Source organism: Chelon labrosus (genome assembly GCF_963514085.1).
Source record: "Chelon labrosus genome assembly, chromosome: 12".
Lineage (NCBI taxonomy): Eukaryota > Metazoa > Chordata > Actinopteri > Mugiliformes > Mugilidae > Chelon > Chelon labrosus.
In genome coordinates, this window is record NC_140345.1 from 18702520 (window position 1) to 18846698 (window position 144179).

At 40.7% G+C, this 144179-nt stretch overlaps 3 protein-coding genes and 1 pseudogene across 5 annotated transcripts; 1 reads left to right on the forward strand and 3 right to left on the reverse strand.

Moving 5' to 3' along the window:
• Positions 1–7235: 7235 nt before the first annotated feature.
• Positions 7236–19912, forward strand: ctnnb1 (catenin (cadherin-associated protein), beta 1). Of its 2 annotated transcripts, none has more exons than XM_084556267.1 (17): positions 7236–7412; positions 13399–13449; positions 13797–14021; positions 14113–14366; positions 14453–14691; positions 14903–15104; positions 15228–15372; positions 15515–15636; positions 15762–15896; positions 16040–16243; positions 16425–16583; positions 16723–16842; positions 17302–17452; positions 17699–17820; positions 17943–18003; positions 18579–18829; positions 19109–19912. In XM_084556267.1, exons 2-16 carry the CDS (start codon positions 13437–13439, stop codon positions 18791–18793), a joined length of 2367 nt encoding a protein of 788 aa, XP_084412393.1. In that variant the 5' UTR covers positions 7236–7412; positions 13399–13436; the 3' UTR covers positions 18794–18829; positions 19109–19912. The 2 variants fall into 2 exon arrangements, with proteins under 2 accessions (XP_084412393.1, XP_084412394.1); XM_084556268.1 differs by having other exon boundaries at positions 7237–7412; positions 15515–15618.
• Positions 19913–21786: 1874 nt separating this feature from the next.
• Positions 21787–86744, reverse strand: ulk4 (unc-51 like kinase 4; the record flags this gene model as incomplete). Its single annotated transcript, XM_084557517.1, has 36 exons — positions 21787–21940; positions 25497–25585; positions 29805–29999; positions 32328–32429; positions 34037–34203; positions 40451–40556; positions 44397–44445; positions 49231–49323; positions 50245–50434; positions 51196–51247; positions 53986–54080; positions 54426–54477; positions 55108–55164; positions 55651–55772; positions 56020–56153; positions 61563–61690; positions 63152–63337; positions 63914–64075; positions 73049–73132; positions 76221–76328; positions 81411–81489; positions 81748–81794; positions 82318–82529; positions 82620–82680; positions 82915–83007; positions 83095–83161; positions 83398–83467; positions 83572–83882; positions 84116–84262; positions 84995–85070; positions 85227–85310; positions 85405–85506; positions 85883–86045; positions 86122–86261; positions 86404–86503; positions 86607–86744. 36 exons carry the CDS (start codon positions 86742–86744, stop codon positions 21880–21882), a joined length of 4122 nt encoding a protein of 1373 aa, XP_084413643.1. The 3' UTR covers positions 21787–21879.
• Positions 86745–101935: 15191 nt separating this feature from the next.
• LOC311496534 (zinc fingers and homeoboxes protein 1-like) lies at positions 101936–107298 on the reverse strand (the record flags this gene model as incomplete). Its single annotated transcript, XM_084556423.1, has 7 exons — positions 101936–102168; positions 102298–102433; positions 102569–102718; positions 102781–102826; positions 103084–103227; positions 103718–103840; positions 107161–107298. 7 exons carry the CDS (start codon positions 107296–107298, stop codon positions 102105–102107), a joined length of 801 nt encoding a protein of 266 aa, XP_084412549.1. The 3' UTR covers positions 101936–102104.
• Positions 107299–113060: 5762 nt separating this feature from the next.
• Positions 113061–119284, reverse strand: LOC311496535 (zinc fingers and homeoboxes protein 1-like; annotated as a pseudogene). Its single transcript has 6 exons — positions 115085–119284; positions 114366–114509; positions 113998–114048; positions 113775–113924; positions 113509–113705; positions 113061–113371 (listed from the first exon to the last, which is right to left on the reverse strand). The product of its transcript is annotated as a zinc fingers and homeoboxes protein 1-like (transcript).
• Between the last annotated feature and the right edge of the window lie 24895 nt (positions 119285–144179).

The following is a 144179-nucleotide window of genomic DNA, read 5'->3' on the forward strand; positions in this document are numbered from 1 at the left end:
ACATTGTTGTCTATAATCTGCTTTGAAGCTGAAGAAGAAGTTCTAAGGACAATTCCAAATGGTTCGTACCAAGGAGAGGCTTTTCTCCCTCCACGTATAGCTCAGTGTCAGTGACTCACTGAGGGGGAGGGCGGCAATTCACTTCAATTCATTCTCCGTTGAACCCATTCCAAATGTGAATAGAAACCGCAATTGATTTGCTAATGACAGACTATTCACTCTTAATAAGACGGGTATAACAACCTTGTCTTGGTCGGTATTGAAATGTTTGGGTTGAAAATGGGCTTCCTAAATTGATTAAACTGAAGGTGAGCTGGAGACAGCCGTGCAGGATGTTGTTTTATGCGGTGGAACGATGATTTTGAGATAAATGTGACACAGCTGTTTATGACTCTTTCACTGCTTGGGTTTTCTTGGGAGGGCGACCAAATTACAACTATTGGATAATTGTGGAGCAAAACGAGTGGAAATATTGGCTCAGTCCTGATTTATTATATTAATTTGGACACAATCAGGAGGGGAGTGCTCTGGAGGAGCTCTGATGGCAGCCGACGACCCCTCCTGCTGATATTCATGTCATTTTGTCCGTTTTCTCGCACAGACTGTCACAGGATTTGCTCTTACAATTTAGAAAATGTTGAATTCACCCTCTGCACATATGCTGTAAATGAGTATTTCTATTTATTTTTTGATTTCACTATGTTTTTATTCTAAAGTAATCACATTTTGAGATTTTTTTATTCTTATACCATATTATAAACCCTATGTTATCATGTCAAGCATTAAAATAATATTAATCAATTTACAATACAACGATTATTTCTCTTTTTTTTTTGTTTATTTCCTCTCTTCACATATCCTGCTGTAACAAACTGGTTTCACTTTAGGTTTGTGTTTGTTTTGTTTGTTTATTAAATCTAATGAAACCACAATTTGAATAAAAATCACTGCAATCTGAAATTACACTCTTGCTTTTTTTTTTTTTTTACCCCCACCCCATCAAACTAGAACTAACATTTGCGCTCTCTCGTGGCTCGCTCGGATCACTTCTTAGTGCACGATGATATGACAATAATCACGATAGTCGCTGGGCCCTGCTGTGAATGTGACACAAATGGCATCTAACTCCAGATGTGACTGGCTTTAATGAGCAGCTGCTGACGATAATCCAGCTGATAAATGACTTTTAGGCGCTTTAAACCCCTTCGGCTCCAGTTTCTCTCTGTGAGGAGTTTAATTTCGACATGACACCGCGAGATGTAATGAAATATCAGGGAGCAGTGTGGTAGCTTATTGCACCGAGCACGTAGTCACAGTGTTGACTGAAATCCAGCACATGTATCTTTCTGTCTGTCTGCCTTGTACTTAATATAATAGAAATTATTAGAAATAGTAGTGAAATAGATATAGCTTCCTTCTTACTTCTTTGTCCACAGATTCGCTGTGTTGTAATTTTCTGTAAAGAAATCTGAGCATGCTTTTACAGGTAGATAACTCGTAACCCTGAGTAGCTGCCACTGGGTTTCAGCTGCTTCTGTCTCTCAGACCCTCAATTTCCTCAAGCAGAAATCGGTATGAGTGTTGCCTCTCTGCCTGTCTACGCAGGATGGATGCGGGATGGAGGACTTTTACCATGGCAACCACTAATGCAGTATAGATGCAGGGACTGAGCCATGGCCACTGCTGTATTAACACAGGATCCATAGAAGGCAGGTGAAATGTCATCCAGGCTGCTTTAAATGAGCGCCTTTGAAGTCTAGTGTGGTCAACGTGAAATCCCACTTGGCCCTGCTGTGGAAATTGGGTTATTGTTTCCTGCGTTGGTTCAGCACAGCGGCATTCTTTCTGCCCAGTTTCCATGCAGCAGCTTGTAGCTGACGAAAAAAAAAAAAAAAAGAGTCTCCCCTCGACATGGCTTCCTATCTTGTATTATAGCCTCACTTCAATTTTTATGTCGGCTCCTCCGTCACATTGTTTCCTATATCGGCTTATGCTGGCCAATCCTTATAATCCTGCTGTAGTCTGAGTCATATGTCTGCTCCATGCAGTGTCCTCTCACCTTCTTCTTGGATTTCTGTACTCTCCTCTTCCTCTTCTTTACACGTGGGATTACAACAAGTTCGAGAAGTGGCACCTAGCAGGTAAGCGTGGGGTTTTAATTGTCATAGCTCTCCTGCTGTTAGTAATATTACAGCGGATGGTGGTACAGGAACATGCAGCGTAGCAAACTAAACTTGTATTGTCCTCTGGGTCAAAAGTGACCCGTCTCAAGTGTTTCTATATCACATCATTTCATGTAAATGTGGTCCACTACCCATTAATTCTGCAAAGAAATGTCCAGTATATTAGCTGAAAAGAGGTTGGTTAACAATGTGTGACACCAAATTAGGTGACACCATTTTATTTTAGGCTTTAGAAATAGTCAGACATGGCAAAAGATGAGAAGACAATAAAGACATGTAGTGCTGCTTGATAGTTGGCTCATTATCAAATTTGTCGATTATTCACAGACTGACTGCGTCTTTAAAACATGCAACATGTTTTGGTCTGCCCTGCTGCGCGTGAGTCATTTTTCAATTCCGAGAAGGCCACAAGTCGCAGCCCTCTACGCGAGAGTGTCAGTCCAAAACAAACATTCCTTCCGTGTGGCGCTGTCTATAGCACTTCCCTGACCTGCTGCTACTGTTGCTGTGTGTGTGTGTGTGTCCCTGCGTGTGAGGGCGTATTTGTTTTGTCTGCCCCTATCTATAGCTTTGAGCTGCCCCTTTCTTTCACAGCTAGAGAAAGAAACCACACCCCTCGGGCCTTGGCTGGTGTATGTGTATGTGGCTTTTTGCTCTATTGGGATTTGGAGATTTTTTTGTTGCAGTCTCTGTTCCTCAGCAATTGCTACGCAACAACGGATACACACACTCCCTGCCATAAATAGTCTCCAGGAAGTTCTCTGAAAATTATAATATGGATTACATAAAGGTACGTATACATATTTGTACAAAAACACACCTTTGGGCAAACACACTTCCTCTGAATTCTTTACCTCTCTGTCAACACACAGCGCGCGCACGCCAGTAAATGAAGTTTTAAAGGACACGCAAACAAAACAGACTTGCACATACATTAAAGAACATATTTTAATGCAAGCACTGGTGCAGGGACAAGAATGTACAAAGCCGTATGTGCAAGCCCACCGTGTTGGCTTAAACCAATAGGAAGAAAGAAGGCATGTGACCTGCACTTCCCTTGTGAATATAAACCCTCGGGGACACCTACCTGTTTTTATGTGTTTGTGTGCGTGTTTTATTTCTGTTATCCTGGATTCTATGCTGTCACGGGTTTGTCCTCTGTTTTGTGAGAGAACAAGGCATGCAGTTCCCTCGCAATCATGCATTAAGCCAGATGACTGCAACAACTCAGGATATAACTGCTGGTCCTGTCAAGGTGTCAAGCAGATCACAATGTGTGCGCTCCCCTGCGGTTTGTTGATTTGTGCTGGTAACATTATAATTTTGAATCTGCTTTAGAATTCTGTTTAAAAAACGGTCAGACATGGAAAACACTGTGTTGGACTGTTTATCCAGTCACTATGGTTGTGGACTTTTTTTCACAAATAAACACTGACAATGTTTTTACTAGAGAAACTTGTCAATCCAGTTCCATGGAGAAATGATACAGGCTGACGTCCTCATCTTTTATTTTCAAAGTGAATTACCCTCCGTCCTGCATGTTTAGCAGACAAAGATAGATACCAGTGAAGATCCCAGCATATCCCTCATTGCAGTAATTATAATATGTCTGGGGTTCGGATTATATTCTGTACGTGAAGATAGCTTCACACGTCACAAACATTTATTTACATCCACACAAACTGCGTGTAGCTTTACAATTACTACATATTTTTCTTTATATTATTCTGTCTTGATGACCATACTGTATCAATTTGCATTTATCAATGAATTGCAGGTGCAAATACTCAGGGAACTCCTCATGCTGCCAGGGTGGAACATGAAACGGCCTCTCCAGCTGGAAGAACAAGTGCCGTGCGGACTCCCTGAAGTGGTGCAGCACGGGGTCATTGGAGAGTCACAGCTCAGTGTTTGGGAACAGAACAATCTGTGTTATTTCAGCACAGCCTGTTGGATGAAGGGCCATTTTACAGGCATTATGGATTAATCTTTGGCGAGATCAAACTCTAACCTCTCGCATCCCAGATCTCGTGTAATAAACAGTGCTCTTGTGATGAACCAGGGTGCAGAGGATTGAAGCACACTGGGTTAAACTATGCATTCTGAATTAACTGTGAAAACGTTGATATAGAGCTACTCTATAAAGGGTACACATCCTTCCTCAGGTGAGTGTAATCCAGAGAAAAAAAAATATGGGTGCAGAAATGTTGTCATGTTCAGTTTAACAGGAAGTGTGAATGACAAAGTGCAATTTAACAAATGACACAGAACAAATATAACAAAGTACAAATGTGTGACTGCATTAAATTCTTTGTAAATGACAATAAATTAATTGCGTAAATGTGCTTTCTTATCACAGACAACACATCAAGCATGCTGATCTTTTTTTTTTTTTATTACAAATTAAAAGGTAGTTTATTTGATGTAGCTGCACATAAGTCACAGATTAGACTTAAGTAGGATTTTCACAGACACTAAATCTGATTTTTAACCCCATGCTCTTAATCCAGTGGCAGTGGTCACAGGAGGATGTGTGGTGACAGGCTGTTTCTGATTAAAGCTTTAAAGGCCAAATCTGTAACTGCAGTGTCACGCTCTCGGAAAACTGTCAGTTCCCCACCGTGTCCGTTTGAAGAGGAAATTTCCTAAATTATTCTGTATTATATTTGAGTATATTATTCATTTGGGTTATTTTGTAAATACAGTCCTTGTGTGACAGGAGTGATGGAATACGTCTGTCACACAGATATTTGCATTTAGAGTAAAAATCTGCATTTTTATTCATGACGGGTTCACTCAGTTCTACCAGGTAAAAGCAAATAACACAAGCCGCATGGAAATAAAATATGCTCTTCTGCCATAAGGTAAGGTAAAGTGTTTTATTTGTCATTATACATTGTAGAACAAAACTGCATTGTCGGATGGAGGGTTAGTCCTGATAACGTGTGTTCCTCAGATTTGCATTGCAATAACCAGTAAAACAACTGTATTTCAAAACTGTTTTGGGTTTTGAAATATAAGTGCACTTATGAGCAGGTGAAGCCGTTAACGTAGGGTTACCATCTAAACCAAGCATGATTATGTCAGATACTGCACGCATCCTTTTTCTGTTCAAAGAGTTTTCTTGATAATGTGTTTTAATCTGCCGCATCACACGTTTTCAACATCTGCATCCTCAGCCACATGTTGATATTGAAAGTATATACTGTGACAGGCTTACTCAAGGCCAATAGTCAAATGGAAATCAGCAAACATAACCATTACACTATCTTTCCACTGACATACAGTACGCACTGAAATATAATTAAGATATCTCAAAATCTGGGTGTTATGTCATCCTGTTTCCCGTAGTCCCTCACTCAGCGTGTTCATGTGAAATCATGATTCCCGAGAACCTGAGTCACTCGATTTCAAACATCACGGCTATATATTCAAATGAGTGACAGCAGTAATTCTCACTGTGGTTTGAAAGCCATTCAAAATAAAGTCCATCACTCTCGGTTGCTGTGACTGTTGCAATCTAATGACTCCAAGGTGGAGTGACTCTGGGTGATTTACTCACATATTGTGTACACTGGCTGTTGCTTTGATTGACAGATTTCCTATTCGGGGACGGCTGCATTGACTGGTTTTAATTGGAGTTTGGCTCTCTGTAACCTATTCCACCCACACACTGTAAATAAAGGTTAATGAAACAGCCTGTAGGCAGACGACAAGAGAGGATTTTACCTTTGTACGCTTGTGACATTGCCACCTGCAGAATGAAGGGGTAGTGTAAAGTATAATATTTGCTTTACACCTTTTAAAGAACAGAGATTAAGGGACCAAACACTGACTAGAGGACCTGTAATGCATATTTAAACTTTTTATGCAGCCTATCAACCAACTTGCTTATTATTGAGCCAAATAGAAAGTCGTCTGAAAATTAACAGCCACAACTCTGTGATCTCAGAATAAAGGGGAGATCACACTCTTCACTTAAAGGACCTCGGCGAAGCCCATAGATCTCTATTAATTTTAATGACGGAATCTGCTTTCTAACGGAGTCACGAAATATGATTAATCTAAGTCTATAATATTTTGAAGAGGTAAGCCCGCTAGCAATCCCCGCGTTGTTTCAATTCAAGTCTAAATACAAAGAATTCTCTAAATTCTGACTATCCGTCACTGAAGTTATGAAAAGGATGTTAATGAATCACTGTGCATATTTCTCTGGCATGTGCGACTCATGCAACTCATCATAAACTCTCCAGGAAGCACTGACAGTCACTGACTCACTTGTTGAGCATTCTTGCAGACCACAAATAAGCCTGCTAAGTGCTTGAACCTGCAGAGTGACTTCAGATGTATTGTCTGTACGCATAATTATGTTACAGTTTTGTTATGAATGTCCACAACTGGCAGATAAACTAATTTTATAATCTTTAAGGTACAATAACAGTTAGAATGTTTATTATTTTAGTTTGTTTACGACAATTTGACCCTTGACATCTGCCAGATTTTTGAGAAGCATACAAATGTCAAGTTGCTCAAACAAAACCCAGATTTTGTAGCTTTCCCCTACAGTGTTTATGGCAAACAGGTAACTTGTTTTAATACCTGTTTGTTCATTCTGTTTGGGGCATGGGGAGTACTGGTGAAAACGTGATTCTTTAAACATTAAAAGTGTGTGTGTTTCTTTTTGTAAATAGGTAGAGATGTTATTCTGCATATATAAAGTAAATCATTTTTTTTTCCACAGTACAAGTGGTTTAACTCTAGGAAAGGAATCGGATTTCCCTTTCCTAGTTGGCCGGAACTTCATTCAATTGTGTATTCATACACATGCAGTAGACCTTTATTTCGGTTTACTTTTCCATCCTAAACCGCGTATTATTAACCAATATGGCGTATTATCATTGTTGTGGGTAAATATAATATAAAACCCTTAACAGTGTCACGATTTAAATGTGGCATGCGATTTCAGTTTCTATTTTATCCGGGAGCTCGGCAGGATATGCCACCGCTGGAGTTGTTCTTCGGTCTATATAAAGGCGCCGCCATCTTACATTATCCAGTCTCTGCTGTTCCGGCCAAGTAGTCATCGACTGCCTGTGGAGGGAGTGGACGAGGACTCCCCGCTGACGCTCGCCTTTACATTTTCCTCCAGTTCTTTTTTTTTTCTCCCCCATTTCTGAGTCGTTTTTACTCTCCGGGACGCGAGTGGACGGACTTGCAGTGTTGACAAGGGTAGGCATCAATTTTTCAAACTATGGCCCCACTCAGTTTCTCGCTCTTGTCTTGTCCGGCTCTCTGTGAATGCCAGCAGGATTGGAGACGGTTGTTGTGTGCGGGCCGGCCGGGGGATGCTGCTGCTGCTGCTGCCGCCGCCGCTGCCGCAGCTAGCGAGCGAGCCAGCCGCTTTTTCACAGCAGATATTTGGGATATTCCAACCGCCGCCGCCTAATGGGAACATACCTATTTTACCGACTATTCTCACTGACCTCAAATTGTTTGGGTAATATAGACAACTGATTACAAACGCTATAGACGCACGGGATGGATTTTATCGCCTCCGGTTTAATTCGGAAACCTTCCGCGGGATTTGGGAGTGAAGCCTGATGTTGTGTCCTGCTTGTTTGAGTAGTTACCGTTAGCAGACGTTAGGCTAACTATTAGCACACTAACGCTGCTGGCTACATTCCACCGTTCTGACTCAACGGCTGTGCGACTTTAGTTTCGCCGTTTGCTCGTCTGTTTTTACAGCTGTTTTGGTTTAACACACTCTCGGGGGGTAAAATTTTTTATTTATTTATTTTTTTTAAAAAAAGAAAAGGAATAAACGGTGACATTGCACTGTGAGCACGCGTGCAGCTTAAAGTATTATGTTAAGACTGAGTCAAAGTTAACAAAGTGGTGTTAACGGTTGAAGTTTAGCTGGAACTTTTTAAGCCTGTAAAAAGTCAGAAAGCGGCTCTTTGCTGACAGAATAGCTCCAAACTTGTATTAATTCATGTGTTATATTGAATTTTTTTTTGTTTTTTTTTTTTGGTCGTAGGCCTGTGAGGGTTTGTTTTCCACTCGTCCTTTTAAACAAAGACCGACAAATTCCTGCCAGCCGCTGTGCTTTGGGAGGAAGACGAGGAGGAGCCAGAGTGTGAAATTTGAGTCGGTGGTGTTGAGGCAGGAAAGTCAGGGGGCAGCTGTAGAGAAGAGTGTGTGTGTGGGGGGGCAGCAGCGTGCTTATTGTTTGTGTAGCTGGGCGTTTTTTTTATTATTATTAAATCTTAAATGAAGCAGGCCTATTTACTTTTCCCGCTTGCTACCTTTATACAGACTGAGGTGTGTCGGTTTTTACTGCTGCTGGAGAGGAGCAGGCGGGGGAAAAGTTGGGATACGTCGCTGCTTCCGATTCAAAAATTTTTTTTTTTTTTTTTTTTTTTTTTTTTTTTATAAAAAACGCTTTGCTACGGCTTTCATCGAGGAAGCTGTTGGTTCAACAAACACAGGACGCATTTTCAAGATATGCGTGCAAAGCCATTAATTGCGTTTTTGCTTTCATCGGAAAAGCAGATGTAGAGATTACGCTGCGGCTGAGATGTTTTCATCCAGCGGCTCCACATTTATTTAGTCACGGAAGATGTGCAGCCGGACTGGTTTTTTTTTAAATGATGGCGTGCGAGCAATGCGGACTTTTTAAAAAAAAAATTTTTTTACTTACTTTTAATAATATCTAGAGTGTCTGTATTGCCTTTGCTTTATGCTTTAGAGAAGCATTTTTTTGTTTGTTTGTTTGGGATTTTTCTTGCGGTCCTTCCACTACACAGCGCAACAAAAAATCTGATAAGCTCTCGTCAGCAAAAATTTTTCTTTTTGACGATGCATTTCAAAAAAATTAAGACGGAAACGTGGGTGTGCTAGATACGAGGCCGTCTCTGGCACGTTTTTGAGGTAATTCACTTGCAAGAAGACTGCTACCAAGAATTGGTATTGCCATTGCCTTATGTAGTCTTTCCGTTTCAAGTGACCCACATTTTTGTCCGTGTTCAAGTGGAAATTAGACTGCAGCTTAAGTCAGAGGCAGACTTTTTAAGCTTAAATTACATTTTCCAGAAACATATTTGTGTGAAACCCATGATTTAATAAATTATACGTCACTTTTGTATGAGACCAAGAAACTGTCACGTGTGTAAGCTTACATCTTTTTAATGTGGCTTTGTAAACGCACCAATTTCCATTTAAAATTCTGAATTATTGAACAAAACAGTGGGAAAGTCACCTTCACGAAGGAAGTCCCATGGACGCTTTTTCCTGTTTCTCCACAGGCATCCCATCATTGTGCAGCAGACACACAGAATAAAGCCCCGCAGCGGCTGCAGGCACTGGGCTCATTGTGTTGTTGGCAGCCAGCAGTGAGTTGCTGCTGACCCTGCACATTACACAGCTAAGCCCGTGGCAGCTCCTCTCTCTCAGCTTGTGCCAGTAACACGGCTTGTTTGGGTCATTTGCTCGTATGGATATATTGAACTCTCCATGTGTTTTTTTCCACCTGAGAGGAAATGGGCCGTGCGGGAGTTTAGGTGGATTTGTAGTCCTGTCCTCGATAGATGCATTTTACCCAGACACTGTGTATTTCCTTTTACGAAGTAGTTGAATATCAGCTGGGTTAATGCCACAGTTACTTTCCTCTTAACCCTAAATCATTTTGTGGCAGCCTGACTCAAATTTGCTGATAGGATTGACTCCAACTAGAAATAGATGTAAAATACTGGTTAAGTTTTCACAGATTATGAAGAAAAAGTCAGTATTCACAAGGTAGTGATGTAGTCTATCGTGTGCAACTTGTTTATGGTTGTGTTTTTGGTCATGGTCATTGTCCATCATCTTGCTTAGTGCCTATACTCCTCATTGAAATGCTCTCTGCAGGATGAGCTACATGTGGGTAAACCTAGCTGGTATAAAGATCAAGTTTCTCTTTAACATATTAATTAGCAGTATTCATGCTTACTGTCAAAATTCAGCCGTGCTCCATCCAGTCGTTTCTGAAAGCTTTCAGTATTCTCAGTGCTGTACCTGGAGCCAGCCTAATGTGTGGCGTTACTACCCCTATCAGCTCTATGAGGCAGCAGTGACACCAAACATCCATCCAAAAAGTTTGCACCATAGTCTATACCAACTTTCTCTTTTTGATCGTTTTTGTCTTTCTGCTGCGTGACATCAGGACAGTGTCACGGACGGGACGCTATTCCCAGCTGTACCCGGTCTTGTTGCTGGAGCGGCATGCCCTGTTATTTGAGTGACCGTGGACAGCAGTGCTGTGGTTAAACTTAACTTCAGAGGGCGGTTCATTTGTGTGTGCACGTTGCCTCGCCAGCTACGTTCAGATCTGTGCGATACCTGCTTGATGGACTTAATCTAACACATTAAGCCCCCCCCTTTTTTTTAATCTTCAGCTCCCTTTGGGTGTATATACTGTACATATTGCACAAGACAGCCATCTGACTCTGGTGGCTGGTGTGTCACTCGTTACTCATCTGGTTTCAATTATAAGCCTTTTAACTGGACCAGGCACAACCCTGCATATTGTATTACACATCTGGCTTCAAAGCAACCGTTCGTTTCAGATTTTTGTGGCTGGGCTTCTTGCTTGATGTCTAGGAAAGCGTACTGTAATGAGTTTGTGTGTGTGTGTGTTAAAGTTCAGAGTCTGACTTTAGGGTAAGGCTGCCATTTGTGCGTCTCAGTTGGAGGCCAGATTCTGCTTGTTTGCCCATCAAAAAAAAAAAAAAAAAAAAGTTTCCAAAGCCAGATGTCATGAACTCCTTTTCCACCAGTTGTGAATCATAAACGGTTCTACTGTGCGCTTTGATTGTACGTTTGATTCGTACGCAGGCTCGTACGGGACATGTGGCTCCCATTAGGCCCGCGCTGGGTTACACAAGGGCAGGCCTGCGAGGCTGGAAGGATGGCGTGTGAACGGCGAGTTTGAGTTGGTGCCTTTGTGGTCGGGAGCAGCAGTTCTTGGAGCCTGACTCAAGATTGTTTTTTAATGACACAGCTGAGTGAAGGTGGCGTGGGCGTGTGTGAGAGAGGGGGGGGGGAGGGGGGGAAGTAATTCAGAGGAGTAGTTTAGCTGTCCTTGGGTGTATTTGCATTTAACTCCTACACGTTCACAGGCGTTCGCGCACGTTTACTTCTCTTTATTATTTTAGTTTCAATCTACATTAAGGAGCTTTTTGGACACTGGTTCCTCCCAGGCCAAAGTCTCTAATGGTATTTGTCTTCTTTCTGGACACTGAAACAAATATCACACCAAACAATCTTCTTGAATCAAATCTTATAAACTCTGGTGCGTCTTCTTGTTGCATCCACTGAGATTTTGTTTTGTAAAATGGTTTAATCTAGACAAAACCTCGTATCACAAGACTTTATTAACATTAACCTCCAGCAGGACCCTGTAATTCTTCTCTTTTACTACTTAGTTCAGGAGTGAAAGTCCCCCCCCCCCTCTTTGACCCAGTTGTATTATTGCGTTGTGTCATTCATATACTACAGGCACTAAATTCTAGCCTGACGTAGCCATACTCACTTCTAGTCAGAGTGTGAGTCTGATACCGCTCCATAGGTATCAGGAAACTCAATTGGATAGACCTGTAACCAATCAGAGCAACGGAGTGTGCGACGCATGTTAATTGTGTCCCATCTTCTTAGCGACCATCGGAAGCCAGCCGATAAATTAAACTTTTGCCGAATCCCGTAGGAAGGACGGCAAAAACATCTTTCCGATTAACAAATGCCTCGATCGCATTCATCTGTTCCTCTTTTAAAATTAATGCGCTGTCGATATATCTTCTAGAGCAGACTCGATGGCAGAATCTACACATCTCCAGCGGCAGCCATCTTTGTTGTAGACAAATTCAACCCAAGCGCTCTTTGGTGACGTGGTTGATTACGTTTACTGTTCATCTGTCCATCATCGTATAAAGCCCGCCCTGAGAATCTGATTGGTCCGAACAGCTCCTGTTCGAGCATAGTTGCGCCTCAACGGAGCGACGCCAGACCGAACTTCCAGACCAAAAAAATGTTGTGGGCGGGACGAAGTTCGGCTGGCACCCAGGCTAACTAAATTCACCACGCGTCTGTGAATGAATGACACCGAGATATCAAATATTAATGTCTCTCTCGGTCAGTTTCTCTCAGCCCCAACATTAGGGCCTTGTATAGACTTATACCTACATTGCTGCTGTACACACGTCGAAGCAAAAAAGTTGCTTTTCAGAATTTTATATATATCTGCGGTGCTGAATATTATTGTTTGTAGGTGGAGTGAGAGTTGTAGCTTTGGTTGTAACTGGCTGACGTGCTGTGTTATTAGTTACCTCTGCTCTTGGGTCTGCATCGGTTTGTAGTTTTTGTCTCGTTGTGTTAATTTCCTTCAGTCCGTATGTTTTGTGATTGAACGGGATTTGGTTTCCACGTTCCTTCTGAATTCGTCTCAGGAGAACCACAGATGTTCTCTCGAAAGGCTCGGCCTAAAGGATTCCTGACTCCGTGGACACACAGGCTCCATTTCAGCCTCATTTTAGTTTGAGATTTTTTTTTTTTTTTTGTGTGTAGGCGTTTTTCCCCCCCATTTTTTCCATTTTTATGCATTACTGTCATAACATTTATCTTTGAGTATGAATAGAAAATACCTCTTGCTTTCAATTTGCCTTGTTTTTTCCCCTGAATTAATCCCCCTTTTGCTCGCTCTGCCTCTCTCCTGCCATTGCCAGTGTTTACTTTCCTGCAGAGTGTGGTTTCAGCTTCAAAGCCAGTGCAGGAATGCCTGTGCCCTCCTCCCCTCCCTCCCTCCCCCTCTTTTCTCTCCACCCAGTGCTCCACTTCCCCTGTCCTTTCTCACCTAAATAGTTGGTAGCTGCTACACTTAATGGTGGCTTTGTGTGTGTGTGTGTGTGAGTTGCTGCTGTTTTTGGTCTGGTTTTAAACAGGAAAGACGAAACCCAAGCAAGGAAGGAAGGAAGGAGGCAGGAAAGGAAAGAAAGGCAGTGGGAAGTCACTTGTCTGGGCTGTCGTGAAACCAACACGGCCATTAATTGCAGTCTTTTTCTGCTTTTCTCTCTGCCGATCTTCTTGTCTGTGTCGCTGGGTTGACTGGCTGTGAAAGGGGACAAAAGGTGAAGTGCTGCTCAGGCAGTTGGACTGATTTTGACATTTTTTTTTTTTTCTGTTTCAGATCAGGAAGCTGTGTCGGCCGAGGTTTGAGAAAGGAACATGGCTTCCCAGGGTGAGTGAGCTTCACCTTCATGCCTCCCACGTTTTCTTGGAGCAGATCCATGTTCTCATTAGCACACAGTAAATTAGTTATTGATTTCAACATGTAAAATAAAACCTGAGAGTCTTCTACTCGTTAATCACGCTTCACTGAACTATAAAAACATCAGAAAATAACGAGATACGAAGCAGGGCACGGATCTGGTCATTGTAGTGGCTGTATAACAGAGTTTAAAAGGATTTTATCCTAATAAAGAATGGAAATTAACTCTATACAGTGTTTGAAAATAACTTTTTAGAATAAGCTTCTTCTAAGTTAGTAGTTTTGGTCTTTTTTTAATGTGTATTTTCTCTTTCCAGCTGATCTGATGGAACTAGACATGGCCATGGAGCCAGACCGTAAGGCTGCAGTCAGTCACTGGCAGCAACAGTCCTACCTAGATTCAGGCATCCACTCAGGGGCCACCACAACTGCTCCCTCTCTCAGTGGAAAGGGCAACCCAGAGGAAGATGACGTCGACAACCAGGTTATGTACGAGTGGGAGCAAGGCTTCAATCAGAACTTTGCCCAGGATCAAGTACAAGGTAGGTTGTAGCCCCGATTGTTGGGTCTTTACACTTTTTACATGAAGTCTTACTGGCTGATGTAACAAAGCTGTTCCTCTGTCTGTTCTAGACTTAGATGGACAGTATGCCATGACCCGGGCCCAGCGGGTACGTGCCGCAATGTTCCCCGAGACTCTTGAGGAAGGCATGCAGATCCCCTCTACACAGTATGATACAGCGAACCCCACCAACGTCCAGAGGCTGGCGGAGCCCTCGCAAATGCTCAAACATGCTGTGGTCAATCTGATCAACTATCAAGATGACGCCGAGCTGGCAACCAGAGCCATACCAGAACTCACAAAACTACTCAATGACGAGGACCAGGTAATTTATCTTTCAAGTCGTATTGTCCCTTTGCCCCCACACCTCCTACTATTATTCAGTAACATTTGTGTCGGGGGCTCCTCCAGGTCGTAGTAAACAAGGCAGCAGTGATGGTCCACCAGCTGTCAAAGAAAGAGGCTTCTCGCCACGCCATCATGCGCTCCCCTCAGATGGTGTCTGCCATTGTCAGGACCATGCAGAACACAAATGACGTGGAGACGGCTCGCTGCACCGCTGGGACACTGCACAATCTTTCCCATCATAGAGAGGGACTGCTGGCTATCTTCAAGTCAGGAGGAATCCCGGCTCTTGTTAAAATGCTCGGGTACGTAGGCGGTTGGAGGAACACCACGTTTATTTGTGATACTGTACCGTTCACTTGTGCTGCATGGCAGGAAGTACGACTGTATAGTGGCTTCAATACGGACGTGGAAATCATCTCACCACTCTGTCACAGTTTCTGAATGGGAACAAATAGGGTTTTAGTCAAGACAAACAAAAAGGTCAGTCATCTAATAATCCGGTTTCTTCTGCAGTTCCCCTGTGGACTCTGTCCTCTTCTACGCCATCACCACCCTCCACAACCTCCTCCTGCACCAGGAAGGAGCCAAGATGGCTGTTCGTTTAGCTGGCGGTCTTCAGAAGATGGTGGCTCTGCTCAGCAAAACCAACGTCAAGTTCCTGGCCATCACCACTGACTGTCTTCAGATTCTGGCCTATGGAAACCAGGAGAGCAAGGTGGGTGCTACACAGAAGGAGTCTTCTAGTCACAAGAAATACTGTATGATAACTGATAACTCTGTTCACGTCAACAACTTTAAAGCAAACACCTAACTTTGTGTGTGTTTTCTCTTTGTGTAGTTGATCATCCTGGCCAGCGGTGGCCCCCAGGCACTGGTCAACATCATGAGGACTTACACCTACGAGAAGCTGCTGTGGACCACAAGCCGTGTTCTCAAAGTTCTGTCGGTGTGCTCCAGTAACAAGCCTGCCATTGTAGAAGCCGGTATGTTTCTTTGTACATGTTTTTTATTTTGTTGACATCCATTACTGCTTAAATAGCTGTAATCTGATATGAAATGTGTCTTCAGATTTGTCATGCGGCACATGTGTAAACGCTTTCTTTCCACGTTTGTCCTTCTGTTCAGGAGGCATGCAGGCTCTGGGACTCCATCTGACAGACCCCAGCCAGAGACTGGTCCAGAACTGTCTCTGGACTCTCAGGAACTTATCAGATGCTGCCACCAAACAGGTGATGAGTCTATTCGTGGTCAGTGAAAGGCTTTGCTCAGCAGATACAGAAGCACATTTTTGAAATTCATCTTTGTACCTAGTATTCATCAGCATCTGAATTCTGCAGCAATTAATTCTCATTTTCGTGCATTTGCTCCCCAGGAGGGAATGGAGGGTCTGTTAGGGACCCTGGTGCAGCTGCTCGGCAGTGACGACATCAATGTGGTGACGTGCGCTGCTGGCATCCTGTCTAACCTGACCTGCAACAACTACAAGAACAAAATGATGGTCTGCCAGGTGAGTACAAATCTGCTCTACGATCAGTGTTTGCCACTGTTTATATACGCCTGTCTGTACTTTAGTTCAGTTTTTTTAATCCGATATATTTTCCTAGCATCTCTGACGCATCCATTTCTCTGTCGCTACCGTTTCCTCTCCAGGTTGGAGGCATTGAGGCGTTGGTGCGCACAGTGCTTCGGGCTGGAGACAGAGAAGACATCACAGAGCCAGCCATCTGTGCCCTGCGTCACCTTACATCTCGACACCAAGACGCCGAGATGGCACAGAACGCTGTCAGACTGCACTACGGCCTGCCCGTGGTCGTCAAGTTACTGCATCCGCCGTCACACTGGCCACTCATCAAGGTATACACACACATACACACACACGCAGACCTGTCAGCCGTGTGAGCTGCTCTTCATACTGTCATTTAGTGATGCCAGACAAAATGACTCAAACAAATAAAATGCACTGTTTCTAGAAATATTTCAAAGTCTTCTGAGTACAAACGTGGCTATAATTGACGCATAACTGTTCCTTCGTCAGGCTACAGTCGGTCTGATCCGTAACCTGGCTCTATGCCCTGCAAACCACGCCCCTTTGAGGGAGCAGGGCGCCATCCCCAGACTGGTCCAGCTGCTGGTCAGAGCACACCAAGACACACAGAGACGCACCAGCATGGGAGGCACGCAGCAGCAGTTTGTGGTGAGAACAAACACACACACACACACACTTGTCTCTTTTCCAGTGAATTCACAGTGTTGTAATATACATCAGTACTCTTTCCATGGACCGTGTCGTGGCCAACAATGTCTGGCAACTAAACGAGTGATTGTGTTCTTAGGAGGGAGTTCGTATGGAGGAGATTGTGGAGGGCTGCACAGGAGCACTTCACATCCTGGCCAGAGATGTCCACAACAGAATAGTCATCAGAGGTCTCAACACCATTCCACTCTTTGTACAGGTTCGTCTTCAGCTCAGCTTCTTGTGTTGAATGATTACGAGTGACATCTGTTAAATCTTAAGCTGTTTTTCCACACATGAACTTTGAACAACGTCTGGACCAGATTCTCATTTCACGCATGTAGAACACAGGAGAACGCCGGCTCTCACTCACTGGTTGTGCTTGATCTAGTTCATGTGAGTGGTGGAGCACGCAGGAAAGTAGGACATAAAACACCTGACCTGTACAGTACTGCACCCTGTACACCTGCTCTTTGCACACACACACAGACTTTAATACTAGGAAGCTGACAGGGTAAAGTCCAGCTTGAAGACTGAGGTATTTGTGTTCTCATGTAGAGCCCTTCTGGGTGATGTCTTACAAAGTTCAGGGTTCAAGTGAATGTGTGAAAACAAGCTTCAAGTCCCGTTTTCTGCAGCCTGAGAAGGTCTTACTAAGCACTCCTCTGTTTGTGTGCAGCTGTTGTATTCTCCCATTGAGAACATCCAGCGTGTAGCGGCGGGCGTCCTGTGTGAGCTGGCCCAGGATAAAGAGGCTGCTGAGGCCATTGAGGCTGAAGGAGCCACCGCCCCTCTCACAGAGCTCTTGCACAGCCGCAATGAAGGAGTCGGTATGTACACAGAAACACAGATTTACACATAATGGCTTCTTTTAACCGTGCATATGTTCGGAAGAGTGGTCGACACACTGGCGCACAGGGATTCTGTCCTTAGTCCTTCCAGGGACTCTTTAAGATGTAGATAAATAAAATGACATTAATGCTCTACTCATGTAAAACCTGTCATAGATGTAAGTACTTTCCTTAAAGCCCCAAATGTCGTGCTGCTAACCTGTGGACTCTCCCATCTTCTCTCAGCCACATATGCAGCAGCAGTTTTGTTCCGTATGTCAGAGGACAAACCCCAAGACTACAAGAAACGCCTCTCTGTAGAACTCACCAGCTCACTCTTCAGGACAGAACCCATGGCCTGGAACGAGGTACGGTTCAAAACTGTAAAGAAAAAAAAATACTGGTGTATGAAATATGCTGAAGCTTGTGTATCTGTCCGTGGTCGTATTTAAACTGTGGAGTCACTCATTGTCTGTGTTTTTCTCTGCAGACTGGAGACCTGGGTTTGGACATCGGAGCTCAGGGAGAGCCTCTGGGCTACAGACCAGAGGGTAGGTCACCTCCTCACCTTTGTGTGGCTGGCTGGGACGCTGCCAGCTTAAAACAAAAAAAAAAGGCTATGACAAAAAACACTTGAGCAGTTTTCAAGTTGGCAGTCATTCACTCCTTCACTGCCTTTCTGTTCTGGGTCAGTCAGTCCTTGCTGCTAAATTTAATTGATTTAATTCCAGTGGCTGTTAAGACGTACAATGCTGCTGCTTTTAGTTGTGGTCACAGTCACATCTGCTCTACTAGAACCATGGACTGTGTACTGACCGTTAGGCTAGGGGGCAGGTTGGCTACTGATTTTAATTTACATTGCTCTCCACTCCTCCAGCACTAACTGCTTTAATTGGCTCCTAGCACCCAAACCAGGACTTAATGTGCTCAACCTGTACACATCGCTGACGGCTGTAGTTCAACCATGATCCAGTGAGCTGGAGGAGGGGTGGTGTGCTGTGTTGCTGTGCAGTGTTACATTAAATGATCATACTACCGTGTGTCAGCTTGGTTTGTTAACATGCTTCTAACAGCTGCTCTGCTTCCCCCGCCTCTCCATCCACTCCACCCGCTCCATCCTCCCCAGACCCAAGTTACCGTTCCTTCCATTCGGGAGGTTACGGAGGAGACTCGATGGGCATGGAGCCCATGATGGACCACGATCTGGGTGGAGGCCACCACCCTGGCCAGGACTACCCCCCTGTAGAAGGTCTGCCTGACCTGGGACATGCCCAGGAACTGATAGAGGGGCTGCCACCTGGCGACTCAAACCAACTGGCCTGGTTTGATACCGACCTGTAAATACTAAGACCAACATTACACTACACTTTCTACTAGGTAAGATTCACTTCGCTCTCTTACTCTGTAGCCACCTGTTAGATGAAAAGAACTGGAGCCATTTCTAAGACGAGATGTAAAGAGAGAAGTATCCTGAAGGTTTCTGGATGAAACGGGCTGAAGGGGGAGGAGAGTGGATTCTCGCTGTTGCATGTTCAGACTGCTTCTAATTGCAAAGCTGTGTGATGTGGTGTTCTTGATGTTACTTGGCGTTTGATCTGTGTGTGGTCCTCCACGTCCTCCTCCTTTCTTACGCTCCTTTTTCTCTCTTCCTTGCAGCTGTATCATGTGATCTGGATGAACCTGCATCGTGATTCGCCCATATGGAGGAGGCGGGGTTTCAGAAAGTGCCTGAAGATGACTCAACAACAGCAAGCAGAGTTTCCTGTCTATGGGAACTCCATTGGGACAAACTAGATTTTAGTGCGGTTCGGTTGTGGTCCGTCAGCCTGATGGGGGGGCTGGCTTCAAATCCTGACGTGACACAAAGATTTTGATCTCAACGATTGCTTTTCAAAAACCCTTTTATGTATTTTGTTTTTTTCCATTTTTACTTCTTTCAGTTGTTTTACTTTTTTTATTCTGTTTTCCTTAAGTCTGTAATGGTACAAACTGAATCTAGCTTGCTTTTATTTTTTTTCCATTATTCTGAATTATGATACTCATCTCTTGTTTTTGCAGTCCCTTGTATTTTAAGTCTCTGGTAGTGTTGAGTTTTTTAGTGGTAATGCTCCATCCAAGTAAAGAATCTGATCACATTTTAAATGGTGTCCAAACACTAAAGTTAATCAGTTGAATTGTATTCTGATGATCAAGTGTAACATTGTGTAGCTTTTGTATAAAAACATGAATTGGAAGTCATGGTCCAAATATCAAGCTATTTTCTTGCTTTAAAGGGGGACACCGATATGTCTCTGCTGTTCCAAAGGGGGTGTAGCTGACCTAGCTGGGTGGGAGCGTCCGAAAGGACAGGGGTGGAGAAGGGATCTTATTGGTCTGCTGTTACTAAGGAGAGGGGTAGTGAGAGGAGCTGGTTGCTGTAGCCTGCTGTGTTCTGAAACAATAAAATGGACTGTCATTTCACCTGGACGCCTCCACGTCTCATTTCAACCTAATCTGAGGATTCAGTTGGTTACACAAGACAACACTTCAAGGACAAGGGGACACAGTAGAAACAATTGACTCACCCATACTGGCGTACGATGATTGCTGCGAATTAAGAGCAAGTCAAATAAACGAGCGTCGTTTTCTGCATGTGCAACATTTTACAGCCACAGAGCAGCGCAGTACTTCAAACGAACTACATAAATGTCTGTTCGCGAGTAAAACTAGCTCCACATCTTCTGCTAAGACGGCAGAATTGAGACGTCAATGTGTGAATCTGTACAAACGGCTCTGTGCCCTGTAGACAGCAAAAAATAGCCTTAATAAGTCACACAACACACAGGTGTGACTGTCGGTTTTACACATTTAATAACGGCTAGGCACCGAGGAGACAAAACCTGATCGGCCAACTGTGAAAACAAGATCTCGCCTGCAGATTGGCTGGAGGCCCGGTCTGTTCGCTGTCTTTCTCTTACGAAATTGTGTCAAAATGCAGTTGGGCTTGTGTGGACGATATCAGATGAGTGAACAGTGACAGCTGTGTTTGCTGCAGCTTTACTGCGATTAGTCAGATTTGCATGCGAAATTGGAATGTGGAGAATTAAAGCCTGCCAGCGGTGACCGTGTGTGGGTGTCCTGGATGTTGTTGGACGGGGCGGGGGACAGCTGGGGTGGTGAGAGGGCGTTTTCCTCATGACTAAGCACAATGTTCCTAACAAGCCCTCTGCCTCATTCAACTCTCTCTGACCCCCAGTTACCATTTTTACCAACATACTAAGCACATAACTTAGAGAGATGTCTTTGTAGAGAACTACCTTGGTTTTAAACTGTGTTCATGGTAATAAGTTTGTGTCAGGCACATGTGGTGATGGCAGGCGTGATCTAATGAAGTAATATTCTGTCATTAACGCCAACTGGAAGGGTCCAGACGCGCTCTGAGCCCCGTGTGCTGATGCCTGCGACAGTCTAAATGAACATTAAGCTGTAATCCAGTCCAGTCTGATGGATGTTTTGATTGCACTGTCAAATTATATTTGTGTCGCAGCAATATTTATTACTGTCACTGATCCAATTTTCAAAGGACGAGAGTCGTGCAGAGACATGAGTGAAAGATGTGATGGTACACGGTCAGATTCACTCATGTCTCAGGAGCTCTACAGACTTTGTTTTTTATGAAGTCACACAACTAACCAAAACTTCATATATTATATATACACCAATCAGCCATAACATTAAAACCACTGACAGGAGAAGTGAATAACATTGATTATCTTGTGACAACACAATGTTCTGCTGGGAAACTTTTGGACCTGGCATTCATGTGGATGTTACTCAGACATGTACCACCCACCTAGACCAGACCAGACACCCCCACCCCATAGCAGTGACACTCCTTGATGGCAGCAGCCATCCCCAGCAGGATGCAGCCTGACACAGGTACACACACAAAAATGGTTTAGGAACAACTAAAAAAGCATGAACAGCACAAGGTGTTGACCTGGCCTCTAACTTCACTAAATCCCAAACTGATCAAGTATCTGTGGGATGATCCACAGAGGCCCCTCCCCTCAACCCATAGGACCTAAAGGCCCCCACTAACAACATTCTGTTCCCAGATACCACAGGACACCCTCAGAATGTCCATGTCCATTCTCTGATGAGTCACAACCGTTTTGGAGGCACAAGGGAGACCTACACAATATTAGGAAGGTGGTCATAATGTTACGCCTGATCGGGTGTATATACCATTGTTATGTTTATATAAGTCGTGTTTCTGACAATGAACTGAAGAAACTTAACCAATAAGTAATGTCTAAAGACAATTTAATAAATTAAAACAAAGGACATTCCATTACAAAACACAGATTACCGATCATTTAAGTCCAGGTGGTGAAAAAGTTGTTGAACCGTCTTTGGTCGACTGAAGGTGTGAAGATTAAAAGCTTTTAGGATCCAGAGATCTCCTGTAGGACTTCAGCGACCAGTGGAGCCACATCGACGTGACATCTGGGATGGAGAGAAAAACAAACAAACAATACAAACAACATTATTAAATACTCATCTACGCTGTAAATGAAAAAGATGCCGAGGGGCAGGTACCAGTTGTTAAGAACCATGTGAACCTGATTTGGTACAAACTTACGTCTACATATGATATTGTGGTTTGGTGAAAACATCCAGTCTGCTCAGAGCCCTGCAGGCTGTCTGTAATCTACTCCTCTCTCCTCCCTCTCTTATCTCTCTCCTCCTCCCCTCTTCTTTCTCCCAGGTGTCTTTGAGGGCAGTCTGACAGCCAGGCCAGCGGAAGCCCACCAAGCCCCATCTTAGTTAATTAAAACCTCCATAATTAACCTAATTAACACGGCACCCAGAGGCCTTCAAAACCCTTGAAAGTTTGTGGATTTGGAAAAAAAAAAAACAGAAAATGGGTCCGTGAAAGTTTTTCGGACCAACTTACAGCGCGTGGTGACTCATTAAATCCCAAATTGACACTCACGGCCGCACAGAGGACAGCGGAAAATGAAATAATTGGTTTTAGATTACGGTGAATGGCTATAACAGGAGCACATTAGCAGCACACTCGGCTCACACACACAGACGTGTCTGTTGTGTGGAATTGATGTTTTCCAGGATTTGAGATGAAGCCAAAAAAAAAAACCCCCCCCCCCAGAAAAACAAACACCACAGAACTCAGCTGACAAGCGGACTCTGTCTCCGGCCCGAGAAGTCGCCGAGAGCATAACTGAAATACTAAACATAAAAACCAGCAGAAAATGTCAGGTCTTGTTTTTACCCTAAGCTAATTGTTCACTAGCAGTAGCTGCAAATTTAGCGTAAAATCGTCCAGTCTTAAAAACACGAAGGAAACACGTGTCTAAACCTGCCTGCGTCAAACCGCAGAGGAGAGACAAAAGGTGTTGGAGACGTTAAGACACAGACTAGGCAGACTACTATTTTCTTACTGGTATGAAGACCAGCTTTGAGTGTATCAGAGAGTGGCGCGTTACAGATATCGTGTTACTGACGTCTTTGACTGACTGAACTACAGCAGTAAACTCAGGATCAGGTTTTGGGCCTCAAGGCTTTTCTTCAATAACAGGGACCGTGAGTGACACTCCTCTCCTCCCTCCTTTCCTCCCCGACTCCCTCCCTCCACCCTCGGTCAGGCTTGAGGTTTTGAAAAGGCATTCCTCAGGTTGCCATGGCAAAAGCTGAATGACATCATTCGGGTTAGGATCTCAGCCCAGACCTCCCCGCTCCTTCCCACCCTTCTTCCGTCTCCCACCTCGGCCGCAACTCCTCTCATCCTCTCAATTAAAAACCTCTCCTCCCCCCCACCTCCCCCCCTCTCTCCTTCCTGTCCCTTCCTCTCCTCTCATCTCCTGCCCTTTCTCCTAAAACCTCTGCTCCCCTCCTCCTACCGCTGAACCGGTGGGAGGGCGCCAGCCTCAGCCACTTCAAAGGCTGGAGCTGATCTGCGCTTTCATCTGCCGGAGAGGAGAGCGAGGAGACGAAGGAGGGAAGAGGAGAAGTGGGAGAGCGGGGGAAAAAAGTGAAGGGAATAGACGGAGAGAGAGGAGGAGAAATTGGTACAGAGGGTGACAAATGGGGTGAGTGAGGAGAAAAGATGGGGGAGAGGGAGGGGAGAGCAGGAGAGGCCGCTATAGCAGGACAACAATACACCTTTATTATTGATCTGACAGGGTGTGATTGAGAGACAGAGGTTGTGTATAGAAGAGAGTGAACGAGGCTGTTTGTGTGTATTCATCATGTGGCTGTGTGTGTGTGCGTGTGTGTGTGTGTGTGTGTGTGTGTGTGACAGGTCGCTGGTTTCATACATCAAAAGATCAAACGAAGCATGGTCGCTACAGAGACAAAAAACCCTCGGCTCAAAGAGAGAACACACTCGGCCCACATACTCATGAAAGGCAGAGAGAGATACAGGTGTGCACATGGGGACACACACACACACATGCGTTTTATTATTATTGATATTTGCTTTTAGAAATAGAAATACTATTTGTTTTTGTCACTATCTGTGATACTTTATGTAAGGTGGATATAACTATTAGCCTCAGGGGTTCTCAAACTCACATTTCTTAGAAGGAAACGTTACTTTGTACTTTAATAAAAGTGTAGATTATGTTTCCCTTGATATCAGATGTCAGGAGAGCCTCCAAACAAAGATGACGTTTAGTTTTGATCATGTATGTATTATATCCCTCAGCTTTCTACATCTGTCAGACGCACGCATCCTTTCAATTAACAACCAGAAAAAAAAAAAAAAGATCCGGTTTGACACGCGTGATGCACCGACATGTTCAGACGTGTATGACAACAGGAAGATGGGGGGGAAAGGGCTGGATGAGACGAATCCAGAATGATTTGTTACTGGCATCTTTTAAGGTTTGGTCTCAACACCGACAGCGACCTGGACAGACAGTTTATTCACACACGGACTCAAAATATCTAAAAATGCAAAACAGTTTTTTTCCGTAATTCAAACCAGGTGTTGTCTGTGAAGGTGTGAACATAACAAGCAAGTTTCAGGAGGAGTTCCTATTTAAACCTCAGTCTTCCCACCAGTCCATTAGAACTGAAGAAGCTACTCGGATTAGTGGTGAAACATATTCTCAAAAAAACTCTACAAGTCCAGTTGCCTTTTTTGAATCTTTTTTTGGACAAACCAGGAGTTGTTTTCTGTGCGTGAAAGCCTGTCATGGTGGAGGTGTTGGTGTATGATGTTGAGCTTTGTTGCCAAGTGCAAACGCTCCTGTTGGGAGTCTCTCATGACAAACTGGGGACGCATATGAGGGTGGACTGGCGGTGTGAACACGTCCTGGGTCATGTTAAGGACGACCTGCTCAGCAGCACTGCTCTCGCCTCACCTTTTAAAATGTCCTGTCCTTGTAGACGTTAACTAACTAGATAATAAATAAATCTAAACAATAATTAACTAATTCAATTATTCACTGATGTGATCATGTTGAGGTTGCGTTCTTCCTCAGAAATCACCAGTGTCTTTATTTACCTTTATTACCAAAGATTTTTCTGTTATGTTTTCAGACAGCACAGCGATGCATATAGACGTTTTCAGGGTTCTAGTTAAACTATGACCTTTGTGCAAGTCTCTAAAGTAAAGTAACGTCAAGGGGGAGATCAAGTTGAGAGATCAGCTGACCTCCATTGGGTTTTATGAGTGAGACAGGAGAGGGAGATCAGCAGAAGTACTGAGCTGTGATGATGATTTTCCTCTGTAGGGTCTGTGGACAGGGTGACGGAGCTCAGGGAAGAACCACTGCTCCTTTGAGTTGATAAGAACCAGCTAAAGCAGATGACTCCCTAAGGATGTATGCCAAGTGAGTCCACCTGGGAGGACACCACGGGGCAGATTCAGATTTCACTGGAGGGATTATGTATCCCTGAGAAGGCCTGGGGTTCCCCCAGCAAGAGCTGGAAGTAGGGAAGTCGCTCAGGACACCTGGCTCACTTTGCTTAGACTGCTTCTTCCACAGCTGCTAAAGTATATAACACACAAACACGCAACAGCAGAAATGCGCACCTGTTGGAAGTAGTCATGTCCTGTAGCAGACTCATTAGCGCCGCACCTTCAGGACATCCTACCCAATCAGATCTGTCTGTAGTCTGGACCTGAGGAAAGAGAGAAGATAAACAAAATGAGTTAGAAAGACTGAATATACAGCCATAATATGAGATAACACAGCTCTCTATTAGCGACACCAGACTTTTTTTTCTTGTTCTCTTTTGCACATTTTTGGATCAGTTAATCAGAGGAAGAAGTCCTTCGGGTTTAATTGTAGTTCCCCGATAATAAGAAACCAATGATGATAAATTGACACTTTTTAAACATAATTCACACGTTCTTGTTCTTTTCAAAGCACGCCTCTAAAACTCTTCTAATGGAGACTACATTGTAAGAGCCACTGGTCTGTGTCACCACCAAAGGATCGTTCTACAAGCCATCAAGACCAACCGCGGAGTGACATCGCACTCATTTGTCACTTCCATTTCAAAGTCATGATCATGATCAAAGAGCTAATTAGCCAAAAATCCAGATGAATCAACCAACAAACACAATTAAAACACCTTCTCTCTGTTTAATCTGTGTTTGTCATCACATGAGTATTTTTTATTTGACTTCATATCCACAGATCTTCATCTTTATCTTTGTACCAGCTCCTAAATAGAAGTCGCAGTTTTGTTACCGGCCGCATTTATGATTCTGCTGCTGAACATGTACACCACTCTGGATTAGACTGTCAGCTCAGTCCCCCCTCTATCCTTCACCAAATTCCCCACCTACATCATTTGTCTCCTCTCTTTGTCATCGTTTTTTTTATTTTTTTCCTGTCCTGACATGTCTCTCCACGCCAGGATGTCTAGGCTCCTCATCCAGCCAGGAACACCTGGTCCACAGACTTGTGTGTACGTGTGTGTGTGTATGTGTGTGTGTGTGTGTGTGTGTGCTGGACGGTGTTGACAAGGACTGAATTTAAAGTCTGGGTTACAACCTGAATTTGTTATTATCGTAAAAGTTAGTGGTAAAACAAATGTATTACAGTAAATAAAAAACAAAACAAAAAAAAATATATTGCGTACATCTGTTTAAGGGTTGTGTGTGTTGGTGGGCGTTTGTGTGCCTGAGTGGATGTGTGTCCATGTGTTTGGTGAACGTGTTTCCTCTGATCTCCAGTGACATCATCACCTCTGTCTCTGTAGCGACACAGCATGGTTGTTGCTAAGAAACGGAGGTTAGGAGGAGACAAAGACGCTCCCCTCACTCACTCACTTTGCTACCAAACACACACACACACACACACAATCCCACCTTCACTATCAGGGGTAGTGTGCCTGCCAAGCAAACACATACATGCCTACTTATCATCCCTGCTCTCCACCTCGTCTTCACCCTTTGCCTCCCCCCCCTTATCCTCCCCTCTCCCACTCTCTACCTGAAGAACACCCTGACTCAATAATCCTGAACTCAAAGTCATATGAGAGGCACACAGGCAGACGGCAGAGGAAAGACAGACATGTTGCCTCTCAGAAAGACAGCACAGGGCTGTCATAATAGACACCAAGTTCAAACAGGTGACAATGTACCTGACAGCAGAGAAACAGAGGGGAGTACATTTGCCAGAATAGCATATAGATCACGCATGAATATAACCTCACATGATTGTGTGTTTGTGTCAGAGCGAAAGGGACAGGAAGAGAGACACTACTGAGGAGTGTCTATTTAGTTTATGGATAATTTAAACAATAATACGTAACTTTTTATTCCTATTAAGCAGCATTACCTGCTGGACCCAGTCCCTTTCTATCCTGTCTTATTACACTTTTGACTTACGGTGTCATCGTTTGCTCGATAACGTTTCTAGTTGTAATTGTCGGTCATGTGTGGGGAAGATGTCTTCACGAATTCATCCGCCATGAAGTCATGAGTGCGTCCAAGCTGGACGCACTCATGACGGATGAATTATGAATAAACAAATAAATAAATAAATGTTCATGTTTCCGGCTCGAGCATGTAAAAGGTTACAATAATTGGACATAACACGCTTTGACATTTTGGAGACCGTGCTGAGAGATTTCGGCCTCCGGAGATGACAGGGAAGGAAGCTTCTGGACACGAGTGGGAGGTTAACAAGCAGTCTAAAGTGAAAGACAGGACAACATCAGTGGCGTCAGGCTTTAGCCGACAGATCCCGCTGCCGTGTCGTGACTGAACACGATCTACACCAAATGCTGCAGATCAATGAACAGTATTTTTGCCTCGGTTTTAGAAGGGGTGTGTGAAACGGTATCGACAGCGGCACGCGTTGTGCATACATGTTAAGGGATGAATCAGTGAACTCAATCAAGTCCGTGCTGTCAGAGGCAGACTAATAAATTTAAAAGCTGGAAAATCAAACGGCTTTAAAAGAAATGCTTTTTATTTAATTAGCGCTTCTCTTGAAGTCTTTACAAATTGTCAATGAAAAAAAAAAAAAAAGATAAGTTGATTATTTCACTAATTCAGACTTGATTCATTCCCCTGCTCCCGTCCCTTGCACTTTCTAAGCTATTAGCAGGATCTTTGATTGAGATTAACAGAGGCCTGAAATCAATGAGAGATAATTAAAAAGCTTTTTTTTTTGAAGGGCAGACACTCGTCTCCGGGTGTAGGTGTGGGTTTGAAAGAAAATGAGTCACTGTGTTTCTGTGAAGGTATATGTGAACAAGTGTGTGTTGTGGATAATGAATGTGTGCTGCCAAACAAACCGATTGACTGATTATAAGGTTCAAGAAAACTCTGCTCAGCAAGAGGGATACATCAGAATATATGCATACAACCACAAATATGCACCTGGATATAAATGTGCTGTCTTTAAATCTTGGGAATGGGGCAAAATTAACCGTCGTGATTAGAGTAGAATGACTAAATGTGCTGAGAGGTAGATGAGTATTTTTCTGAGCAAATAAATTAGTTCTGCTCCGAGCACTGGGACGCTGCTTAGTGACTCATCCACAAGCTACGAGGAAATAGCTGAGCGGGACAGAGAGGACACACATACTGTATCTAGTATCAGGGGGTAATGAGGGAGTTTGCACAAGAGGACAGATTTGTTAGAGAAAGGGGTGAGTGTGAAAGAGTTTGTGTCTGTGGATGGCTCAGGTGGCTATGACTAATAAGTGAAAAGGAATCCAAAATACACATATACACGCAAACACTTCATTTTCTTTTGTCTTCCACACACACACACACACGTACACACAACTAGAAGGTAGCTTCCAGGCACAGCCTTCAGTCAGATCATATGATCTCGGGGTGACAGCTGACCTTGTGTCCCACGTGTAGAAGCTGTTTCGTGACCCTGCAGCCAAGCCAAAACATTAAGAATGCAGTTTACATAATTCATTGGGGTCTGAAGAAAAATCACCCAGTTATTCTAACTTCATGTTGACTGCTTAAGATGTATTTGCACCGGAGTAGCCCACAATGATCCCACCTCACTTTTAACTACCTTTTCAAATTTAGTTTTACATTCAGTTCAGTGTGTTTCATCTTATGCTACCAGGACTACTCGGTTAAAGTTAAAGAAATGCGGATTTTAAAGCTAGCTTAAATTGTCAGTAAATATGTTAACGCTTGTCTTTGGTGTCAAATTAAAATCCTTTACCTCTATGCTACCTGTTTGTTCCCATGCCACATAAAGAGCACACCACTTCCTGCATTGCATTGTTGACTTTGGTGAGTAAATCTTGTAGAACAGAACCATCAAATATGTATTAATCTCCTTGGAAAGCTAAGCCGTGGATGGTGTACCGGTTGTTTGACTGCTTCTAGTCTCATATGCAGCTGAACAGTATTTTCTAGCAGGTTAGTTAACCTTCTCATGAACTTTTAAACTCAAACCAACGAGCTGCTTTGCCACTTAAAATTGTCTTTATTAACTGAATTTCTGAACAGGTACATTATTACTATTATTATTGACATTATTATTATTATAATTGGTATCTTGTTAAATTCCTGGAGAATGTTAACTGCTCAAATTTCCACCATGTTGCCAGACTGAGATGATGCCATTGATTATGCTTCAGGAGTAGTAGCAGCTTGCGGGTCAGCTTTGGCCTGTACGACACATCATCGTGACTGTCAGACAAAACTGGACAGACACTTGAACACAGAGTGACGGGGAGAAACAAACCAACACCTTTGCTTCCTGTCTGTCTTCCTCCCTCTGTCAGTCAAGCGCTGGTGAAACTACACATTATTTTCAGAGCAGCAGCACAGGAGGACCGTGCGTGTGTCTAGCTATTATTCTAATATAGATTTTTATTGCGTGTACGTGTGCATTTCACTCACCAGTCGTTTAATGATCTTCAGCGTGGTGCGCTGTACTCGCGGGCTGTCGGTGTGCATGTGTGTGCGCAGCGTGTGCGAGAAGCTTTGTAAACAGGAAGGTGACAGGCAGTCGTGACCCTCTCCACCGTATAGCTGGACCAGCAGGGACAAACACTGAAGAGACTCCTCCCACACCTCCTGGTTGTCAGTAGCCAGCTACACAGAGGGCAAAGATGAAATAATAAAGAACCGTGTTGCTATGAGGTTACGTTCATCTGAAATAAAGTAAACTGAGCAGCTAAAGTGTCTTCATTAAGGTGTGTCTACACCCAACGTCCACCATTCAAATGTTACTGAGTATGTGTTTTGTATCTTAAAAATATACATTTGTAGTATTAATAATTGTACTCTGAGGTGCCTCTTAAGGAATGCACAGTCAATAAAACATTCAGCTCCTTCTCTGTGCATACCCTGCAAATGTTAGTCTGGGTTTACATCAAGAGATGAGTCACTGAGCGTGAAGTTTGAAACCACCAACCTGCCAAGCACCTTAAAAGACCACTCACTGGGGAACTGGTTCTGTTTTAAAACCAAAGGGTATGGGGTTAACTGATAAATAGAAACTAATTAACACCATCTGTTTAACTTTTAGTTTGATCATTATTTTAATCACACCTCAGATATAGACGATGACAAGGGAGACGACAGAGGCTCCAAGTTTTAGCACGCGACACTTTCACAATGAACTATGACAAACTTTACTCTATATTTATAATCTGTTGCAACTCACAGACATAAGTGTTTGACATTATATGTTCACAGTGTTTAGGTTATTTATTTTTAAAACTAAAAACAACACCATGTTAGACATTCCTGAGGAAGACTCCTAAGTGTTTCTAAGGCAACTAACAACTAACAGCTTGTCCACTACTACAGCTAAAGGCGTCTTCAGACTATGTGTGAAAAGGTAAGTGGCTGTAATGTTTTTAACAGAAGCCAGTGATACGATGCTAAAAACTGTTGCCGAACTCTTGCCACTATGTGACGTGTGTGACGCCCTAGACCGCAGCTTTTTACTGACGCAGCTTTTTACTGTGCATACTGTGTGTTTGTTTCACCAGTTCCACATCCTCTGTATCAAAGTTTTGTATTCCGTTCTCTTTATACGCAATAAAAAGTATTTCTGCCGTTAGCCACGCTAGCTATCCCTTTTACCACAAAATTAACAAAGAATGCTGCTAAACAGGGAGCGGCAGCTATTGTGGGATTACCCACAACATCAATGCGTGTGTTAGAAACACCTAAATGTTGCTCCTAGCCCTTGCCTGATCACAAAGTACTTCCTTCCCATTTATATTTGCTTTCTCAACACGCAAACAAGATCTTCAAATGGATTTTTCTCTTTCTCTCAAGAAGTGTTTTCTATTAGAATATCTTCTTCTGCCTTAAAAAACACCACATTCAAAACAGATACATAGATTTAAACAAAATTTACCTTACCAACTAAATTTTAACACTTGATTCATCAATAATGACTCATAATAACTCAAACAAGCTTAGCAGTTGAAGTGTCTCTCCTGCTCTCTGCCACTAATCTCTCATGGGGCAAAGGGGCCGTACAGAGGCCGAGGGTGTGTCAGCTGCTCCTTCAACCCTCACACACACACACACATTCACACACACAAAGACGCCCACCCAACACTCAATGTGTCAAGTATAAATAAAAACCTCTATTGTGTCCCTGGAGACCTCCTCCTCTTCTCTCCCCAGTCTCCTTTCTTTCTCCCCTCTCCACTACTCCACTTCCCAGAATGCCTCTCTCTTTACGGTGAATTCTCTCATCTATCTTCCATCCATGCTCCATTGTACTGAACAGCCTCCACTCTTTGCCTTTACTTTCCCATCATTTTGTTTTTTTAAATGTACAGAAAGTTTTTGAATGCCAACATGTCCCCTTTACACTCACTCAACATTCCCAAAGTAACGATGGACATATTTTAGTTAATAATGAGCAATCAATTGAGATGGACAGCCCTTAAAAAAATAAAAATAAATATAAAAAATATTCTGTTTCTGATCTTTAGAAGTAGTGTTGCTGTTTACACTGCTGTGAGACATAATAGCTTTGAGTAAGTTTGACAACTGACATATTTCAATCGGGGAGGAATAAAAGTTGAGGCTGTAAAAAAAAATGTAAAATGTAAAAAGATGGCTCAAACATAGGTGAGCAGTGGAAGAGACAGATGAAACCTGGTCCATGAGAACATTTGTCCTTTTAAAAAACAGTGAAAGAAATTAAATTTGAATTGTATTTCGACTTGAAACGCTTGCTACACCAGCTGACCTACAATTTCTCACAGAAATCATAATCAGTGTCATATTCCTGACACAGCAAGTCCTTGCGTAAACAATCATATATACAGCTTTCACATCGTTAGTGTAACTGTATGAAATATACATCTAGGCATACACAAGAGGTATCTATGTACGAATGCAAGACATTTACATGTGCACATACTCAAACACACATGTACAGGGTCTCACCGTGTGAATGAGGTGTGTGCTGAGCTGACTCAGGGGTCTGTTGGCTAGGAGCAGCTCCTCTGCTGCCTCTGTCTCTGCTGCTGGACAAGATAGCCTCTGGCTCTATATACACACACACACACACATACACATAAATCATTTATAGAGATTTGACAGTCAATAATGATGGATCCAGAGACCCGCCAAGACTTACTCTGACAGACTGACACAGACAGACACACTGATAGACTAAGACAGGAAGTAGTTTTTCTGCATGTGCTGTGTTACGTTAACCCTTCTTTAACACGATACAGGTTGAACAGACACACCAAGTCATTCCTGCATCTCATTATGACTTCAGCCTTCTCACGTCTTTTTTCCTGCCCTTCATCATTAGCACCTCTGTGCCTCACTTTGGCTTATTTTAGTTCAGCTCATGCCTGCAGTGGAACTTGAGGCCAATTAACGGTGGGATAATGTGATTAATAGTGGCAAACGTTTTCTCTCTCTGCTTAAGTCACTCCTCCCCTGCTATGCTCACTGTCCTTTTTCTTCCTCCTCTTCTGTAGTAAATATAATCTTTGACTTGCTCTCTCTTGACCAACAGAGTAATAGTTTGGGGAGAGCGGTCTAGTCACGTCCTCTCCGCTTATCAGACCTTATTACCCAAATGAATTTGGTTTGGGCAGAAGTTTTCTTTTTAATGAGCTTTGCATTTCTCGCAGAATTGATTTCCGCTGCACATTCTGTGCGCTCTCTCTTCCATCTCTGCCTCTCCTTCTATCACTCCATCCTTCCTTCTCTTTTTCACCCAGTCTTTTACCCTGCCTCCACTTTAGTCCCCCCTACCCCCCTGACCGGGCATTAATATGTATGCATTGAGCTGGGGTGCACGCTGTGGGGAGATGGGGGCTGGTGTGTGCTTCCACCTATGTGAGTGTGTGTGCGAGTGTATGTAGTCAGGCAAGCTGAGGACAAAGCCAGTGGTGATAATGAGGCCGCAGGGACATAGCCAGACAGGCCCCTCTGTGTATGCCTCTATATGTGTGTGTGTGTGTGTGTGTCCCAGGGACTCAGGACCTCATCCGCTTTCTCCTGAGTCCACAAATTCAATATTGCGCTTGCTTAAACCTGCTAGCTTCCACTGCACACATCAAGGGACACACGCGGACGCACAAACACACACATACACACATGCCTTCAGGGACGTGATACCAGGGCAACATTTTGAGGAAGTTGACTTTGTGATTCTGTTGGTGAATCTGCGCGTTACCAGAGATGAAGTTGACAAACAGTGGTGAATGAATGGAGGAAACACATGAGCCTGTAGGAACCAGTGATAAAGATGACCAACAACGCATGCCTCACAATGATTTACAAAAAATATATTATATGATAGGCTGCCGCAAGTCTTCTCGGATTTCACACCACCAGAAATGTTTTCAGTAATAAGATGATTATTAAGTTGTATTTGTAGGCATATGAGTTTAGAATTAATATAGTAACTAAATGTTGATATTGTCTACAGAAATAAACTAATTTATTCAAGAAATGCTGCAGAGAATGTAAGAGGAAGAAGTGGATGAGCTCGCATTTACTTTTCTGAGTTACCAAAAACCTTAATTTGGTTTTCTGTCATTAGATTATTTTGTATAATCAACAGTCTTGACATATCTGTGTGCCATAAGGTTTAGGTTTCTTGTTCTTGCGAACTGCCTTTGAGTTCATACCTGCAGTGCGGAGCGGACAACAACTGACGTTTGCTTCAGGATGTTGTGAAGCAGTTCCAAAAGGGCTTGTAAGACAAGATGGCTGACCTTCCTCCCAGCATGCCCCTCTCCATCCAAGTGGACTAGCGCAGCTTCTGTGAAGGTCCTCACCACCACCTCAATAAGCCCTGTGCAGCAGAGAAAAGGGCCTTTATGAGAAGGATTCAGACTAATGCTGCCTTAAATGGGGTTGAAGAAATGTACCATGAAATATATTCACAACCTTCTGAGTAAAAACATTTTGGAAAGGTTCACAAGTCACAACATGATTGCTGACAGTTCCAGAAATGGCAGAGGTTTGACAGCACAGTGGAAAGATAGCACCTGTGCAAGAGGACGAATACGCTCCCTCTCAAGCCAATCAGTAACTCACTGCCACCGGTTTGCCCAACCAATAAAACTAGCCAAGTATGAGATGGAGCTATTAAAACACAATTGTGCATGGAAAAACATGTTCTATTCTTCTCTTCATATCTCTTTCCCTTCCCTTTCCTTTTCACCTCATCCCTTTTCTAGAAAACTGTCCAATGTACAACCGTACCCTTTGCTAAGCAATGAATAAATGGCACATACTAGAGTGCAAACCCATGTTCCTTTGCCTTATTAAAATTAACCAGGCACAGAAAACACTGCATTCTGCAGCCCGGTGTCTGTAGTTAGATAGTGTAAGCATCCTGAGGCATAGTCACCCTGTACGTGAAGACTGAACAAATTCTGGTTGACATGACACATGCATTATAATAAATGTGCACAAATGTGAAAACGCGGGGAACCAGTAAGTCTACAGCTGTCCTTCACTTACATCTCTGTGCTTGAAAAAGTTACAGATCAATAACAAATGTATGAAATCACTGTTTTCACGGAGGAAAACTCACCCAGCTATATTTTCCTATTCTAACAGATCTTTATTTAGAAAGTAGATGTGTGTGTTTATTTTTGAGAGTGAAAGTGTAACACTGCAGACAACAGAAAGCTATTACGCTTGCCTGCTGTCAGTGAGATGTACTGTTGTACTCTGTCAAAGGGCTTCATAATTAATTAGACAGACTGCTCTACTTTGGACTGTTCAATCACACAAAAATCTCTTCTGCTGTTAATGTAATCTGACAATAATCTGACAAGGCCCACTTAGGTGCAAACTCTAGATACTTCCTGATAGGTGCTTGAGTTTATAGTATTATTCTGTTGTGACCTGGTGAGATCAGGACAAACAGCCACCTTTACTAAATCACAAAGTTAACAAGCTATTCTAGTAAACTAAATCTACTAACGATTAACAATTTCAGCCACTTGTCAACCAGGAATTATGGGCTGCATAATCAACCAAAACTAAAATGTATCTTTGATTGTGCATTCTAAAAAAATATGTTCACACTGGGATCCATGTAGCATAGAGTGCATAGGATAAAACTAACTATATTAGTCAGTCCTGTAATACAAAACTATACACGTAATACAGGTTTTTATCCTTCTGCTTTATACACATTTTACCATCACAAGGTGGTATTTCACTTAAGTTTTAAGAATTCTTAAAATGTTTTCAGTTAATCTGCAAAGGTCGTCCTACACTATGATTTGAAATGTGCTCTGAAGTCAATGAAAAGGTTGATTGGAAGGCAAGTGACAATACAGCCTCATAGAATAGAAGCTTCAACAAGATACAAGGCAAATTTCAAGGGAAATTTGAAGCATCTCAAAACTCTTTTTCAAATTCCATCCAGTGTTTTCATTTCTGGCAACATTAAAACTGTTTTAACTTTCTTACAGAATCAGTGCAACAGCAGCTGTTTCGTTAAAACACACCTAATCCCTGAGGCGGAAAAGCAGATATGGTTTTAATACGTGATCCAAAGTTTGGGTATCTCTGTCAGCACACTGTGGTTATATGAGTCACTGATACAGAGAGATTAGATAACCTAGAACCACGTCTGTTCTCTGCATGATGTCAATCATTTGACTGAATTTCACCAGCGACCGTGAGCAACATTATAGCTCAGCAGTGTGAAAACTGAAATTACTTTGACTAAAAGAGAAATTTAGATTGACATCATCGCCAACGAAGTAGAGTGAGGAGTTCTCACCTTCAGATAGACGCATAGATTTTACTGTTATCTTTCTTTCTCATTTGCTTGCAGGCTGTATAAAAACATTTTCTGTCAGTCATCGCTGCCATTAGCCAGTCCCTGAAATCATCTCAAAGTCACAGGGCGAGCAATCTATCCAGTTTCAATTTGTGCATTTCTTTACTTTAAAGAAACTGGTTGCTTTTCACTTCATATTCAAATTAAACTGAACAAACCATCAAAAGAGTGGAGACAGAAACACATTAAAAGTGCACCTACAGTAATGAAAATAATGTAATGTCAGCAGCAAAGATAAAAACCTTCCTAGAACTAGACATACTTAGTAACGCTTTTATCGTGGATATCTTTTGCCCTTACACCCAATCTGGCGTCTATACATTTGTGGCTATTATGAGTATTGTTGTGACTGATGTAGATTTGTACACATGTGAGGTGGCGATGCACATTATTATGATCCAGGGGACTGCATCTAGCAACTGCATTCAGTGAATGATGACAATTAAATTAATAATAACACCTATGTGCAAACGCTACTTCAATTTTGGCAGGTGAATCATTGAAAATATCAGTGCTGGCACATAATTTGTCATTTCTGAATTTATCCAGGTTAAAAATAGCCACTTTGCGATGCTTTGCAGTATTATCTATTTATAAACCAGAGGAAAACAAGTTCTGTTGGGAAGAGTGGAAGGATGACTCTGGTGACTGCTGCAAGCAAAGAAGGAAAGTTTTATGTGGACAGAAAACCTCTACTAAACTGATCACATATGATTAAAAGATCATGTTTCAGTTAATCTGTAGTTGAATGAATGTGTTTTCAATAATGGACTGGTACTGTAACATGAACATATACAGCCTCTTAGTCCTCATCAAAGATGGGGTAATGCATGCTATGATCTAATCGAGTGGGCCACAGTTATATCTATGACCACCATCACAGTTACTGCGGTCATAAAAAATACATTCGGATTAATGGTAGTTGGGTTTTAAGTAGGTGAAATTATAACCTACCTCATTCTTGAGGGATTCTCATGTACACATGTGAATTTTAATCAGGCAGACGTTTGTAATTTTAGTTTGAAGGGATTAGACATGCCGTCCAGTGTTCAGACTATTTATTGCAATTTAAAATTTACTAAATAATAACCTTTACTCTGTATAAACATTTACTTTAAACCAGAATACTTCAGTACTGGTATCATGTCATCACGCTTACACATATCTCATTGAGAATTATAATAATGTGTGACTGAGTGCAAGTCTTTAATTTAGAGAAAATAATAAGTCTTAGGTTGTGGTGCTTGTGGATTCATATACATTGTGGCAGATGATGCCGTGTTGCCATGGTAGATCTGTGCATCACTAGTGTGCGTAATGTACAAACTCAATACCTAAACGCAAATGGTTCTGCATGTAGATATGATCCTACAAGCCCAGGTACTGAGCCAGATACAGCTGGTATACACATACAATGTATACACAGTTTTGGTCCCACGCTGTAACTAAAACAGTTGGCCCCTACCATTGTACTGTATTCTTTTACTTAGTATTATGTATTCATTCAACCTGGCTGAATTTACAGGAGGAGAACAAGCACTCAGCTAGATTCAAAATGATCTCGCAGTCTACTTATAAATATCCCATATGACTGTTCGAAAGATCACTTGTCTTCTTTAATATGTATGTTACTTTCTGAGTTGACTCACCACACTGTCATAATTGCGACATGTTATGACTGATTAATCACACTTGGGTGTTCAATATAAAACTAAATATGATCACAAATGTTTATAAATCAATATTTTCTCGCAGGTATCTATAGGATGTAATGCAAACGTAAGACATGCAGCAAAACATCTACTTGCTGTCAAAAGTGTTATATTGATTTTTATTATGCAAGACTGTCAACCCAGTGACCTCTTGGGTGCCTGCTAATATGAAAACATTAATATGGAAGGCCGATCGTTGTGGTATAAATTTTGCCGGAGGGTATCATTATCGATTGGACACATATGGACACAGTGTGGAAGAACCATTATAGAGTATGTCTGGACACCGTTTGGGGTAATAACCAGGAAGCAGTTTCAAATGGCAACGTACAGATGCAAACGCCACTGAGATACAGGTAACACCGGCACAGATGCAATTACCTAAGCAATTCCTCTGAGGTTCTTACAGAGGGTCAGGAGAAATAACAAGAATTGGTGACGGATTAAAGAGGATCCTCAAAGACCTTCAAGGACTCTGAAGACACACAGAGCACCTGGGGACTTCTTTAATTAATTAAAGGATGAGCTCGCTTAAATTAACTGACACCTTGTCAGCACCTCAGTCCAAGACCAAACTCATGGGTTGCTCAGGTTGTGGACACTGACTGAGTTTATGATGCTCTATGTGCTCTAGATGTGTCCCTTTCCTTAACAACTTACTCTATATATCTTTAAGTAATCAGACTTCAAACTCAACTTTCTCCATGAGTCTGCTACATGTTCTACAATTAAAACCAATCAATCTCTGGTTGTGTAAAATACAAATAACTTTGTTTAGGAATCATCTCAGCGTACAGTTATTCTTTCCCTGCCGCCTCTCTCGTCCTCTCCCACTATCAAACTGTCACTCATTTTAACCTCCAATTTTCTCCTCTATCATCTCATCCCTGCTGTCTGTCTTCTACCCAAATGCACCACATCATCTCTCTGTATCCTTCTGTCACCTCTCTGCTACCCTTTTACCTCCTGTTTTGCTTTTTTGACTCTATCATCTTCCCTCTGTCTTTCCTCTCATGATTCTTTTTCTTTCTGTTGTTCTCTTCTTCCTCCCTATCTCTGTCTCTCTCTTTGCTCCCTCTGTCTTCATTCCCCAGGGGGTATTATCTCAGTCGGAGGCAAATCTGCCCAATTATAAACCTCATCTCCTCTCTTTCTCGCGCACACATCGGCTGCATCCACTGCTCCACACATGCACACGCATACCTCCCCTCTGTCTCACACATACACAAGAGCGTGAGCACAAATACGTTCACACAAGCAGAAAAAAAACCCACTTCCCTATTTTGCTCTTCTTCGCTGTCTGTTTCGTTGCCTCACAACACACAGACAAACACACTCATACAGACTCACACACCAACCTTCCCCTCCTCTCTCTGTCACACCTTAAAAAGCCAATTATACACGCTTCCTCCCTTTTCCTCTTCTCTCCTCCTCTCCCTCTCCTCTCCTTCTTGCCATCACAACTCTGATCTGGGGTGAACCAAAATGAAAACAAGGGAGAAAGAGGAAAAGACCGAAGAGGAGCCCAAAAATAGAGGATAGGGTAGAGGGTGAAATCTGGAGCAGAGGAGAGGAAGGAAAGGAGACGAGGGGACGAGATGTGAGCTGAGTAGACCGGAAAAGCAGATTAGAGAGGAAGACAAAAAGGAGGGATACGAGGAGAGCAACTAAAAAAGGGAGACAGAGTAACAGAGGAAGAGAAAAGAGGAGTGGAGATAGCGTTAATTGCCAGGCCAGTATTAGTGCTGGGTTGACAGTTTCTTGTTGAGAGCAGAGCTGATTGGATGATAATGATGCTGACTACTGAACTGCCGCACTGCTGACCCAATGGAAAAGGAGGGAGAGGAGGGGTTGATAGTAGATAGGAGTGTACAGAGGAAAGGACGGAAAGAACGAGACACAAAATGAAGAGTAGAGGGGAGAGAAAGAGAGAGAGAGAGGAACGAACACCGAGCTTAAACAGAAATCGGAGAAAGCAAGCATTATTGTGTTGTGTTTTCATTGCCGCTGAGGGTTGCAATTACACTGTTGAACTGCAGGTCCTGAAACATTTGCATACGTCTCTCTCTCTCTCTCACACACCCAGATGCAGCAGTGTTTGTAAATGTATTCTTGCAAACATCTTTAATTTACTGCCTTCATTCTCTAATATTAGCACTGGGCTGTATCCATATGTGACTAAGCTTAATGCCTCACTTGTAATTAATCCCAAACTAACTCTTCAGAGCTGAAATGGACCGTAAGTTTTGACGCCCTCACTCAATGAATATGCAACTGACAGGAAACTCTAGTTCTATTAAATGTCATCGAAGCGGAACGACAAACGCACAGCCAAGCCTGCTGACGTGACGAGGCATCAAGACGTTGTGGGGTGGGGCAAAACAAATAGCAACAAGTAACTTAACAGTAACTCATGTGAGCAGAGTAGATATCTCATACCAACACAGTGTGTAGTAGTAGTGCATTACGGTCAATGACAGACAGGCCTCCAGGACACGCTGACAAATGCAGACATACTGTACCTTGCTCATATAGAGGTTTCTGATCCAAGACGGTGTCACCACTAAGATTACACAGCAAGACAACTGCATTCTGGACAATCCCACTGGTAACGTTACTGCTGTTGGCCTTGAAAAAAGATGGGAGACAGGATAACTAAGTCACATGTCAGTATGTTATCCCATGTTCTACTGAAGGTCAGAGGCTGAAGGTTGCCTATGTAGGACATGTAAACAGCTAATATCTAACATCAAACAGAGGCAAAGTAGTGACTTTCCAAACACTGTGAGCACAGACTACCAATGAAGCAACATTTGTCATATTGCTACAAACTACTAGGACTCTACTTAATGACTTCCTCTTTTATTTTGCTATCCGCAGTCTCCTTACTTCTCAATCTGGAAAACTTCCTGTTTATTTAATTTCCCGCCAGCTTTTCATCTGTGTTCTGTCAGACATTTACCCACCTCTGCATATATTGTACACTCTTTGTTGTTCATTGTTTAGTGTCCAAATTGCCTCTGTACCTTGTAGTCAATTTTCCTTTGTGTTGATTACTCCTCTCATTAAAACCTTGTGTGTACCTGACTTTGATCTTTGCCTGAGGCCTGGTAAATCTGCCTGCTGGTTATTCTTGCTGTGGTTTTTAGATTTTTGAGTAATAGTCAATTGTGTATTGTGGATTCTCCCAATGTTTCTTGTCCAATCTCTGCATCTCACACACAGACTGTCATCGGGCAATAAAGTCACAAAACAAACAAAAGCATTTTGTGTGCGTCTGTGTCTGTCCCTGTGGGTCCAAGAGTTGTTTGAGTTGTTCATGTTTTATTTCTTATCATGGAACCTTTCTGCCGTATTGATACTGGTTTAATATATAATATCTTTTGAGTTAGTTGTTGAAGGCTTTGAGGACAGTGCCGCTCTGTTCTTGGTGGCCTCCACTGATGTATTACAGAGGTGGACACAGTGGCAGAGTCAGGGACCAATCACAGAACTGTCTCACAGACATCCCTTTGCCATTAACAACACCTGTGAACAGGTGACATGGTATTATTTATCAGTAGTGTCATAGGCCACACAACACAGAAATCTGCAAATCAGAAGGTAACACTGTCTGGTTAATGTTAACCAGGTGTTTTTGTAATATGTCTTCTTGTTACTGTTAAATATCAGTGACCTGTGATCACCTGTTTGACAGTAAGGAATGCCCTTTGCATGTTTTATGGATTAAACTGTCAATGCATTCACCTAAACAGAATTACATCTTTCATTACTTCTGTAAAAATAGTCCCTGGTGCACAGTGTTGAATAGAAGACCAAGAGTCTTTCTATTAAAGTTGTGTAACTGTGACATGTGATAATGGATTGATTTGAAACAGAAACAAAGGTCAGTAGTCTCTACTCTTCTCTTATCTCCTCATTCTTCTACTCCTTTGCTTTACCCCTTAACTCTTTATCCTAATGAAACCGTCTCTCGTTTCCCCCTACAGTAATTCACATCTCCTTCCACTTCCTGTCTCCATTTCAGTTTGATCCTCTGTGAGATGTACCAGTTCTGCCTGCAGGGTCTGTGCACATCAGTGTGATCTGTGTACGGCTTGACAAGCCTGCCTTGTTCTCATCATGTGCATTTGCCTGAGGCCGAAGACAATGACGTCAGTTCGCCCCTCGGACAACCTGCCTGTCAGTAACAACAAATGACAAAGCTAATCTACTTTGATCCTTATGAAATAATAAGCTGTAAATGACTGTGGTGTACATCACCGTCAGCATGAAACTGACAATGAATGATGAAGAACGACAAACTGCAGTTTAACTATGACCCTGCACCTTAACACAGAAACCATTCAGCTTGTATACACAGAGCATCAACGGCATATTTAAGCAACCGACCATTTAAGAGCCCTGGTCTTCAAACATCCTGAAGTCCTTTCATTTATGAAGCAGAACTACTTCATCACCTAAACAAATACAATTAGCTGAGTTTCTCCATAACAAGTGTGATCACCAGCGACAGGTGTAATCAATCCAGATCAGAGAGCTTCAGGCAGCATAAATCAATCCAGATGTGAGCGGTATGGACGGCACTAATGGATCCAGACGTGACTGGTTCAGACAGGAGTAGACAGTCTGGAGACGAGTTAATCAGGCTGTTGGATAACAGTGTTTAACATTCTGCATCAGCTAGTCGGGGCTGGGCGGGCAGCCATGCAGAACACTGGTTATTAAGTGACTGTGTGTGAGTGCATGGGTGTGTGTGTGTGTAAAGTGGAAACGGTTTGCTGCAGCACAAGTGCTTTGGTTTGCTAAAAACAGCTCACATAGTGTCGGTGGGGGCGTTAGATCGTGTGTACAGAGGGTCAGGTGAATTAAATTGTTTACTGTCATGCCTCACTGATAACAGACAAGTGCTGTGCGTTTGTGTGTTAGCTTTTGTGTGCGATCTTAATAGTAGGGTCCATGTTCCCACTCTATTAACCCTTCCTCCTCTCTGTGACTAAACTGCCAGTCAATTACACCAGCACTCTAATAGGTCAACACCACACACACTCATTTACATAACCACATCTACACGGGTTAGAAGAGTGAGTGACAGAAAAATGAGAAAGAGACAGAATATTAAACTGAAGTATATTAAAACACAGGAGAAGGGCCATAAAACAATATAATCTTTGATAAGAAAAGATCTTTGCAGATGATACTGTCATCTATACCTCTAAATCTAATATTTTACAGATACAGAATGTTCTTCAATCAGACTTTGATGCTGTGCAAAACTGGCTGTCATCTAACAGACTGCTGCTTAATAAAACTAAAACTTACTCCATGGTCTTTGGTACAAAACATAACCTAAAAATTAAATCTAATAACTTAATCATAACATGTAATGATGGTATGAATCTGCATAGAGTTGAACAATTCAAATATCTAGGATTATGGCTTGACTCAGAACTTACTTTCAAACCTCATATAGACTACATTCTTCGTAAAATCAACTTTGGTATCAGTGTTTTATTTCGATCCAAGAACTGTTTTACGCTTAATGTTCGAAGGAAACTTGCCTCACAACTTATTTTACCTTTTTTTGATTATGCTGACGTAATATATCTAAATGCATCCAAAACCAATCTTTTACCCCTCAACACAGCATATAACAGTCTTTGTAGATTTGCTCTTGGTTGTTCTTTTTACACTCATCACTGTACCATGTATAATACTCTCAAATGGCCCTCACTCAGTATAAGAAGACATAATCACTGGTTACACTTTATTTTTAAATGTATACACTGCAATTATCCTGCTTATTTAAAACAATTTTTGATTCCATATTCCACAACATATCAATTACGGCACTCATCCCAGTACTTTTTCCTTATTCCTACAGTGAACAAAACAATTGGTAAAAGAGCATTTATGTTTAAAGCGCCATCAGACTGGAATAATCTTCCGTTAAACATACGCTCATTGACTTCTTTTCATAGGTTCAAATTTTCCTTGTCTTCTTATTTTGAGTTAAATTGCACATGTTTCCGATGATGTTATATCAATATTATTTGTAACACATTGTAACCTTAATTGGCAACATTATGTTATTATTATACTTTTTATTTTACTAGGCTACTGCTATGGCCATTTGTGGCCATCGAGAGGTTGTGCTTATTCTTATTCTTTTACTCATTTCTTTATGTTTGTGTTGATGTCCGTTGTCTTTGTCGTTATATGTCTGTAGATTGTTGATTGTGTTTTGTCTCTTTATTTTTTGGTTGTAATGTATTTTAGGACCCCCTCGAAAACGAGAGGATTCCTCTCAAGGGGTTTATCCTATTAAATAAAATTTCTGATGATGATGATGATGATAACTTGACTTGAACAGTTGATTTACTACAACTTATTGACTGATTGAATAACCAAGTGATTTATGGATTGGCTGAAGAAAACCTAATTATTTAATTGAGTCTGGTCTCTTACTGTAATGAGATGGAAGACTGCTGGTAGGATCCTACTATGTTTGATCAACCTGCAAAGGAGAGAGAAAGTAACACATCGAGGCAGCAGAAGAAAAACGATGGTCAAGAATTAATTTAATGTGTTCACTGCACTGTTTGCACATGCATCTTGAACACACAAGCAGACACACTGAGCTGTTTCATCTTCATTAAGTTTACCGTTCTGCTACGATGACTCCTGTCTGATAACAGTGGAAATGAGGAGAGCAGATGAAGTCAGAGGAAGTGAGAAAGGAGAAGGAAGGACACGGAGAGAGGTGATGAGAGTTGTAGAGAACATGGTTAGAGAAGATTGAATTTGGAAAAGAGAAAAATAGAAGGAGAGACATCGGAGAAGAGGGGAGAAGATTCAGACGAAGACGACTGAGGAAAAAATGAACCAACGACAAAGTAGAGAGAAAAGAAAAGTAATGTTGGTAAATAAACATTCAGAAGCCGAAGGGACAGAGAGAGAGCTTATATATGTTTATATAAGCAATGACATTCATTGAGTCAATTACTGGGCTGTCTACATAAACACACACACATCTTGTTATTGTGTTTGTGTCTGTGTTCATTAGAAACAAAAGATTCAAGCTGTTAAGGGAACAAAGCAAATTTAAATCTGACAGGTCTTAATACGCTGAAGGTAACAGAGCCTGTCCACTGATTTAAACATCCGTCTTCATTCTAACTATGATTTATAGCTCGTCCATCGGGCATCAGACGTCCTGTAGAACGCTTTATTTAAACCAGCTCATTCAACAGTGTCTAGTGTCTAACAGGATTTTCAGCAGCAAACACCGTGTCCCCCTCATCCCACAGGTGACCTTATGAGATTAAAGAGGGACAGACGTTTGAATAAAGCTATAGTCCGTAACATTCAAACCCTTTCCTAATAGGTTCACACTCTGATGAATACTGATATATACATATATCGCAACATTGTCATGCTGGTACTCAAACTGGTGGCAATCTTTCATGTCAACCAGCAATGAGTGTTTGCCAAAACAGAAGAGGGGAGGTACAGTAGTGCTGGAAACTGAGAAGCCTACAACCACTAGAATGGTGGATCCCACCAAAGGAGAGTAATATTTAGTGTTTTCTTTGTTTTATCTGAATATTTTAGCTTCAGTTCTGTAATCTAACTTCTAGAGGTCAATACCACTTTTGTGTGTGTTGAGACACCATTAGCATCTGCAGAAGAAACTGATTTATTGGAGCCATCATGGTTGGACTGTTACATGAAGCCACTTCTCGCTTTACTTTGGTACGTCTGCTGACTTCAACATGTCTTGTTATTGTGTAATGGTTAATGTGGTTCATCAGATCAGCACAAATGAAGTAAACCCATTCAAAGAGATATTGAAATAGATGGAACTGTGTTTCCTTGTAGCTGAACAGTAACTGTAAAACACTCACTGTCTATAGGTGCATGTGATTGTTAAAACATGAAGTGGACAGTGGTGATATCCCTGTAGTAGTTCTTGTTCTGAACTTGCCGTGATGCTGTTCATTATATTTAGCTGTATATCCCGCGTTAAGCCTTTTATAAATGTGTCAGTGCATGTGTGTGTGGGTGTGTATGTGTCTGTGTAGGTTTGTCGATGTGACGGATGGTCTCCCATTAGGGAGGTGACAGGCTGAGAGATGAGAGGACAGGCCAGGCCAGCACAACATGATAAACTGAACCGTCTTTAAACTACCAGCCGTACATCAGTAGGCACAGTGAACAACAGCGGACACTGAACACACCACAGCACAACAGACTACCTATAATAGAAGAAACACAGATGAGACAAGCCCACTGCATCAGTCATACATCAAATATAAATGCATACAACAGCATTAGAATATATTAACAATTAAAATATCAACAACCACTAAATAAATTTGATCGACCTGCTCATGTATTCCTGCTGCCGGCTATAATGCTAGTTAATAAAGTGGAGTCAACCTTGTTGCGTTAAATGAAAAGATGATAAACACCAGATGGATTCAAGAGGTTAAGAAAATTAAAAATATTTTAGCTCACAAAAGAAAGAAGCTCAGTAAAACAGGCTGTTATGTGGAAGTACAACATTTTAACATGTGAAACTGACTAATGATTCCACTTTTCTTTACATAAGAGACATGAGAGAGTCCAAATAACTACAGCAATTTGTTAATGTAATGGTTTTACACAACTGAGTGCACGTCAAGCTAATAATTGAAGAAAATTCGTGTGTGAAAAGAACAAGCCACATCCACACACATTTATCATAAGGAAGTAAGGACACTGAACATACATGGACAGACACACATATATAAGCACACAACAGGAGGTTCTTTGGCTAAAGGTCATAGTAAATGTAGTTGTTTGAAGGTGTGTCTGGACTGTGATAATGCCGAGAGAGACAGCAGGCTGCCTTCCCAACGTTAATGTCCCCAATTTACCATCTAATTACCGCTCGGCTGGCTTCATAGCCACACTTATCTAACCAAGACCCAGGCAATTTAATTTCTGATTGTATAACCGCAGTGATGGAGGGAAAGTTGTTGAGAGAGGGCACGGGGAAAGAGAGAAATGTGGACTAATGTTAATAAATTAGAGATGGTGAGAGAAAGAGAGCGAGGGAGACAGAGGGGAAAAAAAAAATGTAAAATGTTGTTAATAATGTCAGAGGAAAAGGGGTGAGAGAGGAAAACAGATGTAGAGAGAAGAGTGCTGACACCAATTTGAAAAGTTCACGTCACTCTACTCGTGTCAAGGAAAGAAGGGGATGAGGAGATGTGGGGAAAGAGAAAGACGGAGACGAGAGGGGCCAACATTACTGATAAGAGGGGGATATTCAGCTATGAGGACGGACTGTGAGAGTGGGAGGGAGGGAAGGATGGAGATGGAAGGAGAGGGGGATATTAGTGATAAGAGATTTATTGAGTTATTCTTGCTGAAGTGGATAAAAATAAGTGGATAGAAGCAGGGAAAGAAATGAGGGACAGACAAAACAGAAGGTCAACCAGGGTTGTTGTAAATTACTACTTAGTATTTACAGATGACGATGATCAAACATAGAACTATGGATGAGCTGCAGTACTCAGCCGTGTACGTTTCCATTAGGGATGTCTCAATCAATTTCTTTTTCAGCAATTCCAGCCTCCAAGGTATACCTGTGCTAAATAAATGACAGTAAAGAAACTACAAGTATACTATGAAAAAAAAGCTGGATGATTTAAAGAAATAATAAAAATAACCAGCAAACAAACTTAAATATCTTTATAAATAGTGGTGTTTAGCTTAACTTGAACATTCACACATTCACAACAAATACTAAATCACACTTCTACTTCGACCAGCATTTGGAACGGCTAACATAACTTGGAAACACAGTGAAATAATAATGATAACAATGTCTCTACCGCAAAGGTAACAACTACAGTTTACTAAGTAAGTCTTATTCCATTATTTGGTGGAAGAAGAGCAGATATCTGCTGCTGCTGCTACGAGACAGCACATCCAGTTTTCTTCTTTTAATGACTTCTCCTCTGAGCCAGGATGTAATGAACAACATAAAAAAAATCTAATGAAAGGAGCAAACCCATTCTGGAAACTAACAATTCGCTAAACTAATCAAATGAATACCTAACAAATCAAATCCATAACAACTCTGCCTCACAGCGTTGCCTTTTCCTCCATCAACTTCTTTTCTATCTCCCAGTCTCTTCTCTTCTCTCTCTCTGCCTCCTCTCTTCTCACCCTCACTTTCTATCTCTGTCAACAGCTGAAAAGAGGAGACAGATGACCAAAGAATCAAGACTTACTGACAGCTGCTGTCAGAACACATCTATCAAACACACATACATGCACGCACGCATGTGACTGAGCACACACATGTTGAAATACACACAAACACACACACAGGTGAGTCATCCCACGGTGAGACAGGGAATCAGCAGATTTCTGCGCGCAACAGCAACATATCATTACCTGTTTTCATTTCAGTGTCAGACGACTGCTTTCTCAAGAGCTGAATAGCAAATTACTTCTACTTACTGCAGTAGTAAATCATACTTTGACGCCAGCAATAATTTGATGTTGTATATACTTGAGGAGTGTGCATTACAATTTTAGGCAAAGCTCTTCAGGAGCAGCTAGTGTGCCAAGATACATCAACACAACATGTCAAGCCTTTATACGTCTAAGCTGATGCAGCACCTTGTGTCTGTCGCTAAACTGATTACTAATGTAGAAAACACTGGCATTAAGAAGGGTGAATGCAGATCACCAGCAGAGGTGCCTGTGTGACGGTACTGTTGCTATTAGCTCTGGGTGTGTGTCAGCTCCATCCACAAACAGATGATCACTTGTGTTTATCTGTGTGCTGTAGTTGGCAAATAAATCCCTGCTCATTATAAGTGTGTGTGTGTGTGTGTGTGCCGGCGAGTGAGAACACATTTATTCATGTGTGTGTGGCTGTGAATGATTCACAGTGCTGAATTGGGAATTACTGGCCTTGGCATGAAAACATTACACACAGCGTTCCTAAAAATGTGCCTGTGAGTGTTTGTGTCTGCACCTGCTAGGACTGCAAAGCACTTCAATACTACCAACGTTGGTCTTGGAGAGAGAATTTGAATAATGGATCACAGGAGTCTCTACTTAACAGATTTACTGTCCATGTAACGTTTAATGAGAAACAATGTGTGTACAGATTATGCCGTGTACCATATTATTTTGGTAATACTTGCTAGTAAGGTCACCCTTTGGTTTAATAATGCATCAACCGTGTTTTGTTGTTTTGTGTGATTGACTGTGTGGCTGATTGTGTGTCCAGTACCTGCAGATCTGAGTGTTGTGTTCAGTCATCGACACAAGCAGTTTGAGTGCGTAGAGGGGGATAGGTTCAGCAGCTCGAAGAAGAGACTCGTACCTAGACATAAACATGTCTCAGTACAACATTTGGCTTTCGTAGTGTTAATAATTCATGCGCTGTTCTGATCATTAGTAACAGAGTGTAAACTAGAACAGATCTGGAGAGAGGGGTGAAAAAGAGGGGGAGGGGAGAGCTCGGGTTATGATAGGAGGGAAAAGGAAATTTGGGAAGAGCAGCAGAGAACAAGACGCCATCATGCAGCCAAAGATCATTTTAAACAGACATTTTAAAGAACAGCGACAATGTAAGCAATGTGTTTGACACTCATAGTTTTCTGTATCTATTGAAAGCAGGTTGAAAAACACAAAATGATTCTGATATCAACTCATTCTTATATAACAAATATCTCAAGTTATATATAACTTTCTTATACTAGACTGGCAGTATTGTGCGTAGGAAATTCCCTCGCAATTTGTAAGTTTTGGATGGTTGGATATCCCTGTTTTCACTGGAGGAAATCATGGTCTTTGCACATAAACCTCAGCTCTGAACCACCTGTTGTCACTGGACTAGAAGGAGGCTTTAGTCTATTTTTGATCTAGCAGCAACAGGATTCAAGCTCTTTTGGTTCGAATATTGTGTCTATGTAAAGCTAGTATTTACTAACACGCCTACATAAGTCAAAGACTTGCTTAGCAACCTAAGAAACATTGAGCTCCATTGAGCCCCTCCTGTTAAAATGCCCAAATCTACAATAGAATACATGTTTATAGCCTGATACATAGAAAGGGTTTTGGTCTCTATATCCAATTTCTCTATTTATTCACTTCTAAAAAAGCTTAGGTGATTGACAGGTGGGGGCCACCATGTCATTATTCTGCTTATGTTGTATTGATATTAAAAAAGCTATTTAAAGAGCCAGTAACACTTTTCTGGAGATACGCTGTGAGGCTGATACGCAGAAGGAGCCAGACCAACCTTGAAAGCAGAGATTTTGAGATGAGTGATAAGACTGGACTACATGAGCTTCCATCCTCTCTTCCTTCTGTGGCCCATCCTCCTTTCTCTGTCCTCTCTTTAGTTTCCTCACAGCCATCATCTCCATCCTGGACCAGCAGGACTAGACTGAGTTCAGACAACACCCTCAAAACAAACACAGACCACTCCACTGTAGTACACGCACACACACACATACACACACACACACACAAGAGGAAAAGAGGAAGAGAGTATTTAAACGAGGGAGTGATTCAAACACTTCCAACCTGTGTGTTTGTGTACTAAAAAGTCTTTGGTCCTACACATATTGGCTAAAAAAAAGACAAAATTTTTGATTTTTGAAATGACTGAAAACTTTAGGATACTGCATAGCTTTAGATTATAATGGAAAAACATGCTCAATGACATGTCATGACTTCATCAGTATATGGACTTTACTGATGGTTAGTTACCTGCAATGGTGAATAAAACTGTGCAACAAACCTGAATTAAACTGATCAAAAATGTCAAACACACAATACAACAGTTGAATGTTACACTGCATATGACTTTATAAAGCACATATATAAATGCTGGAATACCCCCATGCTTAGAAACAGCCATGGGCTAAGTGGAGGACTCAAGGTTACAATTTTCTTTAGACCAATATAACATAACATGACAGGATAACAGGTAACAAGGAAACACAACAAAACGGAAAACCAAGAACACTAACACCTTCACCCTGACAAGTGGCTCTCTCATGTGGAGACCCACAAACATGGCTCACTGAGGGCCCAAAGAGTATAGTGTTTTCCAATATACACTAGATCAAAAAAAAAATAGATCTATCTATCCATTTACATTGCTTCCTTGCTGACTGGCATTAGCTTTTCTTCCCACATCTCTGTCTCTTTCACTCTTCCCTTAAAACTGACCCAGCACTCGTACCATTTTTGCTGAAAGCCAGTGTTGTCAGAGGTGGCAGGATGGCATCCACGACCTTCAAGAGACATTAAAAGACAAAAAACGTTATTCATTACTTGTTATATTTGTCCTCGCATACAAAACTCTGTACAAAGTGTTATTAGCTTCTCTGGTGAAGTAATAACAGAATGTGACAGAATGCGCAGACCAAAATTGGCGTCTAGAAAATAGACCAACAGCAAATCTGCAGAAAAATTATTAGTTCAGTTCTGTCATACGGTCTGTTATTTGAGGAAAAACGTGTATTATTATTAGTTATTATCACACAGCAAATCTGAAAACAGGAAACATTTTTAGAGTCGGCTGAATAGCAGACACTGCGCTGTATTAATATTGTGAGCCTCAACAACACAGACCACTGTCACAGAGCATCAAATTACTATGGAAATGCACTGTTGAATGAATTCTTTGATCAAACACCCACAAACAAAAACGAACACACACACACACACACGCGTACGTACTTCCGCAACTGTCAAAGCCCTTATTTAGGTATGAATCTGTAATGCATGAATTTGCATGATTACTAATATTACCATAGAAACAACACTAATGCTGAGTGAGTGTGTGTGAGGTCATTACATTGAAAGCCAGAGAAAAGAAAACTACAAAGGATGTTGTCCACCACTTAATGGTCTGTGTATTAATATCACAGCCATCAAAAGACTGGATGGAGTGTGTGAGTGTGTGGGAGGAGGGAGCATTCTCTCTGAACTTGAAATTATGGGTAGCATGGCCCTTCAGTTTCTGAAATCCTTTCTTGGCCCAATTTTTCCATTTTGGCTCTCGTTACCCCCACCGCCTATCACCCAGTGGTGCATCACTACAACTGTAAAATGTAAAATGAAACTCAATAAAAACAGTGATAACATTATTAGTAAATTCATTATTTCATCTATGTTTGAAATATGTTTCACCGGTAATTATAATTTTACTGATTCTAACTTAGCTGTTTTCATGGACACTAAATAAAATGGTTAATCATTCTGCTGTGGTGCATTGAATCTGCAGAAATTATAACAGAAGTAGTTGTGTTTCCCAACTTCACTAACAACACTAAATTCATTCAATAGATGAAGATGACGGAGATGGTGCCTCCTACAATTCAGACTCTTTTCAAACACCTGTTACTCATCATGTCATGTACAAACATGGACAGAAACCATGTATTTATTGCAGCCAAGGAAAAACAATCCAGTCAAGTGCTGACATGGTTATTAGACTGATTGTCAAATGTTTACACCATCTGTTACAGGCTCCAATTCTCTCCCCCTGCTGGCCTTGAGAAGCAGAGGAAGATATAACTCATGGTTTCTTGTGTTGTCTCCCTCAGGTGAAGCTGATCCAGCTTAATCAGTAGGAGACAATAAATAGGGGGAGGAACCTTGTCTCTCTCTTGATGTCTCATCTTCTTCTTCCAGCCACTGCAGGAGGAGCTGTGTTTTTTGTCATGGGTTTTCATTTGCCGATTTGTCTGGTCATTCTTCTTTTTTTTTTTTGATTAGGGTTTAGTTTTTATGTATGGGGTTAGAGGGGAGACACGAGATCCTTTTTGGGACTGAGTGGCACCTCTTCTATTTGTTATTTTGACTAGCCATCAGGTTCAGTTCGTTGTTTCTTAGACTTCTTTGTTGAGAGCCTGTTGCAGGAGGTCAAAACACCTTCCTTTTCAATCAAACTGATATTTCCTTCCTGACCAGTTCAGTCTGTTCAGATTGAGGTAGTTACGTGAGGCATTGTTATTCTGATTAGGCTTTTGCTCGGCTGATTAGTGAAAGAAAACGACTACACTGCCCATGTAAATGCAGCGACAAATTAAATTATGGAGGAAACTTAAATTGAATTCCTCTCTATCACAACTTGGTCTTTACAAATAATGTGTACACGGCAGAAACGTTGAACTTTAAGATAAGCTAAAGACAAATTTAACAAATTCTACTGAATCAACGTTGCTTGTTTTGACAAAGAAAGAGGAGAAAGTTGCTGCAACCTTTGCTCAAATCGTGACAAGGATTCAGAGACGTAAACCAACTTGTCCTTGTCCAGCGGGCAATAAAAGTTAATCTGAGCTGGCTGGGGGTAATTAAAGTGTCTTCCTGCGTTATTGACTAGCGGTAGCAGCAAGCCTCTTCTTTGCTCCTTTCTTCTACTCCTCATCTTTTCCTTTCTCTCCCTCCATCCTGTCTGCTTCCTGCTGCTCTCCACTTCCATGTGTCAATAGTCATTAAACACAATCTCATCGTCCGATCCCATGCACATCCACCTATACACACACACACTCACAGATCTGATGAGGCTCTGCTGGTTCAATACTTGATTAGTGTCTTGTTTAATAGTCCACAAGTTGACCCTCTGTCCACTCATGTCTAAGAGACATGTTTAGTGGACTGGAAGGATCATACTGAACCTAATACCAGGGGCAACTATGTGAAATCAATTTTCTATATGACAATAGAGGAAACAAAAGATCTATGTTGAGCATCTGACAGCAGAAGAAGCATAACATAACATCAGCATGATGACAGGTTGTCTCCAAAGTCCTGTCAGAGGTAATATACTGACATTTGCTGAATTATCACAATGTACCTGTCCTATATCGCTTTAGTAAACTCTCAGCAGACAGTCGGTCAGTCTGACAGACAGACAGGGAGCCAGTCAGACACTACACCGGATAGACAGCCAGCCAGTATAAGATAGATGACAGCGGATCAGACAGGAAGTCAGATGCGTATACTTGCTTGTATGCGTACTTACAGCACTATGAAATGGAGCGATGAGAGCATGGTGCTGACTCAGGATCTCTGCAATGGACAGCGCTGTTCTAATCAACTCGTCACATATTGCTGCACCTAATGGAACATCAAACGTTATTCAGTACTGCTGAGTCATGTCCTAAACAGAAGCTGTACAACAACACGACCAGCACTGAATCACTCTGTGAGCCTGCCAATTGATTACGGTTAAAATCGTGGCATTTGAGCAATTGTAAAATCTTATTGTAGAAACGCTTTTCAGACTTACACAAAACAATCAGACAGCGTGGGAGGATGAACAAAATGATAAAGCAGTGAATTGAAGAAAAAATACAAAGTTAATCACCTGAAAAATGAAGTGAACATGAATACTATAGTAAAGTATTGGCAGGTCATCAAGGAACATGTGTAAACATTGTCGTCACTAATACAATCACTCACCTACAGCACTGGCCAGGTTAGTTTCACTGGACTCTACAGAGGCAATATAGTTCTGACAGAAAGACAAATGGTAGAAATTAGATGCAGCTTACAAACAAACTGCAGCACTTAAAATAATACATATAAAACGTTGGATACCACAAGTGCAAAGTCTCAGCTTTAATTCCGGTAGGTTTACATCCAGAAACATTTAGAAAAATAAAAATACAAATGAACAAAACACTATATAAGATATATGAGGATTAAAGAAGTGAAATATGGGGATGGTAAGATAATAATGAAGCTAAAAAAAACAAGAAATTTATCAAAGGTACTTGGTTTGACAAAATCAACAACTGACCTGGACATAAGATAAACAGTAAATAACAGAACTTGAAGAGGATATTAGCAACAGACCAAATACTTTCAGTTCAGTTTGCACTGCATGTGTTTCAGGTCTACCTTTCTATCTGCATCTCTGCAGAATACGTAAGGATTGCAATGGAAACATCTTATAGCATCATAATTGCCTTGATAGCTTAGTGTTGGCATGTCTCTATGAAATCTGACTTGTGAAATTATGTTTTAGATTCAATAGACTTGTTGTCTTTTCCTGCAGTTTGTGAAGCAACCACTCTGCTGAGGAGACAAGACTAAAGTCGGAACATGACAGCATGTAATTCTGGATTAACCAAACACTTACCAGCAGCAATCCAATTTGAGACAGAAACTCTTCAGTTACAATTTGACATCTGAAGACCTGTGAGGAGACAGAGAATAACTCTCACAGAAAAACACAAGGTGATGGAACAAATAGGAGAAAAACAGTAAAGAGAAATAAAGAGAGCAGTGTCACAAATCACATGCCTGATGGCGATAAAAGGATCCAGATGTGCCTTGTGCTTATTTATGTCTTCCCTCGATCACATTTCCATGTCTTAGGGAGAATATGTGCAGTTTTTAAGTTTTCATATAATATGTTTTGCAGTGTAAGTCACCAACAGTTGGTTTGGGAGGTACTAATTATTGTGTCTTAGAGTTTGTCACAGCCAGGAAAATGGTTTTAAGGTGTTGGTGACTCATCCTGTAGTCAGAGGCGTTTTACTAATTTTGCATCAAATGAAACTTGCTTTCAACCCCCTGGGCTTCAGTTAGAATAAGAAAATATGATGACTGAATAACAGACTTTTAAAATAGATGGGGAAAGCTGCTAGAACATTAAAATCAAACTGTGGTCCAAGTTTACCTGAGATGACAGAAGTTCTAGCACGATGGACATAGTAGGCAAAGTTTGTTTAAGCTGTCTACTCTGAGCAGTAGATGGGTGTCTCCTCCCAATCACACCTTTCAGAGCACATAAGACGTCCTCTAGAGAGACGAGAGGAGACAAGGGGACACAAGAAGGGATGAGAAGGAAGTACACGTTATGTACTGCTGAAAATTTTTAATAGCATTTTGTTTATATCATGATAAAGCCTAGAACTGAAATACAAAGATATGCATTTGAAAATTAGTAAGAGAATAAAAAACTCTGAAATGTATCACATTTCTGCGAACGTGCAGACTGCACAGAGCCAGCCAGCTGATGTAGAGGTGTGTGTTTCTCTGTGTGTACCCATTATCACTGATGCAGTGCCACTCAGATATGCAATCAGTAAATCCAGACACTGAGACAGATGTCCTGACTGGCTGCTGTTCTCTCTGAGAGGAGTGGCTTTCCGCAGGTCTCTCTCCAGATACATCACAAGTCTAGAAACAGAGACATGCATACATTGTATGTCAACAACTAATTAGTACTGCTGATATATCTGTTTCAAAGAGGCACAGATTGTTCCTCTTCAGCCGTTGTTGTTCAGCAGAATGAACTTAAACACCAACATGTAAATCATTAAATGATGAAGACACATTAAGATTCCAGTCACTCTGCTGTAAAATTTTGAGGAGATGCATAAAAGTAAAGAGCGCAGAGATTGTCCAGGAGAGAGACAGACAGATTGGCAACATCTATTGAACATTATTAATCAATAATATACTATTCACAAATTCCAGAGCAGAGAGGAAAGGTTAGCACCACTAACTGATATTCATTACTGACACACAAACACACCCACACATGTGTATCAGCACACACACACACAGTGCAAATGAATGCAGACACATGCAAATATTCAGAGAAGTCAATTTAGTTAACAAATATTGATTCTAAGCTGTAGTTTGGCATTGGAGCAGGAGGTCCGGGGGATTTTGAATTCAATATTTTTCCTCATAACGTTACACGATTAGCATCCAGGATTTACAGTTATTAGAATCCAGCACAGACACAGTTATTATATGGTCCAGTCTATGTCAGGAGAGTTAATGTGTTTAAACTGAACAAAACAAAAGTAATATTTTAATTAACTTCTAGTGTAACCTTGAGCCTGGCCGCTGAGAACAACACGCAAATTACAAATGATCTTTATTTATTTCTAAATAGTTTAATCAATGGGTGTCTCAAGTGGTCGTAATGATCACAACCAATCCCAGTCTAGTTGGTACCATTGAAGTTCCAGATACAGAAGTTTGGTCTGTTGATTTTTGAAGGAGTCCCTGAAGTGAGCAGTCATGTAAAACGTTAACGCACCCAACTATCTGAATTAAACAATAACTGTGTGTAGCTGTGTTATGTTTTAGACCTGTCCTGATTTTATTTCCTCGACTATTGCAGTTCTCTCTCTGTATGAATCAGTCAGTCAGTTGGTTAAAAATGCAGCAGCGAGATGTCTCACTGTAACCAAGAAGAGAGATCACACCTCCTCTTTAGTGGGAATTCTTCACTGGTTACCAGTCAAGTACAGAATTAATTTTAAGATTCTTCCATTTGTTTTTAAAGCACTGCATAGACTAGCACTATGCTATATTTCTGAACTGCCCAGTCCTTACTCCACATCCTGACCCCTCACATCTGCAGATCACGCACAAACTTGAAGACCAAAAGTGATCCAACATTTTCAGTCCTCAACTTGTCGAATAGTTTGCCACTAACAATGAGATTGTCCCCATCTCCTGATGTTCCTAAAGCCACCTTTTTTTCTTTGACATCTTAACTGTCCTTATGAAGATACCCCTGGCTTTTATTGGTGTGAATCTCATTTGTTGCTAGTGTGATGCTGTTTGTGTTGTGATTTTATCCAGTTAGCTCAGTGAGAGGATGAGCCTCTACAATCCAGTAAGTTTTGAGATATTCCAGACTATTTGGACCAGCCAACTGTCTGGGCCTCCTCTCTTGCAGTCTTTTTTGCAGACTGCTAAATTAAGACAGACAAACTTGTCACCTCTCTGTCAGTCACTGTGGGAGACTCACAAAGTACTCACACACAACCGGCCTGCAAGTAGCCCGCGGTGTGTGTGTGTGTGTGTGTGTGTGTTACTAAGGAGCTAATTAAACACAACTTGACTGGTTGAGAGCAGGGTTGAGACAAAGATGTGCGTATGTGTGTGTGGTTGAATCATGCAGAGTGCTCAGTGGGAGAGAGACAAGCAGGTCATATCTGACAGCTCTAACTCGGTTAACACAAGGAGAGCAAGTGAGCGGAGAGATATGAAGAGTGTTGCTCTATATGTGTCTGAGAGAGAGAGAGAGAGAGAACGACATAACAGAAGGGAAAGTGAGAAATAAAAACAACTTAATATTGTTTTGGGATCATGTGTAAAAAGAGGTTGATATTCTGGCATCAGGACGTCTAAGAATGGTCCAATCAGAAAGCTCCTAAATGAGACAACCACGGTCCTTCATTTCCGTTTTCAATCACTGACTATTTCTGTTCTGTGTTCAAGTTCAGCAGGTGTTGTCTATTAAATCTATATTCTTTATTGTTAAAGCAATTTTTTCATACCAGAACACAACGCACGACAAAAGACATTTGCTGATGACAGTCAAACATTTTTGTTATACTTCATTTTAGATTAAAATACTATTTTAGTCTCCACCACAGTCAAATTATTTTTCCTTTCCAAGATGTTTCTGATTGGAGCACCAATTCCAATCATGTATTTTAATTATGTCCAGATGAGACTAGCTCATTTGTTTCCTTTGTGCACTGCATTGTAGGCCATCAATGCTACACTCACAAAGCCAGTCAGTATGTGAGCGTATTATTGTGCCTAATAAATTCTATTATGCATAATGACATCTTTGAGGATTCTTATGTTAGTCTGGAACACACTACACACTCAGTGCCCATGTAATTGTCATGTACTATAGTGAATAGTAAAATAGTGTAAAATACAAAAAAACACATTAAATATTTCATCATATAAATAATAATTTAGTGGAAGAGTATTTAAAAATGAATAACATTTATACTGAAGTCTTCTGAGGCTGCCTCAGAGAGGTTATGTGGTTCTTTTACATGCAAGTAATAAAGATTAGCTCTTTATCTACAGTAAGTAAACACATGTACAAACACATGGGGGCTGTGTCAAGAAACCTGGCTCCAAATAACCTTCACATTTCTTTGTTATTGAAAAGTTCATGTGGCAGTTCATGTTTAAAATGTCAGAGAATATAAACCGGGTGAAAACGAGGAGGGAGGAAGAGAAGGAAGAGAGTCAGCTATAAGGATCCATATGTCAGGAGCATCTTTTTTTATACAGATACCAACTGGTTATATATTACCAGGGGAACTGGCTGCATGTATATACTGTACTATATATAATTATACAGTCACAGCATAGTGTAGGGTGAAACACGGGACAACCAGTTAATGAACCATTTGAAGTTCCAGTCAAGTTTCAACATACAGCAACAGAAACTAATTGTCCTGGGTACATACATTTATACTGTCGTTCCCACGGCTGCTGTGCTAGTTAACACAAAGGTTACACAGAGTACAACTGCACCGCCAACAACCCCGGGCAGCATTTTCATGAAGGAAACCTCCCTTCTGAACGCTGTCTGCTTTAGATAGCACATAATGTTGAAGAGTGTTTCGAGAAGGGTTTGCATCAGAATTTAAAACCTCTGATTCCAGATAAATCACTACTCAAAAGTATGTTTGGCAAGATTTGCTTGTTTAATTATTTAATGAATTGAACATCAGTTGGGTTAACTCTACAGCAGGTCCAGACCGAGTCGGTTGAATGTCAAACTTAGGTTCTGTCAAATCAAAAGCTTTTCTAAGAATGCTCCATAAAGCGAATACAGGTAAATATCACATATTTTTCAGCTGTTGCGTGGCAGTACAGTTGTACGGTCAACGTATTGTCTCAGGACCTGTCCCTGTGATCTGCCCCCTGTGTGTGGAGTTTGTATGGGTTTGTATGTTCTCCCTGTTCCTGGGTACTGCAGCTTCCTCCCACAAAGACATGATCATTGGGTTAATTAGTGATTCTAAACTGACCGGTGTGCATTTGAGTGTGAATCTAACTACCCCACCGCTCACCAAGCCATACCACGACCCTTCAGAGAACAAGCGGTTACAGATAACGAACGACAGTCTTAATAGTGAACACGATCTTCAACTTTCAGGCACATTCTCTATTTTCTGACAAATTTTTCCATCTTCCCTACCTAGAAATCAGTAAATCCACATGGAATCACTCTCTAGAGCCATAGGTTGTATAAAATACTATCCTGCAACTGAACTAGATAGAGCAGCTGTGTTTCTACGCATATATATATATATATATATGTATTCTAGGTAAATGTTATTACATGTCAGAAAAAAAGCACAAATTTGGATTTCCCCCACCACAGTGTACACAGAAGAGGGAGAAGCTATTTGTGGCTGAGTAAGAGAACACAGTCTCACACTGAAAGCTGAATAATTAAAAGGAAATCCCACCCTAAATTGGAATTCACAAATGTTACTTGTTTGTTCTCTGACAGTTCAGTCTGTGTGTGAACACGAGTAACTACATTCCAGAGGAACTAATTAGCCAGTGGTCTGACAGACTGAGTGGAGTTAAGAGTGAGCTTCACTGGTTTAAATCTCAGTGCAGCTCAACAGTAGGAGGGAGTACAGTGGAATGTGGTAAGTAAAGAGAGACACATCACCATCAAGCACGATCCCCGCGTTATTACTGTGTTGCAATACCGTACATTTGAAAATATTTGACAAATTTATAAATCAAAGTTGCAACATCCTTTCTTCATGAGATTCAGTCAGTTTTCATATAATCATAAAAAAGCAGCAACAAATGGGCATTTTCCAGCTACCATGTGTGCTAAAAATTAGACTTCATTCCAGCTGCCATCAGGCTGTACAACACCAGCCTGAGTCTTTTTGCACAAATAAATCTGCTTTTTTTGCAGTGCCTTTTTGCACGAACCACTACCTCACCATCTTATAGTTTTTTTTAAAGTTTTAGCAATTATTCATTTGTAAAGTTTATTTCACCGCCACACTGTATACAGAATGTCTTTATATTTCTCTATATATTTTTTGAAGTGTTGTTATTTTTTGTATATATTTTTCAAATTAGTACTTCTGTTTTTTCCCCTGTCGAAGTCAAAGTCGTCATTGTTTTGTAAATATTTTTCACCAAATTCCCGCGCTACTGTGACAAGGTAATTTCCCATACGTGGGATCAATAAACATGTCTTAAGTCTTGAGGCCCAAACCTGAATGTTACAAGTGTAACCAGAGACCTAATAAAATGGACGCAGCACAACTGCTGTGCACAAGTATTTCAATAAAGGGCCCAGTGCCATTTGAGGTCAAAACGAGAAGACAGCCGATGGGTTTTGTCTGATTGCCAGTTCCTGGGAGTTGCCTCTGTGTCCCTACCTGGTTCGTCCAGTGAAGACTCTCTGTAGCAGATGCTAAGCACAAAAATGGCAACAATGCTTTCCAACAAAAAGATTTTACCAGTTGAATTTTATGAAATCTATGAAATTAAACAACGTACATTTCATACGTTTCAAACCGAAGCAATCTTTTGCAGATAAATATTACAGCTGCATTTCCAATTACGTTAGCGCAAGCCACTAAAGTTGAGTCATGATCAACACTATCTATCTTACCTAAACCTAATCTTACCTTTGTGATGAATAGTGAATAGTATTTTTACGTAAAAGTTAAGAGTTTGGAATGGTTCCTTCATTCACAGATTTCGTGTCCAAATACAGTATGTTTTAATGAAAAGGTTTAACGATTAATGGTAGACATTGTTTACCTTTGTTGACAGCAGTAAAGCAGAGTGTGTGTGTTGTCTTGTATCAGTAGCAGTAGTAGTAGCAATGCTTTGGCTCTTGTTACTGTAGACGGACTCTCTAGACAGCGCAGCACCTTCAACACCAAATCCTACAAACGCACAAATAAAAAAAGAGTGAACATCTGAGACTGACCGTGAATGTTTCTGCTGCTCTGCAGTCCAAAGCATTATGTTTTGAAATTCAGGTATAGTCAATAAGGCAGCTTATATAACACACTAATAAAATTGCAAAGCAACACATTCTGATTTAAAGCGTTCACATCCCAGCTACGTCGACTGATTGAGAGTATGAGGAGAAAAATGTAAATAATGCTACAAGTTGAGCTTATAAACCCAAACAGAAATAAATTGTTCCAATGAACAGTTTCCTTCAGGTATTGAAAGGTACGTATCATTTTCAGAAAATGCATTAACAAACAGACTGAAACTTAATCAGCTCAGACTCCACTTTATCATACACACACACACACAGACACACACACACACACAAGCTTGTATGCCTACAGCTTCTTGAGACAGTCCTTCACTCAGCAGCAGTAACTGGTTGGAAAAAAAATTGACTGACCAACATTCATTACCATTATCATTATCACCAGCACCATACACTACTGAATGTGTGTGTGTGTGTGTGTGTGTGTGTGTGCTAATGTACCAGCATGTATGAGCATGTGTGTTTATGAAGCTACACACCAAGTTAATTAATTTCAAAGCTCAGTAGTGTGTGCCTAGCTGATAAGTCCCTCCCCACTACCCATAATGCTTTGCTGAAGTAGAAGGCTGCAGCATGTTCATCCAGCCAATTAGCCCAGATACTGACACACTCAACAAATTAGCGTTTGCGCTTGTGCACACTCACACACACACACACACTCACACTCACACACACTCTCTAACAGACAGAGTTCTGTGTAAACAAACTCTTGGACTGTCTGTCTTTGTGCCAGGGGAGAAAGAGTGGGGGGAGAGAGAAGGGGGTTTGAGGGGTGAATGCATATCAGTGTATAATTAGAGCAGAGTTGAAGTACTAAGTTTGTATTCTGGTGTTAAATTGGAAATGCTCAATGCAAATAAATTCAGTTTCAGAGTCAATTACCAATGCTAGACTCCAAGTTAAAAACCTTCAAATCAATTTCAGCCCCTCTGCCTTACCAAGATTAGCACATCACATACACACTAGATGTGCTGTCTTATGAAAAATTAAATAAGTAATTCCTGACAAATTAGTTCATGCACAGTTCAGCACCAGTTCATGAACTGTGAGGAGGGGAGAAAAAGAGACACCCTAACGGGATGGAGAGAGAGAGAGGTGATAATGTCAAGACGTTAACAATCTGAGAGGAGTTTTGTTTGTTCTTCATGTTATTGTGTAGTTGTAGTAGTGTTTTCATTTCCTGGTCACTGTGTGAAAACCACCTCATTGGAGACATTCCTCACTCAAATCTCCTGTCAAATATTAAATTACGATAAATTACAATCAAGTATGTCTTACAGACATTTTTGCAACATATTGTTGCATATCGTCATGAATATGTGTTTGAGAGTGCACTTACCCTGCTCTGTGTGATGCGGTGTGTTTGGATGCGTGAGGTGAGTAAGGAAGCAGCTACAGCAGTGAGTAGGTGCTGCTGCACCCTGGCCCCTGCTGCACCTAGACCCTCCAAGATGGCCGCAGGGCCACAGGTGTCAATCACTGCCAAGAAGACTGCCGGGACCAGCCGGGTTAGCCTTGAAAGAGACTGAAGAAACAGAAAGATAAACATCCATGCACATGCCGAGGTAATGTCTGTCATTCATGAATTATGATACCATTCCTCTGTAATGTCATGTTGCTCTTGAAGTCCCTGATGTTAAGATGTTGGAGCACTCAGAAAACCCAATGGCATGGAATGACAAATGATCTACAGATGTGTTTTTAATTCCACCTACTGTGCCATTGACAAAAACAAAATGTATATCATTTATTGTCTGATAGTGATTCAGGATCTCAAATGTTGTATGTAGCCTCTATTAATAGACAGTGATGTAGTCCATCCAGATATGAGGTAGGTAATGGAAGTTAACACGTTTGCAAAAAGAAACTTTTTCACAACAGTCTTTCTTGATTTATCACAGCAGATTCACTAAGTGTCCTAATAAATTATGTCAGATAATCAGTATGTACAAGGGCAGGACCTCTTCTAAGTGGAATCACCATCACTGGGTTTCTCTACTGTGACAAGTCAAAATGTTTATTGTTAATGTCATCTGCTTGAGTTAACCGTAGTATATCTGCACACACATGCATGATCATGTGTATAGGTATTGGGACTTACAGAGATGGCTGTGACTCTGACAGCTTCCACAGTGGAGTGGGTGAACAGGTACCACAGGGCGGAACCAATCTCTGTGGTAACCAGTTGATGGGTGGGGCCAGACACAGTTGCGGAGATGTTTTCTATGGCTTTTGCAGCCATATGATGAACAACAGAATTATCCTGTAAGGGAAGAGGCAAAAAATCATTCATGTTAACTCCGGTTCAATGATCTGTGAAGTGCACCAGGTATACAATATCTATGGCAAGTAGATAGTATTTACTGAAATTTTGAATTTAAAGGACCAGTGCATAGTAATTAGTTGCATCTAGCAGTGTAACTTAATGAATACCCTTGTCTCCCCTTACAAGCGCGTAGGAGAACCTATGGTGGTCACTAGACAGTCCATGTTTGGTACGTACCATCTAGGCCACTGTAGAAATATTGGAGTGCTACATAGCAGCCTCCGTAAAAGTAGACAAACTTTCTATGTGCATATAAAGGCCTCATCCTCAAGTAAAGAAAAAACAGTAATTGAAAACATTATTACATTACATTCCTACCAAATGACTCTTCTTACTGAACCTTTAAGTTAGTGTTGAAAATACCCAATTTCTCAACACTAAGTGAATGGAGATCCCTCTTAACGGACCATTTATCTTGTCTCACCACAGTACGTCATACAGATGGCTTCAGCAATTGTACAGTCCATTAAATGAACAAACAACTAATGAGAAAGTCCATGTACTCTTATGATTATTTATTACTGAGCTTCCCAAGTCCAAACAAATACAAAAGTTAATGGAGTGAATTTAAAACCGCTCTGAAAACAGATTCCAAACCACGAGTTTATAGGAAATCTTTTAACTTGAATCAAAAGTCCCCACCACCACCACTATGATGCTGAGCCCCAGTGACCCTCCTCAGCATATTCTTTAAATGGACAAGACCAGAGAATAACAGCTAGAATCACAGAAACATACACAGAGACACTGCAGAAAAAGTATGAGCTGAAAAGCCTCTAGTTACCTGCACATATTAGAACATCCAGGTGGTAGATGTCTTCTATATTTACTGTAAAGGTAAGGTTTTACGCTGTTGTGTCAATTTGCACATGCATCCTAATACTACAGCATATGATAGTAATTGGTGTCCAAGCATTTTTCTTAAAAGAAATTAAATACAGCACATTTCATGGGTTCATTGTTAATTTGGAAACTAAAAAAAAAAATGTCACAGAGCAAATGGTAAAAAATGTACAACTTGCACTTGTGTGAGGACGCATTAGTGTGCAAGTGTTTGTGTGTATGTTATGCGTATACTGTATGTGGCCACACACCTTTGCCTCAGTAGAGAGAATAGTTGTTTGTGCTCAGACAATGGGGCCAGGCTAATGAAATATCTGTGGCTGAGGAAATTAGTTTTCCAGGAAAGTCATTGTGGGGAAAGACAGGAAGTAGAACAGAAGTGATTGCCTCTGTCAGGTTATTATTGTGTTTCACTGTGTTACATCACTTGGACGCTCCTCTCCCTAGATATCAGATACAGTAGAGCCTATTCATAAAATACAGTTAAATGTGTCTCTGGCTAAGGTTCATATTCAAAGCAGAAACATTCATTTCCTTATAACGGTTATTCTATTTAAATACTTATTTGTTCCCTCACAGTTATAATCAGTTTGAGTTTTCTATATATTTCTCCTTTGCTCAGTGTTTATCAAAGAATCATACTTTGGGACATACAGTTTATACACTGCCAATGTTTTGTGTTGTGTCCTAAAAAGCTCAATGCTCAAAAAATTCAGCACGAACTTGACACTACAGGTGTACAGAACAAATGAAACAGAACACCGAGTGCAATAAACATGAAAACAAAGTCAGTTCAGACATTAAGGAGTTTGTCTGAATTTCGCAAAAGCCTTTAGCTCAGTCCACCTGCCTGCTCGATGTACCATGCATTAATGTCAACATAATATCTCTACTGTCCTGCTGATGTCGTTGAACCATTAACGCGAGGAAAAATGTTGATTTTCTGACATTTAACGGTTAGTAAGTGATCAATGTTTTTTTTAACATTATACATCAGACACACCACATTCAATCTCACGGGAACTCTAATTATAACCGATAACTTAAATAATCAACCTAATAATCCAATGTAGGACATCACATTGTGTATTCAACACTGTGGGACCACGCTGAACGACGGTATAATGAATCCTCGGGCACCCCTCTGGGAACTGGCGGAATGGTCTGTTCCAGCATTCCCCAGGCCGTGCGGGCCAGCTCACTAATGAGCCCACGGGGGAGCACCCACAGTCTGTGTGTTTAATAGACTTCAGCCCTGCCAGGAACTACACAGAGATGGGAGGTGTGTTAAAGAGAAAGAGAGAGGGATAAAGTGAGGGAGATATCCTTACATGTGGCGAGAAACAAGTCGCTCATGCAAGAAATTCCATCATTATGATGCAGTGGGAGAAATGCTGGAGACAGAGGAAAAAGTAATTTATTCTCATTATAACGTCTCCCAGTATGAGAAACAAGTTCATCCAAAAAACACACTCAATATATTATACTTAATGTCCTATTTAAACCTCGCATCTCCACAAAGTTGAGTTTAAAGAAATTAAAGTGAGATTTATCCAGTGGCTCCTCTAAGGTCAAGAAATGTTTGTTCCACTACAAACAAGACACATGAGAAGCTGAAATCATACTGAGATCACAGCAGACATGTTGGTTTATTATAGCACACAGAACAATTGTAATTGACAACATTAACAAGTGTTTTCCAGGGAGCGCGCACCCATTCAAATTGTAAAGTTATGCATAGTTAAAGCCGTTGCCGCTTTGAGTGACAGTTGGGTGCCATCACAGGTCACTAGTGGTCTGCAATACCAGCCCTACCACGTTTCATCAAAATGGCGATGGCCGGAGCCGCCACGCTGAACTGTAAGACCGGCCACCAAGAACTCTATGGGCGTCATCATGGAGGCTTCGTCCATTTTTATATACAGTCCATGAGCTGATCCCTGGCATAGCTGTCACAGTCAAAAGAACTGAGTCATCATTAAGAAATGTTGCTTCACCTGTGCCATCTCCGCAATTTTCACCCAACACAATGTACAACACAGGCTGATGGGAGTGCAGTTTGTTTTCACATATATGGTTGCTTTTATATGATTACAGGATATATGATGAGTGACAATGTATTGAGTAAAAGAGTTCAACAGTCACTCAAAGTCAAGAATGTCAACTCCATGTGTGCTCCATTTAAAGCAATGAACAATCAACAAAATTATGATGGCTAGGCATTATTTGGTTATTCCTAATTAGATTTAGATACATAAAATAAGATAATAATATTCAAAAAAGGTCCCAACCTGCCTTAATCATGTTACTGGAATGACTGTACCACAGTGGTCTTTTGAGATGAAGTAAATCAGATTTTGGTGGTTTGAATTACTGAAAATGGATAATAGTTAAAGTCCGTCTTACAATACAACTTCAAGCTACACTTTTAAAAAAGTACAATATTTCTTTATGTTACTGTAAAAACAACAATAATACACTGCCTGGCCAAAAAATAAGTCGCCACCTGGATTTAACTAAGCAAACAGGTACGAGCCTCCTATTGGATAATTACTGCATGGGCAATTATCTTTCGGCTGGCAACAAGTTATTTAACCCCAACTGATGCAGTGAGTAGCTTCTCATTTCTTAAACAACCACGTCTATAGTCACATCCTGCGGTCGTGGAAAAGGTATTAGTCTGTTTGAGAAGGGTCAAATCATTGGCATGCATCAAGCAGAGAAAACATTTAAGGAGATTGTAGAAACTACTAAAATTGGGTTAAGACCTGTCCAACGCATTATTAAAAACCGGAAGGATAGTGGGGAACCATCATCTTCCAGGAAGAAATGTGGTGTACAAAAATCCTGATTGATCGTGATCGGCGATCACTTAAATGTATGGTGTAATCAACTCGAAGAAAAACAACTGCTGAACTCAAGGCTATGTTTAATAGCGAAAGTAAGAGCATTTCCGCATGTACAATGCGAAGGGAACTCAAGGGAGTTGTCATGAGCAGATCTCATTTAATGACATACACCTGTTTCATACATCCAGCCGTACCTACTCATAATTATTAAACATAGATATACTCTTGAAAAACATAAATTGTTCAATTGAAGGTTTGCTAGGTTTGAAATCAGTAATTTCTTTTATTTAACTGGTATATCCAGTTTAAGCAAGATTTCCATCTTTTTCGTCAGGTTACAACACGACTAACGGACTTCCTGGCAAGAGGGTCAGAGTGAAAATCTCTTTTATTCCGCAGCTCAGCGCTGACAGATAAGATTTACATGCTTTGAACCCCTGGCTAGAAAACGTTATTTTCAAAGACTTGAAAGGCTAGACCGATATGGAACAATAAAATCCTGTCTTCGTGAGTTGATCAATGGATTAGTTTTATATCCAAACATGTTTGCACCTGTCTTCTGAGTGTCAGGCAGAAAGACATACAGATCACAAAAACTACATGGATCTACTTGAGTGTGTATGCCTGTGCGTGCACAAGTGCTCGTGTTCACATGTCTGATGTGGTTTCCCTCTGTAATTAGGGTCCTTTAGAAGCCAGTGCACCTGGTTTTGAATGAGCCCCTATGGCAAAGACGCAGACACCATCTACCAACATCACACAGCACACATCTAACACCACTAATAGCCACACTAGAGACAGATTAATGGTTAACAGGTACGCAGACAGATTGAGGCAAGAAGCGCTAGCAGGAGACATGTGGACAAACAAGCCAAAAGAAGCAACAAGTAGATGCACAAATAATAGACACAAAAGACAGAACAAGGGACAGAACATGTAAATTAACAGGAAAAAATAAAGAAAACACAAGACAAAGGATAAAACATGAGGAAAATGGACAGAGCTATAAACAGAAGCACAGTGTTATTAATCTTCATCTTCCTTTGTATTGTCTAAAGATGGTGGCCCATTAAAAAATGTATGACGTACTAAATGTCCATTATTGTTTCACACACTCTCCCAACATTCAGACACTGCGTGTGTGTTTGTTCCTGCACGTGGACTGGTCATCCTATGTTAGAGACACAAGGCTAGGACCCATGACTCTCTTTTAGAGTCCCCTCTCTGTTCTCCTCTCCTTTGTGGATGATAGTGATAAATCATTAATAGACTCACCACCACTGCTGTGTCTGTGTGCGGATGTATGGATCCGTGTGTGTGAGTGTGTAAGGGGGATTTCTGCCTTCTGCCCCCTGGCTTCTATCACTGCAATACCGTTCACACATCATTTCTGTTGCACATACACACACACACAGATTTTTCATCATAGGCAGCTGAAGAATCATCTTGTTCAGGCTCATAAATAATTTCCTGCAGCTCAAGTCTGGCCTGGAAACCTGCCTTTCACTCCATGCCATCCACTCCCCCTCTCCAAGTACAAGTCTCTCTTCCTCACTCCGTCTCCCTGCCATCTCCTCCCCCTATCCCACGACACTGATCCTTCTTTCTTTCTTCCTCTCTGTCACTCCCTGCCTTCCCTTCTCCACTGGTTAAGCCAACACGCTCCCTTTGGCTCTGTGCCGCCCCCATCCTCGTCCGAGCCCTTCCTCTAGTACAACAATCTGTATCGCTCGCTGCAGTGCTTTACTTGTAAATCAGGAAAACTCTCAACAGCAGCGGAAGGGGCTGGGGTGATCCAGCAGGTCAGAAAACGCATCAAAAACATACTGCCTGGAGCGCATTAGACAGGGTCTTGGCACTGCATATCAGTGCTGTCATGCAATAAACAGTGCATGGCTCTGGATTTACAATTAGCTCACTGGGAGACAATCTCTTTCTCTTAACAACATTAGGCAAGAAATGCATCACTAAATATTGGACACTTGTCAAGCAATGATCTTGTAATAGTAAATATGAGCTGGTCATTTCAAATCAAGTTTCAAAAAGTTCATGATGTACAAAAGGTTTTAACATAGTGTTTTAATAAACAGTACAGTCAATTTACTGACTGACCGCTACAGTGCAGTCACACTGAACATACAAAAGGTCTGAAAATAAACATTTAGACTTTTAAAAGCCAAAGTGACAACTGTGAGAAATATGTAACAAGCGAGATGTACCGTAAATTCCAGACTATAAGCCGCTACTTTTGTCACTTGCTTTGGACCCTGCGGCTTATACAACGGCGAATGGATTTTTACAGCTAACGGTCACCAGGGGCGCACTATCATGTCATAGACGATGACACGAGGATTAAAGGGGAACTCCGGCGCAAAATGAACCTGGGGTTAATAACACATGTGTACCGAGTTCGACCGTTCTCTGGTATTTGTTTTCATGCATTTGTTTTGTTAGTCAAATGTGACCAGTTTTCTTGCAAACCGCTAATTAGCATATAACGCTAGCCTTCGGGGCACACCTACACATAAAAAGAAATCACTATTTCTATACCACTAACAAGGCTCACAATATCACCACACTTACACGGTAGCATAACTAGGGTCTCTACATGTAAACCGAACCATTGAGAACTTTGCAAGTATACAGGCAGTTTATTAAAAAAGGAACACAGTACCGTTCGCGTCTGGCTCGCATATCCAGGCGAGCGCCATCTTGGGGAAACTGAACTCTCTTCGTTCAGTGCTCTCAGTGCTTTCTTCCGGCAACAGACAGTTCAGTTTCCCCAAGATGGCGCTCACCTGGATATGCGAGCCAGACGCGAACGGTACTGTGTTCCTTTTTTAATAAACTGCCTGTATACTTGCAAAGTTCTCAATGGTTCGGTTTACATGTAGAGACCCTAGTTATGCTACCGTGTAAGTGTGGTGATATTGTGAGCCTTGTTAGTGGTATAGAAATAGCGATTTCTTTTTATGTGTAGGTGTGCCCCGAAGACTAGCGTTATACGCTAAATAGCGGTTTGCAAGAAAACTGGTCACATTTGACTAACAAAACAAATGCATGAAAACAAATACCAGAGAACGGTCGAACTCGGTACACATGTGTTATTAACCCCAGGTTCATTTTGCGCCGGAGTTCCCCTTTAAGAACTGACTTTTCTGGTATAGTAGGCTGGTTATTTTGATAGTAAACGGCCGTGTTACTGCACCTTTACTGCTGTGTTACAGGCAAGCACTTTTACAAACAAATTAAATTTAGCCATTTAACGTTATTGCCTCGTCAAGCGTTGTAAGCTTTGTTTTTTGTTATACTGCACTACTACGGTACTATGACTGCAGGAAGTACGCTAGGAGCGCACCGTTGTATTATTTGTGCACTGCACGAATGCTGTTTGTAATGTCAAAGATGTGAAAGTTTGATCGATTGATTTTTTGTTTGATTGATCGAAAGATTTATGTTTGTCAAATGTAAATAAATGGGACGCTTTGCGTTTCCAAACAGTCATTTCTGTCCCGACAATCCCCTCCGTGGTAGAAGAAACCCTTACGGTAATTAAACATTAAAACACCAGCGGCTTATAGTCGGGTGCGGCTTATAGTCGGGTGCGGCTTATATATGGAACAATCTGTAGTTTGCCCAAAATTTAGCTGGTGCGGCTTATATTCAGGTGCGCCTTATAGTCCGGAAAATACGGTAAGTCAATGAATGGAAACAACCTGCTGAGGCAATCAAACCATTTTGGCTGGCGTCATGTGGTGATGGACAGAAGAGTATTCTACAAAGCGTGTGGAGTGCTACACACACACACTTAAATGAAAAAGTTCCCCATACAACTTGACTGTTGACTCCAAGAAGTATAAGGCCCGTGGGACAAAGTAATATAATGTAGAACCAAATGTAATTCAACTGGACATTCAACAGATAGTAAGGGAGAAAGAGAGCAAGGCAGGTTGTGTCTGAGGATGAGTGTCTGGTCCCCAAGGCTGCGTGTGAGTAGTGTGTGCATGTGTGTGTGTGTTTCACTGTACGCTCACAGCTCAATAATGATAAATAAGTCAACCTCCTCTCTCCTCCCCACCACCCCTCTCCTTGCTCCTGTCACACACACACACACACACACACACACCCCTCCTCCGTTCATCTACGCCCCCCACCCTCCCCAACTACACTCCCAGTGGTAATGAAGCAACAGTAGGTACGAGCTGACAACTGTGCAGACCAGTTTCATCTATATTCATTCTGCTATAGTGGGCCACCACACTCAGACCCCTTCTTGTCTCTGAGACAAAACAACATCCATAAATTTCCCTTCTCTCCCTCTACCTGTTCGCCGTGTCTGTTAGTCTCAACACCCACCAAATTTTCCTCATTCAGCAGCAACAGACTCTTTTCACAGCAGACATTTTGACTTGTCATAGTAGGGACAGCACAGGTATACTAATGATGGCTGCATTACACTTAAGGTGGTCCAGCTTTTGTGCATTCTAGCTGAATGTCAGGACATACTGGGAACCTTGATGGAACGGAGCATGAACTAAGCTTTCCCTACTATAACAATATAATAAACAACTAGAGCCAACTTACATATCTGTTATGACTGCACCGAATTAAGGGGGAAACATGGGCACTCACTGCTAATGGTAAATACATAGGGACCAAACCAATAGAAGACCAGGTCAGATTCTGATCACCAGTAGAATGAACGACACTAGAAATATATACGTTAGTGTGTTTTACTGTTCAACTAAACAAAGTAAAATCATTGTTGAGACAGACTAATATCAAAGACAGAGGGTAATTAGACAGATAATTATATTATGTTTAAAAAAAGGCAAAAGAAAGAAAGCTAAAGAAAAAAAAAAAAAAGCCAGAGAAGAGGAAAGTGCAATCTACATTTCCGCTTGTGTTTCTGCTCCATCTACTGTATGTGCATGTCTGGAGGGTCCTAATTGCTGCCGAGGTCAGGCTGCTGAGCAGTAAAGGGCTGTGTTTGATGCAGGTAAGAGTGTGTGTGCAAGCATGTGTGTGTGTGTGACTGCTCTGCATGCCCTTGACTTGCAGCTGGCAAACAACGCTTTAGGCCCCCACAGCTGCCTCATCATTACTGTTCACAGGGATCCCCTGCCACACACTCGTACACACAGTGAGGGAGACTTAGTCACAGCTACACAGGCACAGACACAAACAGACACACGCAGACATACACGGAGACACTCACCCCTTCCCGCAGGCTCCTCATTAAGCCAGTGTAGGCGGCAGCGGGAACGAACCACAGTCCCTCTGGGGAGCCTCTCTTCTCCTCCTGATAGGAGGCATAGAAAAGAGAAGGAGAAAGGGTGAGAGGAGAGAGAGGAGGAGGGGTACAGTTAGTGGGGTGGGGGCAGTAGAGGAGTAGGGGGGGGGGGGATAGAGAAAGGGAGACAGATAAAGTGGAGATGCACAAAGAGCAGAGTGAGGAAAAGGGCAAGAAAGGGTCATGTCAGAGAGGAGAAAAGAAAGCAAGAGGAGTCAAGACATCTTGATTACTTGGTGACCATGTCTGTACATGAACCTGCTTCTAAACATCATCATCAAGCGATACCTCTTCAGCAGAATCTATACAAGTGATCGTTTACTGTATCAAACACGAGAAAGAATTGTTTTTTAAAGCTTTCAAAACTTATTCACTTAACAATGATGAATATGAGAACTTCTTTTCCTGAGACAATACCCTTTATATATGTCCCCAGCAACACAACTCTGACTATTTCAACAAATGTTTCTATTTTCATGAAACGATACCGTGCTCCATTGCTGCTGTGCTAGGCTCTAGGCTTCATCTAACCTTGAGGATAACAGCACTGGAGGCTATACAGTAGCTAATCGTTGTCATTGACTGATGGTGCAGAGCATTTTATCTGGGGACACTTAAAGGACCATTCCACATTACACATGGCATTATACACAGGCAGAGTGGGTCCATCTGTTGGGAAGGGTCCACAGTATGCTAAGTTTTCATTACAACTGTTTACAATAAAGACAAGACAAACAGTTTAACTAGTGTGCATTGTGTATTTTTATGCTCATGCACTCTCAAAGATATTCATTTAAATAAATGTCTGTTAAGTCACTTTCTATTACAAAGCCACGTAAGACAGTCATGTCTGAATCTATTGCGAGTACTGCAGTATTTATACATCAGCATTATTATGAAACCAGTATGAGACTTCTGAACCACCAACTCCTCAACCACGTATCCAACTGCATTCATTGGAGACAACTATCTATAATGAAATGACACATATGTCGTGGCAAAGAAGCCCACACCACATTAAAAGGGTCAAAATTGTCAGTATCACCAACAGAAGAAGAAGGTCTCAAAAACAACTCAACAAGCAGGTAGCCTGACAACTATTTAGTATTACTAACCTCTAACTAATCGCACTCATTGATTAATATAAGAATGCAGCTCTAAGTGCTGCTAGTGCCAAACATGAAGATCAACACTGAGCTGTTCTCACTGTAATTTAAAAACCTAAAATTGCTACAGCAAATCACAGATACGTTCGCAGTTTATGCAAACACATCCACATGGCTTCTTCATGCTTTTGTGTCAGTACAGGTCAGCTTCAACAAACTTCCGATCATTTTAGAGCAACAGAAAGTAGAGTCTGTGGCTCTTAGAGCTCCAACAATATTTTGGCAGCATATCAATAAACAGTCAGGGGCAAATCCATAAAAATATTTCTAAACAAGTTAAAGCATCTTCTACTATTTAAAACAGCCGACAACAAATAATGTGATCTCTTCTGTCCTTCGACTTTCTGAATAACACTACTACACTACTACAGACAGATAACAAAACATTACAGCTGCTGAGCATGCAGTCCTTTCTCTTTAGCAGGAAGAGTTTAAATGTTCGTGAATAATGCTACTCATGAGGTACTGATACATTTAAGGTTTCACAGCTATTGTGAATACAGAGAAAAATCCTTCATTACTCCTCAATCTAACTCTCATTTAATACTCAGAAACTGAGAACTTTACCGTAAGTGACATTGGAAAAAGCAAACTCCACCAAGATGGAGCATGTTTCTCTAAATGATTTTAAGATGCTGGTTAGATGATCTCTGAGGGAGGAAGAATACGTCAATGGTCTCCGTCAGCAGGAGCTGAATAGTCAATTTATGAGGAGCTTCTATAGGACACTGAGGTTTTCTATGGCTTCAGAAGAGTAAAAGGTGTAATCAGGCAGGCTGATTGATTTTCGAAGGTTATCCAGCGGTCATGTAAATAAAAATCTTACGCTTAACCAACTTGCCTGGCTTGATTGAGGTTAACCAGAAATAAATTGGTATCACCTTTTCTAATGAAGTCAAATGAGGCCTCCTCCACTTTTTCTCTTGTAATTTCCAGGGCTGGGGGTCAATTACCTTTCAGTTCAATTTACTCACCATGTAAATTTAAACTCCATTACCTGATAACGTTCATTTCACTCAAGATTGGTCTTTCTCACTTAAGTAATAATAAGAAAATGTCTTTTGATATTCTTCTATTTTGCATGCAGTGCTTAATGCATCTTGATTCATCAAGTCAAAGGGAATTCATGTCATTCCTACATTAGAGTTGGAAAAAGAGAGCCTTTACTGTGACGATGATTTTCACAGCCGGTAACCTCTTAAAGGATTCCTGATGACTGATAGTACAATATCATCGGCTTGTCTGGTCTACCATCCTACTATTGCCTGAGCTTGTGAGTTACCAGCAATGGGAGCAGGAAGCGGATCGTTGTTTTTATTGTATTTTTCAAAGCATGTAAAAACATAAATCCATTCTCTACATCAAAATATCTGAACTAGAGTTATAACTAGTGTGTATAATATTATCTGTTTAATGTAACTGTGGTCATGAAGTGCATAACCATAAAAATAGACTACAAGTACATTATGTTAAAACTGATTGCACACGTTCACAGTAATAGTGTAAGTGGCTTTCTTGTTGTGCTCTCTATATTAACTTTTTTATTTCTGTATCTTTTTGGTTTTACTTCCCAACTACAGCCACCAATGTGGATTTCCATAAAACACACTAAATAACATTTTATTTCAGCTGAATTCAGAATAGATTTCACCACACACACCGCCCTCCATTTCACTTGGTCTAATCAAAGAAAAACATCAGAAAAATCGTCTTAACAAAGGAAAAAAGAATATTCTTGCCACCTACGGAACCCTTTTGCAATCAGTGCCTTTTGTGTACCTGTAGGCTGCTGAGCAGGCGGGAATCAATTTCACATTTTATAGATGTGTTTGGATTCTTTATTATGTTTCCTTCAGATCAATAAACTGCATTATCTCTGTCTCTTTCTAGCTGTCTCTTCATATTGGTTTCTGACATGACGCGGCGTGTACCTGAGAGGAGATGCGGTAGAGGAACTCCCCAAGCGGTGGCAGCAGGAACTGCTTTATTTTACTATTCCTCAGATTATCCCTCAGGAGGTCTGTCAGTGTGGACACAGCCTGGAAAGATCGACAGTTACACTTTTATATAAAGTTATTCACAAAAAAACAGGCTTCATGATCTATAAAACTGACAATTACGAAAAAATTATCAGAATTCAGTCAACAGCTCTCTAACATTTAACTATTTCAGGCAGTCCTGTGTTTGCAATACGTGACTGAAGCAAATGACGCACAGACATACACAGATATTTGGTGTTACACTGAAGCCTATACTACAGCCAGATTATAGTTTGGTTTACTTATAGTCTGGGCTTCACCAAGTAAAATGCACATCCACTTTAACTAAGATCAAGTGGATGACCTGGTCAGACATTAACAAACCACTGGCCCCAGAAAGGTCGCTGCACAGTTTACTCTTATGTTTAGCTACAGTGTAATAAACACAGTACAATCACCACAAATAACACATTGGGCCCACTCCTCATCATACTGCACCAAAGTGTTGGCAAAGTCAGTGTTCCATGGAAAAAGATGTGCTGTGACAGTGTGAATCTATTGCAGTGTTTTATTGTCGTTGATTTTTGGTTGACCAACAACTAGGACAATTTCCAGAACAAATCTGAAAACTGAAGACAAAGTGAAAAAGTAGCAAGAGTCAATATCTGATGGCAAAAGGCATCAACAATTTTACATACACAGAAGAGCACACATAAAGGACAAACATACTCCATGTGCCGCATACATTAACACTCAGGTATATTAAGAGCATTCATTACGTGCGCACACATAATTTGGTCCATATATTCATGCAATCATATACACTTGTAAGAAATGCACGTTGCACTCACACATGCAAACACACACAGAGTTAAGTATATGCAGAGACAGCCTTGCTGGCTGGCTGCTTCCTGGCATTAGCATTAGTGCCAGCCTCCCCCCTCTGTGATCTGATGCAAGTTCTGCCTCACTCCTCTATCGCTCCTGCTCTCTTTGCCACTTTTACTTTTTCCCATCTTTCCTTGTTCTCTCCATCTCCTCACTTTGCTGTTTTTCCGTCCACTTCCAAATACATACTGTACAGTATGTATTTCTCACTCCCTCCATCTCTCACCTACATCTTTTTCTCACACTGGCTTGTTTTCTCAGTCTCTCACCTCCAGTCTTTGTGGCTAGGCTAAGGTGAGAAGTGGAACCAGTCTCTCAACATATCTGTCCCTTTCCCAGAAAAGTTATTCCTTCAATTTATTTGTGACACTAGAGTATTATCATCTATCTCACAGCATTGCATTTTCCATTGCAGCACTGAGCATCATTGTCAAAACAATTTGAGGCCAGGCCAGAAGCCAGTACGTTTTGGCTAACCTTCTGTATCACTATTAACCCAATATGTTAACAATTCATATGTGTTTGGCTTATTGCCTCTTTTCCACATCATTGGTGTCTGTTCTATTCTCAACTATTGACGAATAATGTAAATAGTTGAGAGAGGAACAGAGAATCTGAGGTGTGTTAGAAACTGGTCATGCAGCTGCTCTCAGGTAGAGGGAGCTGAAAGACCTTTCTGTACAAAGGGCCACAGGGAAAAGCAAACATATACACACACATACACACAACTACGTTCCCAGAGAAATCATTATCATTATTTCGGCATCAACACCTCAGATCAAACGACACACACACAAATGCACCCAGAAACATAAACATATGCACTTCATTAGCATTTATAAACAGCACAACAACTATAGTGACTGAGAATAAAAACGCCACCCAGCACCAGCATCTTGCTCTTCCACACACAAATATGACACAAACAAGCGTGCTGAGCAGATACTGTTACACGTCTACACTTGGGATGACCAGACACGTCAAGAAGGACACAGAAAACAGATTGGTGGATTATTGATTTTATAAAGAAGGAACACACTGTTTTATAGGAGACTGGAAGAGACTGGAGTATAAAGCTGTATTGCAGCATTGCAGTCAAGGGTAACCTTCTTATCTTCAAGCACCAGTTTTCCGCCTAAATTTGTTTAACTTCCTAAATTTCATGCTAGCTTTAAACTGAGATAACCTAAGATTGACCCTAGCGTAATGTACCTATGTTTTGAGGAGTCCCCATGGCAGAAATTACAAATGCAATGGAAAAACAACACAAGAAATGTGCGTCTCAAATACAAAAAGCAAATATGTAGCATGTATCATATTTAAATTGTTTATTTAATGAATCAGACATTTAAGAGAGGTCAGATCCAGCTTAGTGCAGGAAAAACTGTTATGTTTCCTATTTGGCTGTAAGAATATTAATCTATACTGCACACTGCAGTGCTGGATTTGAATAATTACACAACAGAAATGGTGCAAACTCAAATTTTTTCTTGGGAGGTACAGTATATTTAGAAATGCTGCAAGTAGTGTTTTCCTGGAGCCAGTGCCTTCTGAACGTGTGTTCCTAAAGATTGCTGTGAGCTTTTAGAAAGCATTATCCACATCATACACCCAGCACAATACAAGCTTTAGCAGTTAAACTTCTGGTAAAGCCACTGAAAACTTTATAAGTGATGATAAATTAAGAAAAAAAAAAAATCATGTATTAAGAAAAAGCAGCAAGCTAGAGTTACTAATATTATTTCTCACAACTCTAGCCAAGGGGTGAGACAAAAAAAAGACTCAGTAGAGAGAAAGAAAGAAAGAAAGAAAGAAAAAGGGGTGAGGGAGACAAGACGTAAGACAGGGACAGACAGGTGTCTTATGTGTTTTTGTATATTTGTGTACGTGTGTTTGGGGGGGGGGGGGTGATCGAAGCGTATAGCAGTTACCATGGTAACTAAACCCAGCCCTCACATGCCGATCAGCAGGATTGGAGCAGGAGAAACCCTGCTGAGACAACACACACACACACACACACACACACACACACACACACAGAAAAGTGAGAGTATGTGCTGTTTTATTGGTCATCTGTTGGCATTACTATAAACACTAAGGCTAGGCACAAACTCAAAGCACAAAACAGAAAAAGAACAACACAGACACACAGAAAACTACATACACAGGACCCCTGCTGAGCGCTCACACAAACATGGTTCAGAAAAAGCTCATGCACACTTACAACAACACACACAGACACAGATGTAGACACACACACACACACACACAGAGAGAGAGAACCCCTGCTGAGTGCCTAGATGGGCACATGCATGACCACAGACACAAACAGACACACAAAGATACTCTGGCACAAACGTACAGCTTTGTCCTTTTCTTAACAATTTGTCATCCTCCGGTAGCTGAAGAGAGGTGAGGAGGGTAGCGGAAAAAATGTTCCGCCATTTGTCTCTGACAACAAGCGCTTCGAAAAGAAACACTGCTCTGCCGAAGTCGGCCATTTTGTAAATCGCCGTGACGACTCAGTAGCAGTAAAGTGCCATAACAAGAAGAAGAAAGAAAAGTGGAAAAGAAAGGATGAACCGCAAATGGGGTGAGCAGATGTGGGATCAGAATTACAGGTGCCAGAATGGATTTCACTCAGAATTAACAGATGTGATCAAGCAGAAGAAGACAGGAAGAAGTTCTGTTCGGGATGAAAGGATCCTCGGTACAAAATTGCTTTTACATTGTGCGACTTCAGTACAGCTCTGTTAATATGTGTGGGTTTTACTGGGGGTTGAGTAAAATCACTGTGTTGAGGAGAACGTGTGCATTAACAAGTGCACGTCTTTCTCGCTTATGGAATTAGAGATGTAGCAATACAGAAGTAGGTCCATATTTAGGGGATTGTGTATAAAAACAGAGGCAATGCCTACACCTTTTCCTCCAAATGTGTCTACAGTGAGGGCAGACTAAATAACAGAAATACTCCTGCGCACAGTATACTGCAATGAATTATATATGTTTCATGATTACCACAGCAGCTAATGTTCTCCATGCAGATAATCTGATAAAATAATCTATCACATGTACACACATAATAACAGAAATTGAGAAAAAGCAATGAAGACCTGTCCTTGACTTTCACAAAAGTTAGAACAACATCATAACGTTGTAGTTTGCAGTAGTCATATTAATATTAGCCATGCGTGAAAGTTTATTAAGTGTGCGGTCATGTTCCTGTAGGTTTGTGAAGATTCTCAGTCATCCAGTTTATATCCAAATAAGAGGCATAAAAGATTTTCCACACTCATCAAAGTGGCTTCTTCAAGTTCAGTGTTATCATGTAAAGAAACTATTTTAACTGATATCACTGTACAGCTACAAACAGCCGAGTGACACAAATATTAATTAGTTAGGTGCTAATTAATATATTGTTACATATAAGAAAACACCTTTATATGCCTGCATGTGTGTGTTGTGTGTGTGTGTTTGGGGGAGAAAAGAGAGAGAGAGAGAGAGAGAGAGAGAGATTTTAGGATGTCTGATGCTGTTTTCTGATAGGGTTTTAATGCCGCCTGCTGGAACACACTGGTACTATAAAGTTGGACGGGACAGAATAAGCATTTATGAGCACATACTTTTTTTTTTTTCCCTGAAAGAAAGAAGACGTTTGTATTATTTTATGATAAGGCTTAAACATAACAGAGTAATGTAAAAGTAAAAGAAAATATGACAAAAAAAACAAACTCTAAACCTATAATATCTAAAAGAAATGCACAGTAACATTTAGCACCACATAATGCGGGTGTATAGGTTCAATAAATACGGTATACTCACAGTCTATGCTGCACACTATGCAGCATATTGTTATGTTATGTTGTATGTTCTGAATGGTAAATGCATATTGATACTTTCTGTAAGATGCACGTATGGGTTCCCTCTGGTATTTACTGCCACCTCATGATACAAATGGGTACTGCAGGTCATTTTAATTTGACTTCACAAATATTTAGCTTGTTTGAAAATAAAAAGGATCGGTGGGTTACTATTTGCTTTATGCTTTTTATCCTACAACACCAGTGGAACACCTTTACTATCCAGATAAGTTAAGACTGATAAAGAAAATATACTGTAACTCCACTCTAAACCGTCTCGCCTGTATAGCGATAAGGTACTGTTAAATTTTAGCTAAAGCCAAATAATAGTTATGATTAGGGTAGGCTTTCAAATTAATGTAAGTCAGCATAATGACAATGTCTAGAAACACACCTCAGAAACAGGACTGTCGTCTCCAAGGTCACTACAGTGCAGAGCCAGCAGACCCATCACTCTGAGAACCTTGCTGCGCCTACAAAACATTTTTCATTTTCATTAAAAAAAGAAACTTTCTAAAAAGAAAACACACACTTTGAATCACTGAAATTCTGAAACTTGAAGCGATCAAAATATCACAGTATAAAAAGCATTAATAGTCTGAACATCTATTTTGCTTCAGCGTTCCTTGATCATCTTAAAAAACTGTAAAATGACAGAGAAAAAGAGCAAAGGAGAAAGCAATTATTCACATCGCCTGTTTGTAAAGCAAGACCATAAATAATGTACTTACACATCCCAGTTAGGAGCTTGTCGCAACTGCTGGGTCAATACGAGAAGCTAAATGAAGAGAGCAAAGAAAAACAACATTATAAACCTAATCTGTAAGATATTATAACAGAGGAAGGTGAGTGCTTTAGGTCCAGTATGACTTATATGATTGCTAAAAGTCTGTATTGAACGTAAAACTACTTTAAGTTTTTTTAGGTCCAGAGGCTGTGAACTGATTACCGACCCAATTGCAAACACATGTTGCCAACAGCCAATGAAAAAGAGAGGGTGGGACACAGGAAATTGACGAATCATGTCTATATCACACTTCAGACTACATGACTACATTTTTGTCATACAAAAATCTGCTGAAGCCGGCCTGTTAGTGTGTACTCCTAGCCTTTTCAAAAATCTGTAAAGACCGTGAAAGTTGAGTTGTGTGTCTACAGCTTAATGTGAAATATAAGTGGTAAAGAAAGATCTAGATTTTACAAACTCAATTTGATTCAAATGACTGTGAGGCCATGCTGTCATCAAAAAAAAAGCCAATTATGCGGTTAGGGAACTTAAGTAAATACATATGTTCCCCTACCAGTGTCGAGTTAATCAGCCTGTTAGCAATAACTTCATTTCCGACCACACAGCAGAGGTAGCACAGCAGGTTGAGTCTGGATCGAATGGCTGTGGAGGGAGGAGCACTGGAGGAGAAGACAGAAGCGGAGGGGCTCTGCTCTTCAAGGGATGAAGAGAGTTGTGACAGAAAGACAGCCCATTCCTCATCACTCAGAGACTGCAGCTTCTCAACTGGAGGAGAGAGGAGAGAGGAAATATAACGAGACCCTCTTTACATCAGGACCCTAAACTCACTTGATACTAACTCAACAAATATCATACCTGAATATGCCGGCACACAAAGGGTTTTAGCGTCAAATCGCACGGGAGTGCCTTTAAGAATCTGATCAATAGAAAGAAAACAAAGTCATTCTTAGTAGCGGTGTTTGGCTGCATTCATTGTTTCATTTGAGTACAGAATTAACAGAAAACATTAAAAGGATCTCTTGAGCAAGAGTCAGTGTTGAGCTTATAATCATCTATCACAAGGATTATTTTAAGACTGATACATGTATCTTAAGAAATAAAAAATATACAAAATAGCCTGCGTATATTCACTATAACTGAATGCCTGTACCTTGGGGTTGTCAATGATTGGGGTGACAGTCAGATCAGACTCAGTATGGAGAAGACGCTTCACACAGGCTGTTATGTCTGGACCGGTACTGACCTAGAAAGTACGGAAATGATGGAGAGGAGTCAACAACCTCAGTAGAATATGACAGTTATAGACAGGGATTATGATAGAGATGGTAACCTGAGGTGGAGGGATCTGATTTGGAGAGCCAGAGGTCCTGCAGCTCCTTCTCAACTTGGCACAGGAGCTAGAAGAAGAAGAGAAGAGTATGTATAGTAATAGTACATTAATTTATGTACTGATCACTTCCCCTTTCAGCATTTTTAGCTGTATATCCAACATAAAAGTTTTATTAAAGTGTACCTTTTATGTAATATAATGGCATTAGGTTATCTTCCTATCTTCCTCAGAAGGAATAAATGAATCATTTTATCACTTGGTAAAACAGATGTAACAATCATAACCCTGTAGCAAACAGACTACCTTAACAGAAAAATGGCCTCAGTATTCTCTTCATCCACACCACTCTTTGGCTTCAGCTCTGATACATTATCTGGAAAAGCAAGCACATAGTTTACTGAATCAGATTTTTCCGTAGAGCACAATATGAGAAACACTAATGAAAAATGGACCAAACAAAACCAAAGAATATCTTACCTCTTGTGAATGACTTATTGAGCTGCAATGTGTGGCACAACTGCTGGGCTCCAGTTAGCTTGGGATATTTTTCGGTCTTTGCCTCCCCCTCTCCTCTTCTTTCCTTACCCACCTCCCCGTCCAAGCTATTATTTATGGCTCCACCGACAGATTGTTGGCTGTCACTCCGCGTGTCAGATGCTTTGTCAGTTGATGCATGCGACGAGATTAGTTTCTTAGACGTTGTATAGTCTGGCTGCGTACTGGCCATGGGATTGTTGGGAAGTTCGTCTGCCTGTCTTGGAGGGAAAAGGTCACACGTCCTTGTATATCTGTCAAAGTCAATGAAGCAGAAAATAAAAAGTGCAACACATGAAGCATTTAAGTTAATATTAACCTCCTCCCCAATGGATCAAAAATAGACTTTGAAACATCTACAGCAATCTACTTTTAGCATTAATGTGAACATTATTACTTTTTCACAAAATGCACTAAAAAGGCTGAACCACTACATCTGTGGAACGTTGTAGGTGCTTTAAAATAAAGAGAAATAACGCCAACACACCTCAAGCTAACTGAACTAACTCCTTCACAGCCGCTGTATTCTTCCTCGTCGCCTCCTTCGTCCTCCTCTTCATCTTCGTTTGCATCTTTTTCTTTGCATCGTACTTGTGCCCAGAAAGGGTGATCCAGTAATTCTGGCCAATCCATCCTAAAAGAGAAATAACAAACATAAGGACACAGAAACCCGACACTAAGCCCAAGTTAAGTTTATGTCACTTTTAATGTAGAAACACTATAGCATTATCTTTGAATCAGCTTGACTTACTTAATCATAAAACCTCTTCATAAGATGCATTACATGGTAATGGCTACTACGTTCAGAAAAAGAGCTCAAAACACTTTAGGAAATTTACATCCACTGGGTAACTGATAAAAACACACGCTGATCTACTTATTTGTGTAGATATCAGCCAATCCTGTAGCAACGATTCAATGCATAAATTCAAGCAGACACAGGTCAGGAACTTCAGTTCACATCCAACATCAGTGGGGAAAAGATCTCAGTGACTATGACTGACCACTTTGATTAAGTATTTCTGTAACAGCTGACCTCACTTTAAGACAAAAAAACATTCAGTCAGCATCAGTTCTGCGGACAAAAACCTTGAGGGCTCTTATTAGCCTGATACAGAAATCTGAAGCTGCAGGGGGCACAGGCTGACCTAAACCGGCCAGTTCAAGACTGGAAATCCAAATCTGGTGTAACTGCAGGGATCCATGAACCAACCTGCCTTGTGTCATTCATTGCCATCCCTTTATGAGGACAACTAGGGGTGTTGTAATGCGCCCAAATCAAACTGCTTTGATTCACAGTCCTGATAAACATTATGTAGTAATGCAGTATCACAATATATGCTAGGCCTGTGTTTCAGAAATTGACCTCTTATCTGTATTTTTATTGAGCAAGCCTTTCAGAAGAAACTGGAAGTCCTGACTGGGAAGACCTGCAGACAAAACTGTAACACACAACACAGAAGATAATTAATCAATTAAACTAACGAAAAGTCTCCACACATCAACATGCACGTCTGTTGTGCTAACTAGTGTACAACGTTAAATATGACATGTGGATGAGAGTCCATGGCTGTGTGTGAATTTGAGGAAGTGTGTACCTGTCTGTCTGGGAGGTGGTGGTTCCTGATGCAAAATCATTTCTGTCAGTTCAGTGTAACTATCAGAGTAGAAAGGAGGTTTTCCTAGAAAACAAAAACAGTATAGTATAGTATATTATAGTATATTATAGTATAGTATAGTATAGTATAGTTTATGTGTGCGCGCGTGCATGCGTACCAGTGTATATGTAGTAGAGAATACAACCAAGAGCCCAGAGATCAGAGCTCATACTGGTTTCTGATCCTTGCAAAACCTCTGGTGCGCAGTAGACCGGAGAACCTGAAATTATACATACATACACAAATAGAAATAAAAAAAACACATAGTAACAAGAACACAATCAGATAATCTTTTCTGAATTCACCTGCCCAAGAGCTGTTCATGCCTAAAAGTGATATCCTGTTTTTTCACAACCAGATACTCTTCACTTTTTTCAACTAGTCTTCCTTTATTACTTTCTATTTGACTGCTTATCAGTCAATTGTTCGTCTGTCTTTGAATAAGGACAGGCTACACAAAATGTTTGTGATGTCTAAATGATAAATTCATTATTTTCATCAAACCCCTTTTTAAACCCCTATTAAAACTGATAATCACATCTAAACTTCTTAATTTTTAAAGCCATTGTAGTGGTATCAACATCAGATTATCTGACCGTATAATCTTTCTCTCATATTGTCATATTTCTCCTTGCTATCTCCATTCCCCGCCTCCTCAGACGTAGAAAGCAACGTAAAGAAATCCTCCAGCGTCTCTCCTTCTGCCTTCGACAGACAGAAGTTACCAAACTTCAGGATGCCACTGCCATCTAGCAGGATCTATGGACCACAAAAAGAGAATTATTGTATTCTTCTTACGACAGTAATGTTGGGTGACGTGAATGCAGATGCAAACCTTAGCGGGGGTCAGGTCAGAGACAACGATTCCTACTTCATGGATGTGTTTCAGTCCTTTGACCAAGTCCCACCCAAAACTTCTCACCACATCTTCAGACAGACTTCCATCATGTCTAATTACAGACTCCAGTGAACCACCTGATACACACAAAAATAAGATTAAGTTTACAGTCGTTAATCGTATCCTTAATGTGAATCTTTAATACAGATCCTTTCAGTTTTAAGCCAATATAAAATACAACTCCATAGCCTTTGATTACTAACAGAAATAATTACTGACCTGTACAGAGCTCCACTACCAACCACAGGTGGTTACTCGTCTCATACCACTCATAGAAGCACACTATATTCGGATGATCGAGATCCTGGCTGAGACGGACCTAACAGGACAGAGACACAAAAACATCACATACACATTACATTATGTTATTGCAGGGATTTTTAAAATAGATGTAACAGATGTCTGAATAAACACTAGCCTACGTGGTTAGTGATCTGAGGCCTCTTGGCTTTGTCGGAGCAGATGACGGCTACATAGTTGAGATTGCCCTTCCTTCTTCCTTTATAGACAACAGAGCTGCTGCCTGCCCCCAGCTCCTCATACAGGATGAAGTTCTCCATCCGCTGTGATGTGAAAAAGAAACAAGGTGCCTAAAGTTATTAATTGGAGAAAAAAAAAAAGAAGCAGAGAAGTGGGTGACCAAATTAATTAGACCACATTTTATTTATTTAGCTGTACCACAAATGTCGTGTGCTTGCTAAAATGTTATCTACTGTGGCAAAAACAATATATGAGGAACATATGATCAATAACCAAACTCACTGTTTAAACGGTTAGTTACTAGTTGAGACCACTCTATATAAAAACAAACTACAAAAAACTCAACCATGTATTTTATTAAAGCCCAAACGAACCTTTTTAAACTGCTGACACTAGGGTGTGTAATAAATTTGCATCTTTAAAGTAGATAGTTTCGTTTAGGAGACAATTCCGTCAACAATTAACGTTGACGTTAACGGCTAGCGCGTGTGTTGCTACTATGACAACCGCTAACGGTGCCGTCTTCTCAGGACAGGAGCAGAGTTGAGTTTGTTCTCTTCAAACAACACAAAGCGGTTAACTTTAACACTTACACATGAACGAATTACCTGAAACCGCAGCTGTACACGGCCTAAGAAAGCGTCCGCTTAATGTGAGGTTTGCTACCGGTCACGTTTAACGTCAAAAGTAGCTGGGAACTTATTTCTTCAACGACCCCGCTGTTTGTTGGCGGAAGAGTGACGGACCACGTAGTTCAAACTGGAAGAGGGACGTAGGAAAGTTTTCATATAAAATTAACGCTTCATCTATTCACCGTGATCATTATATCTGTGTATAGAGGTATTTTTAGCATTGATTAAATGTTTTACATTACTAATTATGTAAGTTAAATGCCTGTATTAATGAAAACGTTTTATTGGTTTTGGCCAAACCACCTTCAAAATGGGATATTCCCGAGTTGCTAGGATACCAGAATGAACGCAACAGACAGGCGCACAGAGGAGTTCATCCACGAGGGAATACAGCTCAATATAAAACGCACTGTTTACAGCATTTTATTAAAAATAAAATAAAATTACAAAATATATGGATTTTATTTATTATTATTTTTAATGTAATATTTAATTTACTTATTTGATAAAAATGCAGGAAGAAACCAGAGCTCCTAGAGTAAACCGGCAATACCTCATTATCTCATTTTGCTACTGAGCCCTGCAATAACATAATGTAATGTGTATGTAATGTTTTGTGTCTCTTTTGGCACAGCCAGGATCTCAATCATCCAAATATAGTGTGCTTTTATGAGTTGTATGAGACAAGTAGCCACCTGTGGTTGGTAGTGGAGCTCTGTACAGGTCAGTAATTATTTCTGTTAGTAATCAAAGGCTATGGAGTTGTATTTTATATTGGCTTAAAACTGAAAGGATCTGTGTTAAGGATTCACATTAAGGATACGATTAAGGACTGTAAGCTTAATCTTATTTTTGTGTGTATCAGGTGGTTTACTGGAGTTATTGGGAATTATTAGTGAAACTTAAAACTAGATTAGCTAATAGGAGCTCAAAAACATGCTGTGTTTGGTGGCTATAGTCAGGTCCAACAGAACTGGAACACACCTAGTTGTTCTTATAAAGGGATGCACATGATCAGCAGCTTATGTATGTGTCCCGCAAGAGACGGGACCTCACAACTGATTTATTATGAGTAATACGACACATAGGCTACACAAAATTCAGAACCTACATTAAACTTAACAACAATGAGTGCAATGTTGCAAACACTGTGCAAAGGTTCTGCTGTGATGACAATGTCCATACAGTGTCGCTTGAAATTATTTGCATAAAGTTTATTACTTATGTGATATAAGTAATTTTATCAGTGTGGATCTTTTGGGCGTAATTTCATTTATTTATTTATTTTTTATGTTCAAGTCATGTAAGAAAATGCTCTAACTACATGTAGGCATAAATGCTTTATGTGTCCCCTCAAACTTTATAGTATCAGTGTCTTCCAGCAGGTGGCACTAAAATCTATGAGATAACAGCATGAGACGTCCTGAAAAAATCTCTCTCTCTCATGGTAACACAGAGAGACAGACAACCGTTCACACTCACATGTCTTGAGTGAAATAAATGTTATCAGGTTATGGAGTTTAAATTTACATGGTGAGTAAATTGAACTGAAAGGTAATTGACCCCGAGCCCTGGAAATTACAAAGAGGAAAAGTGGAGGAGGCCTCATTTGACTTCAGTAGAAAAGGTAGAAAAGGTAGGTACCTAAAGTCATGATGCACACATAGAACAGTGTGTTCTCAGTTAAAATATTTTACTGCGTCCCTGATGATGTTAATGCAAGGTCTGAACAGGCCCTCTGTGTGTGTGTGTGTGTGTGTGTGTGTGTCTTTTTGTGTCTGTGCCTGTGTAGCTGTGACAAAGTCTCCCGCACTGTGTGTACGAGTGTGTGGCAGGGGATCCCCGGGCCTAAAGCATTGTTTGCCAGCTGCAAGTCAAGGCCATGCAGAGCAGTCACACACACACATGTTTGCACACACACTCTTACTTTACTGCTCAGCAGCCTGACCTCGGCAGCAATTGGGACCCTCTAGAAATGTGCATACAGTAGATGGAGCAGAAGCACAAGCGGAAATGTAGATTGCGCTTTCCTCTTCTCTGTCTTTTTTAAACATAATATAATTATCTGTTTAAGTACCCTTTGATATTAGTCTGTCTCAACATGGTGAAATGATTTGACTTTGTTTACAGTAAAACACACTAACAAACTAACTCAGGGGTCTAACAACTGGTGTGCACAGTTGTCAGCTCGTACCTACTGTTGCTTCATTACCACTGGGAGTGAAGTTGGGTGAGGGTGGGGGGGGGGGGGGGGGGGGGGGGTAGATGAACGGAGGAGGGGTGTGTGTGTGTGTGACAGGAGCAAGGAGAGGGGTGGTGGGGAGGAGAGAGCTGTGAGCGTACAGTGAAACACACACACATGCACACACAGAACATATTGTGTCATGTTATATTTTAGTCTGGCATTGCATTTTGAATTTGAAACAGCAGGTTGTTTCCATTCATTGACTTAAATCTCGCTTGTTACATATTTCTCACAGTTGTCACTTTGGCTTTTAAAAGTCTAAATGTTTATTTTCAGACCTTTTATATGTTCAGTGTGACTGCACTGAAGCGGTCAGTCAGTAAATTGACTGTACTGTTTATTAAAACACTATGTTAAAACCTTTTGTACATCATGAACTTCTTGAAACTTGACTTGAAATGACCAGCTCATATTTACTATTACAAGATCATTGCTTGACAAGTGACAAATATTTAGTGATGCATTTCTTGCTTAATGTTGTTAAGAGAAAGAGATTGTCTCCCGATGAGCTAATTGTAAATCCAGAGCCATGCATTGTTTACTGATATGCAGTGCCAAGACCCTGTCTAATGCGCTCCAGGCAGTATGTTTTTGATGCGTTTTCTGACCTGCTGGATCACCCCAGCCCCTTCCGCTGCTGTTGAGAGTTTTCCTGATTTACAAGTGAAGCACTACAGAGAGCGATACAGATTGTTGTACTAGAGGAAGGGCTCGGACGAGGATGGGGGCGGCACAGAGCCAAAGGGAGCGTGTTGGCTTAACCAGTGGAGAAGGGAAGGCAGGGAGTGACAGAGAGGAAGAAAGAAAGAAGGATCAGTGTCGTGGGATAGGGGGAGGAGATGGCAGGGAGACGGAGTGAGGAAGAGAGACTTGTACTTGGAGAGGGGGAGTGGATGGCTTGGAGTGAAAGGCAGGTTTCCAGGCCAGACTTGAGCTGCAGGAAATTATTTATGAGCCTGAACAAGATGATTCTTCAGCTGTGTGTATGTATGTATTGCAGTGATAGAAGCCAGGGGGCAGAAGGCAGAAATCCCCCTTACACACTCACACGGATCCATACATCCGCACACAGACACAGCAGTGGTGGTGAGTCTATTAATGATTTATCACTATCATCCACAAAGGAGAGGAGAACAGAGAGGGGACTCTAAAAGAGAGTCATGGGTCCTAGCCTTGTGTCTCTAACATAGGATGACCAGTCCACGTGCAGGAACAAACACACACGCAGTGTCTGAATGTTGGGAGAGTGTGTGAAACAATAATGGACATTTAGTACGTCATACATTTTTTAATGGGCCACCATCTTTAGACAATACAAAGGAAGATGAAGATTAATAACACTGTGCTTCTGTTTATATGTCTGTCCATTTTCCTGATCTTTTATCCTTTGCCATGTTTTTGTGCTGCGTCAGAATTCCCTTTACTTGCTTGAGTGTTTGTTTCTTTACCAGCCTTTACTCTTTGTTATTTTTTCCTGTTAATTTACATGTTCTGTCCCTTGTTCTGTCTTTTGTGTCTATTATTCGTGCATCTACTTGTTGCTTCTTTTGGCTTGTTTGTCCACATGTCTCCTACTAGTGCTTCTTGCCTCAATCTGTCTGCTTACCTGTTAACCATTAATCTGTCTCTAGTGTGGCTATTAGTGGTGTTAGATGTGTGCTGTGTGATGTTGGTAGATGGTGTCTGCGTCTTTGCCATAGGGGTTCATTCAAAACCAGGTGCACTGGCTTCTAAAGGACCCTAATTACAGAGGGAAACCACATCAGACATGTGAACACGAGCACTCGTGCACGCACAGGCATACACTGGATTTGTTTTACTGTTTTACTCAATAGATTGTCACTCATCATATATCCACTAAAAACAACCATATATGTGAAAACAAACTGCACTCCCATCAGACTGAGTTGTACATTGTGTTGGGTGAAAATTGCAGAGTTGACTGATTGCACAGGTGAAGCAACGTTTCTTAATGTTGTCAATTACAATTGTTCTGTGTGCTGTAATAAACCAACATGTCTGCTGTGATCTCAGTATGATTTCAGCTTCTCATGTGTCTTGTTTGTGGTGGAACAAACATTTCTTGACCTTAGAGGAGCCACTGGATAAATCTCACTTTAATTTCTTTAAACTTAACTTTGTAGAGATGCGAGGTTTAAATAGGACATTAAGTATAATATATTGAGTGTGTTTTTTGGATGAACTTGTTTCTCATACTGGGAGACGTTATAATGAGAATAAATTACTTTTTCCTCTGTCTCCAGCATTTCTCCCACTGCATCATAATGATGGAATTTCTTGCATGAGCGACTTGTTTCTCGCCACATGTAAGGATATCTCCCTCACTTTATCCCTCTCTCTTCCTCTTTAACACACCTCCCATCTCTGTGTAGTTCCTGGCAGGGCTGCAGTCTATTAAACACACAGACTGTGGGTGCTCCCCCGTGGGCTCATTAGTGAGCTGGCCCGCACAGCCTGGGGAATGCTGGAACAGACCATTCCGCCGGTTCCCAGAGGGGTGCCCGAGGATTCATTATGCTGTCGTTCAGCGTGGTCCCACAGTGTTGAATACACAATGTGATGTCCTACATTGGATTATTAGGTTGATTATTTAAGTTATCAGTTATAATTAGAGTTCCCGTGAGATTGAATGTGGTGTGTCTGATGTATAATGTTAAAAAAAACATTGATCACTTACTAACCGTTGATGCATTGTTAAATGTCAGAAAATCAACATTTTTCCTCACGCTAATGGTTCAACGACATCAGCAGGACAGTAGAGATATTATTTTGATATTATATTAATGCATGGTACATCGAGCAGGCAGGTGGATTGAGCTAAAGGCTTTTGTGAAATTCAGCCAAACTCCTTAATATCTGAACTGACTTTGTTTTCATGTTTATTGCACTCGGTGTTCTGTTTCATTTGTTCTGTACACCTGTAGTGTCAAGTTCGTGCTGAATTTTTTGAGCATTGAGCTTTTTAGGACATAACACAAAACATTGGCAGTGTATGAACTGTATGTGCCAAAGTATGATTCTTTGATAAACACTGAGCAAAGGAGAATTATTTAGAAAACTCAAACTCATTATATCTGTGAGGGAACAAATAAGTATTTAAATAGAATTACCGTTATAAGGAAATGAATGTTTCTGCTTTGAATATGAACCTTAGCCAGAGACACATTTAACTGTATTTTATGAATAGGCTCTACTGTATCTGATATCTAGGGAGAGGAGCGTCCAAGTGATGTAACACAGTGAAACACAATAATAACCTGACAGAGGCAATCACTTCTGTTCTACTTCCTGTCTTTCCCCACAATGACTTTCCTGGAAAACTAATTTCCTCAGCCACAGATATTTCATTAGCCTGGCCCCATTGTCTGAGCACAAACAACTATTCTCTACTGAGGCAAAGGTGTGTGGACATATACAATATACGCATAACATACACACAAACACTTAGATGTACGTTACCCTATATACTGTGCACCTGCTTAGTGTGTCTAGTTACGTCTCCTAACAGTTCATGAACTGGTGCTGAACTTAATTTTTCATAAGACAGCACATCTAGTGTGTATGTGATGTGCTAATCTTGGTCAGGCAGAGGGGCTGAAATTGATTTGAAGGTTTTTAACTTGGAGTCTAGCATTGGTAATTGACTCTGAAACTGAATTTATTTGCATTGAGCATTTCCAATTTAACACCAGAATACAAACTTAGTACTTCAACTCTGCTCTAATTATACACTGATATACATTCACCCCTCAAACCCCCTTCTCTCTCCCCACTCTTTCTCCCCTGGCACAAAGACAGACAGTCCAAGAGTTTGTTTACACAGAACTCTGTCTGTTAGAGAGTGTGTGGGTGTGTGTGTGTGAGAGTGTGTACAAGCGCAAACGCTAATTTGTTGAGTGTGTCAGTATCTGGGCTAATTGGCTGGATGAACATGCTGCAGCCTTCTACTTCAGCAAAGCATTATGGGTAGTGGGGAGGGACTTATCAGCTAGGCACACACTACTGAGCTTTGAAATTAATTAACTTGGTGTGTAGCTTCATAAACACGCATGCTCATACATACTGTCACATTAGCACACACAGACACACATTCAGTAGTGTATGGTGCTGGTGATAATGATAATGGTAATGAATGTTGGTCAGTCAATTTTTTTTCCAACCAGTTACTGCTGCTGAGTGAAGGACTGTCTCAAGAAGCTGTAGGCATACAAGTCTGTGTGTCTGTGTGTGTGTGTGTGTATGATAAAGTGGAGTCTGAGCTGATTAAGTTTCAGTCTGTTTGTTAACGCATTTTCTGAAAATGATACGTACCTTCCAATACCTGAAGGAAACTGTTCATTGGAACAATTTATTTCTGTTTGGGTTTATAAGCTCAGCTTGTAGCATTATTTGCATTTTTCACCTCATACTCTCAATCAGTCGACGTAGCTGGGATGTGAACGCTTTAAATCAGAATGTGTTGCTTTGCAATTTTATTAGTGTGTTATATAAGCTGCCTTATTGACTATATCTGAATTTCAAAACATAATGCTTTGGACTGTAGAGCAGCAGAAACATTCACAGTCAGTCTCACATCTTCACTCTTTTTTTATTTGTGTGTTTGTAGGATTTGGTGTTGAAGGTGCTGCGCTGTCTAGAGAGTCCGTCTACAGTAACAAGAGCCAAAGCATTGCTACTACTACTGCTACTGATACAAGACAACACACACACTCTGCTTTACTGCTGTCAACAAAGGTAAATAACAGAAGAAACTCACGCAGACACAGGGAGACATACGAACTCCGCACAGAAAGGCCACAGTCGGCAGGTTGAAACCTTCTTGCTGCGTGGTGTGAGTGCTCTGAAACTGAAAACACAAGCTTCAAATATGTGATATTCACCTGTATTCACTTTATGGAGCATTCTTAGAAAAGCTTTGGATTTGACAGAACCTAAGTTTGACATTCAACCGACTCGGTCTGGACCTGCTGTAGAGTTAACCCAACTGATGTTCAATTCATTAAATAATTAAACAAGCAAATCTTGCCAAACATACTTTTGAGTAGTGATTTATCTGGAATCAGAGGTTTTAAATTCTGATGCAAACCCTTCTCGAACACTCTTCAACATTATGTGCTATCTAAAGCAGACAGCATTCAGAAGGGAGGTTTCCTTCCTTGCCCGGGGTTGTTGGCGGTGCAGTTGTACTCTGTGTAACCTTTGTGTTAACTAGCACAGCAGCCGTGGGAACGACAGTATAAATGTATGTACCCAGGACAATTAGTTTCTGTTGCTGTATGTTGAAACTTGACTGGAACTTCAAATGGTTCATTAACTGGTTGTCCCGTGTTTCACCCTACACTATGCTGTGACTGTATAATTATATATAGTACAGTATATACATGCAGCCAGTTCCCCTGGTAATATATAACCAATTGGTATCCGTATAAAAAAAGATGTTCCTGACATATGGATCCTTATAGCTGACTCTCTTCCTTCTCTTCCTCCCTCCTGGTTTTCACCAGGTTTATATTCTCTGACATTTTAAACATGAACTGCCACATGAACTTTTCAATAACAAAGAAATGTGAAGGTTATTTGGAGCCAGGTTTCTTGACACAGCCCCCATGTGTTTGTACATGTGTTTACTTACTGTAGATAAAGAGCTAATCTTTATTACTTGCATGTAAAAGAACCACATAACCTCTCTGAGGCAGCCTCAGAAGACTTCAGTTTAAATGTTATTCATTTTTAAATACTCTTCCACTAAATTATTATTTATATGATGAGATATTTAATGTGTTTTTTTGTATTTTACACTATTTTACTATTCACTATAATACATGACAATTACATGGGCACTGAGTGTGTAGTGTGTTCCAGACTAACATAAGAATCCTCAAAGATGTCATTATGCAAAATAGAATTTATTAGGCACAATAATACGCTCACATACTGACTGGCTTTGTGAGTGTAGCATTGATGGCCCACAATGCAGTGCACAAAGGAAATAAACGAGCTAGTCTCAGCTGGACATAATTAAAATACATGATTGGAATTGGTGCTCCAATCAGAAACATCTTGGAAAGGCAAACTAATTTGACTGTGGTGGAGACTAAAATAGTATTTTAATCTAAAATAAAGTATAACAAAAATGTTTGACTGTCATCAGCAAATGTCTTTTGTCATACGTTGTGTTCTGGTATGAAAAAATTGTTTTAACAATAAGGAATATAGATTTAATAGACAACACCTGCTGAACTTGAACACAGAACAGAAATAGTCAGTGATTGAGAATGGAAATGAAGGACCATGGTTCATTTAGGAGCTTTCTGAATGGACCATTCTTAGACGGCCTGATGCCAGAATATCAACCTCTTTTTACAGTCAATGCTTTTTTACACCTCTCTCTCTCTCTCTCTCTCTCTCTCTCTCTCTCTCTCTCTCTCTCTCTCTCTCTCTCTCTCAGACACATATAGAGCAACACTCTTCATATCTCTCCGCTCACTTGCTCTCCTTGTGTTAACCGAGTTAGAGCTGTCAGATATGACCTGCTTGTCTCTCTCCCACTGGGCACTCCGCATGATTCAACCACACACACATACGCACATCTTTGTCTCAACCCTGCTCTCAACCAGTCAAGTTGTGTTTAATTAGCTCCTTAGTAACACACACGCATGCATGCACACACACACACACACACCGCGGGCTACTTGCAGGCCGGTTGTGTGTGAGTACTTTGTGAGTCTCCCACAGTGACTGACAGAGAGGTGACAAGTTTGTCTGTCTTAATTTAGCAGTCTGCAAAAAAGACTGCAAGAGAGGAGGCCCAGACAGTTGGCTGGTCCAAATAGTCTGGAATATCTCAAAACTTACTGGATTGTAGAGGCTCATCCTCTCACTGAGCTAACTGGATAAAATTCAATTCAATTCAATTCAATTTTATTTATATAGCGTCAATAACAATACAAATCGTCTCAAGACGCTTTACAAAAACCCGGCCTGAAACCCCCAGAGCAAGCCTGAAGGCAACGGTGGCAAGGAAGAACTCCCTTTTAACAGGAAGAAACCTCGAGCAGAACCCAGCTCATATGGAGGGACCCATCTGCCTAAGGCCAGCCGGGTACAGACAGAAGAAAGAGAGAAGAGAACAGCAAAGAGAGAAGAGAAGAGAACAGCAAGATAAACATACATCTGTCATAGATACACATATCTGACTAAAGTGTACATGTGGAATCTTATGATACAAACTGATGATGTTACATGACAGTTTGAAAATGTAAGAGGAATCATAGGCAGGTTGGAGAATTGTTCATTCAGGTAGGAGTGGATAACTGCAGGATTCCATGAAGACTAGGCAGGCTGATGAGACCACGACAACAGATGTAGTATAGAGCTCCACAGGAAACACACCACTCCAGGCCAGAGATACTCACAAGAAGAGGGGGGAAGAGGGGGGAAGGGGGGGGGGGGGGGGGGGGGACACACACAGCAGTAAACATTCTACATAGTAATAGCACAGAATTGTATGACTAGTAGTATATAGGAAATTAGAGGGCAAGAGCTCTGTGCCAGAGAAAAGAAAGTGGAGGATGCGAGAGAGGAGAGAGAAGAAAGGAGGACATGTGTTTGGTGCATCGTACCCCAGCAGCCTAGGCCTATAGCAGCATAACTAAGGGATGGTTTAGTCCAGCCCTAACTATAAGCCTGATCAAAAAGGAAAGTCTTAAGCCTGACCTTAAAAATAGAGAGGGTGTCTGCCTCCCGAACCCAAACTGGGAGCTGGTTCCACAGGAGAGGAGCCTGATAGCTGAAAGCTCTACCTCCCATTCTACTTTTTGAAATTCTAGGAACCACAAGTAGGCCTGCACTTTCAGACCGAAGTGATCTGCTGGGATGATATGGTACAATAAGGTCTTTAAGATACGATGGAGCTAGGCCTTTAAGGGCCTTGTATGTAAGGAGGAGGATTTTAAATTCTATTCTAGACTTTAAAGGGAGCCAGTGAAGAGAAGCTAAAACTGGAGTAATATGATCTCTCTTGCTAATTCCTGTCAATGCTCTTGCTGCGGCATTTTGAATCAACTGGAGGCTTTTTAAAGAGCTATTTGGACAGCCAGACAGTAATGAATTACAATAATCCAGTCTGGACGACACAAATGCATGAACTAGTTTTTCAGCATCACTCTGAGACAGGATGTTCCTAATTTTGACGATATTACGCAGGTGAAAGAAGGCAGTCCTGGTCACTTGCTTTATGTGACATTTAAAGGACATATCCTCATCAAATATAACACCAAGGTTTTTTACAGTAGTACTGGAGGCCAAGGTAATGCCATCCAAAGACACCATGTGATTAGATAATGAATCTCTGAGATGCTTAGGACCGAATACAATAACTTCTGTTTTGTCTGAGTTTAAGAGTAGGAAATTACAGGTCATCCAAGCCTTTATGTCTTTAAGGCATGCTTGGAGTTTAACCAACTGATTAGTTTCATCTGGTTTCATAGATAAATATAGCTGGGTGTCGTCTGCATAGCAATGAAAGTTTATGCCATGTTTTCTAATAATCTTGCCTAATGGCAACATGTATAACGTGAAGAGTATTGGTCCTAGCACAGAACCCTGAGGAACTCCATAACTTACTTTTGTATAAGTAGAGGAATCATTATTGACATGAACAAACTGGAATCTGTCAGATAGATAGGATTCAAACCAGTCTAATGCAGTTCCTTTAATCTTGACCTCACTTTCAAGTCTCTGTAGTAAAATATTATGATCAATAGTGTCAAATGCAGCACTAAGATCTAGCAGAACAAGTATAGAGACAAGTCCACTGTCTGAAGCCATGAGGAGATCATTGGTAACTTTAACCAGAGCTGTTTTTGTACTATGATGAACTCTAAAACCTGACTGAAACTCTTCAAACAGACCATTCTTGTTTAAGTGGTCACACAACTGATTAGCAACAACTTTTTCTAGAATTTTGGAAATAAAGGGAAGGTTGGAGATTGGTCTATAGTTGGCTAAAACATCTGGATCTAAAGTGGCTTTCTTAAGTAAGGGCTTAATTACAGCAATCTTAAAAGACTGAGGCACATATCCTGTTAATAAAGATAAATTTATCTGGTTCAATATGGAGATGTTAATTAATGGAAAAACTTCTTTGAGCAATTTAGTTGGGATTGGATCTAGAAGACAAGTTGATGGTTTAGATGCTGTAATTGTTGAAGAGAGCTCAAGAAGATCTACTGGGGAGAAGGATTCCAGATATTGATAAGGTCGTACAAAAGTTTCTAATGTCGCTGTACTTGCATCTTTAACAGCTGTTGGAAGGATGCCTTGAATATTTTCTCTAATGCCGACAATTTTATTAGTAAAGAAGCTCATGAAGTCATTACTACTGAGGGCTAAAGGAATAGATGGCTCAACAGAGCTGTGGCTCTTTGTCAGCCTGGCTACAGTGCTGAAAAGAAATCTGGGCTTGTTCTTGTTTTCTTCTATTAATGATGAATAATATGCTGTTCTAATACTACTGAGAGCTTTTTTATAAGTTGTTAAACTATCTTTCCAGGCTATGTGAGCTTCTTCAGAATTAGTGGAATGCCAAATTCTTTCTAGCTTTCGGACTGCCTGTTTTAAACAGCGCAACTGTGAATTATGCCATGGAGCTAGCCTCCTCCTATTTATGACCTTCTTTTTCAGAGGAGCAACTAAGTTTAAAGTTGAACTAAGCGATGCTGCAGTGCCATCGACAAAATAATCTATTAGTGCAGGGGTTAAATTGTGGTTGCTGTCGTCCACAACATTGGTACAGCTAAACTACAGCTTAGAATCAATATTTGTTAACTAAATTGACCTCTCACAAACAGCATCACACTAGCAACAAATGAGATTCACACCAATAAAAGCCAGAATATGGTCAGGGGTATCTTCATGAGGACAGTTAAGATGCAAAAGAAATAAGGTGGCTTTAGGAACATCAGGAGATGGGGACAATCTCATTGTTAGCGGCAAACTATTCAGTTGGTGCCGAGGACTGAAAATGTTGGATCACTTTTGGTCTTCAAGTTTGTGCGTGAGATGCAGATGTGAGGGGTCAGGATGTGGAGTAAGGACTGGGCAGTTCAGAAATATAGCACAGTGCTATGCAGTGCTTTAAAAACAAATGGAAGAATCTTAAAATTAATTCTGTACTTGACTGGTAACCAGTGAAGAATTCCCACTAAAGAGGAGGTGTGATCTCTCTTCTTGGTTACAGTGAGACATCTCGCTGCTGCATTTTTAACCAACTGACTGACTGATTCATACAGAGAGAGAACTGCAATAGTCGAGGAAATAAAAGCAGGACAGGTCTAAAACATAACACAGCTACACACAGTTATTGTTTAATTCAGATAGTTGGGTGCGTTAACGTTTTACATGACTGCTCACTTCAGGGACTCCTTCAAAAATCAACAGACCAAACTTCTGTATCTGGAACTTCAATGGTACCAAGTAGACTGGGATTGGTTGTGATCATTACGACCACTTGAGACACCCATTGATTAAACTATTTAGAAATAAATAAAAATCATTTGTAATTTGCGTGTTGTTCTCAGTGGCCAGGCTCAAGGTTACACTAGAAGTTAATTAAAATATTACTTTTGTTTTGTTCAGTTTAAACACATTAACTCTCCTGACATAGACTGGACCATATAATAACTGTGTCTGTGCTGGATTCTAATAACTGTAAATCCTGGATGCTAATCGTGTAACGTTATGAGGAAAAATATTGAATTTAAAATCCCCCGGACCTCCTGCTCCAATGCCAAACTACAGCTTAGAATCAATATTTGTTAACTAAATTGACCTCTCTGAATATTTGCATGTGTCTGCATTCATTTGCACGTGTGTGTGTGCTGATACTCATGTGTGGGTGTGTTTGTGTGTCAGTAATGAATATCAGTTAGTGGTGCTAACCTTTCCTCTCTGCTCTGGAATTTGTGAATAGAATATTATTGATTAATAATGTTCAATAGATGTTGCCAATCTGTCTGTCTCTCTCCTGGACAATCTCTGCGCTCTTTACTTTTATGCATCTCCTCAAAATTTTACAGCAGAGTGACTGGAATCTTAATGTGTCTTCATCATTTAATGATTTACATGTTGGTGTTTAAGTTCATTCTGCTGAACAACAACGGCTGAAGAGGAACAATCTGTGCCTCTTTGAAACAGATATATCAGCAGTGCTAATTAGTTGTTGACATACAATGTATGCATGTCTCTGTTTCTAGACTTGTGATGCATCTGGAGAGAGACCTGCGCAAAGCCACTCCTCTCAGAGAGAACAGCAGCCAGTCAGGACATCTGTCTCAGTGTCTGGATTTACTGATTGCACATCTGATGTTAACCATGATTTTAACCGTAATTATTTGGCAGGCTTACAGGCTCATTAGGTGCAGCAGTACATGACGAGTTGATTCGAACAACGCTGTCCAATGCAGAGATCCTGAGTCATGCTCTCATCACTCCACACTTTCATAGTGTTATAAATTTGCATGCAAGCACGTATACACATCTGACTTCCTGTCTGATTCACTGTCATCTATCTTATACTGGCTGGCTGTCTGTCTGGTGTAGTGTCTGACTGGCTACCTGTCTGTCTGTCAGACTGACCGACTGTCTGCTGAGAGTTTAGTAAAGCGATATAGGACAGGTACATTGTGATAATTCAGCAAATGTCAGTATATTACCTCTGACATGACTTTGGAGACAACCTGTCATCATGCTGATGTTCTGTTATGCTTCTTCTGCTGTCAGATGCTCAACATAGATCTTTTATTTCTCTGTTTCACATAATTGCCCCTGGTATTAGGTTCAGTATGATCCTTCCAGTCCACTAAACATGTCTGTTAGACATGAGTGGACAGAGGGTCAACTTGTGGACTATTAAACAAGACACTAATCAACTATTGAACCAGCAGAGCCTCATCAGATCTGTGTGTGTGTATAGGTGGATGTGCATGGGATCGGACGATGAGATTGTGTTTAATGACTATTGACACATGGAAGTGGAGAGCAGCAGGAAGCAGACAGGATGGAGGGAGAGAAAGGAAAAGATGAGGAGTAGAAGAAAGGAGCAAAGAAGAGGCTTGCTGCTACGGCTAGTCAATAACGCAGGAAGACACTTTAATTACCCCCAGCCAGCTCAGATTAACTTTTATTGCCTGCTGGACAAGGACAAGTTGGTTTACGTCTCTGAATCCTTGTCACGTAATTTCTGCAGATTCTGCAAATGGAAAAATTGGGCCAAGAAAGGATTTCAGAAACTCAAGGGCCATGCTACCCATAATTCCAAGTTCAGAGAGAATGCTCCCTCCTCCCACACACTCACACACTCCATCCAGTCTTTTGATGGCTGTGATATGAATACACAGACCATTAAGTGGTGGACAACATCCTTTGTAGTTTTCTTTTCTCTGGCTTTCAATGTAATGACCTCACACACACTCACTCAGCATTAGTGTTGTTTCTATGGTAATATTAGTAATCATGCAAATTCATGCATTACAGATTCATACCTAAATAAGGGCTTTATTTAACACAAAGGAGGACTGCTGCTGCCAAAGGATTCTCAACAGGAGTCTGTGGGAAGAAGAAGAGACGAGGAGGCATGAGGACATTTACTAAGTGTAGGCATGTGAATGTGCATGAGATTTTAATCCAAATGCTTCTGGGAAACTGGTCAACAGTATCTAAACACAGTGGCAGTATTTTGTCCTGATGAAACAGGCGCAAGCTTTGAGATGAATCCTGTCCTCACTGAGCTCTGCTGCCTCCTCCTGCTGCTCCTCAGTCGCCCCATCCTCCTGATCTGCTTCTGATTTACATCTTGTGGCAGAACAGGATCCTAATAACATACCAGAGTTAATTAACCACGGGAGTAAAACAAAAATAAAACAAAGATCAACAATTCACCTGCAAAATTAAGATCTTGAGAGCAGGTATGGGTGTTAAGTGAGACAGGAAGTGAAGTTAACGTTACCTGAGGTCCTGTCATTCTCCAGCAGCTGCAAACACGTCTGTCCCAGGCTGAACCAGTGCCAGGGGTTGAACGGTAGCAGGCTACACAGCTGCTGCAGACACCACGTCTTCCATCCTGCGGCTCCAAAATGCTCGTAGATGCTGACCTTAAGGAGAAGTTTAAATCAGTGTGAATACAACAGAATGACTTCATCCTTGTGTGTTCTGGCTAACGCAGAAGGAGGCTGGTCAGGTGACCGGTGTTGGAGGCTTCTTTGCTCTGGAAAAAAAGATTATGCAGATGTTATCAATTTAAACTTTTAGACTGATGTCTTTACATCGCTTTAGTTTAGTTTAAAATCAAAAAAAATTCTGCAAATTCCCCTTTGTTAGCTCATAAGTTTCACAGAAGAAGATGTGAAATGTCTTACTTAATCAATGTGACATACAGTATAAAGAATATGACAGCTCCAGGTAGTTGTATCACTTGTATGGGTCACTGTTCAGCATTGAATTTGAAATCAGGGAAAGAGTTACCAGCAAATCAGCCAAGTCCAGTGCCCTGTCTCTCTGTCCCAGTTTGGTGCAGCATTGGGCCATTCCCTCCAGTACATCTCGTCTGATGCTCAGGTTGTATTCGGCGATCCACTGCAGGCAGCTGCTGTACGCCTCCAAGGCTTTCTGAACCACACACACCACAAGAACAGAAATAGACGCTTTCAAATCATGAGAGTAGAAGGTGGGCTGTCAAAATACAGCAGATTTGGGATTTCATTCCTTCAGTCTGGTTCCCTCAAGTCTATAAATGTGTTTAAATGTCTGCTCAGAAGTCTTTTTTAAAGCAGTCAGGGAAATGTTACTGTTGAGCAACATGCTGCTAATTAAAGTCAACTTAAATTACATTTGTGTTCTTTTGGATGAAATATATAGACTAAACTACTTTCCTGTTTAACACCATGACTTGTTTTGAAGATGATGAAATGATGAATTATGGAAATAAGGCTACAGATACGCTCTCTGTATTTGTTGTTGACAACATAGAAACATTCAAATACAGGTAATAAAGCAGTGAATAAACAGACTGGGAAAATTCAAATTCCTGAAGGCCATGAATCGAGTGTTTCTGTGGAATGCCTCCAACGTTGCTGGTGAGCTGAATGACTTTAATTACCTGATAGTTCCCTTGTCTAACGGCCAAGTCTCCTCTAAACTTGTAGACTTTCTGCTTCTCCAAAGAATCGTCAGTATCCAGAGCAGCACTCTCACAAAACCACTGCACTTCTTCACTTTTACTCTATTTATTTACGCTCATCGAGACAGCGTTTCTCCACATGTGCAGTTTAATGAGTGATTACTCTGTTGACTTTGAAACATGTTTACTGGAAATGTTGTCTTCGTTCCTTCAGTCTAACAAATGTCTTTCTTTTGAACTTCTCACTAAAAACATAAAAACGACAGTACTTTATTCAGGGACAGGGACGATGTCCCACAATAAAATGGCTCATTACATAGCACCCTCCACTGGTGATGCAAATTTCAAATTGTACTTATATGTGTTGAAACTTTGTGAGCTTTGTGGGTATAACGTGCTGACAGATGCAAATACTCTTGAGCTGCTTTGACTAATGAAAAGAACCTGAGCAGAAACAAGAATGAATAATGTTAGTGTGTTTCAATGTGGGAAGCTGTGGAGGAAGAGAAAAGTGGCTTTGTCAAGGAGAGGGGTTCATTTTAAAACTGGTGGATCTAGAGGTAGCTGGGCACCACCTGGATTGTCAGTTTTTGGTGCTTTGAGATAGAGGGGAGACATTTGTTCAAAGCCTTTGTGATTTCCAGTCGCTGGTCTGTGGTCATTTGTGTCGAGCATCTAGTCAACAGTTACTGCAGTTTCTTCTCTTTCAAAGCAAAGATGCTGTGGACTCTGCTGTTCTTCTGTTTGATTGGTAAGTTGCTCCTTTGATTCACGGATGCACAGAGTCAAATGTGAATGTGAGAAAGTAAATGATTCACAAAATAATAAGATAAGCATGTACGTGACAAGAATGATAAAAGAAATTCTGATGTAATTCTCTGACACTTCACATTTCACAGGGAGGTCTGCTCAGGACCAAGGAGGTAGAGTTAAATGCATTTCTTTGCTCTACTCTGTTTCATCTCTCTTGAGTCATGTCATAAAGTATAACAGCATTGCTGCTGAAGATGTATATGGGTCAATATTATGAAGTGAACTATAGACGGGTTTCCTGTTTACAAACATTACTGGTTGCGCGCGCATCCAGGGGGCAGAAAGCCAGACTGACTTATTGGTCCCCTACGACAACAATCTTAAGTATTGAAGCTTTTTTGTTTTGTTTGTATATAAATGCACAACTGCAGACTCAATAAAACGTGATTTTAGTTGGATCTGTTTGTCCATCTTTAATTTTGCAATGTTACTGTATATGTATGGCTATAATTATCATGTTAGGCGGGTAATGTAAAACGTAGCCAATTTTAACAGCGGCATCAATCGGACAGCCCGATTTTACTTTTAAATTAAAGTTAAGAACCCTTCGTTTTTCTTTAGTCACAGAGCTTACCTGGCTTGCTCACATTTCTTGAACATTTAGCTGAATTTACATTTTTGTAGATTTCGAGCTCTTTGTCATTTGACGTGCAGGCTATGCTAAGATATGTTGACGTGCAGGCTACTTGCTAAGATATGTTGGCTAATGTTTACGTATTTCGTGTTTTAAGTATTAAAATACAACCTGTAGTGAAGTTGAAAGGGGATATCTCCGAAGTAATGATCCAACCGGCATGCTATAACAACATTAGCACTCGCAAACGTGATATCAGTTAGCTAGCGCTAGCTGGTAGCCTGCTACGAACAGATTTACTGAACGCAACGTCTTTTGTTTACAACTTTGTTAAACTTTAACATGAATGAACGTGAACATGGACGAGCATGCAGTGCTAACTTAAACTCATAGATAGAGAATTAAGATAGCTCTAAAACAAAACACCATCTGGACCCCAATCTGCCCTTTTTATTGCCTGAAGCCATAACCTCCTCCGTTTTTTTGCAAAAGTATGATGCCCTCTAGGAATATTGAACATCTGGCACTCATCACTGGCTCTTTTAGCGCAGCCAACACAACAACTCCTTGGCATTTTGACTGTACTACTACTACTAAACGAAACACGCAAAGATTCAGTCCTCCTCCGTTATCAACACTCTCTGAAAAGACGTCTTTCTGCCCCCTGTCTGCGCGCGCAAACACTTGTGACGTTGCCAAGAAATCCGTCTATTTTCTGTTTTCTGCTACAGCTAGCTGCAAAACAGGAAAACTGATACAGGGAGGAAAAACAAATCAGTCTTCAACCTACACCCATCACTATTCTGACAGAGCTATTGATGGGATATATAATCAGTGTTCTGCCACTGAAGAGAAGCCCAACTCCTGGTGGAGAATGGATTTACTGGGTCTATATGAAATTTCCTGTATCAACATCTACAACATTAAAAGTGACGCTGCTGACCTAACGAATGCTCAGATCCTCATTGGGAACTCATCTGATGGAAATTTTTCCCACCACAAAGTGTAATGCCTTCACTCTACTATGAACCATAGTACAACCTTTTATGATAGTCTAGTGCTGCTTGTGATTTATCCTTTATTTATTTCTGGGATTATAATTTGTAAAAACAAACAAACTACTATAATACATCCTGTATTAATTATATTCAGTAAGATAAGACATTCTGATATGAGTGTGATATGTGGTAATAAGGGAGAAGGATATATATAGGCAGACAGTACTCAGGAGAACTGCATTCAGTACCACTAAATATCAGTTTTAAACTTTTTTTAAAAGTCTGCTCTCACACAGTTGCAGCTAACTTTACTCAACAACATTATGCTGTATTTGTGGGTGTGGGGAATTCTGTCTTCTATTGATACTTAATCAAACAGAGCTGGAAACAGAACTATTTCTCACAGTCCAATCTGTTTCTCTCTCTTTCTTTCTTCCGTCCAGGTGTACAACTATTAATGACACCACCAGAGGAAAAAATCTAACATTTACATGTGACAGTGGACCAATATCTGGGCACTATGTGACCGTACGCTTAGAAAGAACACATTTTCTAGTGTTGTGTGAGGTGAAGATCTACGGTATTAAAGATGGTAAGATAAAATGTTCTCAGGTAACTGGTCAGTTAATAAACAAACTTACAGAAAAGGTCTCTGTTGCAGATTATAATCCACCGTATGTTTAATAGCAGATGTGTTTTATTAATACAACATGTTAGATGACGCCGCTCATAGAGGAGCAAACATTCACACTGACAACTCTTTATTATTTTTCATCACCAAGTGGTCACAACATTTGATACATGATTTGATTCATGATTAATTATTTTTTTATTCTCTAAAACCTTAGGACTAGAACGTATATTTGAGGAATCTTGCAAATTATACACCATATAATCAGGTGTAGTTTTTAAACTTATTTTTTCTACTTAATTGTGAATGTTCAGCTTATTAGATGTCTCTCTTTACTCAAGGCTTGATGCTGGTCAAAGAGAACAGAACCTGGGAAGAAGCCCTGTACTACTGCAGAGGCTTAAACATGGATCTGGTGTCCATCCTCGATGAAGAGACCCAGGGCTGGGTTGAGTTGGAGGCCAGAAAGGCTGACAGTCCCTTTGTATGGCTGGGTCTTCACTACAACTGCACCCAGAAATATTTTTTCTGGGTTGATGATCATTTCGTATCATTTGAACATTGGGGTCCAGGAGAGAAAGAAATAGAAGACTGTGACATGAGTGCTGTCATGGACACAGAAGGAAATCACTACTGGTTCAAGAAGTTTGACTATAATAAGTATAATTTCATCTGTACCGCAGCTTCCTTCCACCGTCCAAAGCAGACCCCCGTGACCCTTAACGGGAATAATAATTACAGAAGATGAATGAATGAATTTCATCTGTGCAGAGTAAAAGGTTTGTTTAGCTTTGCTTACTGAGTAGTGGACTTCCCTCTAATATACTATATATCATATGTGAGGGGTCCTGGCCCAGAGCAGCAGATTTTTTAAATGTAGTAAATGCTGGTGAAATTAAATTAGTTTTTGTTTGTTTCTAACAGGTTGTATTTTTGTCTTTGTTGCAGTTACTTCACTCACTGATAATAATGTATTATGATGGTTATATGACATGAATTATTTACCTTTTGCTGGTGTGTTTTTGTTGCATATTCATTTTAATTAATTACTGACATTGTATACTTGGCTGTTGGCTGTGTTTTTATTTTATTTTAAGTCTGCTATCAAAAACAAAAATATGTTATTGATAATACAAAAATGGTGGTAATATGTTTGAAATTTAATTTAATTCAGGATGCAGTGTCAGTTTGTTTATACAAAACAGTTATATTTACATCCTTCAATGTGTATATTAGCTTGAATGGGATTTACAGAGTATGTTATTTAGGACTTATATGGAAATGTATGGAGATATATATGTAAATGCTACTTATTGGTGTATGGGTTCTTATCGAATCTAAATAAAAGCTAAGATGTGTTTGAACAGTTTATTGTCGTTGTATTGATGAAGGTGACACACAAGGTTGTGTCACAAATGTCACTGCTATATTACATAATTTAGCCCCCTAGGAAAGACATTTCTGCAATTGAGTCAAATATGCAGCATTCCTCTTGTTGTTGTTTTTTTATTGGCGTAGGGTTCAATTATTGTGGAGAGGTCCACATGCTGTTGTCAACATTTTCTGAAGTGTTAAGGTAGGTCATAATTAAAGAACAACATAAGACTTTACAGTTCTGATCCATAGTTATGTGATCCACTATCTAAAAAACATGCTAAAAAAATCAAAGTATTATGAGCTTTTCTAACATCAAAACGTTATGCCAATAAAACGCTGAAGAACTGCAGGAAACTGGACACCTCCTTTAGTGTCTGGCTTGTATCTAGATGGCAATAGAAGGGAATAGTCACAACCTTGTAACTGAGACGCACCCAGTTTATTTTATATCCAACAGATGAGTTTTCCTTCAGAAGAAAAAAAAAAAAAAGAATTGATGATACTGGACACCTTTTGGTGAATAGACATGAAACTTGTGTGTGTTCGTTTTTGTTTGTGGGTGTTTGATCAAAGAATTCATTCAACAGTGCATTTCCATAGTAATTTGATGCTCTGTGACAGTGGTCTGTGTTGTTGAGGCTCACAATATTAATACAGTGCAGTGTCTCCTATTCAGCCGACTCTAAAAATGTTTCCTGTTTTTTTTTTTTAGATTTGCTGTATGATAATAACTAATAACAATACACGTTTTTCCTCAAATAACAGACCGTATGACAGAACTGTTGTCTGAACTCAGTCTAGTCCTGCTGGTCCAGGGTGCAGATGACGATAAAAATAAAGAAAATATTTAGGAAAAGAAAGAGATAAGCGAGAAAGGAGGAAGGAAAAGATCTCTGCTTATTTAAGGCATAATCCTCCGTACAGTTGTTATCAAGTGAAATTGGTCATAGAGACCAACACTATGTTTTGTATCAGGCTGTAAACATGTTTATTCCTGTTGCAGATTTGGGCATTTTTAAAGGCTCTTTAAGTGAGTGATCGTAATATTCAGTAGAAAGAGTATATGTTGATGTACTGATGATAATCTGTATCCATGCAAAATTAAAGCTACAGTGCACAACACAGTGAGAATAATTACATAAACACTTTGGATGCATAAATGCAGTCCATCTGACCTCTGACCTCAAAAGGTAAGTAATTACACAGAACCATCTGGGAAATCCTCCACAAGGCAAGGTTATAATAGTTAACGAAAACGAACAAAATCACGAAAACTAAAATTGAAAAAACTATTTATATATAAATAATTTATATATAAATAAACGAAAATTAAAAGAAAAAAACATTAATTAACTGAAACTGTACTGCGTGTTTAGAAAACGAACTAAAACAAACTGAAATTATAGATATAATTCCCTTAGTTTTCGTCTCTGTCAATTTAATTACAAGGCTCAACTGGTTGGATTCATATGATCGATTTATTCCGCTCTGGCAGTTTTACGCCAACTGGCAGCAGCAGCAGCACTTTACGGCACCTAACGGTCCGTGACGTCACCTGGCAACACCTTGGCACAGTTGCAGCAAAAGCTGAGAGAAAGCGGCGAAGTCCTGTATGCATGGGACTTTTTTTTTAATATGACGACGAGAAAGATAAAAGCAAGTGTCTTGTAGTGGAGACTGTGACAAAATATGTGGTTTGCTTCTCAAAGGGAGAAACTCCACGAATCTCAATGTCCGTTTAAGAAGCTCGCATAAGGCGGCTAATGTCGAGTACCAAAACAAGCTGGCCTCTGTGAGTCTGCCACCACTGCCCCCCGAAAGAGAAGGTTTAAAGCAGGGGTGCCCATAACGTCGATCGTGATTGACCGGTAGATCGCGAAAGTAGTGCAGGTAGATCGTGTGCCATTGAAAATTTTTTTTTAGGTGTTTTAGGTAACAAGAGCCAAAATGGAAAAATTGGGCCAAGAAAGGATTTCAGAAACTGAAGGGCCATGCTACCCATATTATTATTATTATATTCTTTATTCCAGACCCAGGGGGATCCATATCACAGTAAAAAAGTAAAAACAGTAAAAAAAAAAGCACACAGGGCAAAAAAATAAAAACATACAAAGAGACCTCAATGGTCAATGTCCCATATACAGACAAGTCCGGCAATGGTTCCACAGTCTGGAAGAGAATCTCACAGAACTGCGTACCGGGTTGGCCAACACAGTAATTAAATCATTTTGTGACACAGATACTCTACACATAAATCTATACATCAGATTTCGTAGAACTGCAGAGCATGTAGGCACACCAACACTGACAAACAAATGGCTTGCCCTGGCGCTTCTAGGAGCACCCAGCAACAGCCTCATGCTGTCATTATATGCCACTATGAGTTTTCTCATACTGCCTTGTTTATAACGACACCATAGGTGGGCAGTATACAAAGGTGTGCAGTATGTTCTAAAGAGTGAGATCTTCACAGATACAGAGCACATGCTAAACTTACGACCCAACATGTTCGCTTGAGCATACAGCTTCCGTCGCTGCCTAAAGATGTCCTTGTCATCAGACAGATCATTTGCAATAATATGGCCCAGGTATGTAATCTCGCTGCACTCACTGAGTGCAGTACCGGACAGATAGAAGTCAGGGAAGGTTGCCTGTCTGTCTTCTCTACTTCTAATGATCATGATTTTACTCTTTTTAGCATTGTATTTTATATCAAAATCAATACCATACTGTGTGCATATTCTCAGTAGCTGTTGAAGACCAGCAGTGTATGGGCTAAGAATGACCAAATCATCTGCATACATGAGGTGATTAATTAATGAGTCACCAACCCTACAACCTGTACCACATGCATTTAAGGCCAAAGACAACTCATTCATGTATATATTAAAAAGAAAAGGAGACAGAATTCCACCCTGCCAAACACCATTGGTCACTTGGAATGGAACAGATGTTACAATCCCCCATTTCACCCTCATTGTCTGATGTGAGTACCAGTATACCAAGATTCTAATTAAAAAATCAGGGACCCCACATTTGGACAACTTTAAAAATAATTTATCATGATTAACACGATCGAATGCTTTAGACGCATCAATGAAGCACATGAACATTGTAGAATTTTGCCTATTATATTTATCTAAAATTTCTTTTAATGCAAAGATACATAAGTCAGTGCCATGCTTTTGTTTAAAACCAAATTGGTTATCAGTAGACAAGACATACCTCTCAAGTCTACTCAGTAGAACAGTCTCTAGCACTTTGGACATGACACTGGCCAAAGCTATTGGCCTATAATTATCTGAGCTGTTAAGCTTCCCCACTTTATCTTTGATAACTGGTACTAACACAACAGAAAGCATAGAATCAGGTAATATACCATGAACAAAAAAACCTGTGTAGCATATAGCCACCAGAGGACACAGTTTCTTACTGGCAAGTTTCATATGTTCAGTTGTAATATTATCTAGACCACAGGCAGGCCTTATTATCTCTCAACTTCAATATTGCTTCATAGACTTCAGCAGGACTGACAATAACATCATCATTAAACTCTACATGATCTACTACAAACAGATTACTTTTTACACAGTTTAGCAGTTCATAATATTGTTTCCGCCATAATTGTGATATTTCATCTGGTCCACTCACACCATCTATATTAGATGGAAGAGATGTTTTGCACTTATTAATAGATTTGATTTCCTTCCAGAAGTCATTAACATTATTTTGTTGCAGCTTCCGTGCTAGTGAATCTGACCTCATAGCATTTTCATTTCTTTTAATATAGCGAAGGGCATATTTGAATCTAGCATTAGTGCATTTTTTATTTTCAAACAAAGGGCCATGCCTGCTTTTGCCTGACTCAGCCCATTTCTTAAAAGCATTTCGGGCCTCTGCATGGAGCTCTTCTACATGATCCTTCCAACCTGGCTTAGCATTACACACTTTTGCCCTATGTTTATATAGAGGCCTGCTTGAAATACCAAGTGACTCTACAATAGCTTCATACAGGGAACATATTTCCTTACAGTGTTGTACATTCTTGCAGTTCATATCCTGACACAATAAGGCATCTTTTGGAAGCTTAATATTACCCAACAAAGCATTAGAATGATTTTCATATTTATTAAGATCTTTCTTAGACAATTTTGACCAATCTATTTTCCCTACATCAATGCCATCATCCACAGGCAACAACACTGGTAAATTGCCTGTGTTCAGCACCATGAGAAAGGGTATATGGTCCGTAGTAGCCAGATCATATTCAATTTTCATCATATCGATGGAGTCATGGGCATCCACTGTACAAAGACAGTGGTCTAGCCAGGAAGTAGAGTGCCAGGCCTCACTAATATAAGTATAACTATCATTTGGCAATAGTACCTTACTAGATAAAATCAATCCACTGTCTGAACAAAACTGCATTAGATGGTTACCAAACAGAGACTTGGCATCAGTTACATCAGCATTCATGTCACCAACAACACATATACAGGTAGAAGAACTATCCTGAATAAAAGACATAATAAATGCCAATCGACTGAGGTACTCATTCTCATTCTGTATGCACTCATATGGCGTATATACATTCAAGATTATTATCTTCTCATCATTACAGCACAGCTCAAGCCCAATAGCCCAATCAACCCCCAGTCTTATAACATTAACCAACTGATCAAATTTTTTATTCCACATCATGGCCACCCCCCCTGGAATTCTCCCCCGGACGACTTTAGCACTTAGGTCAGTTGTTGATTCACCCGCCCCATGAAAGTCCTTATGCATAGAGTTTAGTCCTTCCAGATCCTGTTTAGCCAGGAACGTCTCCTGAACACACAAAATGTCACAACTCTCCATCAACTTGTCCACAACAACACGGCGAGATTTATCAGTTTCACTGTGGCCAACACGCAGCCCACGCGCATTATAAGACACTACACATAATTCCAAGTTCAGAGAGAATGCTCCCTCCTCCCACACACTCACACACTCCATCCAGTCTTTTGATGGCTGTGATATTAATACACAGACCATTAAGTGGTGGACAACATCCTTTGTAGTTTTCTTTTCTCTGGCTTTCAATGTAATGACCTCACACACACTCACTCAGCATTAGTGTTGTTTCTATGGTAATATTAGTAATCATGCGAATTCATGCATTACAGATTCATACCTAAATAAGGGCTTTATTTAACACAAAGGAAGACTGCTGCTGCCGAAGGATTCTCAACAGGAGTCTGTGGGAAGAAAAAGAGACAAGGAGGCATGAGGACGTAATGATTTACTCTAAGTGTAGGCCTGTGGATGTGCATGAGATTTTAATCCAACTGCTTCTAGGAAACTGGTCAACAGTATCCAAACACAGTGGCTGTACCTTGTCCTGATGAAACAGGCGCAAGCTTTGAGACGAATCCTGTCCTCACTGAGCTCTGCTGCCTCCTCCTGCTGCTCCTCAGTCGCCCCATCCTCCTGATCTGCTTCTGATTTACATCTCGTGGCAGAACAGGATCCTAATAACATACCAGAGTTAATTAACCACGGGAGTAAAACAAAAATAAAACAAAGATCAACAATTCACCTGCATAATTAACATCTTGAGAGCAGGTATGGGTGTTAAGTGAGACAGGAAGTGGAGTTAACGTTATCTGAGGTCCTGTCATTCTCCAGCAGCTACAAACACGTCTGTCCCAGGCTGAACCAGTGCCAGGGGTTGAACGGTAGCAGGCTACACAGCTGCTGCAGACACCACGTCTTCGATCCTGAGGCTCCAAAATGCTCGTAGATGCTGACCTTTAGGAGAAGTTTAAATCAGTTTGAATACAACTGAATGACTTCATCCTTGTGTGTTCTGGCTAACGCTGACCTTAAGCAGCAGGAGGCTGGTCAGGTGACCGGTGTTGGAAGCTTCTTTGCTCTGGAAAAAAAGATTATGCAGATGTTATCAATTTAAGCTTTTAGACTGATGTCTTCACATCGCTTTAGTTTAGTTTAAAATCTGAACAATTGTGCAAATTTCCCTTTGTTAGATTATAAGGTTCACAGAAATTAAAAATTATCCAGCTACCATATACTAGTGTTTTTCTTTACCAAAATTATTTAAAGTAAGAACTTGTAAAATCTCTTACTTAATCAATGTGACATACAATATAAAGAATATGACAGCTCCAGGTAGTTGTATCACTTGTATGTGTCACTGTTCAGCATTGAATTTGAAATCAGGGAAAGAGTTACCAGCAAATCAGCCAAGTCCAGTGTCCTGTCTCTCTGTCCCAGTTTGGTGCAGCATCGGGCCATTCCCTCCAGTACATCTCATCTGATGCTCAGGTTGTTGTCGGCGATCCACTGCAGGCAGCTGCTGTACGCCTCCAAGGCTTTCTGAACCACACACACCAGAACAGAAACAGACGCTTTCAAATCATGAGAGTAGAAGGTGGGCTATCAAAATACAGCAGATTTGGGATTTCATTCCTTCAATCTGGTTCCCTCAAGTCTATAAATGTGTTTAAATGTCTGCTCAGAAGTCTTTTTTAAAGCAGTCAGGGAAATGTCACTGCTGAGCAACATGCTGCTAATTAAAGTCAACTTAAATTACATTTGTGTTCTTTTGGATTAAATATATAGACTAAACTACTTTCCTGTTTAATTCCATGACTTGTTTTGAAGATGATGAAATGGTGCATTATGGAAACAAGGCTACTGATACACTCTCTATATTAAAATAATAATAATAATAATAATAATAATAATAATAACAACAATATTAGTTGTTAACAACATAGAAACATTCAAATTCAGGGAAGTAAAGCAGTAAATAAACAGACTGGGAAAATGCAAATTCCTGAAGGCCATGAATCGAGTGTTTCTGTTGAATGCCTCCAACGTTGCTGGTGATTTTTCAGTAATACCTGGTGACTGGATTTAGAAAGACTGAGCTGAATGACTTTAATTACCTGATAGTTCCCTTGTCTAACGGCCAAGTCTCCTCTAAACTTGTAGACTTTCTGCTTCTCCAAAGAATCGTCAGTATCCAGAGCAGCACTCTCACAAAACCACTGCAGACAGAAACACATCACGGAGCAGCTTCAGCCAGCTGACGTATCTTCACTTCTACTCTGTTTATTTACATGGATGTCCATAAATATGTTCATCGAGACAGCGTTTCTCCAAACGTGCAGTTTAATGAGTGATTACTCTGTTGACTTTGAAACATGTTTACTGGAAACATTATCTTCGTTCCTTCAGTCTAACAAATGTCTGTCTTTTGAACTTCTCACTAAAAACATAAAAACAACAGTAGTTTATTCAGGTTCAGCGACAATGTCCCACAATAAAATGGCTCATTACACAACACCCTCCATAGGTGATGCAAATTTCAAATTGTACTTATATGTGTTGAAACTGTATTTGTGAGCTTTGTGGGTATAACGTGCTGACAGATGCAAATACTCTTGAGCTGCTTCGCCTAATGAAAATGACCTGAGTAGAAACAAGAATGAATAATGTTAGTGTGTTTCAATGTGGGAAGCTGTGGAGGAAGAGAAATAAATGTGGCTTTGTCAAGGAGAGGGGTTCATTTTAAAACTGGTGGATCCAGAGGTAGCTGAGCACCACCTGGATTGACAGTTTTTGGTGCTTTGAGATAGAGGGGAGACATTTGAGCCAAGCCTTTGTGATTCCCAGTCACTGGTCTGTGGTCATTTGTGTCGAGCATCTAGTCAACAGTTACTGCAGTTTCTTCTCTTTCAAAGCAAAGATGCTGTGGACTCTGCTGTTCTTCTGTTTGATTGGTAAGTTGCTCCTTTGATTCACAGATGCACAGAGTCAAATGTGAATGTGAGAAAGTAAATGATTCACAAAATAATACGATAAGCATGTATGTGACGAGAATGATAAAAGAAATTCTGATGTAATTCTCTGACACTTCACATTTCACAGGGAGGTCTGCTCAGGACCAAGGAGGTAGAGTTAAATGCATTTCTTTGCTCTACTCTGTTTCATCTCTCTTGAGTCATGTCATAAAGTATAACAGCATTGCTGCTGAAGATGTATATGGGTCAATATTATGAAGTGAACTATTTTCTGTTTTCTGCTGCAGCTAGCTGCAAAACAGGAAAACTGATACAGGGAGGAAAAACAAATCAGTCTTCAACCTTCACCCATCACTATTCTGACAGAGCTATTGATGGGATATATGGTGATTGTGCTCACACCGAAAACCAGACCAACTCCTGGTGGACAATGGATTTACTGGGTCTATATGAAATTTCCTGTATCAACATCTACAACATTTATCATCACAGTATTGACCTAACGAATGCTCAGATCCTCATTGGGAACTCATCTGGAAATTTTTCCCACCACAAAGTGTAATGCCTTCACTCTACTATGAACCATAGTACAACCTTTTACGATAGTCTAGTGCTGCTTTGTGATTTATCCTTTATTTATTTCTGGGATTATAATCTGTAAAAACAAACTGCTATAATACGTCCTGTACTAATTCTGATATGAGCGTGATATGTGGTAATAAGGGAGAAGGATATATATAGGCAGACAGTACTCAGGAGAACTGCATTCAGTACCACTAAATATCAGTTTTAAACTTTTTTAAAAGTCTGCTCTCAGACAGTTGCAGCTAACTTTACTCAACAACATTATGCTGTATTTGTGGGTGTGGGGAATTCTGTCTTCTGTTGATACTTAATCAAACAGAGCTGGAAACAGAACTATTTCTCACAGTCCAATCTGTTTCTCTCTCTTTCTTTCTTCCGTCCAGGTGTACAACTATTACTGACACCACCAGCGGAAAAAATCTAACTTTTACATGTGACAATGGACCAATATCTGGGCGCTATGTGACCGTACACTTAGAAAGACAAGATTTTGTAATTTTGTGTGAGGTGAAGATCTACAGTATTAAAAGAGATGGTAAGATAAAATGTTCTCAGGTAACTGGTCAGTTAATATACAAACTTGCAGAAAATGTCTCTATTGCAGATTACAATCCACCGTATGTTTAATAGCAGATGTGTTTTATTAATACAACATGTTAGATGACGCCACTCATAGAGGAGCAAACATTCACACTGACAACTCTTTATTTTTTTTCATCACCAAATGGCAGCGATGTTTCATACATGATTTGATTCATGATTGATTCATTTTTTATTCTCTAAAACCTTAGGACTAGAACGTATGTTTGAGGAATCTTGCGAATTATACACCATATAATCAGGTGTAGTTTTTAAACTTCTTTTTCTACTTAAATGTCAATGTTCAGCTTATTAGATGTTTCTCTTTACTCAAGGCTTGATGCTGGTAAAAGAGAGCAGAACCTGGGAAGAAGCCCTGTACTACTGCAGAGACTTAAACATGGATCTGGTGTCCATCCTTGATGAAGAGACCCAGGGCTGGGTTGAGTTGGAGGCCAGAAAGGCTGACAGTCCCTTTGTATGGCTGGGTCTTCACTACAGCTGCACCCAGAAATATTTTTTCTGGGTTGATGATCATTTCGTATCATTTGAACACTGGGGTCCAGGAGAGAAAGAAATAGAAGACTGTGACATGAGTGCTGTCATGGACACAAAAGGAAATCACTACTGGTTCAAGAAGTTTGACTATAATAAATTTAATTTCATCTGTACTGCAGCTTCCTCCCACCGTCAAAGATCTGCTTATTACGTTAATTGGTGATTCTAATTGGCCGTAGGTGTGCATGTGAGTGTGAATGGTTGTCTGTCTCTCTGTGTTGGCCCTGTGATAGACTGGCGACCTGTCCAGGGTGTACACTGCCTCTCGCCCAATGACAGCTGGGATAGGCTCAAGCAGACCCCCGTGACCCTTAACAGGAATAAGCGGTTACAGAATATGAATGAATGAATTTCATTTGTGCAGAGTAAAAGGCTTGTTTAGCTTTGCTTATTGAGTAGTGGACTTCCCTCTAATATACTGTATATCATATGTGAGGGGTCCTGGCCCAGAGTAGCAGCTTTTTTAAATGTAGTAAATGCTGGCGAAATTAAATTAGTTTTTGTTTGTTTCTAACAGGTTGTATTTTTTTCTTTGTTGCAGTTACTTCACTCACTGATAATAATGTATTATGATGGTTATATGACATGAATTATTTACCTTTTGCTGGTGTGTTTTTGCTGCATATTCCTTTTAATTAATTCACTGACATTGTATACTTGGCTGTTGGCTGTGTTTTTATTTTATTTTAAGTCTGCTATCAAAAACAAAAATATGTTATTGATCACACAAAAATGGTGGTAATTTGTTTGAAATTTCAATTAATTCAGGATGCAGTGTCAGTTTGTTTATACAAAACAGTTATATTTGCATCCTTCAATGTGTATATTAGCTTGAATGGGATTTACAGAGTATGTTATTTAGGACTTATATGGAAATGTATGGAGATATATGTAAATGCTACTTATTCGTGTATGGGTTCTAAACAAGTCTAAATAAAAGCTAAGATGTGTTTGAACAGTTTATTGTCGTTGTATTGATGAAGGTGACACACAAGGTTGTGTCACAAATGTCACTGCTATATTACATAATTTAGCCCCCTGGGAAAGATATTTCTGCAATTGAGTCAAATATGCAGCATTCCTCTTGTTGTTGTTTTATTGGCGTAGGGTTCAATTATTGTGGAGAGGTCCACATGCTGTTGTCAACATTTGTTGAAGTGTTAAGGTAGGTCATAATTAAAGAACAACATAAGACTTTACAGTTCTGATCCATAGTTATGTGATCCACTATCTAAAAAAATATGCTAGAAAAATCAAAGTATCATGAGCTTGTCTAACATCAAAACGTTATGCCAATAAAACAGTGAAGAACTGCAGGAAACTGGACACCTCCTTTGGTGTCTGGCTTGTATCTAGATGGCAATAGAAGGGAATAGTCACAACCTTGTAACTGAGACGCACCCAGTTTATTTTATATCCAACAGATGAGTTTTCCTCCTGAAGAAAAAAAAGAAAAGAATTGATGATACTGGACACTTTTTGGTGAATAGACATGAAACTTGTGTGTGTTTGTTTTTGTTTGTGGGTGTTTGATCAAAGAATTCATTCAACAGTGCATTTCCATAGTAATTTGATGCTCTGTGACAGTGGTCTGTGTTGTTGAGGCTCACAATATTAATACAGCGCAGTGTCTCCTATTCAGCCGACTTTAAAAACGTTTCCTGTTTTTTTAGATTTGCTGTGTGATAATAACTAATAATAATACACATTTTATGTTTTATGTCACTATGTTTTGTATCAGGCTGTAAACATGTTTATTCCTGTTGCAGATTTGGGCATTTTTAAAGGCTCTTTAAGTGAATGATTGCAATATGCAGTAGAAAGAGAATGTGTTGATGTACTGATGATAATCTGTATCCATGTAAGATTAAAGCTACAGTGCGAATAACACTGACAATAATCACATAAACACTTTGGATGCATGAATGCACTGTAACAAATTGCTGTAATTTCTACAGTGAAATTTTAATAAGTAACTTATTGTTCTGTCATTTTACAAAGAATAACTGTATACCGCAATGCATCATGCAAAATAATTACAGTAGCTTACAGCATTTTCCCACAGTAACATATTGTAAAGTAACAGGCAAGTTGTATTCTGACTGTAGATGATGTGTCTTACAGTTAAATACTGTTGATATCGGATTTGAAAGAGGAGCGCGATATGTCGCAATATTATTCGTATACGCAAACACCAAAATCCGAAATGATAGAATTCGCAATTAAGTCCAGATTCGTGACTTGTAAATTGGTATTTGCACAAAGGTGTAATGATTTATTCAAATGTTTGGAAACTTGTAAATTAAATCATACCAATTTGTACAAATATATCACTTCTCGCACTCTGCATCTGTCTTGAAATTTCATTTGCGACTCTTACTTAGCATGTGTGAAGTGTTGAATCTGCGTTAGCGGATCATCCAACGCGCGCATTCATTCATTCAAGTAAGTTTGAGACATTCCTTTCGTATTTTTCCAATCCGATCCGTACGCGAAGGTCTCAACCCCCCCCCCCCCAAAAAAAATAAAAAAATAAAAAAATAAAATAAAATAAATAAATAAATAAATAAATAAACAAACATTCCAGTAGGTGGCGGTGTTAATCCTGCTTCACCGATGTACATTCGTTCCCCACTCTATGAAGTGCTGATGGCTGCCCATGCACTCCGGTGAGACAGACGATAAAGACGTGGTAAGTGAAATGCATCAGTTTTACGATAACGTTTGTTTTTGAGACAATGCGTTAGCAGTTGGCATACAAAGACAATTTCTGTCTCGAGTCTAGCCTGAATGTTAACAAGGGGCGCCAACGTTTAGCTATGTGGCTAACGGTTAGCGTCGTTAGCTAACGATTAGCGTCGTTAGCTAACGATTAGCGTTAGCTTAAAATGCGGCACAGTAAAGGATGGACATAGACAGACTTTATTTGTCATTTTGATTTTCATCAAAAAGGAATTTCGGTACAATGGCTCATAGTACAGCAGGAATATTTAACAGAAACGGTATGTACAATTTACAAGAACATATATACAGAATATAATAAATATAAATATCTAAGAAACTTGAAATGTAGATAAATATTATTGCACGTTTTTAATTACAGGGTAATGGGAGTGGGTGGAGGGGGGTGCTGTTTATAGTGCGTTGAGCAGTCTTATGGCATATGGGATGAAATTGTTTTTGAACCTGACTGTTCTGCTCTGTAGGCTGCGAAACCTCCCTTCTATTCCAGAGGCCAGCAGCAGTGTTCGAATTATACCATGAGCTTCGGGGGGTACCGCTATTTTGACTGGTGACGTCACTCTCCATTTTATATAGGCTTACACACACGATTTCACACTTGTGGTTCACAGTCAATTTTCCTTCGAAATATAGGTCATATGACCGTGGCTGGCTGGCCGACAAGGTAAAAAAACTAATCATACTAGCAAGCACAATGCACCCTACATGTTATAGGAAGGGTTGAATTCGGGCACGGATAAGCACTGTTTCACGGTGCGCCCCGTGCGTAAAATTGCGCGCCACAGTCAAAAAATATTTTTCGGTATAGCAGTGCAATGCAAACATGGAAATGCATACAGACCAATAGCACAGATTACCGAAATGTCAAACACCCGACTTAAATGTAAAATCCAGAATTATTAACAGATGGGCTACAGAAAAATTCCCATTTAATAGCCAAGTTCACCTAGCCTAATACAAGGCCTGCACACTGTGCATTTGTTTTAGTTGTCCGGTATTCATTTACCACAAAATACAACGCATGATGATATACATGGTAGTCAAAACCATAGGCAGAGTTTAAAGTTGATTCAGCCACTTACTCTTAAAGCAACACTAAAGAAGTTTTCCTCTTCGGTCCCCCTACTGGTTGGAAGTGTAATTGTCCATTACTTCCGTCGTAAATAAGTAAGCCGACTGCATCCTACTGTCGCAGGCACGTTATTTGTTTATGCAGAACCGGCTTTGGAAACAATCAACGATATCGAAGGATGTCCAGTGACAAGGTAGAGTAGGTTGCATGATTTTACGAAAGTCTGATGTATTGCATCATTAGAATGAAGTAAAACAAAATAATGACATTGCTTGCTATTTTTATTTCTGTGTGAAACTGTAAATTTGAAACGGCAGATTAGCAATAGCCAGATAGGTTTACATAAGGATGAAAAATAAAGAAACGTATTGCCTAACAGTTTAGCATGTAATAGCCATTTGCATTGTCTGTGAAAATCTTGTGAATGTTGTTGAAAAAAGTTTCAGAGACCGTTGTGAACTAAGAATCAACAACTTTGGGAACGATCAAACATTTGGGGTTATTTTGGCAGTTATTGTGTTAGCTTGCAGTGATAGTTACAGCGATATTTAGCTTAGCGATAGTTACGTACAATAGCGAACACCTTAGCTAACATGAGCCATAGCGATAGTTACATATTAGCACAATAGCTAACGCCTTAGCTAAGATGAGCCGATAAAATAATTGACAATGTATTGAACACCGATGCAGACTGTTTGAAAAAAATATTACCGGTATTACTTACAAGTCCAGCAGCAGCAAAGCCAAGTCGCCATCGAGTATGAGCCGGTCCGATATTCACTCTCGTTTTAGCTCTTTCTTTATCATGCTCTCGTTTTCTTTTCTTCGCCTCATCGGACAGTACACTCCTCCTTTTCTTTGCAGGCTCTGTCATGACGACAATTTAAAAACTATCTAGCTGGTATCTTCCACACACCTGCTGAGTGTTCTCTCACTGATCTGATTCACTCTCTCACTGATCTGAGCCTCAACCTACCGGCTTTTGTAGCCGCGTTGCCGTAAAGCAGGTCAAATTTGTAGTCTTTTTAGAACTACAAAAACGCTACCCGACGAAGCAAAGTTACATAGTGCGGTTACAGCCAATAGAGGGCCGCAAAGCGAAAACAGAATAGGCTTTCACCCGGTTTTGAGGTGATAAATCACTGAAACTATTTTTGAAACATTATTTTAAGGTACTAAAAACTCTTTAGTGTTGCTTTAATTTCGCACACACCAGCGCCTGCGCCTGCACCCAGTAGGCTACGTACGTTTGACAGCTAGTGAAGAACCATAGCAAACAACTGAACGTACTGAGAAATGGTACATCCCAATGGGGGTGAGGGTTTGAAAATCGTATTTCATTAGATTATTTCCTGAATTGATGTGATGGTAATACTGCATTTAAATACATACAATTTTGGAAAGGCTAACATTATATTTTATTAAAAAAATTTCAGTACCCCCCAAACTATTATTTTCATCTACTTTGGGGGGGTCTAAGTCTCATCTAGGGGAGTCAGACCCCCCCAATACCCCCCGTAATTCAAACCATGGCCAGCAGTGAGAACAGTCCATGTTGGGGGTGTGAGGGGGCTGAGGTGATGTTTTTGGCCCTTGTCAGACAGCGTCTCTTAGCAATGTCCTGGATGGAAGGAAGTGAAGTCCCGATGATTTTCTCCGCTGTCCTCACCACCCTCTGTAGGGACTTCCAGTCAGAGGCACTACAAGCCTCTGACCAGACAGAGATGCAGCTGGTCAATATGCTCTCTATAGTACCTCTGTAGAAGGTGGTGAGGATGGGAGGGGGCAGGTTGACTCTCCTCATCCGTCGCAGAAAGTGCATGCGCTGCTGAGCCCTCTTTACAAGGGATCCAGTGTGTTCGGACCAGCTCAGAGTGTTCGTTATCTGCACCCCCAGGAACCTGGTGCTGCTGACGATCTCCACTGCTGAGTTGTTGATGGTGAGAGGAGTGTGGCTGGACTGGTTCTTCCTGAAGTCCACGATGATCTCTTTAGTTTTTGAGACATTCAGGATCAGGTTGTTGGTCTCACACCAGTCCACCAGATGTTTCACCTCCTCTCTGTAAGCCTGGTCGTCGTCGTTGCTGATGAGGCCCACTGCTGTCGTGTCGTCTGCAAACTTCACGATGTGGTTAGTAGTGAACCGAGCAGAGCAGTCGTGGGTCATCAGTGTGAACAGCAGTGGACTCAGGACGCAGCCCTGGGGTGAACCGGTGCTCAGGGAGATGACACTGGAGATGTTTTTTCCCACCTGCACACACTGAGGTCTGTTAGTGAGGAAGTCCAGCAGCCAGTTACACAGACGAACCTATGCAGTAGATGTAGGGGAAACACTTGAGGTCTGACACCAGAGTATAGTCATCAGGATCAGTTTTAATTAGGGTGGCCATTTCAACAACACCAAAAAGGGGGACACTTTGCGGCATTTAGTGAGGAAAGAAAAATCGCAACATACAACTCTAGTGTACTCCCCACGACAGTACAATTTTTGTACATGATAACGATGGTATCATGATACAGTGATTCTAATATACTCTGTTCATCGCAAGACAATTTATCTATGATATATCATGATGTATGTGTAACAGAAGAGGAAAAAATATTCCTGAGAAGGCGAAAAGTATTTGTTCACAGTATTTGTATTCATTCAATAAATCTGTCATGCAAAGTGCAGTGCCACAAAGTAGAACATTTATGGCCTTAAATGTGCAAATTAAATTTACATAGAAATAAATAAATGCAAAAAACATACATTCCAGTTCTTAATAAGCATATAGAACTTTTTTTTATGTAAACAACAAAAGACAGTAAGAAGAGAAAACACCATGTAACGGGTGAATATTGAACTGAAAAGTCCACAGTGTATTCCACTGTATTCCACAGTGATTCAGTCCTTTGGGGACATGTCTGCAGTGTATTTGTGTTTATGTATGTGTGTGTGCAGCTGCACTCCACCTGTATTTTAACTGATTTAAGTCCCTGTCCTCAGTATCCTGTTCTTCAATATGGCCTCAGCACCTCAGCAAAATACCCCTTCACCTGCTGCAGCAGCTCAGGAGACAAAGTGTGCAATACGCATGCAAATCGTCTTTGCTACTTTTGCTGACAAACATGTGCTCTTTTGACCATTTGGCATTAAATGAGGTCAGTCATGTTAACATTTGATTTGATTTTATTTGGATCCCCATTAGCTGATGCAGAAAACATCAGCTACTCTTCCTGGGGTCCACACACAACATATAACAGACAAGAAATCAACATACAAACAAGAATTCAACATACAAGACAACAGATATAAAACAGGAAAAGAATAAATGCTCTTCCTGGGGTCCACACACTAAAACAAACAAGAAATCACAACAACAATAGATAGGATGACAGAAAGGAAAAAAAAAAAAGAACATGTGAGTAAATAAAAATTCAATTCAGTAGTACATACTAGGATTTAGTGCAATCAGCTATAAGGTGTCGCTTTACTTGTTTTTTGAAACTAACTTTGTTCTGGATTTTTGATATCTGATCTGGAAGGGAGTTCCATTCAACCATAGCTCTACATAGTACCATGCGTTGTTTTAGTGTTGTTTTGATTGTTGGAATTGTTAAGGAGATGAGTGACACAGCTAGCACATGGGAACAGGGGGCGGCTTGTTTACATTTTCAACCAATGAGTAATCAGAGAATTGAGTGACACCGCTTTTAGCCAATCATTTTTAACCAATCTTTTTTCTTTTTTTTTTTTACCGAAAGTCTTACACCATTGGACGATATGCAGCGTTGCGTTCAGGTGCAACTCCAGAAAGCAGGACAAATAAGCGCCCGGCTTGAGGCTGCGCTGGACGCCGGAAAAGGCATTTAAATTCCGGACTGTCCAGCCTAAATCCGGACGTATGGCCACCCTACTACGGACTGATGGACATGCGAGAAGAGACTATGACAATATTAGTTTTGATATGAGTATGAGTTTGTATGTGTTTTTAAAGTACTGAGCTTTTGAGTGGTGTCAGTGTCCAACACGTTTTTAGTGTGACGCACATTATTTGTCTTTAGTTTTTTAGAGGAACCCTGTTAACAAACTTGAGTTGTGTCATTAAATGAAAAGTTTCATGTCTATTCACCAAAAGGTGTCCAATATCATCACTCCCTTTTTTTTTTCTTCAGGAGGAAAACTCATCTATTGGATATAAAATAAACTGGGTGCATCTCAGTTACAAGGTTGTGACTATTCCCTTCTATTGCCATCTAGATACAAGCCAGACACTAAAGGAGGTGTCCAGTTTCCTGCAGTTCTTCACTGTTTTATTGACATAACGTTTTGATGTTAGAAAAGCTCATAATACTTTGATTGTTTTAGCATGTTTTTTTAGATAGTGGATCACATAACTATGGATCAGAACTGTAAAGTCTTATGTTGTTCTTTAATTATGACCTACCTTAACACTTCAACAAATGTTGACAACAGCATGTGGACCTCTCCACAATAATTGAACCCTACGCCAATAAAAAAACAACAACAAGAGGAATGCTGCATATTTGACTCAATGGCAGAAATGTCTTTCCCAGGGGGCTAAATTATGTAATATAGCAGTGACATCTGTGACACAACCTCGTGCATCACCTTCATTAATACAACGAAAATAAACTGCTCAAACACATCTTAGCTTTTATTTAGACTTGTTTAGAACCCATACACGAATAAGTAGCATTTCCATATATCTCCATACATTTCCATATAAGTCCTAAATAACATACTCTGTAAATCCCATTCAAGCTAATATACACATTGAAGGATGTAAATATAACTGTTTTGTATAAACAAAACGACACTGCATCCTGAATTAATTGAAATTTCAAACAAATTACCACCATTTTTTTATTATCAATAACATATTTTTGTTTTTGATATCAGAATTAAAATAAAATCAAAACACAGCCAACAGCCAAGTATACAATGTCAGTGAATTAATTAAAAGGAATATGCAGCAAAAACACACCAGCAAAAGGTAAATAATTCATGTCATATAACCATCATAATACATTATTATCAGTGAGTGAAGTAACTGCAACAAAGAAAAAAATACAACCTGTTAGAAACAAACAAAAACTAATTTAACTTCACCAGCATTTACTACATTTAAAAAAGCTGCTACTCTGGGCCAGGACCCCTCACATATGATATACAGTATATTAGAGGGAAGTCCACTACTCAGTAAGCAAAGCTAAACAAGCCTTTTACTCTGCACAAATGAAATTCATTCATTCATATTCTGTAACCGCTTATACCTGTTAAGGGTCATGGGGGTCTGCTTGAGCCTATCCCAGCTGTCATTGGGCGAGAGGCAGTGTACACCCTGGACAGGTCGCCAGTCTATCACAGGGCTAACACAGAGAGACAGACAACCATTCACACTCACATGCACACCTACGGCCAATTTAGAATCACCAATTAACGTAATAAGCAGATCTTTGGACGGTGGGAGGAAGCTGCAGTACAGATGAAATTATACTTATTATAGTCAAACTTCTTGAACCAGTAGTGATTTCCTGTTGTGTCCATGACAGCACTCATGTCACAGTCTTCTATTTCTTTCTCTCCTGGACCCCAGTGTTCAAATGATACGAAATGATCATCAACCCAGAAAAAATATTTCTGGGTGCAGTTGTAGTGAAGACCCAGCCATACAAAGGGACTGTCAGCCTTTCTGGCCTCCAACTCAACCCAGCCCTGGGTCTCTTCATCAAGGATGGACACCAGATCCATGTTTAAGTCTCTGCAGTAGTACAGGGCTTCGTCCCAGGTTCTGTTCTCTTTGACCAGCATCAAGCCTTGAGTAAAGAGAGACATCTAATAAGATGAACATTGACAATTAAGTAGAAAAAGAAGTTTAAAAACTACACCTGATTATATGGTGTATAATTTGCAAGATTCCTCAAACATACGTTCTAGTCCTAAGGTTTTAGAGAATAAAAAAAGAATCATGAATCAAATCATGTATAAATGTGACCATTTGGTGATGAAAAATATAAAGAGTTGTCAGTGTGAATGTTTGCTACTCTATGAGTGGCGTCGTCTAACATGTTGTATTAATAAAACACATCTGCTTTTAAACATACGGTGGATTGTAATCTGCAATAGTGACATTTTCTGCAAGTTTGTTTATTAACTGACCAGTTACCTGAAAACATTTTATCTTACCATTTGATGTTTTTGTACCGTGGATCTTCACCTCACACAACGCTACAAAATGTTGTCTTTCTAAGTGTACGGTCACATAGCGCCCAGATATTGTTCCATTGTCACATGTAAATGTTAGATTTTTTCCTCTGGTGGTGTCATTAATAGTTGTACACCTGGACGGAAGAAAGAAAGAGAGAGAAACAGATTGGACTGTGAGAAATAGTTCTGTTTCCAGCTCTGTTTGATTAAGTATCAATAGAAGACAGAATTCCCCACACCCACAAATACAGCATAATGTTGTTGAGTAAAGTTAGCTGCAACTGTCTGAGAGCAGACTTTAAAAAAAAGTTTAAAACTGATATTTAGTGGTACTGAATGCAGTTCTCCTGAGTACTGTCTGCCTATATATATCCTTCTCCCTTATTACCACATATCACACTCATGTCAGAATGTCTTATCTTACTGAATATAATTAATACAGGACGTATTATAATAGTTTGTTTTTACAAATTATAATCCCAGAAATAAATAAAGGATAAATCACAAGCAGCACTAGACTATCATAAAAGGTTGTACTATGGTTCATAGTAGAGTGAAGGCATTACACTTTGTGGTGGGAAAAATTTCCATCAGATGAGTTCCCAATGAGGAGCCGAGCATTTGTTAGGTCAATACTGTGCTGATAAACGTTGTAGATGTTGATACAGGAAATTTCATATAGACCCAGTAAATCCATTGTCCACCAGGAGTTGGGCTCGTTTTCAGTGTGAGAACAACGACCATCAATAGCTCTGTCAGAATAGAGATTGTCGTGGGTTGAAGACTGATTTGTTTTTCCTCCCTGTATCAGTTTTCCTGTTTTGCAGCTAGCTGCAGCAGAAAACAGAAAATAGTTCACTTCATAATATTGACCCATATACATCTTCAGCAGCAATGCTGTTATACTTTATGACATGACTCAAGAGAGATGAAACAGAGAAGAGCAAAGCAATGCATTTAACTCTACCTCCTTGGTCCTGAGCAGACCTCCCTGTGAAATGTGAAGTGTCAGAGAATTACATCAGAATTTCTTTTATCATTCTTGTCACGTACATGCTTATCATATTATTTTGGGAATCATTTACTTTCTCAAATTCACATTTGACTCTGTGCATCCGTGAATCAAAGGAGCAACTTACCAATCAAACAGAAGAACAGCAGAGTCCACAGCATCTTTGCTTTGAAAGAGAAGAAACTGCAGTAACTGTTGACTAGATGCTCGACACAAATGACCACAGACCAATGACTGGAAATCACAAAGGCTTTGAACAAATGTCTCCCCTCTATCTCAAAGCACCAAAAACTGACAATCCAGGTGGTGCTCAGCTACCTCTAGATCCACCAATTTTAAAATGAAGCCCTCTCCTTGACAAAGCCACATTTATTTCTCTTCCTCCACAGCTTCCCACATTGAAACACACTAACGTTATTCATTCTTGTTTCTGCTCAGGTTCTTTTCATTAGTCAAAGCAGCTCAAGAGTATTTGCATCTGTCAGCACGTTATACCCACAAAGCTCACAAACACAGTTTCAACACATATAAGTACAATTTGAAATTTGATTTCAAAAGCTGGCTATGTAATGAGCCGTTTTATTGTGGGACATCGTCCCTGAACCTGAATAAATTACTGTTGTTTTTATGTTTTTGGTGAGAAGTTCAAAAGACAGACATTTGTTAGACTGAAAGAACGAAGATAATGTTTCCAGTAAACATGTTTCAAAGTCAACAGAGTAATCACTCATTAAACTGCACGTGTGGAGAAACGCTGTCTCGATGAACATATTTATGGACATCCATGTAAATAAACAGAGTAGAAGTGAAGATACGTCAGCTGGCTGAAGCTGCTCCGTGATGTGTTTCTGTCTGCAGTGGTTTTGTGAGAGTGCTGCTCTGGATACTGACGATTCTTTGGAGAAGCAGAAAGTCTACAAGTTTAGAGGAGACTTGGCCGTTAGACAAGGGAACTATCAGGTAATTAAAGTCATTCAGCTCAGTCTTTCTAAGTCCAGTCACCAGGTATTACTGAAAAATCACCAGCAACGTTGGAGGCATTCCACAGAAACACTCGATTCATGGCCTTCAGGAAATTAAAATTAAAAAATTTCCCCAGTCTGTTTATTCACTGCTTTACTTCCCTGTATTTGAATGTTTCTATGTTGTTAACAACAAATATAGAGAGTTTTTCAGTAGCCTTATTTCCATAATGCACCATTTCATCATCTTCAAAACAACAAGTCATGGTATTAAACAGGAAAGTAGTTTAGTCTATATATTTCATCCAAAAGAACTCAAATGTAATTTAAGTTGACTTTAATTAGCAGCATGTTGCTCAACAGTAACATTTCCCTGACTGCTTTAAAAAAGACTTCTGAGCAGACATTTAAACACATTTATAGACTTGAGGGAACCAGAATAAAGGAGTGAAATCCAAATCTGCTGTATTTTGACAGCCCACCTTCTACTCTCATGATTTGAAAGCGTCTGTTTCTGTTCTTGTGGTGTGTGTGGTTCAGAAAGCCTTGGAGGCGTACAGCAGCTGCCTGCAGTGGATCGCCGACAACAACCTGAGCATCAGACGAGATGTACTGGAGGGAATGGCCCGATGCTGCACCAAACTGGGACAGAGAGACAGGGCACTGGACTTGGCTGATTTGCTGGTAACTCTTTCCCTGATTTCAAATTCAGTGCTGAACAGTGACCCATACAAGTGATACAACTACCTGGAGCTGTCATATTCTTTATACTGTATGTCACATTGATTAACAAAAATATAAACACAACACTTTTGTTTTCGCTCCCATTTTTCATTAGCTGAACTCAAAGATCTAAAACATCTTCTATATACACAAAATAACCATTTCTCTCAAATATTGTTCACAAATCTGTCTAAATCTGTGATAGTGAGCACTTCTCTTTTGCCAAGATAATCCATCCCACCTCACAGGTGTGGCATATCAAGATGCTGATTAAACAGCATGATTATTGCACAGGTGTGCCTTAGGCTGGCCACAATAAAAGGCCACTCTAAGGGGCCGTTCACATGGAGACGCTTTTTGGTCTAAGCGCAGACGTTTTGCATGGTTTTGGCCGATCGTCCACACGAATCCTGTAAACGCATTTCCCTAAAATGCACTTTTCTGAAACCGGGTCCCAGGGTGGAAAAATTCGCAAACGCACCTCTTGCGTTTTAGTGTGGACAGGGAAAAACGGAGAAGTGCGTTTCGATGATGTCATCGCCACACCCCTCGAGCAGCCTTCCACCTCTTATATCCCGCGAGACGTCTCATAACAACATCAACAACAATGGCGGACTACATGCTCGCGTTCCTGCCGGAGAAGATATTGAGCCTATTATGGTTACTAGGGCAAAATATCATTTCTCCTTGAGTTTGGTTTCTTCTAAAGCCGGTTTGTAAACAGCGCTCCAGCTTTATGCGCATGCTCCGCCTCTTCCTCTCCGTTTTTGGTGAATTTCTGAAACTGAAACAGCACCACCTATAGGCCTGGAATATGAAGTAGCGTTTTCAGTCGTGTTGAAACGGATCCGTGCGGATGCAGATATTCTTGAAACGATGCCAGGGAAAACGGAGGGGGAAAAGATCGTTTTCGTACGTGTGGACGAGGCTAAAATGTTCAGTTTTATCACACATCACAATGTCACAGATGTTGCAAGTTTTGAGGGAGCATGCAATTGGCATGCTGACAGCAGGAATGTCCACCAGAGCTTTTGCCCGTGAATTGAATGTTCATTTCTCTACCATAAGCGGTCTCCAAAGGCATTTCAGAGAATTTGGAAGTACATCCCACCGGCCTCACAACCGCTGACCATGTGTAACCACACCAGCCCAGGACCTCCACATCCAGCATGTTCACCTCCAAGATCGTCTGAGACCAGCCACTCGGACAGCTGCTGCAACAATCAGTTTGCATAACCAAAGAATTTCTGCACAAACTCTCAGAAACCAGATCTGTACACAATTCCTGGAAGCTGAAAACATCCCAGTTCTTGCATGGCCAGCATACTCACCGGTAGTCTTGTAGTCAAGACCACCTAACCCGAGGCCGAGTTGAGACCGAGTCAAGACCAAGACCAGAGGATTTCGAGACCAAGACTTTGAGGGGGCGAGACCAAGTCAAGACCAAGACCGAGGAGGGGCGAGACCAAGTCCAAGTTCGAGACAGAACTGAATAAACAGAAGCATTAGTCTATTTGTCATATGGGAGGGGGGGGGGGTTGACTCTTGCATGAGTTGAGACCTTCGCATACGGATCGGATTGGACAAATGCGAAAGGAATGTCTCAAAATTACGTAAGCGAAGCAGGGATGAATGCGCCCGTTGGATGATCCGCAAACGCAGATTAAACACTTCACACACGGAAAGTAAGAGTCGCAAATGAAATTTCAAGACAGATGCGAGTGCGAGAAGTGATATATTTGTACAAATTGGTATGATTTAATTTGCAAGTTTCCAAACATTTGAATAAATCATTACACCTTTGTGAAAATACCAATTTACAAGTCACGAATTTTGTCTTTGCGCTTGCAAATTAAATTTACAAGTCAGAAATCTGGACTTTGCACTTGCGAATTCTATCATATACGTGGATTTCGGTGTTTGCGTATACGAATAATATTACGACATATTGCGCTCCATACTCATGCGCACAGGTGATGTCGGAAGCAGAGGAGCAACGCAATGTTCAAACACTCATCCATAAAACGTAAGTTGAACGTAAATATCCTACAGAATTAAAATGTGATTCATAAAGTTGACCGTGTAAGTTATCAGCCTGGTTTGCATGTCCTCAGAGAAAGTTAGCGAGAGAGTTTTCAGAGAACAAGCAATACCAGGCGAAACAGTGTAATGGTTATTTATGATGTTAACTGTGAGAAAGATTCAGTCTTCTCAACCGAGGGCAGCTGCGCATACTGCATCATACCTATAAGTGCATGCTAACCATGTAGCACACCCACGTAACAGGAAGAAGCTAAGCTAAAAGCTCATGATACCATTTTTACCTAATCGAATGAGCACGTCCGCAAAATCGGCGCTAGCGATTAAGCTACCTCACGCTAACGATACAAACAGCATGTCATATGAAAGCTGAGTTCTGATACATGTTGTAAAACTATTGAGTTTTAATAAAAGTTTTGTTTTGTTGCAGCTCTGACTCTGTTGTTTTTTTTAACAGGTGAAGAAAATCTAATGCAATGTTGAAGATTTTTGGATAACAGCAAGCATGGTCTCATTCAATATGCATATTTTGCAAAGCTGCTAATGTGAAAAACAAAAGTTAACTGTAAAAACATTCATAACAACATATTGTACTGTGAAGTATTTACAGCTATTTACTGGCCAGGTAAAATCTGTAATTTAAATAGAATACAAGATAATATTGTAAACTAGATTACAATTAGTAGTTTTTTTTTCCGAAAACTACAAATTGCTGTAATTTATATACAATAAAAACCTGTACAAGTTATCCTGTAATATCCTGTAACCCTTTTACAATAATTGACAGACAGCAGTTTTACAATACTTTACTGGCAACTCTTTTTTTTTTTTGCCTGGTATTTACTGTAAATTCTACAGTCAATTTGTTACAGTGTTCAGTCCGTCTGACCTCTTGCAAAAGATAATTCATTACACAGAACCATCTGGGAAAACCTCCTCAAGGGTCTTGTTTAGGTAAATTTGAATATCTGTATTAATACTGCTACCAGTGGAGCAGCATACCTTGCAGCATGTGAAAGGTCGTCGCCACCAAGATGCTTTCTTGGGCAGTCTGGTTGGCGTTTCGCCATTAGAGGAGATGTCGCTAGTGATGAAGAGAAACACGGTTAGGTTTTGTGAACATGAATGACGCTAAACAGACACATGGACTGTAGAAACTAGTAAATGGTATTGAGCATGCGGTGTCTTACCTTTCCAATGGGGTCGGCGGTTTCTCCTCAGATGTCTTCTTTTTCTGCAGAGTAAAAACAAAATATATTAATCCATTTAATGTTGCAAAAAAATAAAAAATAAAAGTGTGTGTTCAGTCAAACATACTTTAAAGATGCTGAAGAGACTCTTCCTCCGTTTCCTCTCTGTTTGTTGACTATCTCCAGCCTTGGCTGGCTGTGCTGGGGCTGGAGCTGTGGTGGCAGCGAGGGTTCCTGGGATGCTGGTGACGAAAAAAGAAAATAAAAAAAATGATTGTCTGATATTTGATCATTTGTAGTCTTGAATAAATAATAAATATGAAAAATGGATGAAGAACTAACCAGCATTTGCACCACAAAATCAGTTATTTATACATTTACACACTAAATACTTCATTTCACTCAATGGAAACTTTCAATTAATTTTAAATTCACAAAAAAACAAACACAAACTTAACATTTTGAACCGATATCTTGATTTCTTATTGCTTTAAATCAGTGTAAATAAACTCGGTAGACTCAGAGGCTGAAACAATTGTACACATTGGAATATGACAGCAAAACTTCAAATAAAGTTGAATATTTTTCTACAAAGATGGTCTCCAGTTATGTTGCACTTGAATGTCTAACTGTATTTCTTCACCTCCTCTGAGAGCTGGAGAGCTTCTCGTCTGCCACCTCCTCTTGCTTGCGGGTTTTCTGTTCAGAACAAAGAACAATCGCATGAATATTGACATAAACGTAAAATGTCTTCACAGCTGATCAAGCCACATACACACACATGCACAGCTGGTTTACAAAATTCACAGAAAACATGTACAAAACGCTCGGTTTACAACTGTAAGCACAAAACGTGCAGAAGAATGTGCAGCAAGTCTGAAACAAACCTTGGTCAATCGCAGGCAAGGCATTTTTGGTTCTCTCGGCGAGTACTGATATCTATAACTCTGGAAATCTCTTGAAATCTAGAAAAGTCTCGAAATCGCGAAATATCTCCAAGTCTTGAAATGTGTTCGGTCCGGTCGGAAGCTGAACTATAACTGATTTCTGACTGAATATCTGTCTTTGAGGCGACAGAGTAAAACCTTCTAGAATGTTGACCGCTGTTATGTTGTAATGGAGATACCGTCCACATTTGCATATAGAATGTTGCTGCACCCCTGACAAGTTAACATGTTTTAATTCAAAAATGTCTGGGGCCTTAAATTAAACTTTGGCAACTCAGGACCACAAGAGTTGAACATTAGAGTGAGCTAAGTCAATCCTTTCATGAAGCTTTCCCTCTAACCATGTGGCAGCTTTGGGAAATGTGCTGCAAGCATCTGATATTTATCTGTTCCTAGATATTATTGTCCTCTCTGCGAACAAGTAGGCCCTGAAACATTAGCATGCTAATCCTAGCCTAGCACACAGACTGGAAGCAGGAGGAAACTGTTAGCCTAGCCCTGTCATAACTGAAAAGTACACATAACAGCTAGTTAACCAACTAGTAACCAGTCCATCCCGTAGACGTCTGGGTTTATCTGATGGGAAAATTTAAACATGATAACTGTTGCTAAAACCACAAGGTGTCAACTCAGCTGCACCATTTCCCAATCCATATTACTCAACAAAATATTAGTACTGGTGTCTAGACAATAAAGTGGCTCAAAAGAAACTGGTGCATCTTTTGTTTTTTTTACTTTTTTTTCCCTTTTGGAATCAAAACTGTGGCAATTTTCAGCCTCTCCAGTCGTTAATGTTGGAGAAATACTCTTTCGCTTTCAAAGGGACACAAGCTGGTTAAGTTTCATCTTCATTTTTCAGTGATTCTCTTGAAGTAAAGGCTAAATGTGATCATTGCTTGTGCGTGATATCATAGACTTTTCCCGGGCCAGCTGCAATGGCCTGGTTGAGCCACATTCTACTGAATTAGAGACATAAAATATGAAAATCTGAGTAGTTATATAGGTGTCTCATTTTTTGTAGCTTCCATTGAAATGACTTGTTGCCATTTGCTTTTTCTCCTTGACCGTGAACATACCACCTTACCCACAGATACCACTGTAAATCAGCCTCAAATGCATGACTCGAAGCCTGACAAGATCGATGAATGCAGCTGACTCACAAAGTAAAAGTCCCTCAGTCCCTTTTCTTCTTGGTAATTCTATGCAATGGATGGGGAAAAGTGGATAGTGGATGGGATTATAGAAATGAGGATTTGTTTTTAATGACATTGATGAACATTAACATTAGCCATGGCAGCCAAGGCTACGTTGAAACCTAGCAAGATGAATTCAAAACCACAGACCTCCATGTGGCAGCATTAATGGATGAGCGGGATCTGCAAAATCCACCTGGATGTGGTTGATCTCCATCTTTCCCTCCCTCCCACTCTCACAGTCCGTCCTCATAGCTGAATATCCCCCTCTTATCAGTAATACTGGCCCCTCTCATCTCCATCTTTCTCTTTCCCCACATCTCCTCATCCCCTTCTTTCCTTGACACGAGTAGAGTGACGTGAACTTTTCAAATTGGTGTCAGCACTCTTCTCTCTACATCTGTTTTCCTCTCTCACCCTTTTCCTCTGACATTATTAACAACATTTTACATTTTATTTCCCCTCTGTCTCCCTCGCTCTCTTTCTCTCACCATCTCTAATTTATTAACATTAGTCCACATTTCTCTCTTTCCCCGTGCCCTCTCTCAACAACTTTCCCTCCATCACTGCGGTTACACAATCAGAAATTAAATTGCCTGGGTCTTGGTTAGATAAGTGTGGCTATGAAGCCAGCCGAGCGGTAATTAGATGGTAAATTGGGGACATTAACGTTGGGAAGGCAGCCTGCTGTCTCTCTCGGCATTATCACAGTCCAGACACACCTTCAAACAACTACATTTACTATGACCTTTAGCCAAAGAACCTCCTGCTGTGTGGTTATATATGTGTGTCTGTCCATGTATGTTCAGTGTCCTTACTTCCTTATGATAAATGTGTGTGGATGTGGCCTGTTCTTTTCACACACGAATTTTCTTCAATTATTAGCTTGACGTGCACTCAGTTGTGTAAAACCGTTACATTAACAAATTGCTGTAGTTATTTGGACTCTTCTTCTAGTATAGGTAGTCTGTTGTGCTGTGGTGTGTTCAGTGTCCGCTGTTGTTCACTGTGCCTACTGATGTACGGCTGGTAGTTTAAAGATGGTTCAGTTTATCATGTTGTGCTGGCCTGGCCTGTCCTCTCATCTCTCAGCCTGTCACCTCCCTAATGGGAGACCATCCGTCACATCGACAAACCTACACACACACGTACACACCCACACACACACACACTGACACATTTATAAAAGGCTTAACGCGGGATATACAGCTAAATATAATGAACAGCATCACGGCAAGTTCAGAACAAGAACTACTACAGGGATATCACCACTGTCCACTTCATGTCTCAACAATCACATGCACCTATAGACAGTGAGTGTTTTACAGTTACTGTTCAGCCACAAGGAAACACAGTTCCATCTATTTCAGTATCTCTTTGAATGGGTTTACTTCATTGGTGCTGATCAGATGAACCACATCAACCATTACACAATAACAAGACATGTTCAAGTCAGCAGACGTACCAAAGTAGGCAAGAAGTGGCTTCATGTAACAGTCTAACCATGATGGCTCCAATAAATCAATTTCTTCTGCTGATGCTAATGGTGTTCTCAACACACAAAGTGGTATTGACCTCTAGAAGTTAGATTACAGAACTGCAGCTAAAATATTCAGATAAAACAAACAAAACACTAAATATAACTCTCTTCTAATTTCTAATGGTTGTAGGCTTCTCAGTTTCCAGCACTACTGTAGCTCCCCTCTTCTGTTCTGGCAAACACTCATTGCTGGTTGACATGAAAGATTGCTACCAGTGTGGGTACCAGCGTGAGAATGTCGCGATATATGTATATATCAGTATTAATCAGTGTGTGAAACCTATTTGGAAAGGGTTTGAATGTTACGGACTATAGCTTCATTCAAACTTCTGTCCCTCTTTAATCTCATAAGGTCACCTGTGGGATGAGGGGGACACGGTGTTTGCTGCTGAAAATCCTGTTAGACACTAGACACTGCTGAATGAGTTGGTTTAAATAAAGCGTTCTACAGGACGTCTGATGCCCGATGGACGAGCTATAAATCATAGTTAGAATGAAGACGGATGTTTAAATCAGTGGACAGGCTCTGTTACCTTCAGCGTATTAAGACCTGTCAGATTTAAATTTGCTTTGTTCCCTTTACAGCACATACATCTGTTAACACAATAACAAGATATGTGTGTATTTATGTAGACAGTCCAACCACACAGTAATTGACTGTGATTCAATGAATGTCATTGCTTAGGCTATATAGACTCCCCCCCCCCCCCCCCCCCCCCCCACACACACACACACACACTCTCTTTCAGCTTCTGAATGTTTATTTACCAACATTACTTTTCTTTTCTCTCTACTTTGTCGTTCATTTTTTCCCCAGTCGTCTTCGTCTGAATTTTCTCCCCTCTTCTCCAATGTCTCTCCTTCTATTTTTCTCTTTTCCAACTTCAATCTTCTCTAACCATGTTCTCTACAACTCTCATCACCTCTCTCCGTGTCCTTCCTTCTCCTTTCTCACTTCCTCTGACTTCATCTGCTCTCCTCATTTACACTGTTATCAGACAGGAGTCATCGTAGCAGAACGGTAAACTTAATGAAGATGAAACAGCTCAGTGTGTCTGCTTGTGTGTTCAAGATGCATGTGCGAACAGTGCAGTGAACACTTTACATTAATTCCTGACCCTCGTTTTTCTTCTGCTGCCTCCATGTGTTACTTTCTCTCTCCTTTGCAGGTTGATCAAACATAGTAGGATCCTACCAGCAGTCTTCCATCTCATTACAGTAAGAGACCAGACTCATTTAAATAATTAGATTTTCTTCAGTCAATCCATAAATCACTTGGTTATTCAATCAGTCAATAAGTTGTAGTGAATCAGCTGTTCAAGTCAAGTTATCACAGTTTATATTAATTTATGGCCAAACCAAAGCACTTGTGCTGCAGCAAACCGTTTCCACTTTACACACACACACACCCATGCACTCACACACAGTCACTTAATAACCATTGTTCTGCATGGCTGCCCGCCCAGCCCCAACTAGCTGATGCAGAATGTTAAACACTGTTATCCAACAGCCTGATTAACTCGTCTCCAGACTGTCTACTCCTGTCTGAACCAGTCACGTCTGGATCCATTAGTGCCGTCCATACCGCTCACATCTGGATTGATTTATGCTGCCTGAAGCTCTCTGATCTGGATTGATTACACCTGTCGCTGGTGATCACACTTGTTATGGAGAAACTCAGCTAATTGTATTTGTTTAGGTGATGAAGTAGTTCTGCTTCATAAATGAAAGGACTTCAGGATGTTTGAAGACCAGGGCTCTTAAATGGTCGGTTGCTTAAATATGTCGCTGATACTCTGTGTATACAAGCTGAATGGTTTCTGTGTTAAGGTGCAGGGTCATAGTTAAACTGCAGTTTGCCGTTCTTCAACATTCATTGTCAGTTTCATGCTGACAGTGATGTACACCACAGTCATTTACAGCTTATTATTTCATAAGGATCAAAGTAGATTAGCTTTGTCATTTGTTGTTACTGACAGGCAGGTTGTCCGAGGGGCGAACTGACGTCATTGTCTTCGGCCTCAGGCAAATGCACATGATGAGTACGAGGCAGGCTTATCAAGCCGTACACAGATCACACTGATGTGTACAGACCCTGCAGGCAGAACTGGTACATCTCACAGAGGATCAAACAGTGAAATGGAGGCAGGAAGTGGAAAGAGATGTGAATTACTGTAGGGGGAAAACGAGAGACGGTTTCGTTAGGAGACAGAGTTATAGGCGGTTTAGACTTGTGCGTCAAATTGACGCAGAAGGTACGACGACAGAGCAGAGCATATGCAGACCCTAGCGCTGTAGCTGATGTGCACCTCGGCGACCCAGACCACAAGAGCTGTGACTGGTCCGCTTGGTAGTAGCGTGTTTCCGCTTTAGTATTTCTGGCTGCTTCTCCATCTTTGCAACTTTGGAATTGGATCAATAAAGATGGAACACATCGAGCAAAGGTTAACTGAGGAGGTTTGGAGATACAAACGTTTGTATGGCTCGCCTTTGACGAAGTTTCGCAGAAGTTTCAGTAGCCATTGTTGAAAGTGAAGCAGTGGAAACAAAAACTAACCTGACTGGCACAGCACCGACTAGCGTTTGGGTGGTGGTTTTACAGAGCGAGCCAGACTGACGAGCGCATGAGTATAAATGGCTAGCACCGGCATAGGCTACGTGCGTAAGTTACAACATCTATGTCCTGCAGGACTTTAAATGAGCCTTTAAACTTTAAAGCAAAGGGGGGATAAGAGCAAGAGATGAGTAGATGGCTACTGGCCAGAGAGAGAGAGAGAGAGAGAGAGAGAGAGAGAGAGAGAGACGTATGCAAATGTTTCAGGACCTGCAGTTCAACAGTGTAATTGCAACCCTCAGCGGCAATGAAAACACAACACAATAATGCTTGCTTTCTCCGATTTCTGTTTAAGCTCTGTGTTCGTTCCTCTCTCTCTCTCTTTCTCTCCCCTCTACTCTTCATTTTGTGTCTCGTTCTTTCCGTCCTTTCCTCTGTACACTCCTATCTACTATCAACCCCTCCTCTCCCTCCTTTTCCATTGGGTCAGCAGTGCGGCAGTTCAGTAGTCAGCATCATTATCATCCAATCAGCTCTGCTCTCAACAAGAAACTGTCAACCCAGCACTAATACTGGCCTGGCAATTAACGCTATCTCCACTCCTCTTTTCTCTTCCTCTGTTACTCTGTCTCCCTTTTTTGGTCCCTCTACTCGTATCCCTCCTTTTTGTCTTCCTCTCTAATCTGCTTTTCCGGTCTACTCAGCTCACATCTCGTCCCCTCGTCTCCTTTCCTTCCTCTCCTCTGCTCCAGATTTCACCTTCTACCCTATTCTCTATTTTGGGCTCTTCCTCGGTCTTTTCCTCTTTCTCCCTTGTTTTCATTTTGGTTCACCCCAGATCAGAGTTGTGATGGCAAGAAGGAGAGGAGAGGGAGAGGAGGAGAGAAGACGAAAAGGGAGGAAGCGTGTATAATTGGCTTTTTAAGGTGTGACAGAGAGAGGAGGGGAAGGTTGGTGTGTGAGTCTGTATGAGTGTGTTTGTCTGTGTGTTGTGAGGCAACGAAACAGACAGCGAAGAAGAGCAAAATAGGGAAGTGGGTCTTTTTCTGCTTGTGTGAACGTATTTGTGCTCACACTCTTGTGTATGTGTGAGACAGAGGGGAGGTATGCGTGTGCATGTGTGGAGCAGTGGATGCAGCCGATGTGTGCGCGAGAAAGAGAGGAGATGAGGTTTATAATTGGGCAGATTTGCCTCCGACTGAGATAATACCCCCTGGGGAATGAAGACAGAGGGAGCAAAGAGAGAGACAGAGATAGGGAGGAAGAAGAGAACAACAGAAAGAAAAAGAATCATGAGAGGAAAGACAGAGGGAAGATGATAGAGTCAAAAAAGCAAAACAGGAGGTAAAAGGGTTAGCAGAGATGTGACAGAAGGATACAGAGAGATGATGTGGTGCATTTGGGTAGAAGACAGACAGCAGGGATGAGATGATAGAGGAGAAAATTGGAGGTTAAAATGAGTGACAGTTTGATAGTGGGAGAGGACGAGAGAGGCGGCAGGGGAAGAATAACTGTATGCTGGAGGAAGAGATGACTCCTAAACAAAGTTATTTGTATTTTACACCAACAGAGATTGATTGGTTTTAATTGTAGAGCATGTAGCAGACTCATGGAGAAAGTTGAGTTTGAACTCTGATTACTTAAAGATATATAGAGTAAGTTGATAAGGAAAGGGACACATCTAGAGCACATAGAGCGTCATAAACTCAGTCAGTGTCCACAACCTGAGCAACTCATGAGTTTGGTCTTGGACTGAGGTGCTGACAAAGTTAATTAAAGTGAGCTCATATAATATATTTTTTGTAAATCATTGTGAGGCATGCGTTGTTGGTCATCTTTATCATGTTACGCTACAGGCTCATGTGTTTCTTCCATTCATTCACTGCTATTTGGCAACTTCATCTCTGGTAACGCGCAGATTCACCAACAGAATCACAAAGTCAACTTCCTCAAAATGTTGCCCTGGTATCACGTCCCTGAAGGCATGTGTATATGTGTGTGTTTGTGCGTCCGTGTGTGTCCCTTGATGTGTGCAGTGGAAGCTAGCAGGTTTAAGCAAGCGCAATATTGAATTTGTGGACTCAGGAGAAAGCGGATGAGGTCCTGAGTCCCTGGGACACACACACACACACACACACATATAGAGGCATACACAGAGGGGCCTGTCTGGCTATGTCCCTGCGGCCTCATTATCACCACTGGCTTTGTCCTCAGCTTGCCTGACTACATACACTCGCACACACACCCGCATAGGTGCAAGCACACACCAGCCCCCATCTCCCCACAGCGTGCACCCCAGCTCAATGCATACATATTAATGCCCGGTCAGGGGGGTAGGGGGGACTAAAGTGGAGGCAGGGTAAAAGACTGGGTGAAAAAGAGAAGGAAGGATGGAGTGATAGAAGGAGAGGCAGAGATGGAAGAGAGAGCGCACAGAATGTGCAGCGGAAATCAATTCTGCGAGAAATGCAAAGCTCATTAAAAAGAAAACTTCTGCCCAAACCAAATTCATTTGGGTAATAAGGTCTGATAAGCAGAGAGGACGTGACTAGACCGCTCTCCCCAAACTATTACTCTGTTGGTCAAGAGAGAGCAAGTCAAAGATTATATTTACCACAGAAGAGGAGGAAGAAAAGGACAGTGAGCATAGCAGGGGAGGAGTGACTTTGGCAGAGAGAGAAAACGTTTGCCACTATTAATCACATTATCCCACCGTTAATTGGCCTCAAGTTCCACTGCAGGCATGAGCTGAACTAAAATAAGTCAAAGTGAGGCACAGAGGTGCTAATGATGAAGGGCAGGAAAAAAGACTTGAGAAGGCTGAAGTCATAATGAGATGCAGGAATGACTTGGTGTGTCTGTTCAACCTGTATCGTGTTAAAGAAGGGTTAAAATACCACAGCACATGCAGAAAAACTACTTCCTATCTTAGTCTATCAGTGTGTCTGTCTGTGTCAGTCTGTCAGAGTAAGTCTTGGCGGGTCTCTGGATCCATCATTATTGACTGTCAAATCTCTATAAATGATTTATGTGTATGTGTGTGTGTGTGTGTGTATGTGTGTGTATATAGAGCCAGAGGCTATCTTGTCCAGCAGCAGAGACAGAGGCAGCAGAGGAGCTGCTCCTAGCCAACAGACCCCTGAGTCAGCTCAGCACACACCTCATTCACACGGTGAGACCCTGTACATGTGTGTTTGAGTATGTGCACATGTAAATGTCTTGCATTCGTACATAGATACCTCTTTGCTTCTCCATGCATGTTTGTGTATGCCTAGATGTATATTTCATACAGTTACACTAACGATGTGAATTACTAACTAAAATATGTCCATCGTTTCTTTGGGAATTTTAGGTGAGTGTAAAGGGGACGGATGCTGGCGTTCAAAAACCTCAGAAACTGAAAAGGAATGATGGGAAAGTAAAGGCAAAGAGTGGAGGCTGTTCAGTACAATGGAGCATGGATGGAAGATAGATGAGAGAATTCACCGTAAAGAGAGAGGCATTCTGGGAAGTGGAGTAGTGGAGAGGGGAGAAAGAAAGGAGACTGGGGAGAGAAGAAGAGGAGGTCTCCAGGGACACAATAGAGGTTTTTATTTATACTTGACACATTGAGTGTTGTGTGGGCGTCTTTGTGTGTGTGAATGTGTGTGTGTGTGTGAGGGTTGAAGGAGCAGCTGACACACCCCCTTTGCCCCATGAGAGATTAGTGGCAGAGAGCAGGAGAGACACTTCAACTGCTAAGCTTGTCTGAGTTAAAAAAAAACATTTTCCAACAGAAATCACTTTTTGTCAAATTTTAGGAGTCTTCCTGAAGAACTGATGATCAAGCTATAAGTTAATTATCAATTAACCCCATACCCTTTGCTTTTAAAACAGCACCAGTTCCCCAGTGCGTGGTCTTTTAAGGTGCCGACTAGCATTTGCAGGGTATGCACAGTGAAGGAGCTGAATGTTTTATTGACTATGCAGATTTACTGAATTCCTTAAGAGGCACCTCAGAGAACAATTATTAATACTACAGGGGTGCCCCACCTAACTGTACCCGAGTCTCACAACAAATGGACTATAATTTGGCCTTGAAATTCATTTGTAATCCTAGAGTTTCTCGTACTTTTGCACTGCACAGATATGTAATAGTGGTTCATTTTCCTTTGTCGACTTGTGTCAAAATCCACTGATGTTGTGGCTCATTTTTATGCAGAACATTCTGAAGGGCACAAAAACTTTTAAGGCCAGAGTCGCCAGTCAACTTGGTCATAGCTGAAGATGGTTGTAGACTGGTATTTGCTCCTCCAATAATCTCAAGCTCCAGCAGATCAGCACACA

What these genes read in the sequence shown, in the direction of transcription:
- ctnnb1 (XM_084556267.1), top strand. An exon ending in GCACGCAGCAGCAGTTTGTG is followed by an intron (nt 16,584 to 16,722) that starts GTGAGAACAAAC and finishes TTGTGTTCTTAG; the next exon opens with GAGGGAGTTCGTATGGAGGA. An exon ending in CAGCCGCAATGAAGGAGTCG is followed by an intron (nt 17,453 to 17,698) that starts GTATGTACACAG and finishes ATCTTCTCTCAG; the next exon opens with CCACATATGCAGCAGCAGTT.